The 136,543-nt window shown below is 49.0% G+C and overlaps 15 protein-coding genes, 1 non-coding gene and 1 pseudogene across 28 annotated transcripts in view; 12 read left to right on the forward strand and 5 right to left on the reverse strand.

Annotated features, from left to right (window-relative positions):
• The window catches only part of LOC120643171 (cationic peroxidase SPC4-like), a 1,427-nt gene extending 1,390 nt beyond the window's left edge, over positions 1-37 (reverse strand). The window contains exon 1 of the mRNA XM_039919687.1: positions 1-37. This exon is cut by the window's left edge and continues 288 nt beyond it. The gene's annotated coding sequence lies outside the window, so the exon portion shown is untranslated.
• Positions 38-3,034: 2,997 nt separating this feature from the next.
• Positions 3,035-4,426, reverse strand: LOC120640405 (PI-PLC X domain-containing protein At5g67130-like). The gene is made up of 2 exons (XM_039916233.1): positions 3,661-4,426; positions 3,035-3,537 (listed from the first exon to the last, which is right to left on the reverse strand). Exons 1-2 carry the CDS (start codon positions 4,424-4,426, stop codon positions 3,035-3,037), a joined length of 1,269 nt encoding a protein of 422 aa, XP_039772167.1.
• A 2,370-nt stretch (positions 4,427-6,796) lies between these two features.
• LOC120642199 (probable receptor-like protein kinase At1g49730) lies at positions 6,797-12,040 on the forward strand. Of its 3 annotated transcripts, none has more exons than XR_005662533.1 (10): positions 6,797-7,059; positions 7,483-8,034; positions 8,111-8,389; positions 8,758-9,019; positions 9,102-9,154; positions 9,244-9,311; positions 10,549-10,638; positions 10,724-10,808; positions 11,031-11,694; positions 11,799-12,040. XR_005662533.1 is itself a non-coding variant. In XM_039918644.1 (10 exons), exons 1-10 carry the CDS (start codon positions 6,945-6,947, stop codon positions 11,561-11,563), a joined length of 1,929 nt encoding a protein of 642 aa, XP_039774578.1. In that variant the 5' UTR covers positions 6,797-6,944; the 3' UTR covers positions 11,564-12,040. The 3 variants fall into 3 exon arrangements, 2 of the variants coding, with proteins under 2 accessions (XP_039774578.1, XP_039774577.1); XM_039918644.1 differs by having other exon boundaries at positions 7,483-7,620; positions 7,729-8,034; positions 11,031-12,040; XM_039918643.1 differs by having other exon boundaries at positions 11,031-12,040.
• Positions 12,041-12,867: 827 nt separating this feature from the next.
• Positions 12,868-14,638, forward strand: LOC120642200. The gene is made up of 2 exons (XM_039918645.1): positions 12,868-13,782; positions 13,869-14,638. Exons 1-2 carry the CDS (start codon positions 13,288-13,290, stop codon positions 14,367-14,369), a joined length of 996 nt encoding a protein of 331 aa, XP_039774579.1. The 5' UTR covers positions 12,868-13,287; the 3' UTR covers positions 14,370-14,638.
• Positions 14,639-14,934: 296 nt separating this feature from the next.
• LOC120642201 (pathogenesis-related thaumatin-like protein 3.5) lies at positions 14,935-17,195 on the forward strand. The gene is made up of 2 exons (XM_039918646.1): positions 14,935-15,633; positions 15,852-17,195. The coding sequence occupies exons 1-2, from the start codon at positions 15,564-15,566 to the stop codon at positions 16,637-16,639; spliced, it is 858 nt and encodes a 285-aa protein (XP_039774580.1). The 5' UTR covers positions 14,935-15,563; the 3' UTR covers positions 16,640-17,195.
• Positions 17,196-28,584: 11,389 nt separating this feature from the next.
• Positions 28,585-32,443, forward strand: LOC120642203. 3 transcript variants are annotated; one of them, XM_039918648.1, is made up of 3 exons: positions 28,585-29,429; positions 30,375-31,117; positions 32,268-32,443. In XM_039918648.1, exons 1-2 carry the CDS (start codon positions 28,898-28,900, stop codon positions 31,106-31,108), a joined length of 1,266 nt encoding a protein of 421 aa, XP_039774582.1. In that variant the 5' UTR covers positions 28,585-28,897; the 3' UTR covers positions 31,109-31,117; positions 32,268-32,443. The 3 variants fall into 3 exon arrangements, with proteins under 3 accessions (XP_039774582.1, XP_039774583.1, XP_039774581.1); XM_039918649.1 differs by having other exon boundaries at positions 30,375-30,907; positions 30,941-32,435; XM_039918647.1 differs by having other exon boundaries at positions 30,375-32,435.
• Positions 32,444-45,242: 12,799 nt separating this feature from the next.
• LOC120642204 (small glutamine-rich tetratricopeptide repeat-containing protein-like) lies at positions 45,243-53,206 on the forward strand. Of its 2 annotated transcripts, XM_039918652.1 has the most exons (12): positions 45,269-45,478; positions 45,823-46,070; positions 48,883-48,916; positions 49,078-49,214; positions 49,343-49,409; positions 49,601-49,700; positions 50,676-50,839; positions 51,426-51,472; positions 51,577-51,624; positions 51,818-52,121; positions 52,224-52,307; positions 52,748-53,206. In XM_039918652.1, the coding sequence occupies exons 1-12, from the start codon at positions 45,403-45,405 to the stop codon at positions 52,756-52,758; spliced, it is 1,320 nt and encodes a 439-aa protein (XP_039774586.1). In that variant the 5' UTR covers positions 45,269-45,402; the 3' UTR covers positions 52,759-53,206. The 2 variants fall into 2 exon arrangements, with proteins under 2 accessions (XP_039774585.1, XP_039774586.1); XM_039918651.1 differs by having other exon boundaries at positions 45,243-45,478; positions 51,818-52,307.
• A 669-nt stretch (positions 53,207-53,875) lies between these two features.
• Positions 53,876-57,858, forward strand: LOC120642205. 2 transcript variants are annotated; one of them, XM_039918654.1, is made up of 3 exons: positions 53,876-54,829; positions 54,929-56,253; positions 57,216-57,858. In XM_039918654.1, the coding sequence occupies exons 1-2, from the start codon at positions 54,089-54,091 to the stop codon at positions 56,246-56,248; spliced, it is 2,061 nt and encodes a 686-aa protein (XP_039774588.1). In that variant the 5' UTR covers positions 53,876-54,088; the 3' UTR covers positions 56,249-56,253; positions 57,216-57,858. The 2 variants fall into 2 exon arrangements, with proteins under 2 accessions (XP_039774588.1, XP_039774587.1); XM_039918653.1 differs by having other exon boundaries at positions 53,876-56,253.
• Positions 57,859-58,943: 1,085 nt separating this feature from the next.
• LOC120642206 lies at positions 58,944-60,514 on the forward strand. Its single transcript, XM_039918655.1, has 2 exons — positions 58,944-59,542; positions 59,673-60,514. The coding sequence occupies exons 1-2, from the start codon at positions 59,227-59,229 to the stop codon at positions 60,011-60,013; spliced, it is 657 nt and encodes a 218-aa protein (XP_039774589.1). The 5' UTR covers positions 58,944-59,226; the 3' UTR covers positions 60,014-60,514.
• Positions 60,515-61,096: 582 nt separating this feature from the next.
• Positions 61,097-64,117, reverse strand: LOC120642207 (auxin response factor 13-like). Its single transcript, XM_039918656.1, has 3 exons — positions 63,041-64,117; positions 61,754-62,344; positions 61,097-61,524 (listed from the first exon to the last, which is right to left on the reverse strand). Exons 1-2 carry the CDS (start codon positions 63,989-63,991, stop codon positions 61,769-61,771), a joined length of 1,527 nt encoding a protein of 508 aa, XP_039774590.1. The 5' UTR covers positions 63,992-64,117; the 3' UTR covers positions 61,097-61,524; positions 61,754-61,768.
• Positions 64,118-65,604: 1,487 nt separating this feature from the next.
• TRNAQ-UUG lies at positions 65,605-65,676 on the reverse strand. The gene has a single exon. It is a non-coding gene; the product is annotated as a tRNA-Gln (tRNA).
• Positions 65,677-67,134: 1,458 nt separating this feature from the next.
• On the forward strand, positions 67,135-69,108 carry LOC120642209 (serine/threonine-protein kinase SAPK5-like). The gene is made up of 3 exons (XM_039918658.1): positions 67,135-67,533; positions 67,654-68,175; positions 68,302-69,108. Exons 1-3 carry the CDS (start codon positions 67,414-67,416, stop codon positions 68,788-68,790), a joined length of 1,131 nt encoding a protein of 376 aa, XP_039774592.1. The 5' UTR covers positions 67,135-67,413; the 3' UTR covers positions 68,791-69,108.
• Positions 69,109-69,226: 118 nt separating this feature from the next.
• On the reverse strand, positions 69,227-79,797 carry LOC120642208 (DDB1- and CUL4-associated factor homolog 1-like). The gene is made up of 14 exons (XM_039918657.1): positions 79,288-79,797; positions 79,074-79,164; positions 78,857-78,973; positions 78,562-78,737; positions 77,584-78,445; positions 75,085-75,182; positions 74,568-74,991; positions 73,876-74,475; positions 73,608-73,796; positions 72,970-73,497; positions 72,470-72,580; positions 72,235-72,353; positions 70,616-72,143; positions 69,227-70,181 (listed from the first exon to the last, which is right to left on the reverse strand). The coding sequence occupies exons 1-14, from the start codon at positions 79,500-79,502 to the stop codon at positions 69,498-69,500; spliced, it is 5,742 nt and encodes a 1,913-aa protein (XP_039774591.1). The 5' UTR covers positions 79,503-79,797; the 3' UTR covers positions 69,227-69,497.
• Positions 79,798-80,095: 298 nt separating this feature from the next.
• LOC120642211 lies at positions 80,096-85,080 on the forward strand (annotated as a pseudogene).
• Positions 85,081-85,865: 785 nt separating this feature from the next.
• Positions 85,866-90,768, forward strand: LOC120640407. Its single transcript, XM_039916234.1, has 6 exons — positions 85,866-86,267; positions 86,446-86,880; positions 87,513-87,596; positions 87,692-87,763; positions 90,044-90,158; positions 90,392-90,768. The coding sequence occupies exons 1-5, from the start codon at positions 85,866-85,868 to the stop codon at positions 90,110-90,112; spliced, it is 1,062 nt and encodes a 353-aa protein (XP_039772168.1). The 3' UTR covers positions 90,113-90,158; positions 90,392-90,768.
• A 1,933-nt stretch (positions 90,769-92,701) lies between these two features.
• LOC120642212 (receptor homology region, transmembrane domain- and RING domain-containing protein 1-like) lies at positions 92,702-97,889 on the forward strand. 7 transcript variants are annotated; one of them, XM_039918663.1, is made up of 6 exons: positions 92,723-92,859; positions 93,602-93,664; positions 93,735-93,877; positions 94,340-94,564; positions 94,921-95,325; positions 96,886-97,889. In XM_039918663.1, the coding sequence occupies exons 3-6, from the start codon at positions 93,754-93,756 to the stop codon at positions 97,653-97,655; spliced, it is 1,524 nt and encodes a 507-aa protein (XP_039774597.1). In that variant the 5' UTR covers positions 92,723-92,859; positions 93,602-93,664; positions 93,735-93,753; the 3' UTR covers positions 97,656-97,889. The 7 variants fall into 7 exon arrangements, with proteins under 7 accessions (XP_039774600.1, XP_039774599.1, XP_039774593.1 ...); XM_039918659.1 differs by lacking the exon at positions 93,602-93,664 and having other exon boundaries at positions 92,713-92,859; XM_039918661.1 differs by having other exon boundaries at positions 93,602-93,877.
• A 4,123-nt stretch (positions 97,890-102,012) lies between these two features.
• LOC120642213 (transportin-1) lies at positions 102,013-112,824 on the forward strand. Its single transcript, XM_039918667.1, has 29 exons — positions 102,013-102,399; positions 103,639-103,926; positions 104,037-104,126; positions 104,387-104,464; positions 104,542-104,622; positions 104,851-104,901; positions 105,014-105,099; positions 105,358-105,424; positions 105,511-105,567; positions 105,664-105,693; positions 106,280-106,339; positions 106,451-106,567; positions 106,858-106,971; positions 107,378-107,476; positions 107,673-107,798; positions 107,915-107,989; positions 108,099-108,170; positions 108,290-108,400; positions 108,726-108,809; positions 109,907-110,014; positions 110,714-110,815; positions 110,896-110,958; positions 111,027-111,101; positions 111,345-111,416; positions 111,503-111,627; positions 111,761-111,812; positions 111,898-111,966; positions 112,069-112,128; positions 112,225-112,824. Exons 1-29 carry the CDS (start codon positions 102,223-102,225, stop codon positions 112,306-112,308), a joined length of 2,673 nt encoding a protein of 890 aa, XP_039774601.1. The 5' UTR covers positions 102,013-102,222; the 3' UTR covers positions 112,309-112,824.
• The last annotated feature ends 23,719 nt before the right edge of the window (positions 112,825-136,543 follow it).

Genomic DNA, 136,543 nt, shown 5'->3' on the forward strand with positions numbered 1-136,543 from the left:
GCTTCCTCTCCTGTCTCCTCACCCCTCCTCGGTCTCCTTATATTAACAAGCACGCAGCAGGGCCACCAGTTGCATGCGCGTGCTGAATTATATTGGACCCCGCCGCATACAACAAAGAGTAGAGGCGTTGTAATGGTCAGCTATTTAGCTACTATATCTGATGTGACAATAGAAATATAGAAAAGAGAGAGTAATCATTAGCAATGAGGAAATAGCTTATCTATTTCACGTAGTCCAAAAACATGTGAGAGAAGCATGTGAGTCTAATAGTATAAAATAGTCTTTTTTATCTCTCACCTCTACATCAGCAGACTACGTAACTAATACCAACTATTACCATTGCGGGCTCTAAGTAGTTATGCATGCGCCGCTCCTTGTTATTTGCACTAGGCGGAACAATGGAGTACTACTCATTAGAAAAAAAAAGTTATCGCTCCATTCTAACGTGCTTATAGCTACTCCCGCATGTGTATCTAATAATGATGTAGGGTGTATTTGATATAATGTAAAATATGGTATCTAATAATGATGTAGGGTGTATTTGATATAACGTAAAATATGTACGTGTATGTCAGGTTTCAAGTGGGGTAGGCCCTGTTTGATTCCGCTTTTCTGATAAGTAAGATTCTGAGATGATCTAGCTGTCTGGAGAATCACCTATCTGGATAAGTTGGGTGTTTGGCAATCCTGATTATTTTCAGTCGATTCTCTGAGTTGAATGGTAAAATGTCTAAAATACTCCTGAAGCTGATGATATCTTATTTTTTAGTGCATATGAGCAGAATTCAATAATTCTTATATTTTTTAAGTATCTTGACAACATAATTATATTACAATTAAATCAGATATAAGTTAATGTCAAAAAATTATCAAAAGATAGACCAGCACTAATTTCTAAATTTCAAGTACATTATTCCGGATACAATAATATCAAATATATATTAATGTCATGAATATTAATGACATGTCACAAACGTTAATAACGGCAGCACAAGAACTTGAGGAAAAAAGATAGAAAAAACAATGTCATCCGGTGGCATCAGAGGGTAGGGGTGTCGGCGGCGGCGGCGGGTTGAGATGTGGCAGGGGCGTCGGCGTCGGCGGCAAGAAGGGGCAGGGGCAGCGTCTGTAGCGGGTCTGGATAGGGGCGGCGGGAAAGGGTAGGGGCGAGCACGGTGCGGGGGAGCTCGCGGCGCCTGCAGAGCTCCGGCGGCTCGGGTCCATGCGCGGGAGAGGCAGCGTCTCCCCGAGGGCGACGCAGGAGGGGCGGCGGCGAGATCTCGGGGGAGGAGGGGGTCGGGGGACTCGGGGACGAGAGGGGGGTATCGAGGGCAGGGGGAGGAAAATCCTCTCGCTTCTGCCATGCACGAGTCTTGGGTCGTGGTGGGGAGAATCGTCTTTTATGTTGTTTCTGTGATTCGTAGGGAAGCGGCGGCCCAGACAATCGGCTTATAATCGAGGCGTTTGGGTGGGATTTGCTTGCTGATGCGGGTTCATGCAAGAGCCCACAGGAGCTCGCATGCATGCCCGTGAATACGATCAAGTCTGCTAAACTTCTACGTGATTTTCCTCAGCTTGCTGATACAGGTTTAGGATTCCCTATGGCGGCGGCGCTGCGGAGCGACAGCGACGACCACTGCGGGGAGGTGGGAGTGCGATGTGGGCTGCACCCTGCACGGGTTACCGGAGTGTAGTCCAAGTCGGCGGACTTACTGAGCATGCAGGAATAGTGCAAAGTGTACAATGCATGCCCACAATCACAGCAGGATTACAATCGATCCCAATCACCTCCAAGAGACGCAATGGGAAGCTGTCTGCTATGCTAGCCACACTAGCTCAGGTTCTAGCAACGATGGCAAACTTGCACACACATGTGCTGCCCCGTTACCTTCCCTTGTTGAAGCAAGTTGGGCACATACTACGACTGAAAAGGAGACAGCCTGACTCACAAATTATATCCTATTATATTCAGCAGCGTAATAATGCCACGTGTGTGTACCCATGCCATGTATGCATTTGAACTGACTGACTGACTGACCGAGTCGATGCATTTTTTATTTTGAATATTACTATATTTTCCATGTTTTTTCTCTAGTTGTGGCGGCGCAGACCATTGCGCATTCATATACTAAGTGTTACTAAGGCCTTATTTAGATGCAAAATAATTCCAAATTTCAAAACTAGCACATGCATAGAGCACTAGATCTAGACGAAATAAAAAATTAATTGCATAGTTTGTTTGTAAATTACGAGATAAATATAATGAGCCTAATTAGGCCATGATTAGCTACTAAATTGCAACAGTAAATATATGCTAATGACAGATTAATTAGTTTTAATAAATTCGTCTTGTAGTTTACAGATGAGTTCTATAATTAGTCTTGTGATTAATTTATGTTTAATACTTCAAATGTGAAAAAAATTCCTTTCAAAAACTTTATGGCCTGCATCTAAACAAGGCCTAAGTTAGAGGGATATACTACTACTACTACAAGATAACATATTGATGATTACTGTTTTCCACTTTCAGTGCATATATGAAATGAAGTACTTAATAATATTTAGCAAAACTAAAGTTGGTGATGAAGAACGAAGCTTGTGGTCAGAGGAACCTCTGGGTTTCATTGATTTGGATTTGCGTGGTGCAAGCGAATACATGTGTGTGATTGTTGATTAATTATTGGTACTTATATTTTCGCTGTGCAATATAATCCTGACTACTGTGTTCAATAGGAAGCAGTGGTATGCATGCATGCATGCGAGTGAATAATTTTTGCTTTTGGCAGATTATTCATTTTGGATCACGCGATTTCAACCGGTCCGTCATTGGTCCGTCTCGGCTAATGCCTGTCATGCGGGGACGATGAGAGAGGTACTGTTATATTAATCTTTGGTAAAAAAAAGTGTTTCAAGATCTATATAGTATAGATAGTAAAAGAAACAAACGGATATAAGAGTAGATGCTATCAACTAGTAGCTTACAAATTATCAGTTGTGTGTGTGTGTGTGGGGGGGGGGGGGGGGGGGGGGCTAATTATTTGGCGGACGATGCAACCGCAGCCCCAGGTGGAGACGATGATGAGGAGATGGTGGTTCTTGTTGAAGTTGGAGCTGCTGCAGGGCCAGGGCCAGGACCTGGAGACGGTGCCGGTGCCGGTGCCGCTGCCCAATAAGCAGAAGGAGCAGTAGCAGAAGATGATGATGATGGCATAGCGCAGGTCCCTGACTTGCAGTACGCTATGGTGTCGCAGCCACACTGGAGGCGGCCGTTGGCGACGTCGGTGGCCAGGGGAGCTCCGCCGCCGGTGCTCCTCATGTAGAAGTCGACGGCGATGAAGTTGGGCCAGCGGTTGCCGGCGGCGTGGTAGCAGGTGCTGAGCCTGCTGAGCAGCGGCGCCGAGTTGTTGGCGCAGGCCCAGCTCTGGCTGGGGTTGGTGGTGAAGAAGTTCATCAGCACCAGCGACTGGGCCGTCGAGTCCATGGGCTTCGACTCGGCCCGGCTGGGGCACCTGCCATCAACCAGGCCCTGGCTGCCGTCTGCAGCCAAGTCCATTATTAATTAGTAATTCGAAACAAAACAAAATTAAACAAATTTTGATCGATGTTTGAATGAAGTGAAGGAAACAAAACAAGCAAGAAGAAGATAATGAAGACGATGACATTGGTTCTCGACGACGTAGTCCCACAGGTACGCCAGCCCTTCGGTCCCTTGCTTTCCTTGCCTGGACGTGAAGACGACCAGGCGGTGGTTGTCGGCGATCATGTCCTTGAGCAGCGGCCACTCGGCTCCCGGCTTGCTGGGCATCTTCTCCACCGGGAACCAGTACTTGGCGAGCCCGGCGGCGTTGAAGACGTTGCTGAGGGACCCCGGCGCCGTGTAGTCCTCGAGGAAGATGGTGACCACCTCCGAGGGGTTGGTCGCCAGGAACGCCTCCACCTCCCTCAGCAAACCCAGGGCGGGCGCGTAGGCGGTGAAGGCGAAGCACCTGCCGCCGAAGGAGTGGCAGAGCCAGACGGCGTTGTTGAAGTCGTAGGCGTCGAGCATGAGTCCCCGCACGCCGTTGCGGAGCTGGCTGGGGACCGAGTCCTCCTGGTTGGGCGGCGAGATGATGGCGGACCCCAGCGGCGACCTGGTGCCCACCATGGCGAACGAGTTGTGGGTCGTCAGCCACGAGTAGCGGTTGAAGGGCAGCGCGCCGCCGTGCGCGGCCTTGGGGTCCATGGGCGTCGTCCGGGCGCAGGCGGCGGGGCCCGTCCCCGGCGGAGCCACGCAGCTGGTGCAGCGCAGGCCAGCGCCGCACCCGCCCGCCGGCGCCGAGCACGAGCCGCCCACCAGCGCCGCACCGGAAGCCAGCCTCATCATGGCGGCCATGGTCGTAATGATGATGCCCGCCGCGGCCGCGCCCAGCAGGTGCTGCCGGGTCATCGTCGATGACCGCCCCGGTTGATCGATCCGACGACGACCAAAGCAACCATGCAAGCAGCAGGGGCCTGCCTGCCTGGTGGGCGTACGTTGTGCCTAGAGCTTCAGCTTCTCCGGCGGGACGGGACGGGGAGAATTGAATAATTGAAGGCCACGCGCCAACCACGCGCGGCGCCGAGAATAGATAGCTAGCGCATGCAAGTGCAGATGCCTTCCATGGTTTTGATGTGAGGCCAGGAAGTTTCATGCACATAGTGACACATCAGCATATACGGTGACATGGCAAGGAATTGAAGAAGAAAAAGAAAGTTCTCGTTTCATCCCGACGAAACGAGTCGGGCACCGTTACCTAGTCCTAAGAAACCGCACTGGGGATGGGGATCCTTTGTTTCTTCCTCTCCCTCGCTCGCGCGTCCTTCTCCCTCACGCGTTTTTCCCCGGACGCACGCTTCTACCTCCTGCGGCTTCTCCCACGTACGCAGCCTCCCCTCCCGCAGCTTCTCCTCTGCGTGCCTCCTTTTTCCTCGCGCGCGTCGGAGCTCGCGGCGTTCCTGTTTCTTTCACCTTCGTTTCTTTTCTGCTGCCGTCGCTGGTTGCTGACGGAGCAGCAAAGATGCCCCAGCCTTGAGAAGAAAGGAGGTGCGACCAAGAGTTGGGAGTATTATTCTAGTGCTTGAGCTATAAATTAGTATGTGTGGCTACACAATTACATGGAGCACTAGATTACAACATCATATTAGCGGTCAATGTTATGGATGGTCTAAGAAACTGTGCATTGTAGTCCCAATTTTATTCGCCAGTTTCATTCTTCTGAGATGACGTGGCACTCTTGGAAACCGCAATACGAGACTCTGCACTAGGATTAGCATGAGGAGGACACCCCACATAAACCAACCCAAAGAAGAGAGCAGGGAAGCTTCTATTCATTTGATCACTACAAATTTCCTTTTCGGGGGCTGCAATTTGGGAACCGCTAGCAGCATGTTCTTGAAAAGAAAAAAACCCAACTTACCGTTAGCATCCTTTGGGCCGGGCGGACCTGCTGGCTGCCGCTATAGATATCGATCCGAGCGGCCCGGCCCAAGCCCGGGCCCGTTCACCTCCGGGCCGTGCCTGGCCCGACACTATTCTTCAGCGGGCCGTGCCGGGTCAGCCCACGGGCTCCGCTGACAGCCCAGGCACGGGCCTGTTTCGTGCCGGGCCAGCCCGCGGAGCCCGGCCTGCTTGTCGGGCTCGAGCCACCCGCGGCTCACGAAGGGGGAACCGGCGACGGCGAGGCGCGGCCGCGCGGGTCCCGGCCTCGAGGGAGGAGGCGCGGCGGAGTGCGACGGCGGCGGGGAGGCGAGAGGAGAGGAAGTGCGGCGCTCGACGGAGTTGCTTGTCGGCCGCGGGAGGAGGCTCGGCGCTCGGCGGAGGGGTGGCGGAGAGGCGAGAGGAGATCTAGGGGGTTGTGGGAGGAGGCTCGGGGGCGGCGTCGAGGAGGCGGCGACTGGCGAGGCGGAGACGAGGAGGCGGTTGCCGACGCCGTGGAGCCGAGGAGGCAGCGGCCGGCGAGGCGGAGACGAGGAGGTGGCGGGGGCGCGGTGCGCCGACGAGGATGTGACGGGGAGGGCGCGGTCTCGCGGAGACGAGGAGTTAGGGTGGGGGTCGGGGCCTCGGGGGAGGGAGGAGGGCGCTGCGCGAGGGGGGTGGGCGGCGGGGCGCTGGGCCGTGCTGTGATGTGGGCTGGTCGGCTGGGCTATGCTTTTGGAGTCAGCGGGCCGCTACTGGGCCGACCTGCTAACTCCGTGCGGGGCCGTGCCAGCCCACGGGCTGGGGTGACGGCCCAAGCCCGGGCACGGGGAGCGGGCCGGGCCGTGCTTGGGCCGGGCCAAATTGGCCGTGCTTCGAGCAGGCTAACTGACTGTGGGTTACGTGGACATCTATAGCTGCCGCTGCGTCTAAACTCTAAAGTTGTGGGACCCCACAACAAATTGATTTTCCTTCCCCACTTGTTCCTGTTTCTACCTACGCTCCTCATAGTGAGGGGCAGCTGCCCCCGCCCCCACCACCACGCACCAGACACACACAAATTTTCTCTTAGCAATCGCCAAATCACCCTAGAGAGAGCGCTTGTTTGCAAATGTTTGTTTGGAATTTGGTGTCAGACATTCTTTCCAAAGAAGAAAACAGACAAACAGGAATACAGGATAAAGTCACCATTATATCAAGCACCTACCACGAACCTGTGCAGGGGCATACATGTGATTCCTGCACTTTGTTCGGAGCAGTGAGCAAGAAGCGCACTCCCTTGTGGCCTCGGGCAGGGGAGCAGCAGAGCAGCCTGCTTTCCTAGGGTGCTGGTGCTGGAGAGAGGCCCAAGCTGCAGCCAGAAACCCAGGGCTTTTGTCTTTGTCACGGGGGAAACCACGCGAAAAACAAATCATTGTCGCTCGCGACCAGCCGCCCCCAGCGGCGGCGGTGATCCAAAACCCCCTCTTCTTCCCCCTTCCTCCACACTCCACTCCATCGCCGCCTCCAAATGCCGGCGCCGCCTCTCCGCCGCTCCTCCCCCATTCCCCTGCTGCTGCTTCTATTGCTGTTCGTCTCATCTCCTCTCTTCTTCTCCCCAAACCCCGCAGCAACCGCCGTCGGAGGTCAGTCCCTTCTCTCCCCCTTGTGTATAAACACGCTATCCGCGATTCTCCCGTGATGTCCTGGTTTCTTTATGTTTCGGCATCCAAAGGCAATGATTACTGCAGGTAGTATGACCTAGAAACCGATCCCTACCTGCTCTGGGAGTTCCATTCCAGTGAAGTGATGTAGTCTCTCCGATTTCTTCTCTAGGATACCCTTCAATATGACCTTCTATGCACGATGACCGCATAAAAATAGTATCTTTGTACGAAATACCACACATTTTCATTTTTATCCCCCCTATAAAGTAAGTGAGCTGCTAGCTGATTCAGTGAGATTGCCCTACGGAGCAATAAACATCCATTTTACCCAATCTGTGCATGCCCTGTAGCTTGCAGATTATTAAGATTTTACTAAAAGTAGCTTTTTCCCCCTCTCTACAGATTGCCCTTTGGATTTTAGTTGGGCAAACTTCACATTAGCCTCGGCTGCCTGCTCTGATCCAGCCCAGCGGCCAGCCTGCTGCCGCTACATCAATGCTTTCGTCGCCATTTCCATTGCTCGTTATGCCAATGCCACCGGTAGGCTGGGCGTCCCTCCTGCTTTTGCAGAGATCTGTCTCAGCTCAGTGTCCGAAACATTCAAGCTGCGGGGAATCCCCACTGACGCTGATGTCTTTTGCGGGTTAGGCCCAAAAATAAGGGTTTCGTATCAGTGCGCTGGACGGGATACCGTGCTGGAAATGATGCAATCCCCGAATTTCAATGATGTTATCGGAAGCTGCAGGGGGCCTCTATCACTGGATATCACATGCAAGACTTGCTTGAATTATGGCATTGTGTACCTTCATCGCCTCATCGGTTCAGATGATAATGTTGGCCTGAGTGTGTGCCGCAATGCAATTTTTGTAACGCTTGCGACTCAAGAGGGTATTCTTTCATATGACGACATTGTCACATGCTTCTTTGGTGTCCAAGGAATCACCACTTTTCCAGGTATAAGTATTAGTGCATTTTTATGTTTGATAGATGATCAGCCATTTATTTGTTTCTGACTCTGGGAGCACACCAGGACCATCCTCTGTCACATCTACTCCAGCATCCTCTCCAAATGTCACTGTTGATTCTCCAGCTCCAAAGATCAAGAGTCTTCCACAGAAACATCAGCAGCATTATCGGATTACAGCTATTCCAGGGATAGGGATAGGGGTTATATTGCTTGCCGTGCTGCTGCAGATCATATTAGTGGTACTGATTCGCAGAAAGAGCAAGGAGCTGAAGAATGCTGAATTCCCTGCTCAGAATCAAGAGAACACATTTCACCACAATCAATTCTGGAGATACCCTGAAGGTTTGTGCACATGCTTCTATTCTACATAAGCTATAAGCCTATAACCAAAACATTTGGCTTTGTGTTCATGATCTCACCAATCATGTATATTGTACACAGCTAAGCTTATTGTTTCCGGTTATTGTATTAATGTTGCCATGTGCGTCAGAAACTTGCATAGTGCCAACTGATTATGCTTTTCTGCATCAAACTTGTTGCAGGAAGCACAAAGAAATCGCAGAAAAGCTGTCTGTTATGTGTAATGTTGAGCATTGACGATCTAGTTTTGCTGAAGCTTTGTTATGATAGGGAGTAAAAAAAAAAACTAACCAGGTCATCTTATGTTACCTTTGTCTAAAAATCCAAACCTCTCTGTTTACCTTGTTCAGGCCAATCACCAATGTTCCAAAGGTATAGCTACAAAGAAACAACGAAAGCAACAGACAATTTCAGCACAGTTATTGGAAAGGGTGGTTTCGGAACTGTCTTCAAAGCTCAATTTAGTGATGGCTCTGTCGCCGCAGTGAAAAGGATGGACAAGGTTTCAAGACAAGCCGAAGAAGAGTTCTGTCGGGAAATGGAACTCTTGGCTAGGTTGCATCATCGTCATCTCGTGACCCTCAAGGGCTTCTGTATTGAAAAGAAAGAAAGGTAATGCTGTTTCCTTTGCATCAGTGTGAGTACTGCATGTCATATGTAGTGATAGCGGTCATCTTACATTTGAACTTTTCAGGTTTCTTGTGTATGAATACATGGTGAACGGAAGCCTAAAAGATCACCTGCACTGTACGATTTCATTTATTTCAGATGTTGTCTATGTACAAAGCATATTGAATTGCTCTTATCTATTCTGAACTTCTGATTTGAATTTGTAGCATCTGGAAGGAAGCCATTAAGCTGGCAGACTAGGCTACAGATTGCAATGGATGTGGCCAATGCTCTTGTAAGTTTGCTGCTGCAAACTGAACTGCTCTATTTGCCTTGTCTTTCATTCGGGCTTTATCAAACACCGGAAAGTACCCATCAGTAATGAAGTAATCATACAGTTTTAGTGACTACAGTATTTGACTTAGTTGATCTTTAGCTCAAACATTTTTCTTTAGTTTGCTCAGCCTAGGGCAGCATTGTTGCTTGCTTGATGTTTACTGTACCCATTAAAATGGCTACAGCGTCTGGAATACAACCATTGAGCTGGGAGATTAGACTACAGTTCACAGTGGAATTTCTGTGAATAACAATATAACTAATTATGGAAGTAGCTCCAACTGTAGCTGGACATCTCTTGTCCCTCCCTTCCTCCCACTTTCATCCATAGCAACCACCCTTAGGCAAGAAATGCCATTAAGCTGCTGAAATGTGTTATCATCGTATCAAATTCGTGAGGGTAGTTTGAGATATTTCTGGGAGATGGCCCCATCTCTGAAAGTCCTATTAGAAAATCAATAATAGAACTCATCCATTGGTGTGTGTACACTGCACTATATGAAGCATTTGTACACCTTTTGGAAGAGATGGTCCCTATCTGGAAGTCCTGTTTCAAAATTGGTTCAACAATTATCACATGCAGCGCGATAGTGTCTTGCCCCACTTGGTTTGTTCTAGCTGTGATACTTCAGTAACACTCAAGTTATTGTGCTTTCCTTGAGGTCCTGAAGAAGAATAAGAGTAATAGTTTTGTGGTGTTGAAGGAGGAAAATATATTGACTAGTGATACATGAACAACTCTCAGCCTGTTCGGCTGGTGGGAAAATCAGCCGGCTGGGCAGCTGGGCTGGTTCTGGCCCAGTCCAGCCGAACGGCGGGTGCATCAGCCGCTGCTTCGGCCTCCTTTCGTCCCCCCTACGGCCCTACCGCGGCAAACCATGCGTGCACGGCTGGGCACTCACCTGGCTGGCTGGAGCTGGTTGGCTGGCTGCTCCAGCCCAGCCACTTATTCCCAGCCGGTTCGGCTGTCTATTTGTGTTTGCTGAGACTTCTGTGGGCCATAGTTCATGCTTGCCAGTTGGCACTGCTATCTCCTATTGTCTCTCCTGCACTGCACATGTATACTATCCTGAGGTTCTATAAGCTGCCTTTCATCAGTTTTTTTTAAAAAAAATTCTTGATTATATGTGAACAGCTTCTTTTGATATGAATATTACTTCTTGACAGTGGATTTTCATGTCGTCTTCTTTTTTCAGGAGTATCTCCATTTCTTTTGTAACCCTCCACTCTGCCATAGAGACATCAAATCGAGCAACATTCTTTTAGATGAGCATTTTGTTGCCAAGGTATGGTCTTTTGGTGCCCTGATGTAACCGTTATAAGCCATGGTTATGCTTATGCTTGCTGAATGTTTCCTCATCTTATACTTAGGTTGCTGATTTTGGCCTTGCGCATGCATCAAGAACTGGGGCCATCAGCTTCGAAGCTGTGAACACAGATATACGAGGAACCCCAGGTGAGATTTTAGCAATTGAGTTAGCTAACACAACTATAGAGCGGAACAGTTTATATCCATGTTCAGTTTCAGTTAGTTGCCTGCAGAAAATACATAGGAAATGAGAATGGGTTTGGTAGGTGATGCTAGAATAGATTGCAGCTTAGGAACACATCCAAGAAAGGTTGAAGGCAAGCTAATGATAAGCCTGCCCATCTATCTCTTATAATGAATCAACTGCAGGGTACATGGATCCTGAATATGTGGTGACTCAGGAGTTGACAGAGAAGAGTGATATATACAGCTATGGTGTGCTTCTTCTGGAGCTTGTGACCGGACGGAGAGCAATCCAAGACAACAAGAACTTAGTTGAGTGGGCTCAGATGCACCTGTCCTCTGGAGTCATCTCTCCTGATATGGTAGACCCGAGGATCAGGTCCGATATTGACATGGACCAGCTGCATCTGGTGATCGGCATTGTCCAGTGGTGCACCCAGAGAGAAGGGCGGCAGAGGCCATCCATCAGGCAGGTGCTGAGGATGCTCTCAGAGAGGCTGGATCCCGGCAATGGCAGCTTTGGTGAGGGAATGGAAGACGCGGAGGGGGGCTTTTATCCTCGAAGCAGCAGAAGTGGCGCCCAACACCGGAACGACCTGATCCCCCACAGCGGTGACATGAGGTCCCTGCATTCCTCATCGAGCACAACGAGATCCTACTGCAGCCGTAGCATGCTACTTGAAAGTGGACAGGCTCAATCGCCCCCAGAAACTCTATGACGAGGTCTGCTTTCTGCTTTGACACAGGTGCAAAATTTTTGCCTGCTCATGATAATGTCAGGGATTCTATCAGGTTGAGTACATGCTGACGCTGAAGCGGCTCATGGTGTTGTGCAAGTTATATTACCAAGGTAGAGGCAGCTGTTGATGGGAATTTCAGTTTTGTGAGTCAGCTATATTTGTCCCTTTATAGAAGTAGTTGCTGTTGTAATATAGAACTTGTTGTGCGTAGCAGAAAAAGAAAAGGATACTGTAATTTGCGTGCTAGTTGAGGCGAAGCCAAGACAGAAGGTGGGAGGAGGAGCAAGCTGTTGTTTGATCCTGCTGGAAGCAAAGAATGCAAGTCTGGTTTTGCAGAGTGTTTGAGAAGAGGCAGCAGGGTTTAGCATTTTTAATTTATAGAACATGGTGTTGCTGGTATCAGGATGTCGGTGTGGATCTTTTTTATAAAACTGTTTGCCGATGGATCTCGTCTGAGTGGTGTGCTTGGTGTCGGTGAATGTGTTTGGCCACGTGGGGACAGTCCCTCCCATGCATCGTAGTAGCTGGTTGCTGTTTTTTTATGTATTTATTTGTTATGGTTTTTGTGGGTGTGGGTAGCGGTAGGTGCAGTATTTTTTGTTTGTTTAGTTTTGCAAGAGAAGGGATTGTGGAGTGCTGAATGTGAAGAGCACATGTTCCATGTGGTTGTTGGTAGGGCATGCATGCCTTGGGTTTTGACCAGGACCCAATTGCAGCTGCAGCTGCAGCAGCGCAAATTCCTGTGGATTTTGTGCCCAATGTTCACTTGGCTGGTCTCGCCGACGGAAAATCATAAGTTGAGTGTAATTGTTTTTTTTAAAGAAAGACTGTAATTGTAGGATGCAGCATTTACAAAATCTGAGTGAACTTGTTTAGATTCTACTACAGAGTAAAACGAGTTTGAAATTTTATGAAGGGTAACATGATTCCTTCATGAGGTGAAAAAAAGGGGGAAAGGGTAACGCGCAGCGCAGGAAGGAAAGATGAAGGATCCAAATCGAAGCGGAATGGATGGTGGTGGCAGCAGGGGCGGATACAGGAGGGGGATTAGGGGGGCTCAAGCTCTTCTAATTACATGTAAAACACTGTATCAAGACTTCCAAATCACTATTAAATTTTCACACAAATCAACATCTCTATTGCTTCAGCCCCTTGCCTCCAATCCTGCATCCGCGGTGGCAGGGCAGGTAGGTTGGTGGTGGCATGAGCAGATGATGAGCTGGATGGAGGCAGCCAGCCGCACATGAACTGGCGAGACTGTCTCGCAACCGACGAATCGCCACACATGGCTGGATGGATGGCTGGCTGTGAATGAAAGCAAAAGGAAAGGGGATGCTCCGTCCGATCCATCACTCACTCCAGTACCAGCACAAGCAGCAGCACCAGCACTGTCCTGTCCACCGACGCTCTCAACCAACACTCGCTACTCTTGTTTAATTATCGTTATTGGCCGCTGCCTCTGCGGCTCTGCTTTCCCCCCTCTCTCTTCCTCTTCTTTTTTTTTGATGGCATCTTCCTCTTCTTCTTCCTCCCCCGCTTAGGAGTTTGGAGGAGTTAGGAGCTGGAGTACTAGTAGTTATAGTTAGTTAACGCTGCCTGCCTGCCTGTTTGCTCTGCACAAAGTTGAGCGGCCATTGCTGGAGTGGAGTAGAGCTAGGCTAGCTGCACTGCAGCCGCCGCTGCAAATCAAGATCAAGATCAAGATGCCGCACGCCAAGACGGACTCGGAGGTGACCAGCCTGGCGCCCTCCTCGCCGCCGCGCTCCCCGCCGCGCACGCGCCCCGTCTACTACGTCCAGAGCCCCTCCCGGGACTCCCACGACGGCGACAAGACGGCCACCTCCGTCCACTCCACGCCCGCGCTCAGCCCCATGGCCTCGCCGCGCCACTCCCACTCCTCCGTCGGGAGGGACTCCTCCTCCAGCCGCTTCTCCGGCCACCCCAAGCGATCCGGCTCCAAGGCGGGGGACAAGGCGGCGGGCCGCAAGGGCGCGCCGCAGGGCAAGGGGTGGCAGGAGATCGGGGTCATCCAGGAGGAGGGGCTCCTGCTGGACGACGACGAAGAGCACACCAGGATCGTGCCCAAAAAGTGCTACTACTTCCTCGTCTTCGTGCTCGGCTTCGTCGCGCTCTTCTCCTTCTTCGCGCTCGTGCTATGGGGGGCCAGCAGATCGCAGAAGCCGCAGATCGTGATGAAGGTGGATCTATCTGGATTTCAATTTTGTTCATATAAATCAAATGAAACCCATGCAAATTAAAGACTGAATTTTATTTTAATTTGCAGAGCATCAAGTTCGACAACTTCATCATCCAGGCCGGCACCGACGCGTCTCAAGTGCCCACCGACATGGCCACCACCAACGCCACCGTCAAGTTCACCTACCGCAACAAGGGCACCTTCTTCGGCATCCACGTCACGGCCGACCCCTTCCAGCTCTCCTACACCCAGCTCACGCTAGCAAACGGAGACCTCCACAACTTCTACCAGCCGCGCAGCAGCCGCCGGACCGTCAGCGTCGCCGTGCTGGGCGACAAGGTGCCGCTCTACGGCGGCGGCCCGACGCTGACGGCGGCGCCGCCCGCCGGCGGCAAGAAGGCGGCCACCGCCACCAGCGTGCCGCCGGTGCCCATGGTGCTTCGGACGACGCTGCACTCGCGGGCCTACGTGCTGGGCGCGCTGGTGAAGCCCAAGTTCACCCTGGCCGTCGAGTGCAGGGTGCTGATGAACCCCACCAAGCTCAACAAGCCAATCTCGCTGGACAAGGCCTGCCACTACTCCTCCTAATAAACTACTCTTCTTTTTTCCCCTTCTTCTATCTGAATGTATACATACAGTATTTATTAATTATCTTCATTCTTCGTCGTCCTCGAATCGATCATCATCAGCTGAAAAACAGAAAACCACCATCGTATATCTGATCTTCTCCATCTGCTAAATGTAATAATATTGTTCTTTTCTCTCCTCCATCTGTGTACTATATATTGTCCTTTTTGCCCATCATATCATATATGGTTGCTGTAACTGTAAGAGTAGTAATTAAGACAGACAGATCATAAGATGGTCGTTCCTTGTAGCTAGCTGAGTACACCGACGGATCATGATCATGCATTCCGGCCGGTGTCAAACAACATCAAGAGGAGCAATTACGTACATTGCAAGAGAAAATTAATGATCCATCGCTCCTTGCAGGTACATACAGACAGCTTGTTAGCTACGTATTACAGTAAAGGGAGATCGATAGATGAAGCTTGCAGTGCAGATGGATCAGTTTGGCTGCTACCAATGCGCCAGGGATGAATGGATGGCCAGCCTGAGTGGAGTAGTATGCATGTGCGCAGTCACGATCCCAATCAACCATGCCAGCCTAGCTAGCAGACCGAAATGGAATGCATTGCATGCTCAACAATAGATAGATTTGCTTCCTTGAGAATCCAAGTTCCACTCTGTTTTAATTTGCACACAACCTGCAGCGTTTTGCTTGCATTCCCAGTTTTTTGAAACTAACTGCTCCTGCTCTGGGGCTCTGGGCTGGAGGAGATTGCAGCTTGGGGCACAGGTGGCCAAATTGGGCCGGGTCACGACATGTGCTGGTACATGGGCCTATAAGACACATTCGAATTGGACCAGGCAGGTGTCACATTAACACCATGTTACATACATGTTACTCTCTACCCCTCAAAAAAAAATGTTACATACATGTTACTCCCTATATAGAATAGAATAGCATGATAAGAATCGGTATGCAAGAGACGGGGGGAAAAGGAAGGAAGGATTGACAGGAATGGAATGGAATCTGGACAGGGAAAGGAAGGGACAACTCCCTAGCTGCAAGTCTGCATTGCAACGCAAGCAAGGTGGTTTACCTTACCTAGCTTGTTGCTCGGGACCTCTCGTATTCTTTGGTTTCGATCTCTCCACCCCCACGCTAAACAAGCTAGCTATTAAATCGGCTCTGCTGTGCCGCCCTGTGGTGCATGCATGTATCATCAACAGCTCAACATGGAGAAGCTGAAATTGCTGCCTCTCCTCTGCTTCTTGCTCTTGTCGGGTACTGCTAGCTGCATGCTTGCTTCTAAACATGCATTAATTAGTTTCCTTGATTCATTCTTTCTGTAAAAAAAAACAGATTAAATTGCATCATTATATTGATGAGCACCGCAGCAGCAGCAGCAGCATTGTAATCCTGATGATTGATATATAGCATGCATCATGCATATAATAATATAATACAAGCAAGCTAAGCATATGCATATGCATGCGTTGCAGGTGCCGCGGATTCTGCCCGCGTCTTCACCATCATCAACCAGTGCAAGACGGTGATCTGGCCGGCGGTGACCCCCGGCGAGAGCTTCGGCGGCGGCGGGTTCGCGCTCCGGCCCGGGCAGTCGATGGTGTTCACGGCGCCCGTGGGGTGGTCGGGCCGCATCTGGGGCCGCACCGACTGCAGCTTCGACGCGTCCGGCAACGGCTCCTGCGCCACGGGCTCCTGCGGCTCCTCGCTCCGCTGCGGCGCCTCGGGGGCGCCTCCGGCCAGCCTCGCCGAGTTCACGCTCGCCGCCGTCGACTACTACGACGTGAGCCTGGTGGACGGCTTCAACCTGCCCATGGTGATCAAGCCGGTGGGCGGGCAGGGTGGCAACTGCAGCGCGGCGGGGTGCGACGGCGACCTGCGGCAGACGTGCCCGCCGGAGCTGGCGGTCAAGGTCGGCGGGCGCACGGTGGCGTGCCGGAGCGCCTGCGACGTGTTCGACACGGACCAGTACTGCTGCCGGGGCCAGTTCGGGAACCCGGGGACGTGCCAGCCCACCTTCTACTCGAAGAAGTTCAAGGCGGCGTGCCCCACCGCCTACAGCTACGCCTACGACGACCCCAGCAGCATCTTCACCTGCTCCAACGCCGACTACATCATCACCTTCTGCTCCAACACCAAGCAGTCGGCCTGCTCCTACCACAACAACCGCCTGGTGTGCTCATCATCATCCAGACGGAGCGGCGGCGGCTCAACCCTCATCATGCTGCTCTTCACTAGTGTTTTCGCACTACTACTGCACTAGCAGTTTAATTATCGGAGCCTAATTGACGATACCACAGGATTAATTGTTCCCTGCTTTAATTCATTGTTTGTCCTTTATTTCTACTACTAGCTAGTCATGCATGCATGGTTGATCAGTGCTAGCAGTCGACAAATCACATGATTACACTAGTGCATGTAGTAGGCAAACAAAATCCCCAAATTACTAGCGCGAGCAGTAGTGCCGCGCGGGGAGCAGCGCGGCCAGCTAGCAGCGCTTGTCCGAGGACAAGGGGGCTACGGCGGCAGGCGCACAGCCAGCAACTACAGTATCCCAGTGCAGGGAGGAGCGTGTGGCGCATGCCACCGTTTCTGGAGGCTGGCGGCATGTTAGATGTACCGAGCCAAGCATCTGGGGGTGGAAATTACTGAAAAGGCTTTCACCTGGGCTATGCATAGGCATTACTGCATCACAAACATTCTATGAATTTGCTCGGTAAATTTGTAAAAGAATTACTGGGCTTTAATGTATGGAATAACTGGATCCATATATTACCAAATCTACACATGCATAGGCATGTCTGGGTGTATATAAAAAATACCGAGGATCACTAAATACTGGATCCGCATGAGAAAAATACTGAATATCCGGAAGATAGAACATTGTTGATTGCAAAAAATGATTTACGAAAATAAAGTATTGGTAAATATGGAAAAAAAATTAATGGATGTATTTAATACTGAATTACTGAATACAAACATCTGCTGAATATTTATTATACAGTCTCTCGGTTGTTGAATCCAAACACATGCACTATTTGCAACAATTACTTGTCTGCATGGAATCCTAGATCCATCCAATTTATAAAAAAGTTCTGAATAACTGGATCTACGAATTACTGAACCCATCCAATGGAAACTCAAAGTCACCAAAAATATGACGAAATAACTACTGAATGTACATAAAAGAAAATACTGAATAATTGGATCTGATGGGTAGTCTGAGTTGTGGCCGCGACAGGAGCAGAGGCCATAGCAGGGCAACGACGCAGCGCAACACGGATGTAGCGAAAATGGCCTCTCATGCCATATTTCAATATAATGTTTTGGTGATTGATATAGACAACACAACACTTTGACTAATATGATTGTTAAGATGACCATTCTCAGGCTTTTAGGTACCAGTTTAATGCACTTTGTTGTGGGGATTCTAGGGGTACCCACGGCCGGGTGGCGGAACGCACCCGCCTATTCCCAGTGAGGGAGTACTCGGGGAAGTACTAGGCAATGGGGCTAGATCTACGCTGAGAAAGGGGACTCAAGAACACACGATTTAGAGTGGTTCGGGCCGCCGGAGCGTAATACCCTACGTCCACTGTGAGATGTATTGTTCTTGGTTGTGTATGAACCTATCCTCTGCTGGCCTTGGCTCTTGCTCAGCCTGAGGTTTTCTAGCGGCCCACCCCCCTTTTATAGATCAAGGGGGAGCGGATACATAGGGCGTTGATGCCCCGACAGGTGGGCCCAACGTGACTGTGGCTACAGCGGTAGCGAATCTTTACTGATGCTCTCCTGACTCAGGGGGGTCTTTTCTTGTCCCGTCAGCTAGGCGCTCGTTGGAGTAGCATAGCTTGCGGCGTGGCCTGCTGAGGCTATTATGTAGCGTCATAATGGGCGAAGCCGAGCCGTCGTATCCATCTGTCACGGTAGGCTGGCAGATGCGGTATGGGCGGCGCCAGCGGCTTTACTGCCTTGGTAATACGCGATCAACAGTGTCCCCTGGTCAATGAATGCAATGGTGGGTGAACGTTAGTAAGGAAACCCAAACGGCCATATCTTGCAGACACGTGGCGGCCCCGGACCACCCCGACGCGGGGCGTCGATCTCTTCCCTTAGCGAGGGGTCCGGTTATTATACAGGGGGTCCGGGACCCCATGTGGGGTCCGGGACCCTGCAGGGGTCCGGTCTCCTCGGGGAGGTCCGGAGTCCCGACTGCTTGCGCACGAGTTCCTGCCTTTTCCGGGACACGTGGTGTCTCCGGACCTTTCCCAACTGAGGAACGGCCCAGGCCGCTGCTGGGAGAACAGGATTCCGGACCGCAGGGGTCCGGTTGTTTGGATGTAGTTAAGGATAACTATAAAATCCTTGCCTAGACACAGCAAGAGGGGGTACCCCAGTCCTGGGGTACCGACAGTGGCCCCCGGGCCCACCTCGGGTGAGGTACGAACCCGCAGGTGGGGCCACCATCGTGATGAGTTCCTACGCAAGTTGATTGCGTTGGTGTGCCCACGGAGAGAGCGTGCATCCCGGACCCCTGAGGCCGGTATGCCTGTTGCTAGGTTTAGGTACTAGAGTGCTCTCCATGGGGCGACGAAGGTGTAGGCTTAGGGTACGGAACTAAGCTAAGCGGCTACACAGACTTCGGATCGCCCAGGGAGCAAGCACCTCTTCCCGGACCTGGCTTTTGTCGACCGTGGCGAGCGGTCTCCGCCGGAGCGGGCCACCGGAGTGGACTTGGAGCGACCGTGGCGAGCGGTCTCCGCCGGAGCGGGCCACCGGAGTGGACTTGGAGCGACCGTGGCGAGCGGTCTCCGCCGGAGCGGGCCACCGGAGTGGACTTGGAGCGACCGTGGCGAGCGGTCTCCGCCGGAGCGGGCCACCGGAGTGGACTTGGAGCGACCGTGGCGAGCGGTCTCCGCCGGAGCGGGCCACCGGAGTGGACTTGGAGCGACCGTGGCGAGCGGTCTCCGCCGGAGCGGGCCACCGGAGTGGACTTGGAGCGACCGTTGCTGACAATCCGATGAAGCTTGTTACCGGACCTTATAGTAAGGTGCAAAGAAACCAAGCCTTATACTAGAAGAGAGCCCGGGACCTCTAAAGACAGCAGTCTTGGGTACTAGAGTACTTGTAACAGGGTAGTGAAGTACGTAACTTTAGGGTACATTACCAGGCTAAGCCACGCGGAGCTTCTCTACCCCAGGATACAAATACCACTTCCCCAGAGCAGGTCCCTAGGGGTCCGGACCGCCTTCCAGCTAGAAGGGGTGTCTTCACCTGACCACAAGCCAGCAACTTAACTTGGATTGTTAGCAATAAGGGAAACTCCGGTCAAGAGAAAGGAATAGTTAAACCAAGGCGGATAGATGTAATCAGGGTGGAGCCTAGGTAAAACTGAAAAAGAAAGTCTCCTTTATTATTGTGGTTGTCACGGTATACATCGGAGGTCGGGATTACGAGGTCGGACCTCCACCGCTCCGGACCGCTTTTGCCTGTTTGTGTGATAGGGCCAGAGGTCGGGTTTACAAGGTCGGACCTTGACCGCTCTGGACACACACGTAGACGCCACGCTATTACAAAGGAGGAATTCTCTTAGTTTTTTCTTAGGAGTAACCTACGGCTGCATGCTATACAGCGTGTGAAGGCGCCCTGGACGTGCCTGAACTGCATCATCCAGCATCACTTCGGGAGCTCGGGGGACCCCTTCTTGCCTAAGAGCTGTCACATGCTTACATGGCATGAGACAAATTCTTTGGCTTTGAATGGAAGAGGCCCCCTTCCCCTGCCGTCGCCGTTGCCGATGGAAACCAGAGCGCTTGCGTAGCAGATGGACCGGTGCGACGCGTGGAGAAGTGCGGTCGTTCGCCGGCTTGTCCTTGGTGCTAGCGCCAGGGGCCCCCGCACGAGGAGGCGGGGTCCTGTCTGCAGCAGCGCCGAGCAACGCTGAGGTGGATCTCCGGCGCTGGAGACGGCAGGACGACACTGTCAACTTCCTCCGGGATGGCCGTCGGCTCCAGGCTTCATGTTGAGAGAAAGCCTTGAGCCGACGCCATGCCACCGCAGAGGAGGCGTGGCCGTTGCTTGAGAGAAAACCTTGAGTCGACGTAGGGGCGGCAGCGCGCAGCGGCGCCTCCGCTGTGCGCTGCCACGCCGGCTCTGAGGTGTCGCGGTGGCGACGCACAGCAGGCGTCGCTGCCGTGCGCCGCCGCACCGAGGGCACTGGAGCGCAGGTGCCATGGCATGTGAAGTGAGTGTGGCGCTGCCTTCCTTCATCTTCTCGCTCGTCGTTGCAGAGGATGAACACGGCCCAGAAGTCCGAAAATCCAGCCAACACCTGTCCTCCCCACGGACGGCGCCAAAATGTTGTGGGGATTCTAGGGGTACCCACGGCCGGGTGGCGGAACGCACCCGCCTATTCCCAGTGAGGGAGTACTCGGGGAAGTACTAGGCAATGGGGCTAGATCTACGCTGAGAAAGGGGACTCAAGAACACACGATTTAGAGTGGTTCGGGCCGCCGGAGCGTAATACCCTACGTCCACTGTGAGATGTATTGTTCTTGGTTGTGTATGAACCTATCCTCTGCTGGCCTTGGCTCTTGCTCAGCCTGAGGTTTTCTAGCGCCCCCCCCTTTTATAGATCAAGGGGGAGCGGATACATAGGGCGTTGATGCCCCGACAGGTGGGCCCAACATGACTGTGGCTACAGCGGTAGCGAATCTTTACTGATGCTCTCCTGACTCAGGGGGGTCTTTTCTTGTCCCGTCAGCTAGGCGCTCGTTGGAGTAGCATAGCTTGCGGCGTGGCCTGCTGAGGCTATTATGTAGCGTCATAATGGGCGAAGCCGAGCCGTCGTATCCATCTGTCACGGTAGGCTGGCAGATGCGGTATGGGCGGCGCCAGCGGCTTTACTGCCTTGGTAATACGCGATCAACAGTGTCCCCTGGTCAATGAATGCAATGGTGGGTGAACGTTAGTAAGGAAACCCAAACGGCCATATCTTGCAGACACGTGGCGGCCCCGGACCACCCCGACGCGGGGCGTCGATCTCTTCCCTTAGCGAGGGGTCCGGTTATTATACAGGGGGTCCGGGACCCCATGTGGGGTCCGGGACCCTGCAGGGGTCCGGTCTCCTCGGGGAGGTCCGGAGTCCCGACTGCTTGCGCACGAGTTCCTGCCTTTTCCGGGACACGTGGTGTCTCCGGACCTTTCCCAACTGAGGAACAGCCCAGGCCGCTGCTGGGAGAACAGGATTCCGGACCGCAGGGGTCCGGTTGTTTGGATGTAGTTAAGGATAACTATAAAATCCTTGCCTAGACACAGCAAGAGGGGGTACCCCAGTCCTGGGGTACCGACACACTTTTATTTAAATCTCAAGATCCATCCTTTGGATGCATGTCATCTTTGGCCAGAGTGTTGCATATGATGAGCATAGGCTTTAAATGGGTTTTTAAATTAGATCTTGCAATATGTCTAGTTTAAATGGGTTATTTATCCATGCTGCTATACTGAGTATTAGAAGCCATAACTTTTACATTACCATTATTTTATTTCATAAGAGCTATAAAAAAATTTTGGTAAATTTTAAATAAGCACAACTAGATCAAATGAATTATTTTAGATTTTTCTAGGTATAAGAACTATTTTTCTTGATTTAGATACATTGATCAAATGAAAAACTTTATGTAACAAAAGTTGTAGATCTTATTTCATATAATCCAGAATAGTTGAGTTTGTATTTTTCCTATTTTTCTACGATTTTATATCAATTTTACAAGTTCACTGTTTAATACACCCTAGGCGCCAGGACCTAAATATAATTTTTTTTTTACATTTAGGTCCTGTCGCCAACTGGATGGGCGACAGGCACCCATTTTTGAAAATTTCCTTATTCGACATATATTTTTGAAATTTTGTTTTTTTAATATAAAAATGAAAAAAAGGCGCTTGCGCAGCCGTGCATCGAGGATCCTCGGGGGCTGGGTTGGGCTGGCGGGGTACGTGGGGGTTACTGGGTTTGGGCTGTGCGCGTGCGGTTGGGAGGCCTTTCGGGTCGGGCGCGTGAGCTGGGTTGGGTGGCTGGGTGTGGGTGTAGAATAATAGATAAGCACATAGGTGTGTGCGTGTGTGTGTATATATATATACATATAATTGCTAACTATTATTATTTTCTAAATAAATTAAAGTAGTTGATGCATGAGATTATATACGTCAGTCAGATTCAGATATATAGGAGAGTCGATCGATCTACATATCGATCGCATAAGTTGTTGATCCGAGAGCTGGATAATTAATCAGCCAAAGACTAATAATTTGATGATGACCTCGATCGATCACTCGATCTGCTGCAAGTGAGCCAATGAAGCCATGCATAGAGGGAGTCAGTTTGTCAGCGTGCATGTCCACCGTACCATATATATGATAGCAAGAGGGAGTGAGCCTGGCATGGCCACCATGTCCGGAACATCTCCGGAACGCGCCGGCCGGCCGCCGACGCCACAGGTACGTGCCACTTCACCACCACTTGGATTGCTAGCTAGCTGCTGATGGGTTCTTCCCTTGCATGCATTAATTCTCATATGTTGGTGTTTGTGTTTGGTGTTATGGTGTGCTAGTGCTAGCTGCAAGTGTACATGTATGTTTCATCTTAATCCTAGGGCGCAGGCACCATGCATCTGTGGCAGCGCGCGTCTCGACTGGAGGAAGCTTAAGCTATACTATTTATATATACTAGTAGTCTATCAACCGGCCAATCCGTACATGCTAATCTCTATCTCTATTTCTACTATTACTAAAACAAATAATAATGTCTTGATCCGTCAGTCTGAGTCCTAATCAGAATCCGAATGACCTAATGTTGAGTTTTGAGTTAAGGGTCCACAAACATTTAGTAGATTTAGCTTGGCAAGTAAAATAGATCAGTGGGACAAGATAAGGCAACGTGGGCACAATTGTCATTTCCTGTTTAGTTCGATTACAATATCGCTAGTGGTGTCTTTCAGTGAATGGACCCGATTTAGCATACATGCAAATTTTTAGTGGCCTCTGGCAAACTCCACCTTTTGATGGTGTCCCGGGGCAAATTTTGCCTATAATTTAGGTTAAGGGATCACTTTAACTTTTAATAATAATAATATAATTGGATAATTTATATGCAAACTAGGGGTTATATTTGCATTCTTTTTTACAATAGCATAGGTGGATAATTTACGAGAAAATTAGGGCTACTTTAGATTTTTTTTTGTAATGGCATAGGTGGGTAATTTATTAGATTCTCTTTAACATTACACAGTACAACGCAGATACTCATAACGCATGCACGCTTGCCCCTATGAACACTATAGGTGGCCAACTGGGCTGAGCCCGTTGGGCCGGCACGGGCACGGCCCGAGAAAGCACGGCCCAAACACGGCCCGGCCTCGCTTGCCTCTATGAACACACGTACCCAAACTCTACTTTATAAGCATCTTTAAAGACTAAGCCGGCAAATTCTCGAGATTAACAAAGTCACTACATGCACCTCATTGTCGACGGAAATGTTGCTAACCATTGAAAGCATAATGACATTAAATCTAAGAATATTCGCTCCCACAGGGAGTCGAACCTAGGACCTGAGGTGCTATTGAAGCTCCTATAACCACTAAGCTACATGTCCTTTCGTAATTTATTAGAAAAGATAACACTAACATATCTACTTTTGTAATTTTTTAGAAAAGATAACACTAACATATCTGCTCCCTCCGTCCTAAAGCGTTCTGAAGTTTTTAGGACATATTATGGCTGTGTAGAAAAGACTCTCCTACCCTAAATAATAACCATTGAAATATACTAATTAAACTAGCATGCTCTTTCCTATGCACCTCTCACACATGCACCTCCCTTTACATAGTTGCATGCACATCTTTTTATAGGAAAAAATCCAAAAACGATGCAAAATTAAGATAGTTGGGTCCTCAACCCAGGATGCCCTGTTTGGTTAGTATTAGCACACCTAGTGCTACAAGGGAATCTTGAATACATGGAGTACTAAACGAAATTTATTTGCAAAACCTTTTCACAGATGAGTGCAACTTTGCGCGATGAATCTAATGAGCCTAATTAATCCATGATTGACTACAGTAATGCTATAATAATCATCCACTAATCATACTGTTAAAGGTCTCATTAGATTCGTCTCGCGAAGTAGCGAGGGTCGTGGAGTTAGTTTTGTAAATTGTCTTTATTTAATATCCCTAATTATGGTCAAATTTGGCTGCAGTACCCGTGCTACAAAACCAAATATGCCCCTAGAACATCTTATATTTGAGGACGGAAGGAGTAGTGACTATTTTAATTAGATTAGAGTTGTTGGATTGATGTTCAGATGTATATAATTCTTGTAGGAATTTTTTTATTTCTTTAAATATCCATCTACTATCCTAGGCGGCTTCAAGCCCGGAGATTTGAAAGGAGATTTCCCCCAAAGTAAGATTCATTCTCGGAATTGGCATTGTCTCTCGATTAGCAAATCATGCATAGTACTGTTGGCGACATGACAATTATGCACGCACGCATGATTTGAGCATTAGTAGTATCTTATCAACAAATTAAAGTGCTGATCGATGGATCAAATAAACAGTAGTATAATGTCTGCCCTCGCTTGCGTAATCGAGTTATGCGTTGTTTCTTTTGAGAACCTCGTGTTTCCTGCAGATGCCATTCGCAGCTTGCCACACTGAAACTCACAACAAACGGCATCACTTTCATTGTTCTGAAAATTTTTAACTCTGCAGTACCAGCAGTAGTGCAGTACAGCCGTGGTGGTTATTTCCTTAATTGTTAACAATGCAACTGAAGATAGATAGAAGAATCCTATGGCTGATTGATCGGTGGATCGAGGTAATAAAGCAGAAAGATGGGTTATTTCAAGCAGGGCAAGCAGCTTTTGCAGGAAACTTGCCGGGACCAAAAAGAAGCATAGAGCCCATGCCCACACGAACAACTATTTCGGGATTCCGCACCACACCTTTGCATCCTGTTGCTACTACTCCTTTGCATCCTGCTGGCTAGGGACACATGCATATCTGAATTCTGATCTTAGACATACGGAGTAGTAGCAATTGGCAACAGGCGGCTAGCTAGCTGTGAAAACAGGGCGCAACTTCTTCAAAAAAACAGGGCGCATGGCATGGGGGCTTTGGACTGCACAAGGAAAGAGTGATAGACAAGTGCAAAAGCTCGGGCACCGACCTCCTCCTCGATCAGCAGTCAGCTCCACTGCACTTTATTCCGTTGGTTGCTGATCGATGCCTTTGATCGATATACGAATATGCATGCAGCTGCTGCAGCCATGACTTGAGTGGGCAGGGCAGGTCAGCAAGTGCAACTGAAACTGATGCAGGCAGGCAGGCATGAGCATGCTGGCCTTTTGCAGAGCGGCCCAGTCTTGAGGACCAGCCGAGCTATGGGCGGCTATGGGCATGGGTGTGGTGTGGGATCCATGCATCATCCATACCTCAGCTCGCTGCTTGCATTGAATTGTCCTTATTACTACTCCTTGGAAAATGGGAAAAATGGAAATCGATCACCAAGCTCCAAGGAGGAGGATGCAGACTGCCCCTGCCCATAGCCCCATACCTCCTGCTCCTGCATTATTCGACCTCAGCTCGTTGATGCTCTGCTGATGGCCACTACCTCAGTGGCGGTGGCGCAGTGCAGAATCATCAGGTGGGGTAGTGCGCATCATAGCCAGCAGCGGAAAGGTCTCGATCAGCCGTCCTTTGCTGCATTGCATTTGCATTTGCATTTCTGATGACTACTACTACTACTCTTCTGGCCGTCAGGTAGCTTATTAGGTTGTTTAACAGCTTAACCGCTTTGTGCAGCTGAGACTAGTAGTTTATTATTATTAGATGCAGTAGTAATTAAGGAACCCATGCGTCACTAGTAATTTGTGAGACTGACTCCAACAGCGGAGGTGCATTTTGGAGGGGAAAACTCGATTTGCCTCTCATAAACAGTAGATGCATTCCACGGCAAAAATCGTCGTCTCCAACAACACAGAGGCAAAAGCAACTGACGGCCGTTCCTCTCGCGTGCGGCCGAGACGAGGACGAGGCGAGGACGAGACGAGGCGAGCGGCGGCGGCTCCCTCCTCCCTCGCCACGCCGGCCGAGCGGTGGCGGCTCCCTCCTCCCTCCTCCGCCCCACCTCCATCGTCGGCCCTCCGCCAGGGCCCGGAGCGGCGTCCTCCGCCGCCTCCTCCTCTGGTCCGGGGCGTCCTCCGCCGCCCGGACACACCGGCCGGCCGTGCCCCGCGCCGGCCTCGCCCGTGGCGGCTGTAGGGGAGGGCGAGGAGCGAGAGCGCGAGGAGGACGAGGACGGGGGAGGTGGCCTGCCGGCTCTCCATGCGCGGGCGGCCGGCCGTGCCTCGCGCCCGCCGCTCGCCGGAGCAGGTGAAGCGGGGTGGTGACGCGGCGGAGGCGGTGGCGGGGCGGATCCCTTCTCCCTCGAGCGCGCCGGCCCCCTCCATCCCCGGATCCGTGCCGCCTCTGCTTCCTCAGTCTCCCTCCCTCCCTCGCTCGCCGCGCCGGCCCTGCCTCCCTCCCGGATCCGCGCCGGCCCTGCCTCCCTCCCTCCTTCCCTCGCTCGCCGCGCCGGCCGTCCGCAACCTCGATCCGGCGGCACGGAGGCGGAGCGATGGCCTCCAGTGGGGCGGGAGCGGTTGGCGGCGGCCTCCTCGGAGAAGGCGGAACCGGGCCACCGCGAACGAGGGCCGACCTCGCGTGCGCGGCTGCGGCGGAGGGGGGTAGGAGGGGGTTGCGCGCGACCGCTCGAGCTCGACGCCATGGCCCCGCCCGACCCCGCGTCCTCGACGGCCCCGCGCGGGGCGCCGCCGCCATCGCCGGCCTCTGCTCCCCATCCCTCCTCGCGGCGGCCGGCGGGACCTTCTCGCTGCCGGCCTCGTCTCCCCTCCTTGCGCCCGGCCTCCCTGGCCCCTCCCCTGCGGATGCTTTTGAGGAGAGAGACGATGCAATTTTGCTTCGTCTCTCTCCTCGAAGGCAATATGCCTTGCCCGATTGCGTCGTCTGTTGGAGGACGTCTCTTGCGTGCACAGTACGCTGAGACGAGGCAAAAATGCTTTTGCGATAGCTGTTGAAGTCAGTCTGAAGAGAAGAGAAGACAAAGATATCTATAAATTTCATTCGTCCTTGCTCCGCTCAACGGCGCATCTGCAGCTACTCTTTGTTTGTTTCATTCCCTCTACTGCCACGATTATATTCAGGCGTATATATGTATCTGTCTCAACTTGTTGCTTGGACACTAGTCTCCTCGATCTGCTGCTTCATTCGGATCTTGCATGCTACTGCCACTAGCTAGCTCGAATCCAAGACCAAGAAATGCCATGCTACATGTGTCTGTCGGCTTGCATGGACCATCGCTCACAACTGGTACTCTCAATGCAAGCAAGTACTCCACCATTATATTGGCCATTATTAGCAAGAACTCAAGGTTTAATTTATTTGGATCATCCATCCGTTCAGGCCGCCAACATTTGCAGCTTTTAATTTACGTGTAATCGCGTAGCAGCTGCCTGTTGATCAAATAGATACAGGCCAAAAAGAAAAGGAAACAGGGGGGGGGGGGGGGGGAGAGGAATCGATCAGTCAGCTGCTGACTATCAGCTAGTTCAATGCAGACGTAGTACTCAGTAAGAGTGGAGTTTTGAATTTCAATTCATTCGTTCCGAATAACCCAACCCAGCTCAACCTTGTGCCTTGCGCATCGAGCCGAGCTAGTTAATTTCATGTATACTGTTTATTTGAATGTAGCTAGCTAGAGTAGTGAGTACGTAGTCAGTTACTTGTGAGATACGGCGAACCTAGGTAGAGATGAGTAAACAAACCAGGTACTTGCATTGTGAGATAAGCCTACATGCAGTACCTAGCTAGCCATCTTAAGGTAAAGCGAGCAAGGCGTGGCATATTTAGAAGAGTCATCATAATCATGCCAGCCATGTCGGATATATAATTAAGCTAGCCCCGCCATTTAATTTGTTAGCTGCTGTTGACATACAATTAATCCGCTGGGACTAGATATGAATACAGTATTTGATTATTAACTGGTGGAGTTAGCCAGCAGCACAAGCTTGCTAGCTCACCCAGCAGGCTGCAGGCTGCAGGCCAGGCCCCTCCCCTCCCCAAAAGCATAAATAAAGCTGCAGCAGCAAGCAGCGCAGGCCTCTTTAGATAGAAGACATGCATAGACTAGCAGAGAGAAGCATCATATCATATCATTTATTCAACACACACACACACCCCTAATAAGGAGTATTGTGGTTGTGTGTACTCCTACATCCTCATTTCATCACACCCAGCCCCGAGCCTCCTCCTTCTCTCTAGTACTAGTACATACAAGTTGCTAGCTAAAGCAAGGAAAATTATATATATTAATTCCAAGAAATCAAGCCTCGATCGATCTAGAGCCTAGAGGAGGTAGGGAAGCAGCAGCTAGCTTGGCAAATTGAAGAAAGAATATATTATATATAATGGTGGAATTAGCAGCAGGCAGATCGGCAGCCGCAGCAAGGGAGGCCATGGCCATGAAGAAGAAACTTGTGATGAGCAGGAGCAGCAACAAGAAGCCGGAGAAAGATGGCAGGGCGACGAAAAAGCAGAGCAGGGAGGCGGAGAGCCCTTCCTACAGGTTAGCGCTCAAGAGCATCTTCTCCTGCAGAAACAGCGGGCAGCAGCAGCACCGCGCGCCCCTGGAGACGGCCGGCAAGCGGCGGCCGTCGGTGAGCGGCAGCAGCTGCGAGCGGAAGCCGCCGCAGAGCGAGGAGCTGCCCCTGGAGAGCTCGAAGCAGCTGCAGCTGCAGCGGGGTGGGTCGTCGTCGTCTTCTTCGGGCGGGTCGTTCAGGCTGAGGCGGCTGTCGGGGTGCTACGAGTGCCACATGGTGGTGGATCCCGTGAGCGGCGGCGGCAGCTCGTCGTCCATGAGGGCCACCACCTGCCCCGACTGCGGCCAGATCTTCGTCAGGCAGGAGACCCTGCAGCTCCACCAGTCCATCACCCACGCAGGTACAGTCCGCCATTATCCGATTCCGATCCAAGTAAATACTACCCTACCACCACCCATATGAACATATTAGGCAACTCTATTAGGCCTAATTAAACCATCATTAGTACATATTTAATTACTGTAGCACAATATGAACAAGTCATAAACTAATTGTTTTTTTGTGTTCTTACCTCTATTTTGAAGTGCAATTGTGGTTATCATCGTTTTTTTTACTTTGTGATTTTGTCCTTTATTTTTCACAAGTTGTTATAATTTTTCCCTTAGTCTTTGCATATTTGCCTCTATTTTGATTGTTGACTAGGGGCAAAATCACACTAAATTGTGAATAGTAAAGGTCGAAATCAGAAAGTAAAAAAAATGAGAGCAAAATTATAATTATACTTCAAAGTAGGGATAAGAACGCAAATACCCCAAACTAATTAGGTTTAATCATGAACTAATTAAGTTTAATGAATTGATCCCCTAAATTAGCATCTATATAAAATTAGTTTTATAACTAGTCTATATTTAGTACTTCTAATTAGTATCCAAATATACTATATCTGCGCGTCGTACGCTAAAATAAATTTTAGACCCCTCATCATCTATCTACTGTTGCGTGAAAGTGAGAGTTGCGTCGCTTTATTCCTGCTGCTTTTGATGGCTTTGGTTGGTCCCACGACTGCCTATAACATCGAGTATGGTAGTAGTACAACTGTGGAAAGAAAGCAAAGCATGCAGGCATCAAAGAGTCTGGCTGACTGCAACAGTAGCTAGCTGATTTTTGAGAAGATTTTGCATTGTATTGTAGTATCATCAAGGAATAAATGAATAATTAAGTGCCTGAGTAGTGCAAATTAAATATATTTTTTTGAAAGGAAGCAAATTAAAGATGGATGTGCTGAATTAACGTACGTAAGTACGTATGCTGAATCTGAATGCAAGTGTAATTAATAATAACACAGTTTGTGAGCTTGGCGCGGATGACACGAGCCGGAACATCATCGAGATCATCTTCCAGTCGAGCTGGGTGAAGAAGCAGAGGTGCAAGGTGGAGCGCATCCTCAAGGTGCGCAACACGCCCCGCACGCTGGCCGCCTTCGAGGAGTACCGCGACGCCGTCAAGGCCAAGGCGGCCAGGCAGATCACCAAGCACCCGGCGGCGCGCTGCTCCGCCGATGGCAACGAGCTGCTCCGCTTCCACTGCGCCTCCCTGGCCTGCGCGCTGGGCCTCAACGGCGCCACGCACCTGTGCGATGGCGATGGCGGCGGCTGCGGCGCCTGCGCCATCATCCGCGACGGCTTCGTCATCAGGAACAGGAACGCCGCCGGCGTGTGGACGATGGCGACCAGCGGCCGCGCGCACGACGACGCGGTGGAGTACCTGGAGGAGGAGGAGGAGGAGCGGAGCAGGGCGATGCTGGTGTGCCGGGTCATCGCGGGGCGGGTGAAGCGGCGGCGGCGGCAGCCAAGAATAATAAACGAGGAGGAGGAGGGTTCGTCGGCGGCGGCGGCGGAGGAGGGTTCGTCGTCGGCGGCGGCGCAGCACGAGCAGCACGATGGCGTTGATGATGATGATTTGCAGGAGTTCGAGTCGGTGGCGGGGTCGGCGCCTGGGGTGTACTCCAACCTGGAGGAGCTGATGGTGTTCAACCCCAGGGCCATCCTCCCATGCTTTGTTGTCGTCTACAAGGCTTAAGCTTAATTTATTTATTTATTTATTTAGAGTTAAATACACCGGCGGCCCTCAAATTTGTCTGCAGGTGCCACTTAGGTCCACGAACTCGCAAAATCGAAATCTGTCACCCTGAACTTGTTAAGTTGTGCCACTTAGATCCATAACTCCTAACATGGCGCCACGTGACATAAATATATGCAAAAAAGCCCTCCAAATTTGTCCACGCCATCCCCAACCGCCGCCGCCGCCGGAGAGAGCCGCCGCCGCTTCGCCCCGTCGGCCCGCGCGTGCTTCCGCGAGGAGGCGGGGGATGCCCAGATCCGCTCGAGCTCCGGCAAGGAGTAGGAGGGAGGAGGGAGGAGGGAGGGAGGGGTGCCGGCGAGGGAGTGGGCTTGGGTCCCGCCGCCGCTCGTCGTCGCTACTCGGAGGAAGCCGCGCCGGAGGAGGGAGGAGCTCGCGCCGGCCCTGCTCGCTGCCCCCGCCGCCCGGATCTGCTTGGAGCCGCGCCGCGGGCGCCGCGAATGGGAGCGAGGCCGAGGCGGGCCCACGCCCCCGCGGGGCTCGCGGCCGCGGCCGCGTGCAGGGTGTGGAGTAGCGCGCGCGAGGAGGGAGGAAGGAGGAGGCGGCACGCCGCCGCCACGAGCTCTGCCATAGCCGCGCACGAGCTCCGCCATGCCCGCCGCTATGCCATGGCCTCCACCGCGAGGAGGGGTGCGCTGGCACGGAGGAGGGAGGTGGGATGAGCTCGGTGCGGCGGAGGGAGGAGGTGGATGGTGGAAGGAGGGGGCGGCGCGGCATGGCATGGAGGCGGTGGGGAGGAGGTGGAAGTGCCTAGATCTGCCCGAGCTCAGCGCGGCGGAGCTCGAGGCGCCGGCGAGGGAGGGAGGGAGGAGCACCGGCGGGGAGAGCAGGGGCCTCCCGCGACGGCGCTCCTGGCGGCCTCCGGCGGCAGCGGCGGCGCTTGTGGGGGAGGAGAGAGAGGTGAAAGAGGCGAGGAGAATGTAGATATAGAAGATGATAAAACTCAAGGGCTTTTTTGCATATATTCATGCCTCTTGAAGGGTTATGGATCTAAGTGGCACAACTTAACAAGTTCAGGATGTTAGATTTCGATTTTGCGAGTTCGTAGACCTAAGTGGCATCTGGGGACAAATTCGAAGGCCGCTGGTGTATTTAACTCATTTATTTATTAACGTGCTCGGCTCGCTCTTAATTAGTACTGCTACCACTACTACCCTACTAGTATGTAGTAGTTAATTACTAGTATATTGTCTTCCTCCATGCAATGTACAATGCGCGTACTAATTAATATGTTGTTAGCTACTGTACTTAATCATCATCATCATCACTGAGTCACACAGCAGGCACGTACTAGCTAGGCATGCTGGATGATAATATGCATGCATGATACTTGTATATATGCAAACCAATTTCTTGATGCAAACTTGAATATGGCCCGTCACCTTGCTGGCCGACTGCAACCGCATGCAGCAGCAGCATCAGGGTTCACCATTTCGTTTTTCGGTAGAATCCCGGTGATCGGCGGAAACGGAATTCTGTTCCGGAATTTCGGTGAATTTCGGCGAATTTCGGTGGATTTTGGACGAAATTTGTTGAATTTTGAATTTTGAAACGAAATATATCGAAAAATACCGAAATTTCGGATCCCGGTAACTAGCGGAAACAGAAAAAAAACCGAAATTTCGGCGAAATTTCGCCGAAAAGTTAAACCCTGAGCAGCATCTTCCGCCTCTGGCCATTCCATCTCGATCCTCGGTCCGTGGCCACCAGGTAGGATCTCCATCACATCACCTGCAGCCCTGGTGGCGGTGACCAGCAGTTGACCCATCCTGTGTTGTTGTCTGACAGAGACTCAGAGGGGGACGGCGCCGCGTTCAACCGGTAGCGGCAGCGCGCTTCTTGGTGCTTCACCGGCAGCGGCTTTGGAGAAATCCTGCGAATCTTGTTGCGCTAGCGGTTACTTTGCTGCTAGCTTATAGCACCTTTGCCGGAGCAATTAGAGAGCGTGTTTGGCGGGTATATAGACTAAAATTAATTAATTGTGACTCTTAAACAGAAATAAAATCATTATGAGTTCCAACTCAAAAGTCTTTTTTTTTACGTTTTAATATAGTATTTTCCTGTAAGCTAGTGCGGCCTTAATAATGGGATAAATTAAAGAAAAAATGTATATACTCTGTGTACATGCCCAGTTATGTGTTGCTTCAATAATCTACATCCTTGTAGGAATCATTGGCTGAAGAATTATGAATATAAAATTACAAAAGAAAACTTGATTAATAAAGGAAGCAATACAAAATTAATAAAAGATCCTATTCCACCACCTTCCCCTTTGAATTGAAATAACAGATACTAATCAGCCTAGCCCAATAGAAATCAGCCTATCGGGCCACCCCTCCAGACTAACCCTAAACCCTAACGCCCGCCGGTTCAGGCTGCTGGCCTGCTCCCCCCGACGACGGGGGCCCTTCAGCCTATGGCTGGGCAGAAAACCCGATACCCGATACCCGAACCCGAAAAACCCGAACCCGAACCCGAAAAGTCCGAACCCGAAAAACCCGAACCCTAATTCGGGTTCCAACCCACGGTACCCGAAATTAATACGGGTAGTTCGGGTATCGGGCCACGGTACCCGAAATACCCGAACAACCCGAAATGATTTGTTTTTTCATCTATGATTTGATTTGTGTGCTTCAAAACTATGTTTATTAATTGTGATATGTGAAGTGTGAACTGTCACGGTTTGGACGTGTGAAGTGTTAGTTAATTTCGTTTGAACTGTCAGTTTGGACATGTGAACTGGATGTATGGTTGGGTGTATTTGATTTGATTTTATACTGCATATGTGGAGTTCCAGAATTTCGGGTAATTCGGGTAAAACCCGAACCCGAACCCGAATTTTCGGGTACCCGAATTTTCGGGTTCTTCTTTTTCCCAACTGATTTCGGGTATCATTTTTGGAAACCCGAAATTCCTAAAACCCGAACTACCCGACCCGAAAATTTCGGGTAACCCGAATGCCCAGCCCTACTTCAGCCCACACCTCCCGCCCTTGCCGGAGCCCCATCGTCGGCCACACGCACACAACGCACCCTGTACCGGCAGTGCCAGGGTACAACCGCCGTTGACTCCAGCAGCTCTGGCTTCTGAAATCGGCAAGGCGAGGCTTCCTCTGCTCCGTCCTTTTTTGACTGCCTGTGCATCGATTGGATCGAGCTGTTGGTAGTTTATGTAACACCTGCCTCGCGGACGGTCCGCTCGGGGTCGGCGGACGATCCGCCAAGGCAACGCCCATATATATATCTGGATGGATGTGGGACCCGCCTGTCATTCCTCCTCTTCCTCCTCACTTCGACCAGAGCCGAGCGGAGCTCGTGCGCTCGCCCCGTCGGCGCCCCCTTCCGTCGATCTCCCTCCTCCGGCCACCATACTTCGATTCCTCGCGCAAGTACCTTCCCCGGCACCTCCTCCACCTTTCCCCAACCCCCAGACCGGCTTCTTACGGCCGGAATCACCCCCGCCACCGCCGGTCACCATTGGAGGCGCTTGAAGCCTTGCTCCACCATCGATCCGCTTCTTTGGTCATCCTCCGCCCGAACCGACCGCGAGAATGGATTCGTGGTGAGTTTCTTGTGCTCCCCGGTCTTTTCCCCCCTTCTGCGGTGCTTCGCCGGCGCCGGTGAACGGCCGCCGCTGTCGCCGCCGCACTTGCTGCCGCCTGTGGTGCGGTGTCAAAAGTTATGTATCGCGGACGGTCCGCCTAGGAGGTCCGGACAGTCCGCCGGTCAGATTAGATTTCGTCCAGAGACGATGTTGTCTCTGGTGGGTTAGCAGAACTGAACTGCGGACGGTCCGCTGTCGGAGAGCGGACAGTCCGCCGTTGATACTTGAAATTGTCCAGAGACGATGTTGCCTCTGGTGGGGTTCACAGGATTGAACTGCGGACGGTCCGCTATTGGAGAGTGGACAGTCCGCCGTAGAGTTTAGGCTTTTGTCCAGAGACGTTGCTATCTCTGGTGGATTGGATAAATGAACTGCGGACGGTCCACCAAGGGGGGCGACAGTCCACCGGTAGGATTAGAAATTGGTCCAGAGACATTGTTGTCTCTGGTGGGTTGGCGTAGGTGTATTGCGGACAGTCCACTAAGGGTGAGCGGACAGTCCACCGTATAGATTGAAGTTTGTCTAGAGAGATAATTGGTTCTGGTGGGTCGGTAGAATGGTACGGCGGACGGTCCGCCACTTGGGCGCGGACAGTTCGCAGGGCGTTCCAGTTGAAGTAAAATAGTTACATCATTGAGCTGCACTCATCTATTTCATATGCATACGTGTAGCATCTGCAGTTGAGGGCGCCGTATTTGAAGTGATTGCGGCACCGCAGGAGCAGCCGGCGCAAGCCCAGGAGGAGAGGTGTGAGAACCCGGCCCAAGGCCCGTCTGACCCCAGCCTTGAGCAGCAGCCCGAAGGCAAGCCCCGGTACACATCTTATTAATTTAAATTATGACACATATATATGTATTTATTACTTATGCATTACGTTTAGGAGTTGTTTGAAACCCTAGTTGCATGAACCCTAGGTGTCCTTGAGTTGTACTAGTATGTATAGGACGATAGAAATGCTATGCTAGATAAGGTTCGGTAGAAGTTGAGTAATTCTTGGTTACTCACGAGATTTAGGATAGTTTTATGTTTTTAGATATGAGTTACTAATTTATGGATGAAAGTCTGGGAATGAAAGAAAGAGTAGAATCTGAGACCGGGCGGGAGAAGTGTAGTTCCGCCTGTGTCGGTTAAGGACCGAGCCGTTGTTGGCCCTGCTGATCATGTTTGAACTGTACTAACCGCATGCCGGGAGTAGGAGGTAGTCAAAACCGGTAAGCCTAGTACTACCTCGCTTCGAAAGTACAGAATTTCATCACCACCCCTTAGGGCGAGTCGAGTAGTCGCGGAGAAACGGGATGCATATGTTTACTTTTGGTGGTCTCTCATTGAGCTCGGCTGACTATATGAAGGTGGGGCGGTTCTGTAGTTCGAGACGGGGAGGGGAAGGGTTGGTGTGTGTGGTCCGACGGGGCTAATGTGTGCCGTGTTGGTTAGGTCCACCTTGCAAGGTTAAATCGAATCAATTCGCCGTCAGTCGCTCTCGGATATGAGCACCTTGGTCACTGCGTCGCAGCGTAGTGTTGTGATGGAATAATGGTTGTACTTATGTTGATAAACGTATGATTTATTATTTATTGCTCCACTATGTTTGCTCTAGATTTGGTTATGCAAACATTAGACTATGTTAATTTATATAGAACTTGGGCTAAAATAAGGAAAGTGAGGAATTACCTTAGTCACTGTTTTCTGCAAGATAACCATCAGCCAAAAGCCTTGCATGCCTAGATATGTGGGCTAAGTTATACCCACTGGTCGGGTAAGCCTTGCTGAGCATTAGTATACTCAGGGTTTGTTGCCACAATTATTTCAGGACATGCAGACGTACACTTCTGTTCCTGCTGCGTCAAGTTCATCCGTCGGGACGCAGAGGGATGAGAGGTTGCGGAGCCAAATGTTTAGTTAGGGACCTTCCGTGGTTACACTTTTGGTAGTTGTTAGCCCTTTCCTCTATTGAACTCTAATTTCGGTATTGTAAAGTTTATAAACTATGGATGTATTCAAACGGGGTTTGTAAAACTTAAGGTGGAAATCGTATGTATATTTGTTGTATTTCCAAATATGTGTCGTGCTTGTACCATCTACGCACACCTTCGCGTGGGACTATCGGTGATGTTTCGATCGGGACGTGGGTTGAGAAAGGATCGCCAAATTAAGCTGTTAAGCTAATGAACCCGATGTGTTCAAATGACGACCATTACGCTTAGTTAAAGTTTTAATTTGGCGATTCCGTCATAGCTGGTATCAGAGCCGAAACGCACCGAGGGTGGTACGGGCATGACTAGTTTCAAAAGTTTTTCAAAAGTATTAAAATTTTTATCAGAAAGAACGTAGGGCGAGCATGCATCTCATTTTATAGTGATTTTGAGATTTTTCCATAAAAGTTGATGGGGGTGAGTTTAAGGTCTTAAGGACCTTTGTGGGTGACATTCGGGTCGTAAGATTTCATAGGATTGCCGTGAAGTGTTACGGTACTGTCGCCGGCCGGACTGGAGACACTGTCTGGTAGCTCAAAACGTGTTCAGCGGACGGTCCGGTAGTGACACACGGACGGTCCGGTAGTGACACACGGACGGTCCGCCGGCCACTAAGGAAAAATACACAGAACCCTCTGAAACCGAGTTGGGTTGACATTTGTAAAGCGGACAGTCCGCAGAAGCTCAGCGGACGGTCCGGTTATCTAGATTTTTTGTAAAGCGGATGGTCCGCCCTTGTACTGCGGACTGTCCGCCATACGTTTTTCGGCTGGACCAGGGCAGACCGGTCAGACCGACTGGTTGAGCCGATCGAACCGCCTGGCCCCGCCTGCAAGCATTACACTGAATTGTTTTTAAAGCTCTATTTCTTTTTGTTTTCATTGTGCCATGAATCGGAAGATTGGTTACTATCGAGATTGTCTTAATTAATCTAGATGATGGAACTAATCTTGTCGTGGTTAACTGCAGAATGGCAGCACCCCCGAATCCTCCGGATTTGGCCCAGGCCATTGCGGCCATGCTTACTGGGCGTGATGAGCAGACAGCGCTCCTCCATCAACTTGTGGAGCAAGGGGCAGCACCACGGCCAGGACACCACCCTCCACCTGTTCCTGGGTCCCAGGAGTTCCTGGGGACCCAGCCGCCGCTGTTTCACAAGGCCGACGAGCTGTTGGAGGCCGACAGCTGGCTTAAGACCATAGAGTCCAAGTTCACGCTGTACCCCTATGATGACAACGATAAGGCGTCATTTGCGGCACAGCAGCTCAGGGATCCCGCACGTACGTGGTGGGACAACCATGTGGCTATGTTTCCTGCTGGCACTCGGTTTTCATGGAATGAGTTCAAGGAAGCTTTTAGAGCACACCATATTCCTGCAGGGGTAATTCGCAGGAAGCTCACCGTGTTCCTGGCCCTAAAGCAGGGTAACAACAATGTGATGCAATATGCCCAGAATTTCAACATGCTCTCACAGTACGCCGGTTATCACATGGATACTGATGAAAAGAAGCAGGCGTGTTTCAGGCAGGGGCTTAGCAGCAAGCTCCAGGATCGCCTGGCGATGTTCAAGTTCAACACTTTTAGTGAGCTAGTCAATGGGGCTATCGTTCAGGAGGATGCCCATCTAGCTTATAAAGTAGAAAAGAAGTGAAAGTCACCGGCTGTGGGGTCTTCTAGCAGTGCTCCTCAGAGGTTCCGCCTGGTGCAGTCGGGCCCACAGCGTGCCCCCTTTCAGCACCAGCCACCACAGCAATGGGGATACAGGCCCCCTCAGTACACTCAGCCACATGGGACAGTTAGGCCTCCTGCCCCTCAGCAGAATGAGCAGAAGGTCTGGGTGCAGCAGCCGGGGGTGCGCCCCAATTTGTTCCCTTGTTACAACTGTGGGCAATCGGGACACTTCGCCCGTAACTGCCCAATGCCACCAAAGCAAGGCCAGCAGTCGAGCTAGCAGAACCAGAAGCAGCAAGTGGCTCACTTTAAGCCGGGGCAGGTGCACTACACCACCCTTGAGGGTATTCCTGAGGGAGCTCCAGTGATGACGGGTATGTTCTCCATAAATGATCAACCCGTTACTATGTTGTTTGACTAGGGTGCATCTCACACCTTTATTAGTAAAGAGTGTGCTACTAGACTTGGGCTGGGTATAGAAACCATGTCGAAGACATATTATATTCATTCACCCGGGGGTCAATTGATAACCAATCAGACTACCAAGCAAGTGCCTCTACGGCTTTAGGGGAAAATTTTTACGACCCACTTGATCATGTTGCCAACCCAGAAAGTGGATATCATCCTCGGTATGAATTGGATGAAATTTCATGGGATTATTCTCGACATCTCATCACGTGTGGTGCATGTAAATTCTCCTATTCATGATCCTATGACCCTGTGTCTTATGAGTCCCGCGCCGTTGACTCATATGGTGAATCAGGTTGAGGACAAGAAGGTAGAGGATATACCAGTGGTATGTGAATACCCGGATGTTTTTCCGGCTGATTTGCCGGGCATTCCACCTGACCGTGCTGTGGAGTTTGCTATTGAACTGCAACCGGGCATGGCGCCAATCTCCAGGAGGCCATAACGGATGCCACCTAATGAATTAGCAGAGTTAAAGAAACAATTACAAGAACTGCTTGATAAAGGTTATATCCGTCCTAGCACGTCACCTTGGGGCTATCCTGCACTCTTTGTGAAAAAGAAAGACGAAAGACTCAGGTTGTGTGTGGATTATAAACTTTTGAATGCTGTCACGATCAAGAATAAGTATCCACTTCCCCGGATTGATATCCTGTTTGATCAGCTATTCGGGGCCCGGGTATTTTCAAAAATTGATCTCCGCTTGGGTTATTATCAGATAAAGATTAGAGCTGAAGATATTCCCAAGACGGCCTTCTCCACCAGATACGGGCTTTATGAATATCTGGTCATATATCTTTCGGGCTAACCAATGCCCCTGCTCATTTCATGTATCTCATGAACTCGGTGTTCATGCCTGAGCTAGATAAATTCGTTGTGATTTTCATTGACGACATTCTGATATTTTCCAAGAATGAAGAAGAGCATGTAGAACATCTCCGCATTGTGCTTCAGCGCCTGCGGGAACACAAACTGTATGCCAAATTCAGTAAATGTGATTTCTAGCTCAAGGAAGTCCAGTTCTTAGGCCACATCATCTCAGACAAGGGGATTTCTGTCAATCCTAGAAAGATTCAGGATGTCCTAAATTGGAAGACTCCATAGTCTATTTCAGAGATCCATGCTATTATCGCCGGTTTGTACCGGAGTTCTCTAAAATTGCTAGGCCCATGACTGAGTTACTCAAGGAAGGGGTGAGATTTAGTTGGGACGACAAATGTGAGCAGGCCTTTTCAGACCTTGAGAAGGCTTCTGACGTCTACCCCTGTCCTCGCTCAGCCAGATATCACCCGGCATTTTGATGTGTATTGTGATGCATCAGGTACGGGTCTCGACTGCGTTCTCATCCCTGTTTGTCATCGCCGGATATTATTCGGCCATTAATACTTGTTGTGATGCATCAGGTACGGGCCTAGGCTGCGTCCTTATGCAGGATCAGCGAGTGATTGCCTATGCCTCCAGAGTCCTCAGACGGCATGAAGAGAATTATGCTACTCATGATCTGGAATTAGCAGCAGTGGTGCATGCATTAAAGATCTAGTGCCATTACCTTCTGGGCAATCCAGTGCACATATACTCAGACCACAAGAGTCTCAAGTATATTTTTACCTATAGTGAGCTCAATTTGCACCAGAGGCGGTGGTTAGAGTTGATTAAAGATTATGATTTGGAGATTCATTATCACCCAGGCAAGGCTAACGTTGTAGCCGATGCCTTAAGTCGCAAGGCAAGTTGTAGCTATGTGTCCGCTACAGTTCTGCATGAAACATTGTGCCAAGAGATGGAGAAGATGAACTTGACTATTGTGTCTGAGGGCACACTTGCTAATATTACCCTCACACCTACACTTCGAGATCAGATTATTGCTGCTCAGAAGAATGATGTGGCATGGATAAGATCAGGCAACGGCTCAGTGAGGATGATCCTCAGGTGCAATGCTTCCATCGAGATAGTGATGGGGTTCTTTTGTTTAAGGATCGGTTTGTAGTGCCTAATAACTTTGAGCTCCGGAAACAAATTCTTGATGAGGCCCACCTTTCTAGGTATTCCATTCACCCGGGCAGTAACAAAATGTATCAAGATCTCAGGCAGCGGTTCTGGTGGACCGGGATGAAACGTGAGGTCGCCAAATATGTGTCCGAGTGCGATATCTGTCGAAGAGTCAAAGCAAGTCATCTCAAACCTGCTGGTACGCTACAGCCTTTGGATATTCCTTCGTGGAAGTGGGAGGATATTAGTATGGACTTTATTGTTGGTTTGCCTCCCACGTCAAAGGGATATGATTCTATTTGGGTTATCGTTGACCGCCTCACTAAGTCCGCTCATTTTCTTCCAGTCAAGACACATTATTCATCTCATCAATATGCTGAGATATATATGGCTCGGATTGTGAGTCTTCATGGTGTATCCAAGACAATTATTTCCGACAGATGCTCACAGTTTGTTGCCTGTTTCTAGGAACAGTTGTATGCATCTCTGGGTACTCAGCTTATTCGCAGCTCAGCCTATCATCCTCAGACCGATGGTCAAACTGAGCGAATCAATCAAATTCTAGAGGATATGCTTAGAGCCTGTGTGCTCTCTTATAGAAAGAAATGGGATGAATGCCTACCTCTAGCGGAATTCTCTTATAACAACAGTTATCAGGAAAGCATCAAAATAGCTCCTTTTGAGGCGTTGTATGGGCGGAGATGTAGAACTCCAGTGAATTGGTCAGAAGACGGAGAAAGGAGTGTGTTCGGCCTTGAGATGGTCAGTGAGGCAGAAGAACAAGTCCGATTCGTACAGGAGAATTTGAAAATAGCTCAGTCTCGACAGAAAAGTTATGCGGACAAGGAACGTCAATCCGTCACATTCCAAGTGGGAGACCATGTCTATTTGCGGGTATCTCCAATAAAAAGAGTCCAGCGATTCGGAGTGAAGGGAAAGCTCGCCCCTCGCTGTGTTGGGTCTTTTCCTATCATTGAGCGGTGTGGGCCGGTAGCATATCGCCTGGAACTTCCTACCCAAATATCCGCGGTTCATAATATTTTCCATGTCTATCAGCTCCGGAAATGCCTCCGTGTTCTAGAAAAGGTGATTGATGTAGAAAAATTGCAACTGGAGCCCGATCTTATCTATCCGGAGTACCCAATCATAATTGTTAATCACAAGACCAGGGTCACTCGGAATCAAACCAGTGACTTCTATAAGGTGCAATGGAGTAATCACTCCGAGCGGGAAGCTATTTGGGAGACGGAGGAATTTGTTAGGGCTAAATGTCCGGAATTGCTACAAGCCTATCGAGGTACACACCAATTTCTAACTCTCCCTTTAGCCATTCATTAAATCTCGGGGCGAGATTTCTTTTAGGGGGTAGGATTGTAACACCTGCCTCACGGACGGTCGGCTCAGGGTCGGCGGACGGTCCGCCAAGGCAACGCCCAGATATTTATCTAGATGGATGTGGGACCCGCCTGTCATTCCTCCTCTTCCTCCTCACTTCGACCAGAGCCGAGCGGAGCTCGTGCGCTCGCCCCGTCGGCGCCCCCTTCTGTCGATCTCCCTCCTCCGGCCACCATACTTCAATTCCTCGCGCAAGAACCTTCCCCGGCACCTCCTCCATCTTCCCCAACCCCCAGACCGGCTTCTTATGGCCGGAATCACCCCCGCCACTACCGGTCACCATTGGAGGTGCCTGAAGCCATGCTCCACCGTCGATCCGCTTCTTCGGTCATCCTCCGCCCAAACCGACCGCGGGAATGTATTCATGGTGAGTTCCTTGTGCTCCCCGGTCTTTTTCCCCTTCCGCGGTGCGTCGCCGGTGCCGGTGAACGGTCGCCGCCGTCACCACCGCACTTGCTGCCGCCTGTGGTGCGGTGTCAAAAGTTATGTATCACGGACGGTTCGCCTAGTAGGTCTGGACAGTCCGCCGGTCAGATTAGATTTCGTCCAGAGACGATGTTGTCTCTGGTGGGTTAGCAGAACTGAACTGCGGACTGTCCGCTATCGGAGAGCGGACTGTCCGCCGTAGAGTTTAGGCTTTTTTCCAGAGACGTTGCCGTCTCTGGTGGATTGGATAAATGAACTGCGGACGGTCCGCCAAGGGGGGCCGGACAGTCCGCCGGTAGGATTTGAAATTGGTCTAGAGACGTTGTTGTCTCTTTTGGGTTGGCGTAGGTGTATTGCGGACAGTCCGCTAAGGGTGAGCGGATGGTCCGCCGTATAGATTGAAGTTTGTCCAGAGAGATAATTGGTTCTGGTGTGTCGGTAGAATGGTACGGCGGACGGTCCGCCACTTGGGCGCGGACAGTCCGCATGGCGTTCCAGTTGAAGTAAAATAGTTACATCATTGAGCTGCACTCATTTATTTCATATGCATACGTGTAGCATCCGCAGCTGAGGGCGCCGTATTTGCAGTGATTGCGGCACCGCAGGAGCAGCCGGCGCAAGCCCAGGAGGAGAGGTGTGAGAACCCAGCCCAAGGCCCGTCTGACCCCAGCCTTGAGCAGCAGCCCGAAGGCAAGCCCCGGTGCACATTCTATTAATTTAAATTATGACACCTATATATATATTTATTACTTATGCATTAAGTTTAGGAGTTGTTTGAAACCCTAGTTGCATGAACCCTAGGTGTCCTTGAGTTGTACTAGTATGTATAGGACGATAGAAATGCTATGCTAGATAGGGTTCGGTAGAAGTCGAGTAATTCTTGGTTACTCGCGAGATTTAGGATAGTTTTATGTTTCTAGATATGAGTTACTAATTTATGGATGAAAGTATGGGAATGAAAGAAAGAGTAGAATCTGAGACCGGGCGGGAGAAGTGTAGTTCCGCCTGTGTCGGTTAAGGACCGAGCCGTTGTTGGCCCTGCTGATCATGCTTGAACTGTACTAACCGCATGCCGGGAGTAGGAGGTAGTCGAAACTGGTAAGCCTATTACTGCCTCGCTTTGAAAGTACAGAACTTCATCACCACCCCTTAGGGCGAGTCGAGTAGTCGCGGAGAAACGGGATGCATATGTTTACTTTTGGTGGTCTCTCGTTGAGCTCGGCTAACTATATGAAGGTGGGGCAGCTCTGTAGTTCGAGGCGGGGAGGGGAAGGGTTGGTGCGTATGGTCCGACGGGGCTAATGCGTGCTGTGTTGGTTAGGTCCACCTTGCAAGGTTAAATCGAATCAATTCGCCGTCAGTCGCTCTCGGATATGAGCACCTTGGTCACTGCGTCGCAGCGTAGTGTTGTGATGGAATAATGGTTGTACTTATGTTGATGAACATATGATTTATTATTTATTGCTCCACTATGTTTGCTCTAGATTTGGTTATGCAAACATTAGACTATGTTAATTTATATAGAACTTGGGCTAAAATAAGGAAAGTGAAGAATTACCTTAGTCGCTGTTTTCTGCAAGATAACCATCAGCCAAAAGTCTTGCATGTCTAGATATGTGGGCTAAGTTATAGCCACTAGTCGGGTAAGCCTTGCTGAGTATTAGTATACCCAGGGTTTGTTGCCACAATTATTTCAGGACACGCAGACGTAGACTTCTGTCCCTACTGCGTCAAGTTCATCCGTCGGGACGCAGAGGGATGAGAGTTTGCGGAGCCAGATGTTTAGTTAGGGACCTTCCGAGGTTACACTTTTGGTAGTTGTTTGCCCTTTCCTCTATTGAACTCTAATTTCGGTATTGTAAAGTTTATAAACTATGGATGTATTCAAATGGGGCTTGTACCATCTGCGTCCACCTTCGCGTGGGACTATCGGTGATGTTTCGATCGGGACGTGGGTTGAGAAAGGATCGCCAAATTAAGCCGTTAAACTAATGAGCCCGATGTGTTCAAATGACGGCCATTATATTTAATTAAAGTTTTAATTTGGCGGTTCCGTCACAGCTTATCCATTTTCTTGTTGTATTGTACATCGAGCCTGATTCGGTTTGGATCGATTGCATCGTTAGTGAATGTTTTGATTGTATATATTGACCTCTGGTGCTTGTTTTCTCTTTCCTTTTGATGGAAAGTGATTACATCAGTAGAAGAGTATTTTCGGATTCTCGATTCGTGCTTCCTTCCTCTGTGTCGATTTTGATTTTTGATGTGTTAACTGGTAACTCGATCAATTCTGCCATGACCGAGACGATTACGATAGTCGTTGTTTGATTTGACTATTCGGGAAAAGGGAAAAAAAGAAAAAATCACCTCAAATTTCTTTTCGACAAGTCAAATAATTTTAAATTTGATCAAATTTAATTATTATTTAACTTGTTTTCATTTAAGGACGGAGGTGGGTACGGAGGGGAGTACTGGAAGGAAATCTGAAGCCTGATGCAATGCAGCCATAACAACGGATGTGCTCTTTTTGCACAAAGAACCCTTGCACTTGGCGTATTTCACTTTCGAATCATAGTGCTGCTGGGCTGGGCCAAGTGGAGTCAACCGTCAAAGTGTGTGTCTCCTCGTCTACCGCCGGCCGCATCCTCCTCACCTGACCTCAACCCCCACCACCCACCGTTCGCCGCCGGCGGGCCAAGGAAGGAGCTCATGGGGAACATGACTCGCTCGGACTCGCCCGTCTCCCGCCGCATCGTCCTCTCCTTCCTCGACTTCCTCAACTCCGGTCTGTACTCCGTCTCGCCCTCTGCTCGCCACCACCCATTATTCCCTTCTCCTCTCTTATTCTAATCCGATTCCGCACCCGCCTCTCATCGTTAGTCGGTTGGACCATCCAATCCAATCGACACAGCTTCTCGCGTCGCTGTGGGGGTGTAGCTTGGGAGGGGATCCACTCCTCCGCTGCTCCTGCGTGCTACCAAACTCAATCAAAATTTTAGGTTGGATCTCCATGTGGGCTCCATTTTCGGATATTTGATCCAAACCCTTACTCTCCGGCGATACACATGGTTGCTTTTGGGTTTCGCTCATTTCAGTTTCTCTGACAATTAAACCATGTTTGCAATGCAGTTAAATTAGCTCCTGGGGCTGATCCCGAAGCTCTCCAAGTTGCTAGGGATTGCCTGGAATCCATTTTTAGTGTCGACTCATCAGCTGCTGGCGAGGGGATACAGCCAGGACTGTTACTTGAACTGTTTACTTCCCTTGAAGCTGATGGAAGAGATAAGCCAAGACCTGGATTGGTACCACAATCAGTATCAAACAAGCCGAGTACATCTAATATTGAGGAAGACTCTAATAACTGTACAACATCAAATGTATGCCCTCCTCTCTCTCTATCTGTATATAACACCACATTTGTCACATGAATACTGTTTCTATTTAACAACCATCCTTTCCACAATGTCCAAATTGGAAACACATGCTTATTCATACTTTCCATTTGTTGACAATATTGTTGCACATTGAATTGAATTTGATGTGCATGTTAGTCGCAACTCCCCATATATATATATATATATATATATATATATATATATATATATATATATATATATATATATATATATATATATATCATATGCTAATAGTATTAGAGTATATTTGGTAGTTGTAGATATATGTATCGTAGACTGCCATATGTATCCCGGGGAGCCTTGCTCCCCAAGTCATGTACTCTTATATATACTGGCCGAGGCCTCAATGCAATACATCAATCCATTATACACCAATCCTATTCTCCTACATGGTATCACGAGTTTGGGTTCTAACCCTAGGCCTCAAACCCTAGTTTTCCGCTGCTTGCGCCGCCGGCGCCCCTCCTTTTCCCGCCGCCGGCGCTCCTGACCATCACGACGCGCATCCAGCGCGCCCCCGCGACGATCTGCTAGCGTTCCCCCCGGGGAAATGTCGATCTCCGCCTGGGGGCGCGCCCTCCTCTTCTTCACGGCAGATCCCTCGATCTGCCGTTGTTCTAGGTGTCGCGGCAGATCGATCTGATCCGCCGCCGCCGTCAAGCAGCAACAAATCATGAGGAACTCACCGGGTGCTGCCGTCCCTCCTCCGACCACCATCGCCGGGCCGTGGCGGTGGCCTTCCCCAGGCAGGATCCGCCGGCGGCTACCCCGGATCCCCTCTGGCGAGATCCGCCACCAGTAGGCCGGCTCCGCCGCTCCTGCCTCCTCCGGCGGGATCCACCCCGACGGATCTGGATCCGCGCCGAGGTCCTCCACCACCAGCGCACCCGCTCCGCGTCGAACATCTACCTCGCCGCCCCTGCTTCATCCTCATCTCCAGGTCTTTACCCGCCGGCGGTTGGGGCGTCGACCGGCCGCGCTGACCCTCCCTCCGCGCGTCTCCTCCCTGGAGGGGATCTGCCACCAGCAGACCAGCTCCTTCCCAGGCGGGATTCGCTGCCGACGGACCAGCTCCGCCGCTCGGGAACTCGACGGGTCCCCTTCTTTCGCGAGCTTCATCGCCACCCCTCCGCCTCCCACACCAGACTGCCCCCCTGCTTTTTCTCCCCCTCTGTCTCGCTTCCTCTGTCTCTGCGGCTGTTGACCGTGGTGAGCAGAGAAGGAAGAGACAAGAGGGTGAGCCCTGCTACGTGCACCCAAGGATTTCCCCGTGAGATGCTGCTGTTGTATCTATTTTTTTAGTTTTCTCCCGATTCGCCTATCGGGTTTGAGTCGCCCACCGCCTGTCGACCTCGCGCCTCTACTTCGACATTGGCGTCGACTTCACCGGCTTCTTCCTCGTCTACGACAGTGTGGCATGACAAGATGAACGGCGCCCTAGGGGACGCCCGTCTGCACCGCCCACCTCGCCGCTTCTTCTGCACGTCGACCCTCGCCGGCTCATCTTCGTCTTCACCGATTGGGACGCCTTCACCGACTTCATCCACCGTCGTCTCGCCTCGTGCATACTCGGCCTGATCAACCGACGTGCGTGATCCACTTCGCTCCCGTGACGTTTGTCCTCGTATTGCGCGCCTCTTCCCCGAGTATGGAGGGCTGCCACTGCTTCGCCTCTTCGGGCAGCTGCGGCGCCACCTGTGGTCTCCTTCGCCGTTGCATCCCCACTGCCGCCGACTACGTCAACGACCTCATCGTCGACTTGTCGCTGCGCGTCCCGCGCATGGTCTTCGTCAAGTAGTACAAGTTCGCCATCTCCTTCGAGCACCGCCGCCGCGCAATCCGGATCATTTGGCCTTGTGCTAGAAAATCTGGATTCCCCTCATCGCTTCGTCTAGCACAACCATGTCACTAGCGTCGCCATCTCGTCCCCGACTACTTCGTCTACTCCAGCAACAGCAGGCGTTGACATCTTCTACCTCGCCTTCATCTGCGCCTGCGACCACCTTGGAGGCCTTCTCTGCTGGTCCCCCCGGTGACGGCGTCTGGTTGTGCATCCTCCCTTGCACGTCCGGTATTGGCAACACCGGTGCGTGCCCATCGTCCCCGGCGCATTCCCGAGCCTGGCAAACCTGGGCATGTGTCGGCGTCGCTCCCTCTACGACTGCCTCGACGCATCACCATCTTCGTCTCCGGTGTCTTCTTCATTACACCACCACCATGGCGCCTCCTCGTGCGCCCGCGGCTTCATGTGCGGCTGCCTCGTCTTCGGCTACCTTGACAGCTCTACGTCGACCATGGCTATCCTATGCACGACATCTTCGACCATGGCTCCTCGCCCTCCAGCTCGGCTACCTCGACATTGGCACAAAGGGCTACCATCTGCATGAGTTACTCGCCGGTTTTCTCTCCAGCCGCAGCATCCGCACCACACCAGCGTTATGATTGCGGGGGGATGTCAGTTCGTTGGCTCCTGCTTTCGGCTTCTTCTCCAGTCTCACCGTCTGCGGTGCTCCCGCTGTGACTGCGGGGGAGTATTAGAGTATATTTGGTAGTTGTAGATATACGTATCGTTGACTGCCATATGTATCCCGGGGAGCCTTGCTCCCCAAGTCATGTACTCTTATATATACTGGCCGAGGCCTCAATGCAATACATCAATCCATTATACACCAATCCTATTCTCCTACAGATAGATACAATTTCATTACACTTCCCTGATACCATTACCTGGTTATATTATTGTCTCATATGGTCTTTCGCTTATCCTTATCAGAGTGACATCCAGGTGGAGGATACCTTTGACCTAGGTATGACTATAACATAAACTATATTAAGATAAAGTTGCAAATACCATGGTTATCTTTTTATTTGTAAAATACTCCTTTGATTTCATTTTCAAGGACATTGTGTTATCACCAGAAGATCTCCCATTAAAGTTAACTCTTTTCTCGTGTTGAGTTTTGGTCAGATCATTCAGGAGATGAACTATTTGCAAAAGTTTATGCTGCACTTGATGAAATCAATTTCTTTAAAACATCTCCTGCTGGAGCTGAAGATCCTGGCCAACTTTCAAAAGCAACGCAATACTTCAATGAAGCAGTACTAGTAAGATGAGCTATCTTTTTGCTTGGATAACCTTTACTTGGACTGTACCTGTTTCTCCTTTTCTAGTCTTTGTTGTTCTTGACATATTTTTATGACTACCTACGGACCTATGGCTTGTTTCTATTTAGTCGATGCAAAAGTCAGGGAGGAAAAAAGCAAGCTTAGTTGACCTTGCAGAGTCCTTTAAATCAAGAGGTATGTGGCCGTTAGTTTGTACATAAATGTGCAACTTCCAACTTGGCAATCTTCATTATATATTAATATGCAAATGTCAAAAGTCCATGACATTACAGTTCCGACCTTCTGTACGCATCAGGAAATCAATGTAGCTGTGCTGGGTTTCATTAACTGACTGCTTACTATTTATTCATTCATTCATTTATCAGGTAATGAATTCATGAGATCAAACCAACACCTTAAAGCAGTAGAACTGTACACCTGTGCCATTGCATTGAGCAGGAAAAATGCTATTTACTACTGTAACAGGTACGGAACCTTCTGATGGCTGTGAACATGCGGGGTGCAAGTTGGTATGGTAGTTCTTTTTGTCTTTCATGATGACGTGTTGAAGTGATAGAACAGAAAAAAGCTGAGATTGGAATTTTTCTCCAGTTTCATGTGCTATAGTGTAATATAGGATGTGATCTTGAGATGTCTCAACTCCACAGCGATTAATGTCAGTTTAATACTTAACTGCCTTAACTAGTATAGATGAATATTTCTTGTTGCTTCAAAATTCTTGCATTCCACTTCCTAAATCATACTTTATGGTGTTGTAATGTAGGGAGTCTCAGTCCCTTGTATCTATTCTTAGTTTACTTTGGAAACTCAATATTCGATGTGATAGAATGCCTAGGAAAAAAAACAAAATCTACCAACCTAGGATGATTTAGGGGGCTACTGTAAATGAGAAGATATAGACAACCTAATTCGAGCTGGAGAGGACTCAAACCTGGGTAGAGGCGTGGAGGTGTACACTTTCTAAGCTAGGCTCGGTTCCTAAATAGAAGGCTTAGGAAAGACATACTCCCTCCGTCTCAAGATATAAGGCGCACACGTAATTCAAGATTCAAACTTGAAAAACTTTGGCCTATGATTAATCTTGTATAATAAAAACTTTATCCTATAACAATCGTATCATTGTATTCATACATAAAAGTAGTTTCATATAACTATAATTTTGTTGCTACAAATGTTATATTATAGGAGATATTAAGAGTCAAATATTATTATTGAAGACCATGACAAGTTTGACCACGCCTTATATCCTGGGACGGAGGGAGTATTTGAGAGAGAATGAGTTGGCCAGAAGCCCTTTGGGAACTTGTCAACTGAAGGGATCTTCAACTTTTTTTGTCTTCATGCAGCTATTTTAGTAACCTTGATAACTAATTCATATTTCATAATGTCAATTTTTTGCTTCTGCTTTTATCTAACATGAAAAGGCACATGAAATTCCAGGGCTGCTGCCTATACCCTTCTTAATATGAACAATGAAGCTATTGTGGATTGCCTAAAGTCGATTGAAATCAACCCCAACTACAGCAAAGCATATAGCCGACTTGGATCTGCTTATTTTGCTCTAGGGAATTATCAAGATGCCTTATACAAGGGATACTTGAAAGGTAACTACTGTCGTGGTGTGCTTGTTAACCTTTTCCGCAGCTACGAGGTGTGGTTTACATGCACGGACAAGTTTTTCTGACAGGGCCCTTTTATTTGAACTGTGGACCTAGAAGTTAAGACTTTTTTTTCTTCACATTCAGCTTTATAGTGACATACAACCTAAAAAAGCAACTTTCTTCCTTTCTCTGTTTGTATTCCTTAACATTTGGACATCTGTACTTTTAAGAAATCCAATGAAACAAACATTAACTCAGGGCCTCTTGAGTCCTTGCCAAATTCTACAACCAAATCCATACCATGCTTTCTTAGGGTGGCATGCAGTGGCTGTTTAAACTACCAAAGTCCGATGCATCAAATTTATTCCCACGATTCCTATACTCAGTCATATAATCAAAATTTTCCATTTGTAAGCCCCGCATGTTTCTTCAGTGCGCTATAGAATTATGGTACCCAATAATATGGGAGTTTATGCTTCAGCCTTGTATAATTTATTTCGTCTGCTTTAATGAAATAACACTGCTCTTCTTTAAATTTGAGGGAAAAAAAGTATGAGCTTATAGTTTATCTATTTTGCTCTTCTTGCAGCCGCCGAGCTTGATCCTAGTAATGAAAATGTCCGGCAGAATATTGAGGTAATGATTTTATGTTCTTAATTTATTTTCATCTGGAAGATGTGTATGCAAGCTAATGAGTGTTTTTTTTGTTCTTCACTTTGCTCTCTGGCCCCCAAACTTAGGTTACCAAAAAGAAATTGGATGAACGACAAGTCCCACCAGAAGAGCAGGTACTGTCACTATAAACTTCCTATGCCATTCAAATGGAGTCTGAGATGTGTTGTATGAATAAACACTATTGTTTTCTAAAAGCCAAAATATTATGCTTGTTAAAGGTTCCTAGTTGAGATGTCTACTGAAGATTCTGTTTTTTTATTAAGTGGTGCATTTTTACAAATTGACAATTAGTCATCTTGTTTATAGAATACGCACACACGTCAAGCTCAAGGATCACACCCAATGTTTACAAATAATGGTATTCCTTTTAATCTGTTTCCACCGGGTAGTTCTGCAAGTCCTGAATTCTTTGCCAACTTCATCAATCGTGGATCTGATCTTGGTCAACCACCATCTGGACAATCGATGAGTATAAATCTGAATGACATTTTTTGTCAAGCAAATGTCAATGCTAGCAGGCAAGGATCGAGTCAAACAGGGAATTCAAATACTCCACCCGCTTCTTTCCCAACCGGTGCTGCAGTTCCTCCTTTTGCCTTCTCAGGATCAGGTAATGAAGGAAATCGTGCACACCAAGCTTCTAGTGGACATGAAAGGGAACATGGTGAACCAGGCATACATAGGGATGATGGCATCCATATAAACTTGACAGGACCCGAGCAGGCTGCAGAGGCTTTGAGAACTGTGATGCAGATGTTTGGGCCACAAATGGGTCCACACGAAGGCACACCTAGAGGTTCGTTAATAATCCACTTCATTTTTATTAGTTGTTTTTTCAAGGTCTTCAAGCACATGCATTGAACAGAACAGGGCGTATTTTTTCAAGTTGTGTTTGAATGATACTCATAAATAACTGCAATGCATGACTGTCTTCTTTCTACTGATCAAACAATCATCTCGATGCGTTGAATAAAACAGCATAGATAGTAGGTCTGATCCAAATGAAAGGAAGGAATATATTGCTTGTATTACCAAAAAATGATTGATATACTGCTTTAGGTTTACCTTTTGTATTTTTAGCTCATTGTCCAGTCAGGGAAAGACTAGCAGCTGCGTGGGCAATTAACAAAGTGAAGCTGTTTTTACCATTATGTAGAGTGCCATCTTAGATCAGTTTTGAACAATTGAAACAGTTAAATATACCAATTATTTTACTGAGGCATGCTTATTGTACAGGACCAGGTTAAGGTGTGGGAAGCAGGAAATGTGTAAATGTGGCTTACTGTATACAGAAGTCTTAAAGATGGCATGTTATTTTGTCCTTCCACCCTGAGAAGCGAGCATGGAAATTCTTGGGCGCCTTTTCACCGAACATAGTATTTTCCTGGCCATCCCAATGTTGATGAATCATTAGCTATGCTGAGTCTTGTTTGTTGAAATTCTCTGGTGATTCCATTTTTACCATTTTACTTGCCGATCTATGTGTAATCTGAAAGTCCCCCTCCCCCCACGGGACTTTTCTGTTTGACTTGTTGGTTGGCAGTTGTTACTTTATAAAACATTTGTAAGTTTATTATGTAGGTTGGCAGTGAAAAACTTGTGGGCGGGATGAAGTCTATAACCATAGTCATTTTATGAAGATGATGGCATTGGCAAATGCTTCTGAGGTTGGTGATGGCCTCTGTTCCATTACTAGTGAATCTTTGCTTGGCTGTGGCTTTTATGAATACTGATTTGGTACCAGAAAGGAGAGGAGTAAAAGACTAAAAAGCTGTGGCTGCTGGGAGTTTCCAATCTTTTCTTTGAAAAGAAGGGAGTCTCCAATCTGAGCTAATGCCATCTTTGGTTCCCTTTTGAGGTTGCGATTTTATGCTTCCGTTTGGTCCACTGTCTGCACTGCACATCATCATGGATCAAAAAGAGTAGTCATCCCTCATGGTGGGGCTGGTAGATTTTGGTGTGTATTTGGGCCGTGTAAGAGCAGAGAAGAGCCCAGAAAACAATCATCTGACTGTAAGACGAATGAATGGCTACAGCAGTTCCACTCGAATTACATTACATTTATAGCATTGAAACAGCTGCAATGCTCCTTACTCAAAGTTTATTTATAGCAATCGATGAAATCCAAACATACCGAATTACAAACTGAGCTCAAAATTCCAGTAAATTACAATTCCGCCAAATTTACCAAGTGAGCAGCAGCAGCGCATCGGCAGTAAAAATAAAAAATGAAATGAAATAGCTACTACTCTACTCCTCTGATCCTCTCCTCTCTTCTCTTCTCTTCTCTTATCGGTGTGGCTGCCTGCCTTGCCTGCCCTGTCGGCCCCTCCCTCCCTCCACCCCCCCCCCCCCCCCCCTCCCACAGCAACAGCAAACCCTCGTCGCTTCCATCCCGCATCTCGCCGCCGGCTGGCACCTCGAACGAACGCGCTCACCTCCCTCGGATCTGCGCCTCGCCGTACTCCCAACGAACGTCACTGAACGGACGGACGGACGCCGGATTCGCCTGCTCGATCACGGCGCCACCACCGCCGGATTTGACAAGGCCACACACACGACCCTAGAGCCCCTTCCATGCAGTCGAGGTCGCGCATTCGTGGCCGCGACCCACCCTCAGCCTCAGGGGGAGGAGGAGCAGGAGCACGAGGAGGTGGAGGACGCTACCGCCGCCGCTCGCCGCCGCCGCCCTCACCGCGCCGCCCTCCACAGCCGCAGAGGCGCAGCCCCGAGCGGCCCCCACCGCCGCGCTACGACGACAACATCGACCGGCGTTCGCGCGCCGACATCCTGCTCGAGGCCGGCCGCCTCGCCGCGCACTACTTGGTCCAACAAGGCGTCCTCCCCGTGCACGTCCTCCGGGCCAGGGAAGACCCCCCAAATCACAAACGCCACGACCCACCCGCCACCGCCACCGCCACCGCCACCGCCAGCTACGGGAGGAAGCTAGACGACGACCCGAGATCGCGGCGGAACGCTGGGGACTGGGGCCGCCGCGCAAGGGAGGAGGATCGCGACAGGCAACCCCGGAGCTCCAACTGGGACAGGAGGACCCAAAGCTTTGACGGCAGGCGTAAGTACAACGACGCCGGCGATGCCGACCGGGGTGGCCGCCGGACGCGCGAGTACCAGGAGCCCAAGAGACCCCCAATGTCGAGGTCCTATTCACATAACGATCGCCGCCCTTCCGCTGATAGCAGAGTGGATCCAAGGAGAAGGAGCAGGAGCAGGAGCAGGAGCAGGACCAGGAGCTACCACGCTGGAAGCAGGAGAGATTCTGACTGCCGACCAGGCGGTCGTGATCTCAATCGCACCAAGGTGCCGCCAGACACTGGCACTATTCCTCCTCCTCCTCCTCCTCCTCCTGCTGCTGCTGCTGCTGCTGCTGATGGTGATGTTGATGTCATGACAAGGCAGCAGAGGGTACCTAGTTCAGTGGTGGTTGCAGAAGCGGATGGCAGAGCCAGTATAGCAATGGTGGCTATGGAAGGCGGGGTGATGGAGTCGGAGACCATCCCACTAGACATTTCTGAAGACGAGGAAGGTGAGTTTGCTCAAGGCATTTCTCAAGACGAGGATGGTGAGTTTGCAGCTACTCCCTTGAATGATGAATGTGGTGATGGAATGGATGTCATCACCCAGCCTCAACTGTCTGATGCTCATGTTCATCTTCATCCATCGGAATCTGTTGAACAACTGGTGTGTAGCCACTCCCAGCTCAGCAATGTTGCAGTGGAAATGGAAGCTGCCAGTGCACCCATGGATGCATCTTTCATAGAACCCCTGGGTGAGGACAATGGCTGCTCTCAAGTAAGGGACGAAATGGAGGCTCCACCTCCACAGAGTGAAGTTGAGACTATTGTTGGCGATCTTAACAGGGATGAACAAGAGCTGCCAGCTTGGTACAGAATTTTTGACCTCAGCACTGTAGAAGCTCCAGATGGCTGTGAAATTACTGAGATTCCTGGTGATCCTCCCGCAGATCATGTTTCTGAACCTGCACCTTATCTAGCTGGTCAGATACACCAGCAACCTAACAATGATGCTTCAGAAGATGAGCATGCAGGGGATAATCGCGTATTGGGCGATCGGCATGGTTTGAACAAGTATGATCTGAACAATGGGGCTGATGAACACGCACAGGATGATACTTCAGATATTCAAGGTCAGGATGAGCATGCGGGGGATAATCACCCCTTCAAGGATGGACATGATTTGAATAGATATGATCTGAACAATGAGGTTGTTGAAGATGCACAGGATAATTACATGTTGGACAATGAGAAATTACTCCTAAATCATGGCATGGGTGCACACGACACGGTTAGATTCCACCTGAGCAATGGGCAATTGCTTCTGAATCAAAACGAGGATGAACAGGAATGTGACGACCACTGGATGGAGAACCACCCCGTGAGTGGTGAGCCGCTCCTGCTAAGTCATGGTGCAGACAGACATAATGTCAATAATCACCAAATAGAATCAAAGGTCATGCTTTTACCTACAGGTATGCGTGATTTGCATGGCTATGATCTGAATAGTGAGCAAATGCTTCTACATGATGGTGTAGAGAAACATGCACTTGATAGTTGCCATTTGACGGGTGGGCAAATGCTTTTCGATCAATCAGCAGATGGACAGGCTAGAGAACACAACATGGGTAATGGCCGAACAATTCCTGTAATTAATCTGGAAGATGACTATGAAGACCAGTCTGATACTAGGGGGTTTCTCTAATCCAAGTAAGGCCTTTTTAGATCTTTATTTCTATCGTAGCCTGTTGGGTGGGGGGAGAGTAAAATAAATCCTTCATGTTTGAACATTTAACTGTACAGAATTGACTACCTTACATAGACACATCAACAGCAAAGTTTCCTGACAATCCTTGGACTTTGTTGGACTGAGCAGCAACCTTTATGGTCCTTAAGGGATGCCTTTAAGTTGCTACATATGTATTTTGTGGTATGCCGACATTAATTTGTTTGGCACTCGTAGTAGCAGAAGCAGAAGGTTGAGATGTTTTGTTCTTTGCAAGTTTTAGTAGAATTTTCATGCCTTTCAATTACAATTCATGGGCTTATGCTGTTCACACATGATGCATGGCATGTTTCAGTGAACCCTGGCTGGGACACTTTAACGATGAAAAGTGTCAGTTATTATGTCTTGAAACTGGTTTCTTTCCATTACTGGCCTTCCATTGTTACTGATAAACATGTTTGCTTTGTGCTATGGAGACAGCATACTATATTATTCTATATTAATCATCATGCCCTGAATTAACACACAAAATTGAATGCTTTTCACGTGTTCAGCTGCCTTTTTTGCTCATGCTGTAGCCATTTCAATATATTTGCATGAATGGAAAACCATAGTAGTTATGACCACTAAAACCACAGTGGTGGGTTTCTTCTAGTTATTGATCCATGTGCTGTCCATACGCAGATAAGGCAGGCTGTGTTCTTGTGTTTTTCTGCTGTCGCGTGACTGTTGCAAATAATAATATGTCGCTCATTTTCGTCACTCTCTGATTTATGTTGCGAACCTAGTATTTTTTTCGTGAGTCTGAACTTGACAACTTTACTTTGCGCTGACTGCTATGGGGGGGTAGCTAGAAGTGCATTCGTTTCTTGTGTGACTACCAGTACTGTCAGGGTATCAGCACTTAACTTTACCTTTTGTTTGTTATGTGTTTTTTTTTTGCCAGATTGCAGGTATGAATGCCTGGAACCTGCCACCCTCGGAGGTCGTGGATCCCATGTTTGTGCAGTGGGACCCCTAGATTCTGAACCAGCTCGACGGTATCCTGGACGATGGGCAAGCGGATTTGGTGAAGCTGGTTGGGTCGGTCATAGTTGTGTAAGCTGTGAGGCGGTAGTCCTTCCTTTTAGATTCTTCTTACAACCAACTAGAGGTACTCTTATTAGTTTGTATGCTGTGATTTTCTTTGCCGGTATTAGTGTAGATGATGAGGCCTGGCCGGCATAGCCAGTAGGCGTAGCTGATCGAATACTAGCTAGCTAGGTGACATGGCACATAATTTTGACTAGCATGCGTGCTGTATGCGAGGCATGGCCAAGCATAGGCAAGGCTCGTTTATTTAGCTTATGGCTTGACATTTGCAATGTTGAGAGATGCATGCATGGGATGGGATTCTTGACAAGCACAGCACCACCGCCGACCGACCGCCTTGCCGACGATGTGTTTGGAGGTTTGGTGGTGTTGCTGAGCAGTGAGCAGTGAACATGCATGCGCTGCTGAGGTGATTGATGGTCATCCATATGGCTGCATTCCAGTGTATGTATAGATTATCTGTAGCGTAAGGAGAGCAAGTGGAAGCAGTTATTTTATCTGCAGTTGTTTCGTGCAACGCAGGGCAGTCTGTGGCAGCAGGGCGCGGCCACAACCACCCTGTTCTGCTGGCAACCATACGTCGTGTTTTTCTTTTATACTAAATCAACACCGATCACTAGCCAGCCAATAATATTTTTATCTCGCAGTAAATCAACACCAACCACTGGAACGAACGTACATGGCGGACCATCGGTTGGCTGGCCCAACATCATGCGTGTGGCCTGCCGATGGGGTAGGGCAAATGCTTGGACAGCCCATGTGGATGCATGTTCACCTTCAAGGCCGGACATGATATGATGTCCACCCTACGATCCAACCCAAATTAATTAGCTAGGTTGCCATGCTGATTCGTTTTCCTTTCCTTTTTCAGCTCGCTAAATCAATATGCATTGCATTGTTGTCGACATGCCATGCATGCTGCAATCCGTCCATCAATTAACACAATCTCGATGCTTCATTACGGACATACCATTCTCTCTCTCTCTCTCTCTCTCTCTCTCTCTATATATATATATATCTATATATATATATATATATATATGTATATATATATATATATATATGTATATATATATATATATATGGGGTTCTTTCTTTTCTTAAAAAAAAACTAGTCCATTGACGAGTAGTCAGTCCATCCATCGATCAATCAATCAATTGGTGTGATCGAGATGCAATGAAATGTTGGTAGCTGCTAGCTAGCTGGTCCTTTTCTCCATCAAATTTGGACCATCCATCCTCCAGTGCATGAGATCGACCCACCGCTAGCTTTGCTTCCATCTCGCTCCACTATTCAATTATTATCATCATCATGAATTCTCCTCTCTTCATTTTATTAATTACACGATATATATAAATGAAAGGAATTGCTTGCCCATACAAGATTAATTGTTAAACATTATTGCATTTCTTATCATACATTTCTCTAAATATAATAAACAGGTCATCGTCTGAAGAAAAGAATTGTAAAAAATTTCAAGCCTGGCGGTTAGAATTGGGAACGAAATTGGCAGCCGGATCGGATCGCCTGCTGCGTGCTGCCAATCTCCCTTTTCCCCTTTTAAGTTTTGAGAGACTGACGAGTGACGACACCATTACGGGTACAGCTGCGAGCTGCGAGCTGCGAGCTGAGCAGTGCAGTGACCAGGCAGGCAGGCAGGCAGCCGACCCTATTCATCCCCCGCTCTCTCTCTCTCTCTCTCTTCTCTGATTGAAAAGTGAGCGAGTGAAGTGAAGAAGTTTCCTTTCTTCCCCGGTAGCTCTCTCTTGATCTGATCCCTCCTCCTTCCTCTCCAATTCTCCGATCCACTCCATAGTCCAGCGTCAGAAATTAAGGAAGATAAATTAAGCAGCGCGCAGCAAGCATGAACAAGCCGCCGGCGTACGGCCATGGCCAGAGCGACAGCCCCTACTGCTGCTTCCACCCGAGGGAGCTCGTCGTCGGCGTCTGCGCCCACTGCCTCAAGGACCGCCTCCTCCTCCTCCTCGCCACCACCACCAACAACGCCGCCGCCGACGGCACCCTCCGCCGCCGCAGGACTAGCATCAGCACCAGCAGCAACAGCATCTCCCTCCCCAAGGTCTTGTCCTTCCTCCAGCGCCTCGACTCCCGGCACCACCGCCGCCCCGACGCTGCAGCCGACGACTCCGACGGCACCACCTCCGCCGCAAGCCCCGATGGTATGTTTATCCCAAGTACTACTAGTACACATATTACTAGTATTAATTAGGGAATGCCACCGCCAACATATATATAATGTCGTGCATGCACGGGGGCTAAACAAAACGAAAAAAAATACTGGACTACTAGATTCTTTCATCTCCATCAAGTTCGAGGACAGCGGCAAGGCGACGTGGGACAGCCACAAGCAGGCCGGCAATCCCCCGGCGCCGGTGAGGTCGTCGTCGTCGACCGCGGTGGTGGTGGAGCACGTCGTCGTCAATAACAAGCGGGGCGGCGTCACCATGACCAGGTGGCGCAAGCAGGTGGTGGGGCGGTTGCTGCAGCTGGCGCGCTGGAAGAGGTCGGCGGTAGGGCTGGACGGCAAGAAGCAGGCGGCGGGGGAGCGGTCGTCCAAGGTCAGGGGCGGCAGAAGCTGGATCCGGAGCCTCACGCGGAGGCCACCCGCCGGCGACAGGGCGCGGTCATGATCGCTCATCGCTAGGTCTGACCGACGAGCTAGATGTCTTCTCATCTGCAAGCAAGCGCGCGGCTTTACAAGTGACTGCTTAATTTGCCTGTTACGTATACAAGCGAGTGTAGAAAAGATTTTTCCTCTATATACCAGAGAGAGAAAGAGGGGTGACGACGACACATGTGGATGTGGAGCAGATATAATCATACACTGCATGCATGCATGCATGCATGCATGTTTATACGTGGAGTAGTAAACAATGCAAGGAAATTAAAAAGAAGAACTACTTAGCTCTCGAGGATCCGAATTCGCTACTAGCAGTAGCAGCTTGTTGTTCATGAGATCTTGTCTGCTCTAGGCTGTGTTTAGTTTGCGAAAAAGTTTGGGTTTTAAAAAGATTCATCTCGTGCTAATCAGGTAGACTGTGTAATTAGTTATTTTTTCAATTGTATTTAATGTTCCATGTATATCTCCAAAAATTCGATGTGACGGGCATTGTAGGAAATTTTTTGGGAACTAAACAGGGCTCTCTGAATCTCCTGTAAAAGTAGGGTGCTCGTCGTACTGAAGCTGTTGTTTGCCACAGACACATACTGACTGCTCTGCTCCACCCCAATCCATCCATGCATGTGACAGTTGGGATCGACAAGCAATCATCTTTGGACAATTCAACAATGATGGATCGGATGGGCAGGGCAGACAGGCAGTCCAAGATGTTATGGATGCTGGATAGTACGTTGACCTATCCATTTTGCAAGCTCTAGTTCTGGACAAGTCTGCTTTCACTCTCGTTTCTCTCCGGCTATGTCGCTACCTTTTCTTCCAATCAATGAATAATGGATAATGAAGAAAGAAAAAGAGGAATAGAATTTGTTAAAGCAAGTCATAAAAAAAAGAGTAGTACTATATATGATCTCTCCTTTCAGGCAAAAAGGAAAGCTAGAAAAAAAGACCACAGGCTTGCATTTTTGACTGCCTTTTTCCCGTGAAAAGGTACGGCGCCACCATGCAATTAGCATTAAAAAAATGCGCGTCACTCCCTTCACAGGAGCCGAGACAGCTCGCACGCCAGAGATACAACTCCACAAGTACACTTGAATTCACAGACCAGACAAACAACGTCATATTTTACCAAGGTAAGGACGACCAATGATCCATACCGAAAAACCATACTACATTAGTTCCACAAGCGATCCATTACACCACAGAAGAGCAGAGCAGAGCAGACCAGTATCTCCCAGAATCAACCGGCATTAGTCACGCCCACACAGAAAAAAAAAACCCTCGAAATAGAACAGAGAATGCAATCCACGAACCACACGTACTCTGCAACAAGCAAGGGTGTTCAACTAAAGCCGCTCAAGCTTCTCTCTTCTCTAGTAATAAAGCTGGGTTGAATGACCCAGCTTACTAATAAAGCTACTCAATGATAAACTGCAGCATGCACCACAAAGCAGACACTCGGTTGGATCCTCCGGTACAAATGCAGATGCAGAGGTAGTCAGTCTCATCCAACCATCTTCTGATCTGCAAACAAAAGAATCGCAACCAACAAATCAGTGACAACGACCCCATCATGCTGTCATTGATCCATCAAAGTACATACATATATAGTTTCACTATATAATGGTAGAATCAGAGTGACAAGCCGATAACTAAGGCAACATGTAAGTAGGAGATCCATGAGGTTGAATCTGAAACTCTTTCAGCATTTCTTATTGCACTACTACAACCAGTGGTGTTGAGAAGATGGTACCTTCAAGCATATGGTTTAGAAGTCTTTTCCATCATTTTCATCAACCACACCATTAATAGATCCATTCACTTCTTCGGAAGCACCATTGGTAGCAATTTGTGCAGAATGCGGTGTGATTGTGGCGCCAAACAGTTGTATGCTCTTTGCTTCGACAGGAAGCTCAGGTGGAGGCGTCTTTACTGAGTTGTTGGGGGGAGAACCAACTTCAGGATCAAAAATATCAGAAGAGCCACCGCTGATTACACTGGGTGGCATCTGAAGAAGGTCCCTGCTGGTCAGGGGGAAGAATTGCTGAGTTGTGAGCATTCCCATGGTGGATGAAAAGTGTGGTGGTACATCAATAGGGCCGCTATGCCTGGCTCCCTGCATGCCAGCAGGAATTGGTGGCCCCAACAGCATAGCCATCGCATTGCTTTCCGGACCGATCAGTGGGGCGCCCAAGGAGGAGCCATCTCCAGAACACAGAGGTGGAATTGTGTCTGAAATCTTCAGTCTCTTGAGAAGAGGAGGGAATGAAACAAACTGGACTTGCCAAGTATTTACATACTTGTTCCTTGTCTTTGAGAAGGGCGAGGAGTCATCCCAGTCAATCTGCAGATGCGTTAAGTAGAATTTGCATCAAGTCAGGTGCAGCAATGGGAAACAAAAACTTTGCTTCGCGGCAGCGGATTGGAGAAGCAAATAATTTTACTCTACAGAAGATGATATCTACGCACTTCTGAGAAAAACGTATGTAGTTTATATTTTTTTTTCATTGCCAACCTAGGATCAAGCTAAAGCTAATTAACTGACTCTCATGCCTAACTACAAGAATGAAAAGTTTTCGGTGGCTTCACTACTGAGAGGTATATACAGAGTAGATTAGTACATTGTTACAGGACTAGAGAAACATGACAGAAAACAAAAGGGAATGGCATGGTAGGTACCAAAGCAAAATAGAAAAGGGAGGATGCATCATTGAGAGATGAGAACTACTGTATCGAGTAAGATACGAACAGGTGCCTATATATAGGCGGCTACTGTATGTAACTGGGGAGTGGAAACAGACATGTGCTAGTCGAAGGTAAGGTATGCGAGAGAACAAAATGAAGACATGTACAAAAGAAAGAAACAAAGAAAGAATAATATGATACGAGGAGTGACTTGTGCTAATAAGCTAATTAAATACTAACAGCTAGCAAGGCGAATGAACTGAAGGCATGCAACATTCATATGATATTCAGCATGGCATGGTGATGGACAAACCGAATAGTATATGCAATGAGTTGAACAGAGACAGACAATGACCTCGAGCGCTCTCCAGATGTTGGGGTGCAGCGCCTTGACGGTGCCGTTTGCCCACTCTGTGCGGCGCGCGTCCTCGGCCTCCATGACCTGCATGCGCACCTGCGTCCCTGGGTCCCAGCGGCTTGCGAGCGCGTCCTCCACCTCCTTGCGCGGCACGACGAACTCGGCTGCCCCCTGGCGCGGGAAGTAGGTGACGGTGAAGGGGCTTCCCTCGGCGGCGAGGCGCGCGGCGTCCATGACGTCCCCTGGCGGCACCCGGGCGCGCGCGTTGCGCGGCGGGTCCCTGGAGCTGGAGCTGGAGACGGCGACGGGGTACCTGGGGGCGCGGCGCAGGCCGACGAGGAGCTCGCCGTCTGGGCGGCGCATGAAGACGGCAGTGTCCCCCGCGACGAGCAGCTTGGCGTTGACGAACTTGCTCCAGCCGGTGGTGAGCAGGTGGCGGCGCGGCGTGCCGCGGTAGATGTGGCGGAACTGCCAGGGGTTGCCCTGGGGGTCCCGCATGAGGAGGTTCTGGACGGGCGGGTCGTCGTCCAAGTCGAGCATGGGGAAGATGTGGTCGGCGCAGTAGCGCGGGACGGAGAAGCCGCCGCCGTTGTTGGCGTCGCTCTGCGTGAGCTGCTTGGCGAAGTGGGTGATGTTGTTGATGATGAGATGCTGCTGCTGCTGCTGCGGGGGATGGGGCCCTGGCTGCAGGGAGATTTGGGCGAACACCTCGTTGGTCCTGTCGTCTGCGCCGAGGGTGACGGCGGTGACGACGCAGGGGAAGAGGTGCGGCGTGGGGAGCGGCGCCGGGAGGTGGTCCGGGCACTGCTCGGCGTGGCCGTGGGGGAAGTAGTAGACCTGGGCGCCGACGACGGGGAGGCGGGAGAGCGGGACGGCACAGGCGAGCCAGACGTCGGGGTCGACGATGGGGTGGGGGGCGGCCGCGGCGGGGGGAGGCGGCGCCGCCATTGCCTGGAACTGCAGCAGCAAGATCAGGATCCACTCCTTAATTAATTGGCCTGGGGGAGAGGTTGCCGCCGCCGGTTGGATTGAAGTAGTAGGATCAGGATGGGAAGCGGCGGCCGGATTTTCTTTTTCTTCTTCTTCTTTTCTTCTTTGTAGTAAGTTGTAAGTATCTCAGAAAACAGAAACAGATGGTTTCCGCCCATTTTACATCCATCATCATCATCAACAAAACAAACACAAAGAAAGAATGCCAAACAAGATCTATCCTCCTGCCTTTTCTTTTCCTCATCATCAAAAAAAATCATCAATCAAGTCAAAAATAAAAATAATAAATTTTCCGCAATTTTGTTTGTTGTTACGTACTAACTGGAAATTAAAAATGTTGCCCTGCCAGTTGGCTACTCCTACTAGACATCCCTTCTTAGAACAAATTTAATATTTTAAAATAGATATGCTTAAAATTTTATGCTAATCTTTTTTATATTACCAAGCATATTATTACACATAAGAATAAAATTTTGTATAGATTTTTTTATGTATTATTTGCTCCCTACAATTAAAAAGGTGAAAAAAGATTCGAATCCATATCCGATCTGTATTCAAATTTTTATATCTATTATTTGAGAATATATATGATAAATTTGAGGTTTAGTTTTTATGAATCCTTACAAGATCAATGTTAAATACAAGGCTATGAATTTACATAGTAAATTCTATATCTTATTTGTCCATAATCGAAAAAAAATGACCAAAAATCTGACATTCGAATAAACACCTTTGCACCACGACACGACACCACACGGTGGATGCACCCGCAACAAACAGACATGCAAATTTAAGCAGATGCACGTGTACCCATCATCTTCCATTTTGCCCACCAACAAACAACACGTGCATGTTTTCCGCATTCGCTTTCTATGTCACTCTAGGATCAAATCAAATCAATCTACATGATTGATTTCCACAAAAGCAGGAACAACTAACGCCGCCTATATCTCTCAAAACAATCGACCTAGAATTATATTAGTATTTTTCAAGTCTGGATTATATATATTGCCTACCTTATACACAGCAGTCAACAACAGGTACCATGTCCTTCTTGTCCTTGTCGCACAGCATGCCTAACGGTTGGATTTTGAATTCACATGTAAATCGACCTGAATTTTTAGAATGCTCATAAAATTTTTAGAACCTGGATTGTTGCAGTGCCTTATATAAAATAGGTGTCATCCTCATTGCATAGCGGTTGTCACACGACATGCCTGATTGTGAATCTCCTTATCACGATGGCTACCTGTATCTTTGTAAGCCGGGTATTACGATTGCTACCTACCATTTTTGTATTCTGGAATACAAAAATTTATACTAAGGAAAATTGAAGCTAGTAGTAGTAGTAGTAGTATTACTATGAGTCATTGTGCCATGGCATCCATATGCGAAAAGGACTTGAAGAGGAGACGCGGAAGACGAAGCGAGCGAGGGACGGCAGCTGGTCATCCGGCCTGAATTGAATGGGAACCAAACCAAGGGGATCTGATCTGAAACTCACTCTGTTCGGCAGTCCCAAGGAGTTGCAGTTCCAGATGCCGATGGACGTGGTGCAAAAATGAAAACAAAGGTCCCACCGGGATTCGAACCCAGGTCACCAGATTCAAAGTCTGGAGTGCTAACCACTACACCATGGAACCGGGTTGTGTATTTCGGCGAGAGGTAATGTATATGAACTATATTTACTGGAAGTATGAATGTATGCAATGCTGTGATAAACAAGGGGAGTACAACCGCCATTTCATAAGGAGTAAACTGCCTCTGCGTCGTCATCTTAATCAATACTACTATATATAGTTGTTGGATTATTTCTATGATGACTATGGCTGCTGCTTTATTTACACGGGCGGTGCATTTATATTTCTTTGGTCGATCGCGTCATCAGCTGGCTTGCTTTCAGTGATTTTTCCTTTCGGGGGAAAGAGAATGAAGAAGCAAAGGGGCGAGCGGATGGCCTAACTTATTGATCCCCAACCCAAGGAATCGATTAGCAGTAGGCAGAGAGACTGACAGTGAGTAGTGGGTCGGAAACCCATCATCCCTCTCTTTCTCATCCCATCTCATCTCATCTCATCTCATCTCATCAGGGCAGTAAAGCACTAAAGAAAGAAAGAAAGAAAGAAAGAAAGAAAGAAAGAAAGAAAGATAGATAGATAGATAGATAGGCTGCTGCGGGCAGCTCGATCGTTAGATGCGATGAAATCAATCCAAAAGCTTTGTTTGGGCTGGTCGTCTGCTAGCTGCTGTATGCCTATCTGCCTGTGGCTATGGCTATGCATGCTGATCGATGAGGTAAAAAAAAAACTGATCATCTTTTCAAAAAAAAAAGCTGATCTAGGTGACTAGTACCACTAGTGCATTGCAAGGATTAGCCAGTTGAGAGCGACAGAGCCCAATCTTCGATCAATCAGAGTCAGCTGTTGAGTTTAGGTATTGGCCGATGTTGGAGTAAGGAAGAAAAGGAATTGCAGCAGCGCGGTGTGTTGTGGGTCTGGATCAGACAAAAATTCAGAGCCCACCAGGCTAGGCTTGTGTGTGTCCCTGTCGGAATCCTGGTTCGTGCGCGCATGTGGTAGCTGCCGCCGCCGCCTCTGGACTCTGGAGTCTGGACTGGATCCATGGGTGGTGGATGCAGTGTGCAGGTAGCAGCAGCACATGAGGGCTTGAGGATCGAGTTGTATTGCTCTGTCGGCTTGCTGATGCCTGCTGTTGCTTTGCGCGAGTGGGGGTGACATGGAATGACCTGTAATGTAAGCATCAAATAAAAGCAAAACAACCAAGGTGCTAGCCGACGCTGCAAAAGCCAATGCCGTCCGCGTCAGCACCATGCCTACTGCCTTTGCCATTTGCTCGCATTGCATTGCAAATGTTAATTTCGAAATTTCCCTTGTTGCGCTGCATGGACCAGTCACTGATGATGCTGAGGAAAACCATGGCTGACTTGTTCTGATACATTTTTAGCCACATGGATGAGCTGGGAGCAGAGCAGGTAAGCAGTCTGTGTAAGGGAAAGCGACGTCACCGCTGATGCAGGGCAAGGGGCAGGGCTGCCATCATGTCATAACCATTCTCCTACTGATCGATCAGTCTCTTAATAATCTCATATCTATCTGTAGATGTATGTAATTGGAAGAAAGAGAAGAGGAAGAGTGCCTGGGCCTGCTGCTGCGTTACAAGCCAAGCCACCTGCTCCGAGTCGGCTCCCCACCCCACATCCCACATCCCGGCTTCCCCTGTCGTCGTCTCTCCTCTGTTTATCTATCTCCGCCCTCCTCCTCCTCGTCTTCTTGCTAGCCGCTGTTCTAGATTGTTGGGCAGATTGAGGAGGAGCAAGCAGAATTGTTGGGCAGATTGAGGAGCAGGCGAGAAAGGAAGAGATGGACAAGTACGAGCCGGTTCGGGAGATCGGGGCTGGCAACTTCGGTGTGGCGAAGCTGATGCGGAACAAGGAGACGCGGGAGCTGGTGGCCATGAAGTTCATGGAGCGAGGGAACAGGGTATGTGCCTCCCTCTTAGTAATTGCTTGCTTGCTGATGAAAATGAAATGAAATCAAATTCCCCACCATTCAATTCATTGAATATTAATTCATATATCAATCATAATATCATCCGGGTAGATCGACGAGAATGTTTTCCGCGAGATCGTCAACCACCGTTCCCTTCGCCACCCCAACATCATCCGCTTCAAGGAGGTTGTGCTGACGCCGACCCACCTGGCGATCGTCATGGAGTACGCGGCCGGCGGCGAGCTGTTCGAGCGCATCTGCGAGGCCGGGCGCTTCCACGAGGACGAGGCCCGCTACTTCTTCCAGCAGCTGGTGTGCGGGGTGAGCTACTGCCACGCCATGCAGATCTGCCACCGCGACCTCAAGCTGGAGAACACGCTGCTGGACGGCAGCCCGGCGCCGCGCCTCAAGATCTGCGACTTCGGCTACTCCAAGTCGTCGGTGCTGCACTCGCGCCCCAAGTCAACGGTCGGCACGCCGGCCTACATCGCGCCGGAGGTGCTGTCCCGCCGCGAGTACGACGGCAAGCACGCCGACGTCTGGTCCTGCGGCGTCACGCTCTACGTCATGCTCGTCGGAGCCTACCCGTTCGAGGATCCAAAGGACCCAAAGAACTTCAGGAAGACCATCTCGGTTGGTCTGCTTTGCTTAATTGCCTGCTTTGATTTGCTTAATTGACTATTATTACTGGATGCATCCATCAGCAATTACTGACTAATCTGCCTGCTGCTGCTGCCTGCTGCCTGCTGCCTGCTGCAGAGGATCATGTCGGTGCAGTACAAGATCCCAGAGTACGTGCACGTCTCCCAGAACTGCCGACACCTGCTCTCCCGCATCTTCGTCGCAAACCCCTACAAGAGGATCACCATGAGCGAGATCAAGAGCCACCCCTGGTTCCTCAAGAACCTGCCGCGGGAGCTCAAGGAGGAAGCGCAGGCCGCCTACTACACCCGCCGGGGAGGAGACGCCGGCGCCGGCGCCGCCACCGCAAGTGGCAGCAGCAACAATGCCAATGGCGGCAACGCCGCCACCTACTCGGCGCAGAGCGTGGAGGAGATCATGAGGATCGTGCAGGAGGCGCAGACGCTGCCCAGGGGGGTCAGGCCCGGCTCCGGCTACGGCTGGGGCGCCTCGGACGACGACGACGAGGCAGCCGAGCAAGACGAGGAGGAAGAAGACGACTACGACAGGACGGTGAGGCAGGTGCACGCCAGCGGGGACTTGGACATGAGCAAGCTTCACATCTGAATCTCATCTCATGATTACCGTGCGTTCCTTCTACAAATCTATCTGATGAGCAGCGTGGATTCCTTCTACAAATCTGATGATTAGCATGCATTCTGCGTTAGTACTACTACATCCTACGGGCGAACGCGCCATTAATTTTTGTTAGCACTCTCTCCCTTCTCACTTTTCAGCCATCCATCCATCTACTGTAGTAGTATCTACTTCCGTTGTCCAAGAAAAATCTATTGTATCCTCCGCTTCAACCTCGACTCACCACTTGACATGCATGTATGATTTTCATCCATACCATCAATGTCACTAACACAAAATGGTATGTCATCCAACGTCCAAAACCAAGGGACTGCACTTTGAATCTCCAGAAAACATGTACCAACAGTTAGATTCGACCGTCCGGCGAACAAATTGAAGTCCTTCCATAATCGGAATGGCCTGCAACTTCATCAGTGACCACTTGCGGAAACTTGCACCAAAAAATAAATTATAATCCGATGGTGTCGTCTTAAACAAAAAGCAAAACTCACCCAGCTTACTTACACCATCTAACGCCTCAGAAGTCATGTTCAGCACTCCCTAACAACTGAGAAGAACAAGGAAATAATTACATTAACAATGTGAGCGAGCATAAACATGACCGGCCCAAAAATAACATGTAAACCACAGTCCATGCTCTTGCAAGCAGCGGCCCTCCCACCCGCAACGCAGAAAACCTACAATATCCAACCATCCTCATCACCACTGCTGAAGGACCCCATCACATCACTATCATCGTCCTCCCCTTCAGCATCACCCATTACATCCAACAAGCCCCCTCCCCCATCAAGCTCACTATCATCAATGAAATCTTCAATGTCATCCGAACTGGCGATATCATCATCGCCACCATCATCGCTGCTGTTACTTACATCCTCAGAATCCGATTCCCCTTCCAGCACAGGAGCAAGCGGAACACCATCATCAGAGTTGTCGTCATCATCATCATCTTCATCATCGGTGTCACCTGCATCCTCCGGATCTGAGTCATCATCAGTTATTCGCTTCCTGCCAACTTCGAACAAGCGAGCAGAAGAGAAGAGCTCCTGGTGATCATCCATAGCAACCACTCCGATAAGAGAATCATTGGGCTCAGTGGCAAGATCAAGGACACAGCGATCAATTTGAACAGTTGCAATATCCGAGTAAGTGACGGCATCAATCGTGCGGAATGCAGGGAAAAGAGGATGTCTGACCCTACGAGCATTGATGGATGATGTTACGTCGTCAAGATTACGCCTCAGGATGGCATAGATAACATCGCCAGTGCCATTAAATTTTATTACTGTCTGGTCTAGGGAAGGGACACTCCTCAAAAGCTTAAACTTCCTCAGATCCCACACCTCTGAGTTTAAGATCACCTGTAAAATATACGTGATGGAGATGATAAGGCAAACAAACAAATTCCTCTTAAAATATTGGCATCTATAACAAATAATTTTGGAAGCAAAGCCACAGTGGATATATTATCGCTTCACGCCAAAATCCAACATAATACCATGCACTCAATATTCATATTCACAAGATTTAAGACATGAAACAAGAATTGCTAGCTGCCTAAATGCTTCAAAGAAAAGAGGGGAGGGCTGTGGTTTAATGTGGAAAAAAATAGGGTCAACAAAGGAAGGAAAATATCCCTGCCTAAGGACAAGCTTGAAAATATCATATGCATTATCTTTCGCATTGGAGGAATCAAGCCTCATGCCCATGCGGTCAAATGGATAGAAAGAAACAACAGTTCGAAACATTCGAGAAAACAAAATTAATTAGTATGGTTCAAGAAAAAAAAACATACCTCGTTTCCTGCTGGATGGAAGCCACCGCCACAATAATCTGTGAACTGGTCAAACTGATGAACAGGATTTGCTTCTCGTGTATCCCACAGGACTCCATTCCAAAGCAACATTGTGTCTGAAGGACTAAAATGTATAATAGGTTGGACGTAACCGCGGCCTGAAATTGAATTATTAGTGCTATCCGGAAGGCGTTGAGTAAGAGTATATGTCTGTACATCGTACAGCTGAATCTCCCGTTGAGCTGTATCAGTAGAAAGGGCAGCAAATAATGTTCCTGAGTGGCTAAACCTAGCAGCTTTGCAATCCTCAAATGTGTGCAAAGGCCCCCCAGATACCGAGAAGGCATCCCAGATCTTAACCTCATTTAGGCTGGATGTGAGAATCAGCTCATTTCCACCAGAATACGTGGACTCCATCATTGTAACCAGATGTTGGTGGCATGTTTGGGTCTCTAAGAGATTTGCCGTGTTGCAGTCAAATATTCTTAATTCACCCGTGTGGTTACCAGCCGCAACTCGAGATGCATCTCCAAGAAATGTCATGCAAGTCAACAGTGATGCCTCGTCACGGCAAACACGACATTGCTTGAACCGACTGTATATAAAATGACGATCCCTACGAGGTATCTGGATCCCACTAAATTGCCTACTTATCTCACGGCTTCCCATACGAGCAGATATGTTTGCTGGTGCACTAAGGCTGCGACTAGGCTCGGGGCAAACATGTGGGTGCACTAGAGAAAGTGGTGGCAAAGTTGTAACTGGAGCAGGACACTGGCGATGTTGATGTTTCAAGTATTGTACCACCAGTGAATCGAGTGTCATACGCTCTAAATTTCCAGACTGTTGATCATTCACACCAGGATGTGCTGTAGTTGTCACAGTTCCCGGCGTTCCTTGAGAATTGTCCAAGTTGTCAGTAGAAATGTTGTTGAAGTTTGTCCGACCACAATTAAATGATGTAGGAGAATCTACTGCTACCGACAGACCTTTGCGAGGAGCAGGAGTTTGGAACGCAGAAAGTTGGTATATTTGATCAGCTGTTGCAGGGCGTTTCACTGATGATGCAGAACTTTGATCCTTCACATCCACAAACTTCCTCTTAAGTGGCAGTGACAGAGGTGTTTTATGCAATGTTTCTGCATCTCCAGTATCAGCCCCAATAGGCACCGGACTTTTAAGGGTGTTGCCTGCTCTAATACCAGAAATGGGATGTGGAGATATAGTTCTTTGTGAGAAACTGGATGAGAAGGTTAGTGCCTTTTTCTTAGATGAAGGCAGGACAGAATCAGATCTCAGGTCAGACTGATCTGTGGATATATTTGTTTTATCTGAGAGAAATCCCTGAACACGCCCAGAGGGCCACTGTTGCTGAACAGATGATGCTTCTAGGGCAGAAACTTGGTGGACAGGAAGCACCGCTGCTGTCAATGGCAAAGGTGCAAGACCAGCCTCTTTCTGCAGCATGGCGGCAGTGGCAGTGAAACCAGACCCAAGGAGATGTTCATGTATTAGCTGCATCAGTTCCCTACACACACAAAAAAAGAAAAGAATAGGTGAAGTAACAATACCAACAGCTGGCAAGGTAACAAAATAAAGCAACCATACAGAAATCAAACCTCGAGTGGTAGGAGATAGGAGTAGCAGCAGCTATCCCAGCTCGCTCAATGCGCCTCAGTGCTGGAGCAGCGGCATCAGTTGCTGCTAATGTTGTTTCTTTTCCAGAATTTGTCAGGACCTGCCAAAGAAACGTGTGATCACATGACTCATTTAAACCATATTGCTTGTTTAGCTGTGCAGAGGTTCAAATCTGCAAAGTTGTAATCTACGATCACACAAGGCATAAGCTCTTACCCCAATTAATTCAATTGCCACTTGGGTCAGCTCAGCTTGCCATCTTCCACTGTCACCCCCCAATGACTGGGCACTGGTATCACGGATCAGTTCTGATAATTTCTTGCCCACCTGAAACAATGAGTGCATAAATATCCACAAGGTACACATTCGAGATTTATTTGAGTTAACAAATCATCTTGAGCTTTATGTAAAGGGTCCAAGGACATTAGATAGAAGTACCATGCCTGGGTTGCTTAATACTCCATTTCTTTTTATAGGGCACATTAGGATTTTAAATTTTTAATGTCTTCAAAAGCATCCTTTGACATTAATTAAGTCATATTGTATTGTCGATTGATACAAAAATCAATACCGTAAAACCTAAGATCTGTGCAATACGATCTATTGATGCAGCTTTTGTACACCAAACATGTATAATTTAACTAATTGATGGTAAGTTTGACTTATTGAATCTTTGGAACAGCTAAACATAAGTATTGTTCTGTAGTACTCAATACCTGGAGCTTTGTCAGTATATGTGCAATTGCATCGTCTCTGGCCAGACCCAGCAGGACACGGCAGGCAAGGGCTCTAATAGAATCTATAGCCACAGGATGTGTAACCATCCGAGAACTGAGAAGCTGTAAAAGAATTTTTATGCCATTGTTTGCTCTTACAACTTCTCGAGCTTGACGATATCCTTGTTCCAATTGAGCAGCAAGACCAGGACCTCCAACTCCAACTCCTAACGTTATTCTTCGATCTCCGACTACTCCAGACGGCACAACGGGTGTGCAAGGAGTTCCCTGATGTAAGGCATTATTCCTTTCAGAAGGGTTGCCATCAGCAGATCGTTCACGAGATTCACCCTGATTTGCTAGAAGATTCCTATCTGAAATATTTTTTTCAAAGATCCTGTCTCTGCTTTCTGAAACAAGTGCTTGCGCAGCTGCAGGTTGCTGATTGGCCGTTGAGGATGGCTTGTTACTGATGGATGGAGGTGGGCATACAAGATTGACGAGAACATTCAATGCTGGACAGATCACCTGATTCACAAAAACAGTAAAAATATGAGTTTCAATTTGCAATGAACTTAGGAAACCATCATGGAATTGTAAAGGTTATCTGATTGATATTTTCCGAAGTGAAATCGCACCTCATGATCAATATAGTCGAAACTTTTCACCGCATCTAATAAAACAGCCATACCAACACGATTGTTGCTTAATGTTGCATGCACTATTGGCTTGCGGACGTTTGGGTGTGGCATAAGTGTTATAATGTGAAGAACTCCAATTGCATATTGAGTTAGGTCACGCAAATATCGATCACCATGTGCCTGAAACTGTATGTGAAATCAGGTTAGTAACCAACCTTGCATAACACAAAAGTGCATGTTTGTGCACATATAAGTGTCTTTTTACCTTGCACAACTCTAGCATAGTCATGTGACCATTTGAGGCCACAAATTTGTCCAGCACAGGCCAACGAGCTCTCACAAGAGCAGGGCCTAACTTTCTATCCCGCTGGATCTGACGAAAGACAGCATCCATGGCCTCATTGCTAATGTCAAAAGGTTTGTAACCAGCTCTTGCACTAGAAGTGTTCCGAGCAATACTACGGATGCTTTTGCTTGGCCGAATAGAATCAACAAGCTGAAGGAGATGAGCTCTAAAGTATTGCCGCAGTGCAACACATGAATGATATGCAACTTGCTTCTCTGATGCAGTCAAAGCTTCAGCAGGCGACTGATCATTTCCTTGATTTATATGGGAGGATCCTAGTCCACCGGAATTACCACCAGATCTTCCAGATGCACATCCATATAGGATATCAAGAAGCTTTTGCATCCCATCTCGTGCATCAAACAGATCCAGAACAGCTTTGAACACAAAAGCAGCAGCGAAAAAAATGGCTGCACTTTTTCTTGCTAAATCTTGTGCGCACTCGAGAAGTTGAAGTGCTAGTTCAACAACACTGTCAAGTGTGTCAGATGAGAGTGCACAAACACATTCCATGGTAGACTGCAAGAGCCAGAAGGTTAATATGGTAGGAAAAAAGAAACATCAGATCAGCATTAAGATTGCATCAACACAGTTTATGGTTTTGCGCCTACCTGAAGAGACCCAAAAGTAAATAAGCAGGCAGAAAGACCCATATATGTCTGATTAATCCTAGGAACAGAGAGGATCTTCTGAATACCACCACGATCAACAAAGAGAGCAGCAAATTTTCGGTGGGCAGCCAGTGCACAAATTAATTTAAGGACATCAGGGAGTAGAGCAAAGAGGTGGTGTCCCTCACGCTCTTTCATGCTCCTTTGCAATAATGTGAGGCACACATCAACACCTTTTTCATGGAGAACAGGACCCAAAGCTTCAACATACTCTCCCAAAATCTGGAGACACTGGATACTATATTTTTCTCTAAGTTGCAAGAGCTGCCCTTGGTCACTGATAACAAAATTTTCCAAATCCTGGTCTTTGCTGGTTTGCATAGCTTCTTCCACCACGCACTGTTCACCGACTTGGTTGGAGCTTCTGTAACACCAAAGTGAACGCTCAGGTTGTGACAGAAAAAAAAACAAATGACAAACAAAATGTTCATGTGCGTTAAGTATTTATCCCCATTACCGTGAGACACTTGTTGACACGGCAGCCTCTACTACAGCAGATGCAGCTTTCTCTGCAGCTAATACAACCGCGTCACCATTACTTTCACTTTTCCAAACCTGCATAAGTGTATCACATCAATGTTATGGTAGATCTAGGGATAGCACGAAGAACCTATTCGTCGCCCACCCTTGGAGGCTCTGACTACTTTTAGGGTTCTTCTTGCTTGACTCTAATTGATACATGATAGTCTCTTTTATAGAGACGACTGACTTGACCCCTAAGCAATATCCTAACCGAATCAATCTAACTTATCTCTTTCCTAACAAACGCATCTAATCCTTATTCCCGGCACTGTTCACGCGGTACAGTACCACGTGGGCCCTGGACCGGCTCCACTTGCCATAACACTACTCCACCCTTCCAAGACAGCTCGTCCTCGAGCTGTGGTGGGTGGTGGTAGCTGCAGCAGAGAAGCAGAGGGGATGCCACGGCGAAGATGATGTCGAGGTTGCTGTTCAGACCACTTGTGGCCCATGTTCTCCTTCGGAACGTTCACCAGCATGTGCTCGAGCGCTTCATCAGCGCTAGACATCACCAAGGTGTCCAGGAAGCAGAGGACGCCTTCGCGAATGCTGATGGCAAAGTCGTCATCGGCCTTGCCGTAGATGCGGTAGGAGGTCGCCGTAGATGCTGATGCGGGCGACGAAGGGAGCAAGTGAGGCGGCACAGCCAACAACGAGGAGGCGCGCCCGCCGAAGCTGAAGACAGGGCCGCGCTTGCTGCAGTGGGCACGGCCGTAGGCGCTGGCGCGGACTAGGTCGCCGGGGCCACGGCAGGCGATAAAGACGCCAAAGCCGAGGCCGCTCGTGGCGCTGGAGAACCTTCGATGGGCGGTAGCAGGTGGATGAACAGCCGCGGACGGGTGCAGGCGCGCACGGACGCGCGGGCGGCTGCAGACGGGCGGAGGTGCGCGCGGACGGCGTGCTAGCGGCCGCGGACGGAGGTGCGCGAACGACGCGCGGGCGGCCACGGATGGAGGTGCGCGGACGGGCACCGCGCGACGAGCGCGTACAGCCGCGGACGGGGGCGCGACGGGCGGGGACGGATCCACCGTGATGGGGGATGGACGCCGCTGCAGACGGGGCAGCCATATCCGCGACGGGCGGATACCCTGCTGATGAGGATGCACGCCGATGAGGGAGGTTTCGCCAGGCGAAGATGGACTGGCGGCGACGGATCCATGATGGGTAGGGGCTGCTGTTCCCCGAGCGGATCGACGACGCCGGCCGACGCAGCTGGTGTCGCCGGTGGCAGCGGCGTCAGAGATGGCGGCGGAGCTCCTGGCGCCACCGGTGGAGCAGCGGGGGATGGCGGTAACGGCGTCCGTGGTGCAGGGGGCGACGAAGACGAACCCGTGCGTGGCGCGGCGTAACCCGGAGGCGAGGCCGCGCGTGGCGCAGGCGTGGGCGCCATGACCCGTGGGGCACGGCGTGCAGCGTGGATGGTGTAGGCACCGGCGGCTGCGGCGGAGGGGAAGGCGCCGGCGGAGTCGCTGGCGTCGCCTGCGGCAGAGTAGATGGCGCCGGTGGGTCCACAGGCGGTACTGGTGTGGGAGGCGCCGGCATGGGAAGCGTCGATGTCGGGGGTGATGCAGGGGTAGGCACCCTTGTCGTTGTGGCCGCAGTGGGTGCCGGTGAGGATGCGCACATGGAGTCGATCTTGGCGACGATGGAAGATGCAGTCGCAGGCCGCGCTGATGGCGGCAACAAATCCTGCCCACGAAGGAACGCCAATGTTCCTCTCCACCCAGCAGTACCACTGATATGAGCTGCCCTTCAATTTGAAAGAAGCAATCCATACCTTCTCATCTTCTACTGTCTCCCATGCGTCGAAGCACAGGTTGCAACGGTGCAACCACTGCAAGGGATCAGAACTCCCATCAAAGGCAGGGATGCGGAGTTTGTGGGCGATCGTGGGGGCTGCCATGGACGAACTGCTGTAGATGCAATCTGGACGTGGTGCTGGATTGGGTTTAGGGGTGGGAGTTGGGTGGGATTTATGGTGGTGGTGGCTGAAATGGATGGTGTCGCAAGATCGAAGGCTCTGAATACCAAATGATATGATAGATCTAGGGATAGCACGAAGAACCTATTCGTCGCCCTCCCTTGGAGGCTCTGACTACTTTTAGGGTTCTTCTTGCTTGCCTCTAATTGATACATGATAGTCTCTTTTATAGAGACGACTGACTTGACCCCTAAGCAATATCCTAACCGAATCAATCTAACTTATCTCTTTCCTAACAAACGCATCTAATCCTTATTCCCGGCACTGTTCACGCGGTACAGTACCGCGTGGGCCCTGGACCGGGTCCACTTGCCATAACACAGTACCGCGTGGGCCCTGGACCGGCTCCACTTGCCATAACAATCAATAACAAGACCTAATCTATATACAGTATGAAACAGATGCTGAGAAGCTATTTCTGTTATGCACTCCAAAGATGTCCTTTTGCCATACCTCCAAAGCAGCAGATTTCACAAGCTCAGCAGCAGCATCACCTGCTGCTTTTACAGCTTCATCAGGTGTATTTGCAGATCTGGCCTCAGACTCAGCGGCTCTCACTGCCTTCAAAACAAGGTCAGAGATATCCTTCAAGCCAATAATGCAATCCCTGAACCGGTCTTCGTACTCTTCCCTGGAAATAGCGTTAAATGACTCAAGACCTGCAGATCTATCATTCACATCTGTTGCCTTTTTTGGGTCATCAACCCCCACCGCATTCCTGTCTCTGATAGCCCGACCTCCTATTCTCAATCCAGAGGTTGGCGATAAAGGCATTATTTCTGATTCAGGCAAGCTTTCACCAGCTTTGCCCTTCACTCGAAGACGAGAAGTGGCTCGATTCAGCTTTCTCTTCAACAGTTCACCATTTTCGCTGATATCTTCATCTTTAGCAAGCCTGATCACAGAATGCCTTTCCCCGAATTTTGACTTTACGTCACAAGTACTTGTGCCATAAGATCGATCATTGACCCTATCAGCCTCGGGGGCGTCAGAATTATCCGATGATGCGACAGTGTCATCCATCAACCTTTCTCCATGTACTTGCCTCATTCCAAAACCAGGTTCGTTGTACTTCTCTGCAGTTAGGTCGGTTAATATTCCACACCCAACCCTTGTTCCGTCCAGTCGAGAAACATCTTGAGCCAGACGTGATTTGCCCCTGCTATCATCTCTGCCCCGAGGATGCTTGGTGTCTTGTGGATGGTTAGAATCTTTCTGAGAAGATGAGGCATCCCCAAGGACTCTTACACGCAAAAAGCGCATGAGCTTCGCTGATACCCCCATATTCAAGACATCCTCCACCAATTGCCCACCACTGAAGTGAAAAACAGGAATGCAAGAATTGGATAAATATCAAAGGTAGCAAAAGGACAACATTCAAATAAATGAGACACTTTTCAAGAAGAATAATCAATGAGATGCTAATAGTACCTGCACAACGCCATAGCGAGCAACCCAATGGCATATGTTCTCAACATCTCAGCGTCTGTGGGTTTATTTCTTCCTAGATACTGCCATTCACATTCGCTAGACGCTTCGGAATCGTCCGTTACCCATTTTTTAACATTGTCTATGATAGAGTCTTCAAAAGCATGAGGATACTGAGGCTGAGGGAAGGAAGCCAAATGAAAAAGTTAGTATGGTCCGAAAGAGGAAAATAGACCGAGCACACAGACAGACAAGAGAAAATAGTGGGCACAAGAGAAATGCATAGAGAGAAGCTAACCGTCCAGGTAGAATGACAGCTCAGGAGCAGCCTAGCAGCGGCAGCACGTATGGCAACAGAGTAGGATGTATTCGATAAGAACTTACAAAACACCAACTCATAAAAATCGTCGTTATCCTGTCGACATGTTTGAAGTGACAATGCTTAATTATTTAGGAAGAAAATGGGGGCAACGAAACTTGATGCATAAAGAAGTGGGAAGTAGTAGGCTACGAACCCGGAACAGATTTGCTAGCTTGCCAATTGTATAGGTGCTCCTTGTGTTTGTGCTGTTAGGCGTAGGGTTAGATGCAGATAGGTGAAGATATCTGCAGAGGAAAAGAAAAGAAATGGTGCCCTATATCAAAGATATGCAAGTAGCTTACAAAATTTCAAATGGGGAGTTGTTGTTGTTGTTGTTACAGTAAGTTGAGAGCATATGCGATTGGTACCTGGCTTCGTGGTGCTCACACATGGTGGCGAGGGTGCGGAGGAGGCGGGGGTTGGGGTCGTGCTCGCGCTCGAGGATCCTGGAGATGACGTTCTGGGCGCGGGCGAGCAGCGCCTCCTCGTCCTCTTGCGGCGGGGCGGAGGAAGGTTCGTCGCGGGCGGGGGCGGGGGCGGGGGCCGGTGCCGGTGCCAGTTCGTTGGGGTCCATCTCCGGCATTGGAACCGGGCCGGGCGTGGCGGCGGATAGATTAGGGTTAGGGTTTGGCGGTTAGGGTAGGAAGCGGCGGTGGCGAATCGGATTGATGAGGGTTGAGAGAGATGTGGGGGTGTTAATCGACGCGCGCCGCCAAGGCCAAACTCGTTTTGTTTCTGCCACTCCGATCAATGGAACTGGAGTGGAGCCAGGGGGTTCCGTTCGAGGAGGGCAAGGCGTTGGCGGCGCGGGGCAGACCAAGGAGGAGGAACGCCGAACGCGAACCTTGTCAGGCTTTCTTTCTCTTCTTCCTTTCCATGTAGATGTAGGAGTCGGAGGCTAACTTACTTGGGCCTTGTTTGGAAGCAAGCTCGTTTCGTGGAACTTGGGCCCCCACCCTCCTGATCCAGGGTGTTTCTGGACCCAAAAAACAATTATTTTATTTCATTTCATTTCATTTGAAAAGCCAAGCAAGCAAAAAAAATAGTCTTCCATCCGATCCAACCCAATCCCCCCCCCCCCGACCTGGACTAGGCAGGCCCCCGGCCGGCCGGGAGAGACCGGAGGGCCCCGTCTCCCTCGCCGTCCGCCATGGCCCTGGACCACGCCCACCGCCCCCGACCTGGACTTGTGACTAGGCAGGCGCCCGGCGGGCGGGGAGAGACGGGAGGTCTCCGTCTCCGTCGCCGTCGGCCATGGCCATGGACCACGCCGACTGCATCCTGGCTGATCCCCTCCTCCCCCTCCCCATCTCAACGGCGGCGGCCAAGCAGCAGGCTCTCACCGGCGTCACCGACTACCGCGGCCGCCCCGTCACCCGCGGGACCTCGGGGGGATGGCGATCCGCGCTCTTCGTACTGGGTATGTTGCTTCTCTTCTCTTCATCCATCGCATCCCCTATTCCCCTCCCAGCAGGCAGTAGCAATCGAATAATCCTAGCAGCCGTGGAGATCGCCGGCAGCTTCGCCTACTTCGGCATCTCCGCCAACCTCATCACCTACCTGACGGGGCCCCTGGGCCAGTCCAACGCCTCCGCCGTCAACGCCTGGTCGGGGACGGCAAGCCTCATGCCCCTGCTCGGCGCATTCCTCGCAGACGCGTACCTGGGCCGGTACAGATAAATCATCCTCGCATGCTCACTCTACGTCCTGGTAGGCTGGTACTGAAATTGCAATGCAATGCTATCATCATATCATATCATATCATATCCTCAGTTGCTTAAAACTGCAATTGCAATGCTAATATGCTACTAGCATCATATCATCAGTTGCTTGCTTCTGATTTTTTTTAAATTAGTAATTGATGATGAGTACTCCAACTCCAATTGAATGGGCAATTGACTCAACTCAACTGCCAGGGGTTTGGCATGCTGACTCTGTCGTCCACGGTGCCTGCGCTGCCCCCCCCCCCCCCCCCCCCCCCCCGCACTTGCTGCCCAGCAGCAGCAGCACCCTGCAGGTGCAGGCCTTCTTCTACGTCTCCCTCTACCTCATCGCCCTCGCCCAGGGCGCCGACAAGCCCTGCGGCCTCGCCTTCGCCGCCGAACAGTTCGACGCCAACCACCTCGCCGAGCGCGCCTCCCGGGCCTCCCTCTTCAACTGGTGGTTCTTCTGCATGGCCATCAGCATCTCCGTCGCCGTCGCCGTCGTCGGGTACATCCAGGACAACGTCGGCTGGGGCGTTGGCTTCGGAGTCCCCTGCGCCATCGTGCTCGCCGCATTCGCCGTCTTCCTCATGGGCACCCCCACCTACCGCCTGTACCACCACCAGCAGCAGCAGCAGCGACGACACAAGAAGGCCATAGCAGCGGCGGCGGCAGCCAACTGCAGGCGCCTTCTCCCCATCTGGGCCACCAGCCTCGTCTACGGTGTCGTGTACGCGCAGATCATGACCCTCTTCAACAAGCAGGGCCGCACCCTGGACCGCCGCCTCGTCAGAGCCATCCAGCTCCCGCCCGCCGCGCTGCAGACGCTCGGCCCGCCAGCATCCTGATCTTCGTCCCCGTCTACGACCGCGCCGTCGTGCCAGCGCTCCGCTGGGCCACCGGCAACCGGAGCTAGAAATGAATCGAAGGGGCGGCTATTTTTCCCTGACTACGAACAAGGAGGAAGAAGTATGTTACTAGGAGGTGGCGCTAGGGATTGGATCAACCACAAACTGATTGAGATTGATGGGTTGCGGCAGTCAGAGTCCGATTCATCTCCCAACCGACTACAGACGCCAGCGACCGGCAGACGATGGAGACCGTACACCAGGGGGCGGGGGATGACGAGGCGACAAGGCATGAGCGGCGATGCGCCAGTCACCTCGGCGCTGCGTGCCGTCTGCAATTTCTAGCATGGCTGCCAGTCTGGGTGATTGGGTGTACACAAGATGGGCCTTAAAAACTTCAATTTTGCATATATCTATGTATATACCTATGTGATTTTATTTTGATCTAGGGGGGCAATGGCCCTCTTTTGCCGACATGCAGCTCCGCCACTGCCGGCAACCCCTCCGGGCTCTTGCCCGGATATGCGGATATGGATACCGGTACGCGATACGGGGCCATTTTTTCAAAAGCAAGGATACGGGGATACGCCGATATATATATATAATAAAAATAAATAAAAGTTTCAGGAACTAGAATGTGAGAAAATAGAAGTTCCAGGGACTATAATGCGTCATAAACTCATATATTCATATGTTCTATAATTACTAGATAGGTTGGCGCGCTATGCGCGCCTGTAGCAAAAGGTTTGATCTAAAATTATAATAAAAATATATTATTATGTGCTATAGTTTATGCAATATCGTGTTGATGTATTTTAACAATATGTTGATGTATTGAATGAAGTCTGAAAGTTAAAGTACATATGTATAGTAGTTTAAAGTCTGAGAGCACGCTAAATGTATAGATATATATATTTTTAGGTTTTTTTTTGTTTTATGTTAGTAGGTACGTTAGGTGAATTGATTTATATTTATTATTGATTTTGGTAGGGTAAAAGAAAAATTTAGTAATTTGTAGTAGGTATAGTTCATGAATTGTCATACAATTATATTTTGCGAATTAAAATCCATTAAGTAGTAGGGGCTAGCACATGTAGATGTAATTGATGTTTATTATGTTCGTGTAAATAAATAATTAAATATATTTTATGAATGAATTCCAATTAAATATTATGTGGGTACCACCTGAATACCACACAGGACCCACGTTGGTTCTGTATAAATAGTACATGTAGGAATGATTTATATTTATTATTGATTTTGGTAGGGTAAAAGAAAAATTTAGTAATTTGTAGTAGGTATAGTTGATGAATTGTCATACAATTATATTTTGCGAATTAAAATCCATTAAGTAGTAGGGGCTAGCACATGTAGATGTAATCGATGTTTATTATGTTCGTGTAAATAAATAATTAAATATATTTTATGAATGAATTCTAATTGAATATTATGTGGGTACCACCTGAATATCACACAGGACCCACGTTGGTTCTGTATAAATAGTACATGTAGGAATTCTTTTTTTTGTATGTTAACAGATATAGTTGATGGATTAGCTTGCACTAATTATTAATTTTGGTAGAAAAAATCATAAGATTAGGAATGAATGGATGATTCAATTATATTTTGTGAGTTCACAAAGTTTAAACAAAATCCAATAAGTAATAGATGTGAATGTTTTGGTAGAAAAAATCATAAGATTAGAAATGAATGAATGATTCAATTATACTTTGGGAGTTCACAAAGTGAAAACAAAATCCAATAAGTAATAGAGGTGAATGTAGTATACAATTTTTTTTTATTTTTGTGTATAAAGAATAACTAAACATTTAAACACGTGGGGCCCACATGTTTTTATTTTTTTACAATTTTATTATTTTTAATTATGAATCATTTTTTATTATTTTTTATTATGAACAGTGCCCGGGCCCACATGAACAGTACTTCAACATTATTATTTAGCATGAACAGTGCCCCCGGGGCCCACATGAACAGTACCCCCGGCCCGCATGAACAGTGCCGCCGGGCCCACGTGGGGCCGCGACTCACGGCAGCGCTCCAAATCTTGGAGCTCTGTTCCACGAATGGATATCGGTCGTCTTCTTCCCCAACCTCCGGCACTCTCTCTCTCTTTCTCTGTGTAGCGGCCAACTCCGGCGGCCGCGGCTCCTCCTCTCCCTCTCCGGAGGCCGCGGCTCATCCTCTCCCTCTCTAGCAGCCGCGCAGGCCGTCCAGAGGCGCGCTCCGGCGGCCGTGGCGGCCCGCCAGCGGCGAGCTCCAGCAGCGCAGCACCACTCTAAAATAGTGCTTTAACAGATGTGCGGGCCTCTGTTTGGACAGGCCACGCAGTCGCTGGAGCAGTAGGAAGCACGGACGGGTGGGCGGGCGGAGGTGACGGCAAGGGAGCGACGAGCGATGGTGAAGGAGCAGGAGGAGGCACGGGCGAGTGGCCGGGCGGCGGTGACAGCAAGGGAGCCGTGCGAGGCTGTTGCGGGCCTGCGGCTGCGCGAGTGGGGATGAGAGGGTGGCACAGCTGAACAGAGGACCTTTATATGAAGCGATTGAGTGGTGAATGTGGTGTTGTTAGAGTTTGAAGGTATCGGACAGGTATCCACAAGTATCCCACGAATATCCAATTTATTTTTATTATTTGAAAATATCTAAATAGTCCGATACTTACGAGATACGTATCCGTAGAGTACGAGTATCTGATACGATATCCGATACCGGTATGTGAGTTTTGTGAAGTATCCGCGTATTATAGCCTGCAGCTCGTCGGCACCGGCATGGCCACGTCCCTGGCCACCGTGTCCGTGGCCGCGCTCGTGGAGGCGCGCCGCCTCGCCACGGCGCGGGAGCACGGCCTGGTGGACCAGCCGGGGGCCACCGTGCCCATGTCCTGGGCATGGCTGGTGCCGCAGTACGCCATGATGGGGGTGGCCGACGTGCTCGCCGTCGTCGGCCTGCAGGAGCTCTTCTACGACCAGATGCCCGGCGGCCTCCGCAGCCTGGGGCTGGCGCTCTACCTCAGCGTCATCACATCGGGGAATTCATCAGCAGCCTGCTCATCACCATCGACGGCATCACATCCAGGGCGCGGCGGGGACAGCTGGTTCACCGACAACCTCAACCGCGCGCACCTCGACTACCGCCGTGTTGCAAAAAATTTAGGGTGCAAACACTGTAGTACTTTTGTTTGTATTTTGTAATTATTGTCCTGTCATAGATTAATTAGGCTCATTAGATTCGTCTCGTGATTTACAAGCAAATTATGCAATTAGTTTTTTATTTCGTGTAGATTTAATACCTCATGCATGCATTGAAAAATTCGATGTGACGGGAAATCTTGTAAAGTTTTGGAATTTTTGATGCAACTAAACAGGGTCTACATCTACTGGCTGCTCGCGGGGATCAGCGCCCTGTAGCTCCTGCTCTACCTAGGCTTCGCGAGATCCTACGTCTACAACCACCAACACCGTGCTACGACTCCTATTATTAGCTGCTAGTTTAGTGTAGTGTCGTGTATAACGAACGAACGAACGGTGCTTGCGTGTAAATAATCTATACTATAAAAGATGGAAAAATTAAGGCCATTTCTCACCTATATTAATTCACCATCTCTCTCACAAAACACCTCTTTAAGACCCACATGGAAGAGCCGAGTGCTTGATAGGATTTGGTGGAACGCAAAAACAGCATGAGAGAAAATAATTCCGCCCAAAACGTAATTTTTTTGTCACCGCATCAATTCTATACCCGCCCGCATACCCACGTCACTAATTTTATTAAACGCACAGCAAATCAGGTGGCAGGGTTAATGTTCTTTCCATAATCAGGGCCCTGTTTAGTTCCCTTCAAAATTCCAAAACTTTACAAGATTTCCCATCACATCGAATGTTTCAACGCATGCATGAAGTATTAAATGTAGCTAAATAAAATAACTAATTACACAGTTAGATTGTAATTTGCGAGACGAATCTTTTGAGCCTAGTTAACCCATGACGGGATAATAATTATCAAATACAAATGAAGGTGCTACAGTGTTTTGCACCTAAATCTTTACGCAACTAAACAAGGCCCAGATTGGGTGAAGCAGCAAATCAGGTCCGCCGCCGGCTCCCTCGCGACCGAGCACATTAGGCTTCTCCAATTTACCATGGCAAACAATCGATTCGCAAATTTACCACACCAAACGTCGTCGCTTTGCCTATCTAGCCACTGTGACCAGCTTACCCCTGGCCCCACCCGTCATATCCTTCTTCCCCATCTCGTCCCCCTCTGCTCCGTGACAGAATGAATGGGCCAGGAACTCCGTCGCCGACGCGAACCGCGGCAGCCTCCTGCACTTCCTGGGGCTAATCCTTCTACTCTGACCTGGCTCGTTTCCGCTCATACATGGCTGCTTTCGACTACTTCCTGTACGAGACGGGTGGCGCCGCCCGGCCGCCGTCGCTGCTCCTGGGCTTCTACGACTCCACCAGGCAGTCCGAGCGCGACAGGGACGCCGGCGATGTTCCTACCCCCAACCCCAACGGCGTGCTGCGCCACGGCGAGGGCGAGGTCCTAGTGGCCCAGCTCGACGTCGCGCACGACACGGCGGAGCTGTGCGTGCTCAGCTCCGCCGCCGGCGAGTGGGTCCTCAGGCAGGTGCCCGTCGTAGACCATGAGGGAGGCGGCCGCCTGCACCTGTGGCCCAAGATCGCCGCCGCCGTGCCCGTCGGCAGCCGGTTCATGTGCATCGGCAGCCCGTCGGAGGCAGCTGGGCAACGGCGGGCTCGCTTGTACGGCGGGCTTGAGGCAGAACGCACGGCATGATATGAGGAAGAAGAAGGATATGACGGGTGGGGCCAGGGGTAAGGTGGTCACAGTGGCTCTCTAAGCAAAGAGACGATGTTTGGAGTGGTAAATTGGCGAATGATTGTTTGCGGTGGTAAATTGGAGAAGCCTAATATTTGAAGTCTAAATCGGCAAAAAGCTCCGAGCGACCTGCCTCCCCAACGACGCCGCCGACTCCCCCTCGCGGCACCGCAACCCCGTCGTGGCACCTCCCTCCCCAACGACGCCGCCTCTCCCGTCTTTTTCAAGGCTCGCCAATCAGCACGGTCCTCGCCGCCCTCCACACCCGGCATTGCCAATCCGTGCCGTCAGTGCTGCCGCTCCGTCCCCGGCGCTGCTCCGGCCCCAGCCGTTGTTCGCCTCGCCGCCACTCCGTCCCCACCGCCACCGCGTCGCCCCAGGCAGAGGCAGGTGCCGGCGTCGCGAATCCACGCCGTCCACGCCGCCACTCCGCCCCCGGCCATCATTGGCGTCGCTATCCGTGCCGCCGCTCCGCCCCCAGCCGTCGGCGGCGTCGCCATGGCGCCGCTTCTACCCGGCCTACGTTGTGCAGCCCGCCAACAAAGCATCACAAGTGAGTTCTTCATCATCTACTCTTCTCCGTTGTGCCTATTGGTGTTCTAAATAACTATAGTTAAGCTTGGGTGTCAATTTGTTTCTGTAATTTAGGATGTTTGGTCTTAGCTGAAAATCAAATTTGAGGGGGGTGTGTGTGTGCGCGCCCTGTACTTCAAGGCATTATGATCAAATAATGGGAAGTCAATGCTGAAGGTTGATTTTCAGTGAAATGGTCTATTGCTTAATTACTCACCTATTCAGATTTGCCATGGTGATTATTAGATTTCACAACTTTGAAAAATTTGCTTTGGTGTTGCTTTGTGCACTGGTCAAAGAGCTATTTACTGATTAATTTGAGGTTACCATGGTACTATACGCTATGGTAATGTAAGTGACTGACCTTAAGAATATTTATCTACCTATGCATGGGCAATTAGCCTCATATTCTTGTTTCTGACATAGATATCTGAATATGTAGAAAGCATATATAATTAGACACTATTCCATGCCAGCTTGTATGATGCATGGCATCGATTGATCTCTGAGGTGTCAAACATTGACAGCTTGTAGACGTTATGTGTTGTATCATGTGTAGCAAATTGTTGATTATCACCATCACCATGTTTTTTTCTCTTATAAAAAAAATAGGACCAGGAGGCAAGGGCTGTTCTGCTCACACTCCATAGCCGAGGAGGCAAGGGCGAGAAGGCAGTGTTCAAATTGGTGGATCTGGTAATTTTTCAAAATCTATATGTGTATACATATGTGTTCTATCCTAGCTTGTCCCTTAGTGCTGGGTGCTTGAGAGATTTGTGGGTCACGTGCAGGATGACTATGCTCAGGAGGACAGAGTACAAGAAGCTGAAGAAGGAAACCGTAGTGCTCTTCTTCTTAGCAACGTGAGTTCTCATCTGTGTACTGATTTTTCAAATCTCAAATGGCGCCTTGTGGGGATCGATGAGAATTGAGAAGTGTGGAAGGATGTTGCCATGATCACCATGCAAGTATATGAAAAAATACTAGACTGTGCAATAGAGAAGCCTGCACTGTAATAAGTTCATTTTCTAGAGTACGGATTATGAGGCCTTAGAATGGTGTGCATTGCTAGAATTTTCATCTAAACTTATCATTGAACTATTGTTTTAACTGTACAATGATAGGATTCATGAACTAGCAGAGTTACTCATTAACTAAAGGACCCAATAGTCGTGGTTACCAGTTTGTAAATATTTACCGGAATGCAGGAACTCATAAAATCTGTGTGTTTATTATAAAGCTCCTCCAGACATGCCTTATTATGCATAATGTTCAAGTGGCCTGACCTAAAGGTTAAATCATGGCCTATTGGTGTAGAGTTTTCACTGATGATTGGATAAGACTCTGAGTTGCAGAAAATTATTATGTTGTGATGAATGTACCATGAGGGTCATTTAGCAAGTCTGCTGATAAACTTGGGGCTGACTGGTAGACATGTGATCTTGGTGACAAATGAATTCATCTTAATGAGTTGGTTATCATTCTTGATAGATTTTGGTACCATCTTCAGTTCCTTCTGTGGGACCGAAGCCGGCGACCAGAGGGGGGGTGAATGGGAGCCGATCAAAATTTCTTCCGAAATTCAAACCGTCGGCCTATATCCCAAAATCGTCCAATCCCTCAAGCGTTCTGACCAAAGTTTGGAGTAGCTATTGAAGAGCTAAACCAACACAAAAGGCCTCGAACCAGCGAACGAAAACACGAAGCGAATCGGAAGCAAAGTGGGAAAACTTCAGGACTGATCTGCCAGGACCGGTCTGACCGGTCGTGTCTGTTCAAAAAGAGCAGACCGGTCTGACCGGTCTGTCCTACCGGTCTGACCGGTAGCACCCAGAAAACCCCCGAGAAAATGGATTCAAACGGTGAATCTTGAGCAAACGACCACGAAAATCGATGAAACTTGGGGGATTGCTTCGGCCCCTACCCCGTGAACATATCCCCAAAAGATCTCGGCCTAAAGATCAACGAATCTAGAGAATTATGGGGGAGATCAAAAGGGATTGGGGTTTTCTCAACTACTCGAAAACTTCAAATCTGAAGAGCTCATGATTCCAGAGGGATTGACACGAAGCTAGAAGCACAGGAATCACTCCAAAGAGCCCTACGAACCGTCGCAATCAAGTGCATCAAAACCAAAACGAAAATCCATCACAAAAAGCACAAGAGGGACGGGATTGGATTGATTCAAAAGCCCAGAGGGCACAAGGAGGATGGGGCCTCCTTTCCCAATCAAATCCAATACAAACTTTCACAAATCCATGGACAAATCTACTCTAAAGAGAGAAACAGGGGGAGGAGAACACAGGGGCGGCGGCCTGGAGAAACAGAGAGTCCACGAACAGATTACAAAAGCCGCAATTAACCTAACACAAGTGAAGGGGTATTTATACCCGCGGGACCGGTCAGACCGGTACGCTGGACCGGTCAGACCGGTTGGTTAGACCGGTCAGACCGGTGCCAGGGACCGGTCAGACCGGTTGGCCTGCAGCACCCCCTGTACAACGATTTCATCCGACGGCCGATGTTCTTTCTTCGAAACGAAGTCTTCTCCGCGATGCCGCCGTCTTGATGAAGATCCAGTCCGCGGTTTTGGAGGGTCCGCGAAACCCGGGTAGGTGGCCGGTTTTGAGAAAACCGCCAAAACCTCACGCACGGGAAGATCCCCGCCTCCGCGCCGTGGCCCTAGACGCCGTTCCCGCCTCGGCCTTCTGACGGCCCTAGACGCCGCCCGACGCCCGTCACCTCCTCGCCCGCAGTGAGGCCCTAGACGCCGTTGACGCCCGTCGCCTCCGTCAGTCCCGAGACCGACGCCCGTGCCTCCACGACTTGGCGTCTTCAACCGCCGTCCGCCTCCTTAGTTTTGTGGCGCAAACCAAGAAACCCGCCTTCAGTCGCCGCTTGCGCCCTCGATCCAGGAGTGGACGCCACAGCTGCCGCCCGGTCCGAGCTCCGGTCCCGGCTACCCTTCACCGCCGTCCACCGCACGGTCCATCGGCCACAGCACCTCCACGGCAGCTCCCCGTCGACACTCGACGCCCGTGTACCTGCAATCCAAAGACCAAGCGCACGATCACACCGCACGGTTGACAATTCACTCATCACAAGCAGAATAGAGTACTCTCGTTCCTCACCTTCTTCTTCAGTTAGCCCTTCGATCAGGTTGTTGCCCAGCGGCACTGTATCAAGCTGGAGATGACTGCCAGAAGAACTAATGTTGTACAAATTTGATCCAGTTATTCATGAAGGCAGAAGTGACAGGTACTCTAATGTCTACTCTTATTCAATTATAGTAATGGTTCAGTTTCATACTTACGAGGGTATTGTTAAGCTAATACACAACAGATAAACAGACATCATGGACTAAGAACCATTCTAAGTTATTCTACTCTATTTAATTTTTTATTGCCAAAAAATTAAGTGATTTAGAACTTATGGTTGCAGCTTAACATTTATATCCTTGAACTCTGAGTATAAATATGATGTGGTTGCAGGACGCAGCACGTGCTCTTGGCTGCTGCTCTACCATTCATCCCTGTTATGGATAAATTATTACTTTATCCAATAAGTGAGCAAGGTTGCAGGGAATAGCTTTTCTACCTATGTACTGTGGTCTGTGGTCTTTTCCTAGCCGAGATGCATATTGCTTTTGCAATTGGAATTGGTATATTTAGAGAAGTTACCTGACATTACCTCTTCTACTGTGTCATACTCAAGAAAAAAGGTGCAAATGCATCAAGGTTCATATTACATAAAGTAGCTGCCTCCAAATTTTTGGGGCCAATTAAATGTCAAAGTTGACCCAAATGGTTGCAAAATCATGCCTGAAAATGATACGGAGTGATGTTATCTGAACTTGGTTGAACTCTTACACCATGACTCAAAGAAACTATGCATTGGATCCTTAGTTTCTATAGATAGTGTCTTGCTGACATGACAGTATACATTATGTTATTGTAGAGTCGATATAGAAATTATTTTCAAACACGTGCTCAAAGGAATAAGTCCATTTTAACCCCCCCCCCCAACACTTGTCAAGGAATCTGGATTACCCCTTTCAACTACAAAACCAGACATCTAGCCTCCCTCAACTTCTAAAACCGGGCAAATCACCTCCTAACTGGTTTTCACGGTGGTTTTGCTGACGTGGTGGTGGGCCCCAGATGTCGGTCCTCTCTCTCTCCTCTCTCCTCCTCTGTTTAGCCGCCCCGAGCACCCCGCCCGCTGCACCGCGCCCCCGCGCCGCGGGCCTCCACCGCCGGCCGGCAGCCGCGTCGACCGCCGTCGCTGCGGATCTTGGTGCTCGTCGCGGGGCCGCCCTTGCCCAGCCGCCCCACGCCCGCAGCGGGAGAGGGAGGGGCGCGGGAGAGGGAGGCTTCACCGCCGCCTCCACGAGCCAACCCGCCTGCCAGCCCGCTCCTCCGCCGGCCGGCGGGATCCGGCCGCCGCGAGCACGGGATGGGGCGGAGAGAGCAGGGGAGTCGGCGGAGGAGGAACGAGAGGGAGGGAGGGAGGGAGGGGCGGAGGGCCGCGAGCAGGGGAGGGGGAACAGCGGAGTGAGGCGCGGCAGAGCGGAACGGCTCAACGGCGCGCTCGGGCAGTAGCGGCGTGGCGGAGCGGCTCAGCGGAGCGCGGCGGTGTGGAGTAGAGCAGGGCGTGGCGCGTCGGTCGGCGCATCGCCAGGTAGCAGCGGAGCGCGGCGCGGCGGAGCAAAGCTGCTCAACGGCGTGCGTGGGCAGCGGCGATGTGGCGAGGCGAAAGGAGGGAGGGAGGCGTGGGCGAGCAGCGGCGGCATGCCATGGCGAAGGGAGGGAGGTGCGGCGGTGGAGGAGAGGCAGCAACGGAGAGGTCCGGCGGCTAAACAGAGGAGGAGAGAGGGAGGACTGATATATGGCGCCCACCGTCACGTCAGCGAAACGACCGTGAAAACCAGTCAAGGGGGTGATTTGCCCGGTTTTAGAAGTTGAGGGGGGCTAGATGTCAGATTTTGTAATTGAGGGGGTAATCCGGATTTCTTGGCAAGTTCAGGATAAAATGGACTTATTCCTTCATCAAATACATACACTGACTGTCTCTGTGTATTGTATTACTGCTACTGCTGCTGCTATTCGATCGATGGTTCCACACAATGCAAGCAGCAGAAAAAAAAAACATGCAAGCACGGCTGCAGTGACAGCTAGCTCTGCGCACACAGCTAGACTAGAGCTAATGACGTGTGAATAATATCATCTAGTTGGTGCGTGCCTTGGATCGAATTATTCCATCTGCAGGGTCAGATCCGCAGGTACGGTGGCATCATCCAGATTGCTCGCTGGCTCGCTCCACCAGGAACACAACACGTATATAGTGGGTACTAACAATACTTAAAAGCCTACGTAGATGGTTAGAGAGAGAGAGGACATTCAAAGACATCTTTAATTTGCTGAGACACACACAATAGAAATAGTAACCTCTCCTCAGGAATTTTGTGCATATTTGCTCCTAGATAATGATGAGCTTTGCCTACATTAGGGATGTTAAAAGGCTCTAGATTTTGGTCTAGAAAATTTAAAAGCCAGGCTCTAAAAGGACGTGGTTCTAATTCTATTTAATTTTAAACTAAAAATTTTAAGAATCACATTGGACCGTGAAGATATCACTGGGACTATAACCCATTATCACTCCTAGGTACATATTTCACGATCTTTTTCCTAATAACATTTTGGCGGCTACCTGGGGTTGGGTTTGGCCAAAGACGGCCGGATAGCCATCCTCTGCCCGCCCCCAGACCCCAGTCCAGGTCGAGCGTCGACAGCCGACAACTCCCTTCCCTTCCCTTTCCCCTCTCCCCGGTCTGCGTTGCTCCCTCGGTCCCTCCTCCCGCCCGCCCGCCCGCCCCCGCCTCTGCTCCGCCCATCCACCGCACCTAGGCAGCCCCTCGTCACATGGAAGCCGATGTCCCCATTGCCACGGCTACCCCCAGGTTCGCATCACGCACCAATTCCACTTCTTCCCCCCTCCCCAACGTCAGCTGTCTGGTCAATTTCAGTCAAAGATTCGGGCTTTCCTCGTCAATTTCGTGCTCCAAGACTTAAAAGCTAGCTTCCGTAATGTCTGTCGTGGGTCATGACACTGCTTCCTAGTTGCCGGTGCTCGGTGCTTGTCGAGATTAGATGCGCTGCGCATCTGGAGCCTCGGATTCGAGATGCCTCCGCTAGCTTTTAAGTCGTGGCCGTATTTTGTTTAGCTCAATCTCGCTCCCTATGTCAGCGTGACACTCCTTTAGTATAGTACCCAATCGAAACCATCCAGGGCCAGCTTCATCTTCCGGAGTCGATTTCTGGGCTTCATGGCGTACCAGGTCCTCCCATACCACTTACCTCTTTCGTAAAAAGTTCAACTTCCCAGGGATGGCCATCTACTGGATTTGTTCTTGTCTTGTTTCATAACCATAGGCTGGGGATGGGGAAGCTTCTCTCGTGGACCATGCTTTTTCCAAGATTTTCTATTGCATTGCCCATTGTGGAAAGTGAAATGTATAGAATTAGGATAATTCCTTTTTTTTCTTGTTTGTTCCAGTATATTGGAAACATTGAATCTTTCCAGCTTCTGTGCAGAATTCCTTGTTTTGGTGTAATGTTAGGAATAAAGCTCCAAAAGAATCCCAATAATGTTAGTTTCCGTTGCCTTCAACGTTTGCTGTGGTTGTTGCTTTGTGACTGCAGGTACCGAGCGGGCATTAGCCGTTAGCTAGCTGCACCCGGAGACACTGATTTGGAGCTCTCCAAGTATTGAGCTACCTCTCTGTTTTATCGCCTTGTGCTTGTAATTCATAAGAAGAGCTGTCTTTTCCCCTAGGGCTTTGGAGATTGCCAAGATGAGGAGTAGATTTATCATTCTTTGTGTGATGGCCTGTCTAATGGCTCAGCTAGGAGCTGCCAATGTCGTGCTAATGGGAAATAATCTGACCTTGTCGTTTGATGACATCGAGGCAAGCTTTGGTAAGTCCTGCGCGCCTTAAAATCATTTAGAGGGTGTTTGCCAGGACTCCTCCTGAGGGGCTCCTCTATTTTTCACTAAAAATGGCTCCTCATACAAAACATTTGGTAGGGCTCCTCCAGATGAGCCGCAGCTAGAGCCGGGTAGAAGCCCTACCAAACAGGGCCTTAACTTCGCCAGATTACCAACTGCTAGCGTTGGATGCCACATTTCTTTTCATGACTTGCCTCTAGGCTCAATTTAGGTGTTATTTTTGGCCTTCTTTGTTATTCCTGCTGATTTATTATTGTGGCTGTTTTATACCAGTTCTCTCTCTGAGTAATATGACGCGTCGGTTTCATTCTTGCCATTGTGTGTGCATTTCTTTTTTCTCGTAGTCTTTTTCATTGCTTTTCACCTTGATTAAGTCTATTGTATCGTATTTTCCTGAAGGATTTAAAAATGCCATTTCAATTGGCTTGCAGCTCCAGGGGTGAAAGCATCAGGAGTTAATGGCATAGTTTATACTGCTGAACCTTTAAATGCCTGCAGCCCATTGACAATCAAAGCAGTTGAGGGACCCCCATCTCCCTTCGCCTTGATTATAAGAGGTGGATGCACATTTGATGAGAAAGTAAAAAATGCACAGGATGCTGGATTCAAAGCTGCAATCGTATATGACAATGAAAATAGTGGGGTTCTGGTTTCAAGTAATTTACCTTCTCACTCATACTTGCTCCTTCTCCATTTTCTTAATGCCATTTGTGTAGCTGCATAATGCTCTTTATTTATAGCCTTGCAAACACGAGTAGGTGTCTTTGTTAGCACCTCTCCATGTTTACCTGCAGATAGATATGCACTAAGCAAGTAGAGAGCAAGACTTATGCACAAGCAAATTCTCTCTGCTCTGCTCTGTAAAAATGAGTTGGACAATGATGTTTATGCTGATCATTCTCAAACAAATACAACAAAAATTAGCTGCATGACTGGATGCAATTTCATTCCACTAATTTATATTGGCAATTGATCGTATATTACCTTCTCTATCTAACTAGAAATGTTACAGTGGCTGGAAGCTCAAGTGGTATTCATATATATGCTGTATTCATATCGAAGGCCTCTGGAGAGGTGTTGAAGAAGTTTTCAGGCCATGCTGATGTAGAAGTGTGGATACTACCTACATTCGAGAACTCAGCCTGGTCGATCATGGCAATCTCATTCATATCGCTACTTGCCATGTCTGCCGTATTGGCTACATGTTTCTTTGTGAGAAGGCATCGAATAAGGAGGGAACACCCTAGAAATCCGGAAGCTCGAGAATTCCATGGAATGAGCAGTCAGTTAGTTAAGGCAATGCCAAGTCTTATTTTCACAAAAGTGCAAGAAGATAACTGCACATCATCAATGTGTGCCATTTGCTTGGAAGACTACAATGTTGGAGAGAAGCTTAGAGTACTGCCTTGCCGTCACAGTATGTTTGCCTGACCTTTTAACATGTGCTTTTTTGTTTATTATGCTACCATAATAACCTGACTGCTTGAGACTGCCACATCCAATAGATCTGGTATACTATACTTTTCAGTCTTCGGATTTGGGACCAAAAGAATACCCCCAAAAAAAAAAACTTGTGCACAAGATTTGTATGAGACCCAGCAAGAACCAGACAACCAAAGCGGAAAATACAAATATAATAAAAATAGGAGCAAAAAACATGCCTTGTACTAACCATCCCTTCAGTCTAAAAAATAACCATCCCTGTAATCTGTATTGCCTAAATCATTGAAACACGGTACTTTTTTTTATTGATTTTACCATCTATTGGTAAATGTCAGGCACATCTTGGCCAAAAAAATATTCAAATATAATAGCCAGTTAGCCACTACCTCTTAATACTGAGTGAATTCCCTCAATGCCACTAAAATTTCTAGGTATTCCCTCAATGCCATCAAAATTTTCATCTTCCCTTCAAATCACTATATACAATTTTCCTTCCCGTGATTGTCATCCCCGTTAAAATCTGTAAGTTAGGCCGGCTGACAGCTTGGGCCTTCGAGAGCCCCTTCTGATATCCTTTCACAGCCATGACTAGGTGACCGGCATTGGACCTCTCCACAGTGCTGTTCCTCCGCAACAACTCTGACTCGCAAGAGCCATTCTCCCTCACGTCCTCGCATTAGCTTCATCCGCTCTTGCTCGTGCTGGCCACAACCCCACCTGCAGCTGACGCATTCCTGCTGTCCTGCTCACACCAACTACAACACCGCCCGCCAGCACCCTTCCCCTGTTAGCAGCTCCAGCTGTGGCACCAAGACGAGTGCGCGTGGAGGACGCAAGGGAGCCTCTGCTTTGCTCCACCACACCAGCATCCGCTTCTCCCTAACCCTGCCATTGCGGCTTAGGGCGCGGTGCAACCTACCACACAGCTGCTGTATGATGGCGAGAAGCAGAAGCATGATGCTATGCAGCGCGAGAGTGAGTAGCAACTGGGGTGTGCGGCCGTGCGCCAAGGGCCTGGCCGTAGATGGCTTCCATGCTGAGCGCCAGCCCCCCGAGGCCCGGAGCACAGAAGAGCATGGGCACTTGCATTTAAGGGCTAGCACACGTAGACCTAAAGCCATGATGATTGAGCTGCCATTTTTAAACAACAGCTCAAGCTTTCCTTTTTTTCCGTTAGTATTGGATGGAAAATCAAACCAGGGAAGGAAAATTACAAATAGTGTGGCTGTGAAGGGAAGAGATGAATTTCGATGGCATTGAGAGGATCCTTAGAAATTCTAATGGGATTGTGGAATTCTCTGTACTTAGGCACACAGAATTACCAGTTTTATTGACAGAGAATACCACAAATCCAGTGTTACTGATAGATTGTGTGTAGTATGTGGGGGTGGTTGTGTGTGTGTGTGTGGGGGGGGGGGGGGGGGCGGGTTCCACTGCCGGACGGTGTGAAGCATACCTTTCTATAAAATCAGCTTTTGCAAAGAATGGAATGTCTAAAGTGGGGATAATGATAATTTTGTGTATTGCCTTGCAGAGTTCCATGCATCTTGTGTGGACTTGTGGTTGACTTCGTGGAGAACATTCTGTCCTGTATGCAAGCGAGATGCAAGTAGTGGAGTATCAGAACTTCCTGCCACAGAGGCTACCCCATTACTTTCTTCTGCTGTTCGGTTACCTTCCCAGCCATCTTCATCCTGGTTGAGTGTGGCAGCATCCCCTCCGAGACCAATAAGCCGGCGTCCTTCGTCTCATTCGGTTTCTCGTGCTTACTCTGTTTCTTGTACCCCCCAGTCTCCCAACCCCTTTAGATCTTACACACACTCTCCTGGTATTAGTACAAGCAGAAGCAACGCAGACCTTGCGAATATGTCATCTCCCCACCCTCGAATCTCACATTTATCGTCGACACACTCCCTTGTTGGCAGCCACTTGTCTCCACCAATCAGTATAAGGTATTCATCACCCCATGTATCCCTGTTTGGCCACGGATCACCCAGCGTACATTTTGGTTCATCTTATATGTCCAATTCTGGATATGGATCTTCGAGCTACTACTATCTTGGAGCCTCCAGCCAGCATGGATCATACCTAAGACGATGCGGAGAATCAGGGCCAAGCCTGTCTACTATGGTTCCTCAATCACCACAGCAGTCCCAGTTGGGGCATTGTGAGTCCTCGGAGGCAAATGTGGTGACAGGCGCATTGTCAGCTCAGTCTTTGCGGCAATCCTACCTGAGAAACTGTGGTGATTCAGATGCCAGTTTGTCTGACATGACGTCAGCTCAGTCGTTGCCGGGATGCTAAGGGACCCAGATGTGTACAAAATTATGGCGCTATTTGTGCCATTGAGGCATGTAAGTAACATAGGTGAGAGAAACATGCATAGAATATTTGTTGTTGTTGTTTGTTTTGGAGTAGCCAGTTTTCTTGTGCTTGTGTGCATATTACAGGTGACAGGAAGAATATTTATTTGTATGTAACCTGGTAGGGCGAAACAATTTGTTTGTTTGAATGTGTATGTCACTTGTATTGACTGGAGGCTTTGGCGGGCTGGCACGTTTTTTTTATATATATATAAGGACAGGCGTGCAGTTGATGACCACTTGCCATTTGCCAATGCATGAAAAAAGAAGGCTGGGTGATCGATGATCATGTCATTGAGCACGCCTGTTTTGGGCTTTTGGCAAAAGGGAGCCTGCTTTAGCTACTCAAACCTGTCGATACTCTACACTTTTGGTTTTTGGAAAAAAAAAGTGACGAGTAGTAGGATAGATCGGCTATGGGCCAAAGAAAGGCTCCCTATGTGGTGTGCAAGCATGCAGCCATGCTCGTTGTTCCTCCGTTGCATTGCAGGTTGCAGGAGAGGAAAAGGCGAAAAGCTGATGAAGCAAGGCTCTCATCCTTCGTCCATCGTCCTCTTGCTGCTTTTTCCAACCTTTCCCAGCGCGCCGACCACCAAACAAGGCCTCGATTCACTTCAAGTTCAAACACTGTGCATGTTTTCTCTGCTGTCAGCATGAAACGAACGAACTTGATCATCAGATTATTGTTGTTATCAGTAAGTTAGAAAGGATTTTTTTTATTAAAAAAAAGTGCCGCAGAAGATCAGCTACCTACCTTATCAGACTGTTGTAGTGTTTGGTGCATCATGGCATATCAATGTTTCAGATCCTGGGCTGTGTTTAGTTCCAAAATTTCTCAATTCAAACTTTACTATTCATCTATCACATTAAATTTTTTACCTCATGCATGGAGCATTAAATATAAATAAATAAAAAAACTAATTGCATAGTTTTGATGTACACGACAAGACGAATCTTTTGAGCCTAGTTAGATCATAGTATGACAATAATTACCACAAACAAACGAAAATACTATAGTGTGCCACAATATCCGATGTGACTTTTTTTACCACCATTTTACGGATCTAAACACAGTCCTGATAAGAGAGCCTGTGTGGTATATTTCCATTTCCCTCTGAGATAGAGCAGAGACAAGATCTTTTCAGACTTGCATTCAGGGGCCTGGCCGACCGCGTGGCCTGACGGATGGATCTCGTGCCACGTGCTTCCGGCTACTGCACCCTGCATCACCAAGTGGCTACTGGCTAGGCTAGTCCTCGCAAAAAAAAAAAAAAAGGTGGCTAGGCTAGTGATGGTGTTCATTGTCCTGTACATACTCACTCACTGACTGACTCTGAATGGCTGCCGTACTCGCAAGATTGATGGGAATCGAGCGTAGTAAATGAATGAATTCGCACCTACCAATTAGAATCATATTTGGATCCATGGACAAAACTTACTTTAGTCCTAAAATTTAATTCATTAGGTGATCCGAACAGGTGGATTATAATGTGAAGTAAAGTTTAGTCCATCGATAAAAGTGGCATTTATATATTTCTATGAATATCCCATCTAAAGTTTAGTTCATGAATTTAAACAGTCATGGAGTAAACTTTGCTTACTAAAGTTTAATCCGGACTAAAATTTTTGTCCTAGGTGATCCAAACAGGGCCTAAGTATACTTCACCTCAAAAAAATACAAGTAGAATTACTTGTATGATTATGGTGATGTATGGAGATCAGATCATATAATATACCGTACAATTTGCTGAGAGTTGTAGCATGCATGCGATGCGTCTTCTAATTATATCGTGGAGCAAATTTTTTCAAGAGAGAGAGAGAGAAACAAAAGAAGAATTGTTGGTCCCCTGAGCTGGCAATGATCTGGTTACACACATCAATCATAAGCCTTAAACTACTATAGACACTCGCTCATAATCGCACTTGTTTTCTTTTTCTGAAGAAAACAAAGTCAGATGCCACCATTTGTTTAAAAGAAACTGGGTAGCTAGATTGCTCATACGCCATGGGAGAACTAAGAGCATATCCAAGAGTCCCTATTATTTTCTCTCTACAAGTTGTTATTTGCCAACTCTCCAAATAGGTATGGAAAGACAAAAAAGAGTCCATCTCTAATAGTTCTCTATTTTTCTCCCAAAAATAAGAAGTTGTGGCCCCACAAAAAAATTTCACCAGAAACTTTCATGGCTGACGGACACGGCTGGCAAACAGAAGCTTCTTGCAAGTCAAATTGCCGGTGATTTAGGGCACGAGAGGGCTTGAAATTTGGGAGAAAAGAAAGAGAACGATAAGAGGATTCCGTTTTACCTTTTACTTGTCCCGGTGACGCACCGTGGCGGCTGGAATCGGTGCGGGAAGAGGCAGCGACGGACGCAGTCCATGGCGGGTTGGCCAACGGCGGCGGCGGCTATAGAAACTAAACCCTAAATTCTAGAATGTGAAAAAAAAAACAAAAGAATAGACTGGATCCATGGCGCGAAGGAAGGATGGAACGAGGAAAAAGAAGGCGGCACAAGAAAAAAAAAGTCACGAGGGAGGGGCGATGGGGAGCACGGAGGCGTGCGTATTTTTACGCACAAGAGAACCCAATTTGCTAATTGTTAGAAGATAGGGAATTATGATGGAGAACTATTGAAGAATGTTTTTTTTTGTCTTTTTCTAAAAAAAAGTAAAGATGGGAAGAGAAATAGAGTATTTTTAAAGATGCTCTAAAGATCCCTTCTATCTTCTTCGTGCTATCTCTGCTTTTGTTTGAAGGAATTGTTTGAGGGAGGGAAACTATCTTTCTCATTATGTAGTCTAGCGTTAAAATTTTTTTTGACTGACCTAACTTGTAGTACAAGTTGTAGCATCTGAACTTACACATAAAACTCCACACACACCACACACTACTTATGCACAAGCTAGCTTATAGCTAGAACTCCACACTCACATACACCACACACACTACCTATGCGTAAGCTAAGGCCACTGGGGAGTAAGTACCCCACGGTGAGAAACGCAGGAATCGAACCCCGCCGGCCGCCCGCACACCCGCGGTGCTGACCACCCGTCACCCGAGCAACGCTCGGTTCTCAGTCTAGCGTTAAAAATTGATGCTGCTTCTTTGGTCCAATAACGGCATATCCCTACCCGCCTTGAGGAGCATGATATATATACTTTGTGCTGTATCAATCTTTTTTGCTGATTTTAGAGTCTACCAACTTGGCCATATATCTGTGTTAAGGGTAAGCAACATTCAGCTGCAGAGCAATGATGAGCAAGAGGTAGAGGATACGGATAGTTAGGAATGTTTCTATTTTTTCCTCCAAAAACGTGATAAAAAAGGGAAAAGTGTATTTTTAATCCCTTAAGTATTGCAAAAGTGTGACATTCGTCTCTTATATTTCATTTGGTGAAAATCAACCCCTTAACTTACTAAAATGCTGCATTTATCTTCCCCGACCTTAATTTAACAATGGTTTAATGCCATATCGCTATAATAATTTGACGGTTAAGTTAATTCTTCGGATATATTTTTCTATAGGGTACCAAATTTAAAGGATCTACTGATTTTTTAGACTTTATATCTTCAACTCACCACCATATTACATTGCTAAGTGGAGATTATTCAAATGATTGCGTGGCAAAACCGCCATTAGATTGCACTATTTGGGATGATAAAAAAAACTCGACCAGGGAGAGAGACGTCCCCCTGATTTTCATGTTAAAAAGCTTGTGCCGTGACTCAAACCCGGGCTGACTCAGCAAACCGCTTCTTTGACGTGTTCGGCTGACCAGTTGCACCGTGAGAGTGTTGGCCACTATTTGGGATGATAAATGCACTAGTTTAGTTAGTTAAGGGGTTGATTTGCATTAAATGAAACATGAGGGGTGAATGCAAAACTTTTGTAATACTTTAGGGATGAAAAATACACTTTCCCTAAAAAAAACAACTAGAACTAATGACATGATCGTGGAACAATACCTATTTTCTGATATTGAAAGGATTACTACGATAAAAATAGGCTAAAAGGTCGTAAAGGTGAATCGTGATAATTTTTTATAGCACACATGAGATTAGTTTTTACTTACTTTTCATTTATTTCGAAAAGTATAAAGTGCTCGCTTACCATCAAAACATTTTATTTGTAGCTGGACTCAATTAATTACTGAACAAATATTCAGTAATAATCATTTTTTGCAAAAAGGGTTGCGTTACATGAAAATGGCTGTTATCTCATTTTTTTTGCATAAACTACTACGGCCTTGTTTGAAGAACTGAAGCAAGGATAGGTTTGCAAAAAAAAAAAGTTACGAAAGAATGAATATATAGCCATAATAATAATAATAATAACAACAACAATAATAATAAAACCCTCTGCTTTTCATTTCACTAGTACTCCTAGTTTTTCCGCCGATTCCTTCTTCCGCCTCCTCCCCCCTCCCCCTCCCCCTCCGTCTCCTCCCCCGCCGCCGCCGCCTCCTCATCGCTCACCCCGACTCCGCCCCTCTCCCGGTGATCTTCGATGGCGGCGCCGGCGCTATGGCAGCCGCAGGAGCAAGGGCTCCGCGAGATCTGCACCCTCCTCGAGGCGCATATCTCCCCCAACTCCGACCAAGCCCGCATCTGGCAGCAGCTCCAGCACTACAGCCAGTTCCCCGACTTCAACAACTATCTCGTCTTCCTCCTCGCCCGCGGAGAGGTGCGCCCTTCCTCCCCCCCGTCCCCTGTCACCTTCTCCCCAGTCGCTCACTAGCTTCTTCTGATCGCTGTGCTGTAAGCAAAGCCTATGTTTTCCTCCGATGCTACTGAGAGTTCGAGCTTGTTGCTTGACTCGGTCGCGACTGGAGTTTAGCGCTTGGATCGCATGTGCCTAGTTCTAATCCAGAATTGATATTGATATCCCGATGTTTCAGTACCGGATGTTAGGTCGCTATTTGTGCACGCACAAGGGTGGGGAAAAGAGAGGGCAATTTGAGCTGTCGTGTAGTGCTGTCAGAGAATCAAGTAGGGCTTAAACGATGCAAGTATGCCCTGATACTTGCCTGGGAGGTAATAAAAAGTAGAACTGAGAGCTTGTTTCCACGTCAATCTGGTAACTAACAAGCCCAATATGCCTTTTATCTTTTATATCTATACTGCTTGCTAGGATAACAACTTCTCAAATTCACACACACACACACACAAAAAAAATGGTGTGAATAGTGTAGTAGAATAAAGGCGTCATGAGTGCACATAAAAAACTTGCTGAGATGGCTATTTATTCTGAATTTCTGATGTTTTTTTTAGTTTCGAGCGGTTCTTGGGTTCTACTGTTTGTTAGTTTTGACTGGTGATGCTCCCATTACGTTTGATATAACTGCATAGAGGTGGGTGACAGCTTGCTCCCTCTATCTAAAACATTTTCCTTGGCACTCTGGTTAGGGATAAGATCATAGGATAGGAATATAGTTTTATGTCTTGAGGGGTTGGACGAAGTGGACATGTTATGCAATTGGCCACAATAGAAACCATATTGTAGTGGCGATATGATCTAGCTCTGAAACAGTGATGGAAAAACACATCCAAGGTGATCGCTACTTACTTTCCTTTTCTGCCTACGATTTGTGTTTTGCAATTGCTGAATCTAATTTAATGTTTGATGGCAAATATAAGAAATAGTGATAAACATCGAATTGTGTCACTGGATCATGGTGTCCATTTGATCATGGATTCAATGTGGGAGGAATGTTGTGTGCTTCCCTTGTGTTTTCCCCCCTGCTTATTCGTCTTCAGAAACCTTATTTTTTGTGTTGGAACATGTAGACATAGCCATGCAAGTAGTTCATAAATTGTCAAACTTAGTTATGGAGTAAAAATTTCTCATGATATGACTATGATGGTAGGTCAAGCTTGTGTTTTCTTTGGCATAGTTGACATCTGGTTAAACTGTTTGTACCAGGGGAAATCCATTGAAGTTAGACAGGCTGCTGGCCTTCTACTGAAAAATAATCTGCGAGCGACTTTCAGTTCCATGCCAGTTCCATCCCAGCAGTATATTAAATCTGAGTTGTTACCATGTATCGGGGCAACCAATAGGGCAATTAGATCCACAGTTGGAACAGTGATCAGTGTACTTTTCCAAATTGTTCGAGTTGCTGGGTGGATTGAGTTATTTCAGGCCCTGCACAAGTGTTTGGACAGTAACGACTTGGATCATATGGAAGGTGCTATGGATGCTATATACAAGGTAATTTGCACTCCTGTCATACTAGAGGTTCGATGCAGTAAAGAAGCATGATGTAGTGGGTCTTACAGTTTGTATGCTACTATGCTCAGAATCTTGCTTTCTGATGACAGATATGTGAGGATGTACCTGAGGAGCTTGACATTGATGTTGCTGGTTTGCCTGAACGACCGATCAATGTATTCATGCCAAGGATACTGCAGGTCAATACCCAACATCCAGAAATAACCAATTACTTACACAATTTTTCACTTCTGCTCTGTAAATCTCTTTGTACACCAGTTGCCAGTGATTCAGCTAAGCATGCATCTGGGGACTGTGGTGGCTTACAAATGCTTGAACAGTCTGGTTTAAAATGTTTATGTGATCTGGGGACTGTGGTGGCTTACAAATGCTTGAACAGTCTGGTTTAAAATGTTTATGTGGCTTCATGCTGACACATACAGTTTGTTTGTTTTTTCAGTTTTTTCAATCACCACATGCAAGTCTTAGAAAACTAGCATTGGGCTGCATCAACCAGTACATTGTGGTGATGCCATCGGTATGTGTCCTGCCCCATCTTTAGCTTATCTTTCTCAATTCTCTTGACTGATTGTTTGGAACTTTGGATTCACACAGGCACTCTACATGTCCATGGATCAGTATCTTCAGGGATTATTCAACCTTGCAAAGGACCCTTCAGCAGATGTCCGGAAACTGGTATTCACCGCAGACAATTACTTACAATTATGCCAGCTTACTTGTAAGAGAATTGCACATTATGGCGCGCTACTTGTTTGCTAGAGAGTTAGATTGAAATGCATACAAAATGTTATTATTGCATAATTGAAGTAGGATTTTTTTTAGGCTCTTAGCTGATTTGTCCACAAGATTCATGATTGTCCAGTTGCACATCTGATCATGAACCCTCCCTGTTTCTTTTGGTAGGTTTGTTCCGCCTGGGTTCAGCTCATTGAAGTGCGGCCATCAATTCTGGAGGTACATTAAGTCTGCTGCCTATTAGATTTGTTTCCTTCTTTCACCTAATAAATATTAGCCCATGAAGTGTTATACTGAATGTGAGTATGTGATATTGGATATGAAACTGCAGCCACATCTAAAAAATGTTACCGAATTGATCCTACAAGCCAATAAAGATTCAGATGATGAGGTTGCTCTGGAGGCTTGTGAATTCTGGTACGTTTTTTGTAACTGAGTATACTTATGGCTGCAAAAAGAATGCACCTAGGATTCAGCATTGACTATCTGAATCTGAGTTGTAGTAATGTGATGGTCTTTCTAACTCTTGAATTTCACTAATTTTTCTGCTCATTTTATTAGTGACATGTTCAAATTCAAAACTAAGTCTGAGTAACTAATTTTATGGTTAAGAATTAGAAGCCTTTTGATATCTCCTAAACTATCTACTAATGTTCTAACTGTTAAACCTTTCAGGTCTGCATACTGTGATGTTAGCATGCCTCCAGAAGGTTTACGGGAATTCTTGCCACGATTAATCCCGGTATATGTCTTTCTCATAGTTCAGATTAGTGCAGCTGTACCTTGGAGCTGGATACAATTTCTTACACTTCACATGTTTTCCCCTAGACATTGTTGTCGAACATGGTTTATGCTGATGACGATGAGTCACTTGCTGATGCTGAGGTGTGGTAATTTTTTATCATCTTTCATGTTAGATCAGAGTGGGTCATCAGTGACAATTGCTTATTCTGATAAATACCATATATATTTCCTTTTCAGGAAGACGAATCCTTTCCGGACAGGGACCAGGTTGGTTATGGTCTTTTTGAGCAATTTTTCGTAGCTGATAATGGCCTAAACCTACTGCCTGCATTTGAATGTGCTTGCTTTCCCTTTGAGGTGGCCTCCTCGAGGAATGCCTCCTCGAGGGATTCCTAGTTTTTTAAAGACAAGGTAGAAGCCGAAGGGATATGGATGGCTCCATTTGTGGCCATTCATCATAGTGGTTAGACCTGTTCCAATTCGAGCTTTAGGCTTTAGCTCATTTCACAAGTGGCAACAAGATCTATTTTTTTGGGTGGGAGGTGGAGTGGTGCATTGGCAATGCACTGACCATTCTCCTGCATTTTACCTAATAGGAAAGCTCAATCTTGCAGTCGGGTACTGCTGAGTTTCAGTAGCTGCAAAGTTCTTCATCCTGCATATAGCATACTGAGGATTTTTCAGTAGTTGGAAAATTTTGGAAGTCAATTATCTATAGCATTATAAAGAATAATGGTAGCCTCTTGTAATATGCCAGTGCTGCAAATGTGGTTGACTTAGTTGAGCCTTTAATCTTTTGACGTTTATGTGCTTTAATTTCTTGCTGTAATGAGATGTAGACAATGTGTAACAGGATTTGAAGCCCCGCTTCCATGCCTCTCGATTGCATGGATCTGAAACTGGAGAAGATGATGTGAGTTTAGAATTTTCTCTCTTGTTAAGCCATTTGATTTTGATGGCTATTGCCATCCTTGGCCACCTCATTGATTTAAATTTTGAAAAAAAATACTGGTGATTTGAACAGGATGATGATGATGCTGTAAATGTCTGGAACTTAAGGAAGTGTAGTGCTGCTGGATTGGATGTCCTGTCTAACGTGTTTGGCGACAACATCCTTCCAACTTTAATGCCTTTGATTGAGGTAACTCGGACTCCATGTAGTTTGGTAATGGTGATTTTGTTAAAACAACTACTGAAATGGCCTGAACACCTTTTGCATGACTTGTGGAAAAGCATGGGGTTTATGATTTCATTTTTAACCCTACTGTTCAGACTTTGTCTTTACTTGAATAGCAATGTGAAAGTCCTCCATAGTCACTGAAAATTTAGTTAACTAGCATGACAGGAAAGCCCCAAAAGCCACTCCTGAAAGTTGTCTGCTGCTAAAAATAAATTAGTGACTAAATGCACACCAATTTTTGTAATTTGCAGCAAAATTTAGCTCGAACAGATGATGATTCTTGGAAAGAAAGAGAAACCGCTGTTTTATCTCTTGGTGCTATAGCAGAAGGATGCATTGCTGGTTTATATCCCCACCTTCCTCAGGTAATTTAATAAGTAGTAATGGATAATTGTGGCTATGTTCATATGTGCTGCAAGATTATTAGCCAAATCCTTCTTTTCTTTTATGGTACAAAACAAATGAGTAAATATATCATTGTGGTAGCTAACTGTATGTTAAATCCTCTTTTATAATTATGCCATTTCTTATATTTTGTTTCATAAGGCTGTTATATAGATTAAATGCTTGAATATGCTATGAGCCCTTGAAAACATAGCTGTAGAATTGCTACTATATGTGGCAATTTTAAAATTCTTGCAGGAGCATGTTATTGTTGCAATCTTAGTGTCCACAGGATAAATCTGAACTCAAAATATACATTAGTATATTTGTGTGTCTCGCTTGCTATATATGTTGTACATTGTATAAGATGTCCTGATTGAAATGCAGATTGTTGCCTTCCTCATACCACTTCTTGACGACAAATTTCCTCTTATACGGAGTATTACATGTTGGACTCTCTCTCGGTACAGCAAATTCATTGTTCAGGTAACAGGGCACTATCCTCCCTGATGTTATTCTTATTCCTGCCATCCTAGGGTTTCACTAGAAGCTCATTCTGTTCAAATCATGTTTTAGGAATGTGGAGTTGGCTTTTATGCATCATCTTTCAGAAATGGTCATTTTTGCATTTTAATTTATGCACTTTTGGTTTTTTTTTGAACTGCTCTTTTCTCCGATGCAGAGCCTTGATCATCCAAATGGACGCGAACAATTCGATAAGATTCTCATGGGATTGCTCAGAAGGATATTGGATACTAACAAAAGAGTCCAAGAGGCTGCTTGTTCAGCATTTGCAACTCTTGAAGAGGTTATTTGCATATATTAGAATGCTTTTCTATTTTCAGGAAGTTGCATAAAAATAATGTTGTGCTTGCAAGTAACATTGCCGCACCTCATGTGTACATATTGGTTTTCTGTTTTCAGGAAGCTGCAGAAGAATTAGTGCCACACTTGGAAGTGATTTTGCAGCACCTCATGTGTGCCTATGGAAAATACCAGGTTATTCAAAATTTAAATAATCTTATTTTGTGAATGCACTGGATGTTCAATCACTGCTATGTCAGCTCTCATATTCTCATTTCTAGCTTTATGTGTTGCTTCTGAGCAGAAACGAAATCTCCGGATACTCTATGATGCTCTTGGTACTCTTGCTGATGCAGTTGGTGCAGAACTAAATCAGGTATTCTTCTCTGGTTTCTTATATCATCAAGAATTAATTCAGTTCTTTCACACTTCTTGCCGCAGTGTTCCCTTGTAGGTTCCTTGTGAAGATACTAATTCTTCTAAGATGCTATGCAGGCGAAATATCTAGATATATTTATGCCGCCTTTAATCACGAAGTGGCAGCAACTCCAAAATTCTGACAAAGATCTATTTCCTCTCCTTGAATGCTTTACATCTATTGCACAGGTGCTGTTATTTTAATCTGTGCAAATCATCTATGTAATGGTGTTATAATTTTCTTTCTGACTATCTTGGTTATAAATTTAGCACTGTAAACAAATCATCCTGATGAAAATTCGATAGTCTTTCTAGCGTTCTTGAAGATTTAATTCGAATGTAACAATTGGGAATAGGAGTTGCTTTTAGTTGCTTATCTTGGTGCCAAACTAGAAGAATGTGAATAATTAGAGCAACTACCTGCTGCCTGCAGTGTTGAATTTTTTTTCCTGAGCTGTTCCTAAGATGCTCATATACAACATTGAGACTTCAGTCCTATATTAAATCTTTTCAGGCATTAGGACCAGGGTTTGCTCAGTTTGCAGAACCAGTGTTTCAAAGGTGCATCAATCTTATCCAATCCCAACAGTTGGCAAAGGTCTGTCCAATCTTTTCTTCTGGGAGATCCTATTTAACATATTTGAGTCATGCTCTGTGATTTGTTCATCTGAACCCAAGTGTTCAACTTTGTGGAGTTCATTGTCCCATTTATTTGTTTGTTGCAAGACCAGACAATGATGTTTTCTTGTTCCTTTTTATTGGAGAGAATAATTTCTGTATTCCTCCAACCCTAGAAGGGTGGGTATATATAATACCTACACATGGGCCTCTAGATGAGCCTCTATACACATGGGCTCAATATACACCAACACCCCCCCGCAGTCTGAACTACCGGCGCAGCGGTGCTCAAGACTGGACAACAAGAAAGCTAACCCCCCCCCCCCCCCGCAGTCTGAACAACCGACGCAGCGGTGTTCAAGACTGGACAAAATGAGAGTACAATGAGAGCACAAAAAGGAGAGAATAATTTCTGTATTCCTCCAACCCTAGAAGGGTGGGTATATATAATACCTACACATGGGCCTCTAGATGGGCCTCTATACACATGGGCTCAATATACACCAACACTTTTCATTGCAACCATAGTTTTACTATACAACCACACTCATCAAAATATCAAATGATCTACTTGCTGTGAATATCAAATTTCTATGTAAACCAAACCAGGGTTGTGGTCGGCCCAGATTTTAGTGCGGACCTATAAGGTTGAGGCCTGGGTTTGGGGGTTCTCCCGGCTAGTATGGCCGGTGTCTAAGTGTCTTCTCTGCCTATAGATATCTGTGGGGCGGTCTTTCCCCCACTGACCGATTTTTTTATATCATGTTAAAGAAATTATCTAATCATCCAAGACTGTGTTCTACCTGTTTCACAGTATTGTGAAACCGAGTATAATGTTTCATGGTTTGTGGAAGGAATTAGATGCTCACTTAGTAGTTACATGTTCTATATACTGTTTTGATATATTTTGGTAACTCATAAGCACAGAAATTGTTTTCCCCATTGTAATGTGCTGTCTGAGTACCCTGGATCTACGTCACCTGAAAGGAAAATCAATATGATAAGCTACAAGATCTGATTACATATATGATCTGATCAAAATTTCTGTTTCTTTTTGGATCTTCTTTCTATGTGCAGATTGATCCTACGGCAGCTGGCTCGTTGTATGATAGAGAATTCATTGTCTGCTCATTGGACCTACTGTCAGGACTCGCAGAAGGTCTTGGTGCTGGTATTGAAAGTCTCGTAAGTTCTTCTTTTCAGATATGATCTCTTGTTTTCTTCCAACTACATTCTAGACGCATACACACCACTTTCATGGCCACATGCTTGCGTTCTAGCACACGGCTATACTATATTAGAGGCCTAGCCATGGGATGGCCACATGTGCATGTGCTATTCTGGTGAGCTCTTAAACCTAAGTGGCCTGGATTCTAAAAAACTGAGTTTACACTCATTTCTCTCAATGGGAGGAAGAAGGTCAGCACTGAAGCTCGCTAGGGCCAGCATATTGTCCGCACACAGTACTGCTCAGGTGCATAGTGCCGCATGTTCCTGCTGACACCTGGCCCGGGGTGGCTATGTTACATTAGAGATTAGATCAGTTTCGATTGAGTTGTTTTCTATTTTCTTAATTTAAGAGATAAATTTCTTAAAGGTTAAGGCACCCCGTCTATGTAAGGATGGGCCATGGGCTTGTATGTGCTCTCATTAAGCGAGAATGGATCAAAGTTTCTAGAATGTCCTTGGCCTTGTGGTGCAGTGCACTGGCACGGTCATGCTACTTGGATCGTGGACAGATAAAATGTGTCAATGGCACTTATCACAATTTTGAAGGATAATTGTTCTGATTATTGCTTGTCCTCCATGTGCTGACTAGATACTTAAAAGTTTGTACAAAATCAGCAGCAGTTTGATATATTTGTGATCTTTATTTTGTTGTAGGTTGCACAGAGCAATTTGAGAGATCTACTTTTGCAATGCTGCATGGATGAGGCAGCAGATGTTCGACAAAGTGCTCTTGCCCTCCTTGGAGATCTTTCTAGGGTTGACTGCAATTCACCATAGCTCACATATCGAGATAATTTTTCACCTTATTAAATATTAAACCCTCTTTGTTGTACTAGGTTTGCCCAATACATTTGCATCCACGCCTTCAAGAATTCCTTACTGTTGCAGCAAAGCAACTGGTAAGCATATCCTGCTGTCTATCTGTTGTTATCATTATCTTGATGCCTCACACACAATGATGCTGCAGAGCCCTCAATCCGTGAAGGATGCTGTATCAGTCGCTAACAATGCTTGCTGGGCTATTGGAGAATTAGCAATCAAGGTTTGTGCATACTTGTATACCTTTTTGCTTAACCCAGCTGCACCAAATTCTTTTTCAAAACACAGAATACCTTCTTTTTTTTTACCGCTGCTAAGTTCAAACCGTTTGGCATGAGTTTCCTCTTGGTACATGTCACTTATAAGTTGTTGTGCACTGGCCCACCACAGAGGTCATCTCCTTGTATGCTCATTTCATTGATATTTGTGAAATTTCGTACACATGTGACGGATTTTTTGTTTACAGATTGGCAAAGAAATCGAACCTGTGGTGATCAATGTTGTTTCTTGCTTGGTTCCCATTCTAAAGTCCCCAGAGGTAAATGAATTTTAAGGCCCCTTATGTCATATTTTCGTGTTAGATTTCAGCTAAATGGCTATATTTTCCCACCTTCACATTGACAGGGTTTGAACAAGTCACTTATTGAAAATAGTGCCATCACTCTTGGGAGGCTTAGCTGGGTCTGCCCAGACATCATGGCCCCTCATATGGACCATTTCATGCAAGCGTGGTGCAGTGCCTTGTGCATGTAAGTACTAGGTTTTCTGGAGTTTCTATAGTACAACCAAAGAGACAAGAAGGAAGGATTCGGTGATGTGGTTTTCAAGTGTATGCTTTTTGCTGCATGATGTATGAAACTTGTTTCTTTTGGTCTAATCCAGGATCAGAGATGATTTTGAGAAAGAGGACGCGTTTCATGGCCTGTGTGCAATGGTACATCCGCCCCTCCTGATTAATGTTGCATTCTTCCTATCTGCGTGATTTTCTTCTGAAATACTCTTTGGGTTTTCCATGCCAGGTGGCAGCAAACCCTTCAGGAGCTGTGGGTTCACTAGCTTACATCTGCCAGGCCTGTGCAAGTTGGACTGTGAGTTGAGATTCTTGATTCTTGTTAGATCCTGTTTTTTTTTTTTTTTTTTGACCTATAGCCCTGTCAGATTCAACGTGGGCTAATTTGATGTGTGTGCAGGAGATCAAAAGTGAAGGTCTTCACAGTGAGGTGTGTCAGATTATGAATGGCTACAAGCAGGTAAAGCTGGCCTCTTTGCCGTCCTCCGCAGTCGCACGACGCACGTATGCGACGCTGAGATAAATAAACTGACGGTGGGAATTGGTTTTGGTGTAGTTGCTTGGGAACAGTGGGTGGGAGCAGTGCATGGCCACCCTTGAACCAGCAGTTGTGCAGAGATTAGCTCGGTACGGAGTATAAGCGATGGCGAGAATTGAGGTCTTGTGATTTATTTACCGCATCCCAGCATTATTGTGGAGACAGAGGAGCAGGAAGAGCCATGAAGCTGGATTGGGCAAGCCTGTCTGTCTGGGGTCATCGAGTGTGAGTGTGAATGCATTCTACATGTATTAGCTTCTTGTGCGCAGTTGGCTGGTTGGCTGGTTGGGGACTCCCATTGTAGACTGATTATTACTCCACTAGTTGGTGCGGGTGCACAGCACAGCATTACCACAGAGGAGCGAACGAGATGGACAGAAATAGTAGTGGTAAAAGAATATTTACCTACCACGACAGGATGCTGAGATTTGTATTGTTTGGTTGGTCGAGTCAGTGGACTTGGTTTTGTTTTGTCATTCCACTGGCAAAAGCGTGTAATTGTCTTCCTTTTTGGTCGGTGTAAGATTGTGCTTTTGGTCTTGTTGACAGGAAGGATTGTATAATCCATTCATTTGCCTCATAATAAATGATTCATCAGGTCTCTTTCTCTCCTGCAAATGTTTATAATTCTTTTTTACCATGATACGCTGGCCTTATTTTCGTATCATCATGAAGTGAGCTCCTAGGGCCTAGGGGAGAAAGCATGCGACCGAGAGAAGAGGGGAGAGTGCGAGGGGTTGCTAAGGAGTCAAATCGTGCTAAGAAAACATGCATTATGTTAGCATGTACTTTCTCTGTTTGAAATTATATTAGTGGTTTCTAAATTGTGTTAGTGGTTTGTTTTGACTTTTTAAGAGTATATTTACCATATATTTAGATATATGTTATGGTTTTCATATATTAGACAGTTGAAACAACTCATAATTTGAAACATGAGGGAGTTGCATTGCAGATATGATACTAATTATTACCCTTCTGTTTCTAATTATATGTTTTTTGTTTTGTATATATAATTATAATTATGAATATAGACATCATATATCTATGTATTGTAAAAATTATATACTCCATCTATTCTAAATTATAAGTCATTTTGACAAATCTAGGTACATAGATTTTACCATGCATCTAGATATATACATTTGTGTCTAGATACATAATAAAATCTATATATCTAGATTTCTGAAATGATCTATAATTTAAAACTCGTTTTGGCAAATCTAGAGACATAGATTTTGCCATACATCTAGATATACATTTGTGTCAAGATGCATAATAAAATCTATATATTTAGATTTGCCAAAATGATCTATAATTTAAAAGGATGAAGTATTTAGAAAATTCAAAATTATCTGGTCCGTAGGGAGGATATTGTAGGGAAATGGGCACCTAAAAACAAAATTTTCTACCCATACTCAGGAACTACTGCTGTTATAGATCACAGGATTATCACTAGACGCGCGGGTGCGGAACTTCTGTAGCGCGTCGGTGTAGTGCAGATGGAAGCCGACAGTGCAGTTGCGAGAATCTCCTCACGTGCGGCTCGTCCTGTGCAGCAGATGCGGCACCTCCAAGGTATCCACACGTACGGGAAGAAGCGTCGCGCTCCGGACTGCTAGATCTGTGAGAGCGACCTAGGACTTCGGCGCGCAGTAGGGGCGGCAAGCAAGAGGGGGCGGCGACCAAGAAGAGGGGCTAGGGTTAGACCCCTTGGGCGCCCCTCTTGCTTTTATAGCCCTTGGGGGCGCTCCCTAGGTGGACTCTCCTTGGGCTCCACCTTAGGCGCCCCTTTTTGGCCTAACGAGGCCCATTAGTGCACCAAAGCCCAGTCTAACTTGGATCTCATGCTTATCAGGCTTCTTTCCCTTAAGTGTGTGACTTTATGGGCTCACATGCGAATAGACATGGTCCGAGTACTCTTCCACGGCCCAATAGTAGACAACGGCCTCTAGCAAGACATGTCAACTCCTAAACGCACGCAAAGATCATATCAGACGAGCCGTCACAATGTCATATACATGTTGTTCCTTTTGCCTCACGATATTTGGTCTTGCTCTAAGCTGACTTCTCTTTCTCGATGCCGTGATTCAGATCCTTAGTTAACTCTTAACCTTCACATGGCCACGCACTTTTTGATTTGAATCACTCGAGGGGCCCAGAGATATCTCTCTCAGGTAGAGAGGGGCAAATCCCATCTCGACTGTCCATGTCTCACAACATGCTTCTTGGCAAACCCGAAAACCACATGTATAACTACCCAGTAACGGAGTAGCGTTTGATGGCTCCTAAGTAAGTCAATTCACATCGTGAGTACATGCGACAATCTCAGGTCTAAGGACACAACGTATATATTGTATAATGAGAAATCACCATCTCTTGTGTTGGGTCAGTTCAGACTCATGTCCTACATGAGTTCACACTATTAGTTTGACATCTCCATGTCCATGACCTGTGAAACATAGTCATCAACTAATACATGTGCTAGTCTAATATTCATGTGTGTTCATGCATGAACTCTGACTAGGAATATCTTTAGAATATCCATACAAGTAAAGAGTTTCACAAATAATTTACATAATCGTTAATCAATACAAGTTGCCTTTCATGAATAGGTTTCAGACTTATGCTTCATCAAGTAGACATATCCATATCTACTCAAGTCATCAGTGAAAGTTATGAAGTATTGGAATCCACCTCTAGCAGTCGAGATCATTGGTCCACACACATCAGTATGTATGAGTTCCAGTATGTCCGATGCTCTCTCTGGAAAACCTGTGAATGACGTCTTGGTCATCTTGCCTAGCAAACAAGCTTCGCATGTCTCGTATGACTCAAAATCAAACGAAGTTAGAAGTCCATCCAGATGGAGCTTCTTCATGCGTTTCTCACTTATATGACCGAGACGACAATGCCACATGTAGGTAGGATTCAAATCAGCAAGTCGAGACCTTTTAGCATTAATATTACAGACAGGTGAATCATCAAGATTTAAAACAAATAGCCCATTCACAATGGACGCAAAAGGCACAAACATATTATTCTTATAGATAGCACAACCATTGTTTTCACTCGCAAAAGCATATCCTTCCTTCATCAAACATGAAGGAGACAGAATGTTTTGACTCAAACTTGGAACAAAATAACAATTACTAAGCTTCAAGACAAATCCTGACGGTAGGTGAAATTGCATCGTCTCGACGGCCACAGCAGCAACTCTTGCATTATTGCCGACGCGGAAGTCAACTTCTTCTCTTCCAACGCTTCTACTCTTTGTTAGTCATTGCATCAAATTGCATATGTGAGCAACCGATCCGGTATCAAATATCCAAGAATTAACATAAGAATCAACGAGAAATATTTATGTAATATGAATAACAAATGTACCTGAGGTGGAAGAATGATTCTTCAACGAGGCGAGGTACAGCTTGCAATTCCTCTTTCAGTGTCCCTTCTCGTGACAATGAAAGCACTCATTTTCTGCAGTTGGTCCAGATTTAACCTTGGGTGCAGGGCTTGGCTTAGGGTTCGCAACCTTAGTCTTGCCCTTCTTCTTCCAAGAAGAACCTTTCTTCTTGAAAGCAGGCTTGTTCTGGACAGCCATCACATGGCCGCTGCTTGTGCTCTTCTTGATATCACTCTCTGCTGTCTTGAGCATGCCACACAGTTTAGCCCGGCCCTTTTCAGCCCCATGCATATGGTAGTTCGAGATGAAATTCCCATAGCTTGGTGGTAAAGAGGCGAGAATGAAATCAGTGGCCAACTCTTGGCCAAGTGGGAAGCCCAGCTTCTCCAACCTCTGTGTCTAACCAACCATCTTGATTACATGCGGACCCACTGCAGCGCCTTCTGCCAGCTTGCTCTCGACAAAGGCATTGGACACATTGAACCTTTCAGTCCTGGCTAGAGTTTGAAACATGTCCTGAAGCACCACGATCATATTGTGTGCCTCATGGTTTGTCTCGAACTGCATCTATATGTCAGGTTCCATGCAAGCGAGCATAAAGCAGCTTACTTTCAGATTGTTGTCACAAGCTTTTCTGTAAGCAGTCTTTTCCTTGGCAGGTGCATCATCAGTAGGCTCTTCTGGTAAAGGGGTATCCAGAACATCTTCCTTTTTCTCTGCCCTGAGAACAATTCTCAGGTTGCGGATCCAATCCGCATAGTTAGTCCCATTCAGTTTGTCCTTCTCAAGGACCGAACGCAATGAAAAGAATTGGGTGTTGTTGCGGACCATGATCTACAACAAAATAATAATGCAAAATACTAAAACAAACGTATTCATGATGGAGTAAACAATATTAAGCAATTAACAGAATTTACTCCCACTAAAATCAATATCCCTCTATTAATTTTTAGTGATTCAAGACCCACAACTATCAAGTCGACTAGTGAGATTTAGCATCACCGCTAGAAGACTAAATAGATCGGTAAGTAACTCTTTGTTAATCATATCACATATGATTCTTGTTGTTGGGTGACATCTCTATGTCTCGGCTCCCAATCTTTATACCCCAAGATCCTTAACCGTTAAGATAACCTTATCAAGATAACCAACCTTTATGCATGTAAATATCCGATACAAACATGTCTAGCCAAGGAAAATTGGTGGCGCCCTAATTTCATAGACCCACCACCAATCGTACATGACATGGGACAGTGCAAAGTTTAGTTGGCAGGACATGATAACTTAAAATTTGTGAGGTGTTGACGCTCCTTAGCGCCCCAATTTATGTACCGCAAGCGCACGGATTATGGTAGCTTTTCCCTTAGAGTACTCCCTCAAGGTTTATCAATCCGTGGATCGACAAAGAACTAACTAAGGTTTTCCATCTAATCTAACGGATCTATCCTAACATGAAGCATGACATATAGAGTAAACCTTTAATAGATATGAGTATTGTGTAAAGGTTGATCTCATCCATGAACATAGGCGTAACCATAGCAAAACCAAAGACATGACTAGGCCTATCGTCATCTAGTTGTAGTTCAAGCTATCAAGCAAATAAACCATGCATCCTTAAATCAAAACCTCCAATCCAACCCCTCGGGAACCCCTCTACTCAGGTCATGCCCTGTCACGACGCTCCCTTTGGACAAAAGCACCCGAAGCACGCTAGACGTGTCGAACCCCCTTGGGTAGATCCGGTATGAACTCCTAGCCACCATAGCTACAAGAACACCCCATGCAATCTATCTCGAGAATAGATCTAGGAATAAGCGCACCCAAGGCAAGAACAAAATAAAAAAGGAGAGACATGATCGCTAATAGATTCGGAAGACATGATTATCATTACTCACATCAAATATAACGGTAAGAATTAAGAACTAAAAACTGCATTACACAATGTAAACCATATGAATTACATCATAATACAACGTTAATGAAACACACATCAGACATGCAGTGGCATGGCAGAACCCGTTGCAACTACGGTAAACAGATTCTGAACTAAGCTAACATGTCTTAGGTAATTTAAAAAAACACAACAAACACAACGATGCAGCATGTCACTAGCACTAGGTAGTCCTAATAGCCGTACCCCCACATAGTAAACTGCGTTGAGCCTTCTCCGCAGTATCCACCCATTGCAGGTGGTGCAGGCGGTGGTGCCGGAGGGGCAGAGCCCTTCTTCTTGTGACAAGGGCAGTTGCAGTAAGGAACAGTGCATGGTTCTCCGGACGCCAACGGTCGAGAAGTGCCGCGAGGAGGGACATGTCGAACTGAAACCGTGGAGCCCTGTCCCTAGGTCGACGTGCAGGGTCGGCCATATCTCCCTCCACAAGTCGCGTAATCAGGAGAAGACCTGAAGCGCGTAGCCTGCATCGCGAAAATGAAACATCAAGTTAGAACAAACGGTTACCGAAACAATTAAAATATGTGACAAATGTAACACGTACCTAGGAACCCAGCGACGGTGTATCGGCATCGTCGACATGGGCACACGAGCCCGAAACATCCCTAAGCTTATGCCACTGACCGCAGACATATACGACCGGTGGCGCTTGTCGTCGAGAGTATCGAGCAACTCAGGGGTGGCTCCTTCCTCGTGCGCCATACCTGTATAATAGGATTTATTAGAAAAAATTTCAGAACATAAATAACAATATTAAGCATAATAACATTAAGTAATACAACAAATACTTAATAAAATACTAAATAAAGCGTAACGTAATAAACTAATAAATGATGCACAACAAATTACATATCATATAACTTCAATTTCCAATTACAGAAACAAAGTTGAACATATCAATTTTTTTGTGATCGAGCTAAACTCTGACAAATCTACCCCTTCAGGACCATATCTAACTTCTACTGACCCATAGAACACTTGAAAATACAAATCATCTGACATGCCTGCCAATATTTACGATAATAATTACACGTCCTTAGAATTTAATCAACGCTAATAAATATTTCTGCTATTTTTACATCTATCTTAATTACTTCTCTACAATTTCTATTACTGACATATATTCGTAGGTTTTCTATGTAATATAATATCAATTAATAATATTTTTATGAGACTAATATGTCTGTTGGAACTCATTAATATTTATATATGAAATTATATTCGTATGTAAACTAATATTTTCAATTTCATGTTCTATGATTTTATATTAAAAACAATTATATGTAAATCACTAATATTTATTAAAACTATTTCTACACCTTAAACTATATCTAAATCACTAATATTTCTAATAATAATCTACCAATTATTATTAATAAAACTAAATTTTAAAATATACCTGACACGAGTAGGCGCGCGACCCAAGGTGGCGAGCGCGCGGCCGGGAGAGCGCCGGCCGGCCAAACCCCGGCGCGCGGGGGCCGGGCGCAGGCCGCCGCGCTGCGGCCGGGGGGCTCCCCTCACCAGCCGCGACGCGGGCGGCGGAGTGGACGGGCGGCGGCGCTTGGCGGGCGGCGGCGCGGGAGAGCGAGCGGGCGGGCGGCGGCGCGGGGGAGCGAGCGGGTGGGCGGTGGCGCTTGAGGAGCCGGGCGGGGATTAAGTGGGGGGTCTTACCGCCGGTTGGTCCGGCGGTAGGTACTTACCGCCGGCTCATCTGGCGGTAAGCGCCAGCTACCGCCGTTTCAACTGGCGGTAGGTTCCCGGCCCACCAAGGCCCATTGGCCTGGCCTCCTACCGCCAGTTGAACCGGCGAAATGCTGTCAGGCGGTGGCCCAGAGCCCATACCGCCGGTTCATCCGGCGGTATCTCCTTACCGCCAAATGAACCGGCGGCAGGGTGACAATTTTGCAAAAAAAAATTGATATATATTTTTGATAAATCAAAAAAAATAAAAATAAAAAAATTCGGGCTTGTGGGACTACCCTAGCCCAACGGATTGGTAGTGGCCCGTGCTGCTTGCAACCTGAGCCAAAACAGCTAGCAATTCAGCATGGAGTGCATCCTGTAGGTGTGGGCAATTCCCGGCACCTGTCTTGATCACAACCAGCTTCATCTCTAATCAGAAATCCCCAACCACGTGTTGATGTTTCACTTCTATATGCCCCATCACAATTAATCTTCAAAACATCTTCCTCCGGCCTTTCCCACCATTTCCTGCCCCTTGGTTCTGTGTGCGCATGCACTTTGCCTATTGTCTGAAATTCGTTTGAGTTTTTTTTTCGAACAATGCAGGCCAACTGTAGGCTCCATCCTCCCTTCCCCCTCTCTTACTCGGTTTCTTTCTAACTATTTACAGTAGTAGTTCACAAATGCAATAGAGAGATACAAATGAGAGGTTAGAAATGAATTCCTTGTATTGATCTCAGGAGTCTGTACATATATATACATGGGGAAGGGGTGCCACAAAGGGACACCAACGAACAGACACCCGGTAGATGAGATCATATCAGCTTATTCTTAACACTCCCCCTTGATCGAATCCATCCTTAAGATCAAAATTCTTTCATAAATTCATCCAAAAACCCCATGGAAAAAATATTAGGAATATATATAAGGAGAAAAAATTCCTTCAAACCCAGTGAAAAAATAAGGAGAAAATGATATGACATATACTACCATTGTTCAAAACAAAATTCCTCAGAAATTTAGAGAGCAATGCACATCTTCAATATGTCTGTCGGTACCCTGTAGCAGGGATACCCACTCTTCCTGCAGCTAGGTAGGACCTGCGTAGTTATCCGTAACTGCACGGGAGGGACGGAGTAGCCAGGTCCCACAGGCCAGGCTTTTCCCTCACCAGGCCAATGGCCCCGGACCGTACCCCGCCTAAGGATGGGTCCGGTGACGCCACGTGACTCTAAGGAAGGGAAGCTCCGAGCTGACCGCCGAGGCCTCGGACCCCCAGAGGGGTCCGGGACCTCCTGCGCCCGTCCGGACTCCCCTCACCATGTAGGGGTCCGGAGCCGCCACGTGTCCCGGAGGCGCGGGATCGTGCGCGAGTCTTCCGCAGGAAGACTCGCCCACCCACCGCTTTTAATGCGATGGACAAGGCGTGCTCTGCCGCCGCGGTACACGAGGCAGCCTTTGTCAGGCCCCGCTGCGCGCCGCGTATTACCAAGGAGCACAGTGGAGCTGCCTGTGCCGCGCCCGCGCAGGGCCCGCCTGCAGCATTAAATGGATACGACAGCACGGCGCTTTTCCATCATGCCGCCTACGCCGCAAGCTACTCCGCCCGCTTAAGCAACGTGGCGGGCGATGCCTCTAGCTACGTCAGGCTCCGTCTCGACAAGACAGCACTAGGACATGATGGACGAAGGGCTCCGGGAGCAGGCGAGGGAATCCAAGAGAGATCTCCTTTGCCTGCGACGCCATAAAATATAAACAGTACGTTATGCTGCATCGTTGGACCCACCTGTCGGGGACCCAACGGCTGTGTATGCGCCCCCTTGAGATATAAAAGGGAGGCGCTCGCTGCGCACAGGACAATCCAGACAAACTCAAGCTCTTGCAACCTTCTCACTCTCGTGGGAAGGCAATACAACACACAGTGGACGTAGGGTATTACGCTCCGGCGGCCCGAACCACTCTAAATCCTGCTGTGTTCATCGTGTTCTTGAGTGAGATCAACCTAAGACCAGCTAACCCCCGAGTACACACCCTCAGGGCTAGGGCGGGTGCCATCCGCCACCCGGCTGTGGTTTGCAGCACCACGACATTTGGCGCGCCAGGTAGGGGCACTTTAGCTGGTCGCAGTTCATCTCTTCTTCGTCCCCATGGTTCGCGTGGACGACGTGGAGATGACGGAGGGTGTGGCATCCTCCACGCCACATGCCTCTCGTGTTCCTGCTCCAGGGGCAACTGTGCCTACGGAGCAGCCACCGTCGGCGGCAGCGCGCGCTGCTCGCCGGCAAGAGTCAGGGCGCCCATCAAGGGCCCCCTCACAAGCTGCGAGCGGCGGAGCGCTGGCAGCGGCTAGGGAGTTGCTTCACAACCCCCCGGCTGAGGCAGCCTCGCCAGACGCCCTGAAGCAGTGGCGGGACGACGTTGACCGTCTCCTCCACCTGGTTCAGGCCTCCCCCAGTTCTGCAAGGACTGGGCAACGACCTCCGCCCGGCAACGCGGTGGTACCTTACCACCAGCGTCAGGGCGGTGCGTCGGCGTCCGTGCGCTCCCCTACTGTGAGGGGTGCACGAACAGAAGACCTACGGGCGGAGCTCAACCGCCGGCGCACGGGTGAGGATGCCCGCGTCTCCATTGAGAGGGCGCGAGAGCGCCGTCTTAACATTGAGGGCCGTAACCTCAACGCCGACTTGGACGTAGTGGCACCCAAGCCCCCGGTGAACGCCCGGATACAGCCAGGCGCACCAGTTGCTGGGGTGGGCTGCGCTGCGCTGGCGGACCACCTCCGAGCAGTGGCATGGCCATCCAAGTTCCGCCCCCACCTGCCGGAAAAGTACGACGGTACCACTAACCCGTCGGAGTTCCTGCAGGTGTACGTTACTGCCATCACAGCGGCTGGTGGTAACGCAACCGTCATGGCAAGCTACTTTCATGTAGCCTTGTCTGGGCCAGCCCGGACCTGGCTCATGAACCTTACGCCTGGGACAATCCAGTCCTGGGAAGAGCTCTGTGCGAGGTTCACAGCGAACTTCGCCAGTGCGTACCAGCAGCATGGTGTGGAGGCACACCTCCACGCCGTGAGGCAAAAACCCGGAGAAACGCTCCGGGCCTTCATCTCGCGCTTCACCAAGGTACGGGGTACCATTCCTCGTATCTCAGATGCATCTATTATCACTGCTTTCCGCCAGGGGGTACGTGACGAGAAGATGCTCGAGAAGCTGGCGACGCACGAGGTGGAAAGCGTCACTACGCTTTTCTCCCTGGCAGACAAGTGTGCCAGGGCCGCTGAGGGTCGTGCATGGCACTCAGCCCCCCAAAGCGAAGACGCCAAGGCTGGCGGCTCCAGTGCTACCGCTCAGGGCGGTGGCAAGAAGAAGAAGAACAAGAACCGGAATCGCGGAGAGCTGCAATCTGGTGGACCAGTCGTTGCAGCGGCGGCACCAGCGGCGGCGCCGGCTGCGGCAGCAGCGGCTGGGGGCCAAAATGCACATGGCAAACGCCCTCGCCCGCAAGGTGGGAGCGGAGGTTCATGCCCAGTGCATCCCACCGCACGCCACAGCGCCGCTGACTGCCGCGAGATCCAGAAGCTCGCGAAGCGGGTCAGTGGGCGGTGGGAGCAGTCCTCCAAAGACGGCTCACCTCCTCCTCGCCAGCGGGCCGGCAAGGAGAAGGCCTCCGACAGCGGGGCCGCCGCCGGGGAGAAGGAGCTGGGGTACCAATCCCCCGCTCGAGAGCTGAAGGGCATCTACCACGGCGACGACTCCGATTCCGACAACGGCGACCGCCGCAAGAAGCTGTACGTAATGTACGGCGGAAGCTGGGAGCTTGTCTCCCGACGGGACGTGAAGACCCTTCGCCGGGAGGTCCTCTCGGTGAAGTTGGGGGTCCCGAAGGCGGCGCCGCACCAGAGGTGGATGAACACCACCATCTCTTTCGGGTCATCCGACTGCCCAGAGAATATGGCCGGAGCTGGTGTACTACCTCTAGTCACCGGCCCCGTCATATCCAACGTAAGGCTCTATCACGTGCTGATTGACGGTGGGGCATGCCTCAATGTCATCAGCTATGCAGCGTTCAAGCAGCTGCAGATCCCAGAGTCCAAGCTGACTCCCTCTCGCCCATTCTCTGGAGTGGGCCCACACCCGGTGTTCCCTCTGGGGAGCATCACATTGCCGGTCACGTTCGGGACCGAGGAGAACTTCCGCACAGAGAGCGTTCTGTTCGATGTGGCGGAAGTAAACCTCCCGTTCAACGCCATCATTGGCCGGCCGGCGCTCTACCGCTTCATGGCCATTGCTCATTATGGGTATTTGGTCTTGAAGATGCCTTCCCCTGCCGGAGTCCTCACCGTGCAGGGCAACCACACCGCTGCCGTCGCTGCAGTTGAGAGACTGCATGCTCTGGCGGCAGAGGCTGCACGTTCCGAGGAGGATCCGTCCACCTCGCAACCTAAGGCGCCTGCGAAGGTTCCCAAGGTCCAACCGTCCGATCCGGACCATGTTCCCGTGAAGACGGTGCAGATTGGAGCGGACTCCACCAGGACCACCCGCATCGCGGGGAACCTGGAGGAGAAATAGGAAGACGCGCTCATCGCTTTCCTCCGGGCAAATGTCGACGTGTTCGCCTGGGAACCGTCACAGATGCCCGGGATCCCCAGGGAAGTGATCGAGCACAATCTGAGGATCTACCCCGACGCCACGCCGGTGCGCCAGAAGCCTCGGAAGCAGTCCGTGGAGCGACAAAACTTCATCCGCGAAGAAGTCCGCAAGCTCCTACATGCCGGCTTCATCGAGGAGGTCGGCCACCCCGAGTGGTTGGCCAATCCGGTCGTCGTCCCAAAGGCCAACGGGAAGCTTCGGATGTGCATCGACTACACCAGCCTCAACAAGGCATGTCCTAGAGACCCCTACCCTCTTCCGCGTATCGATCAGATCGTGGACTCCACCTCCGGGTGTGACCTTTTGTCTTTCCTAGATGCATACTCTGGTTTCCACCAGATTCAAATGTCTAGAGAGGATAGGAAGCATACTGCCTTTGTAACAGTAGATGGGCTTTATTGCTACATTGTCATGCCGTATGGTCTAAGGAATGCCTTACCCACGTTTGTACGAGCCATGAACAAAACCTTCTGTAATCTAATTAGAGATGTTGTTGAGGTTTATGTCGATGACATTGTGGTCAAGACTAAGGTAGGGTCAACGCTAGTGGAGGACCTGTCCCTCGTCTTCGACCGGCTCCGCGCCACGCACACGAAGCTGAATCCCGAGAAGTGCATCTTCGGCGTCTCAGCAGGGAAGCTGCTGGGTTTCCTGGTCTCACATCGAGGCATCGAGGCAAACCCAGCCAAGATCAAGGCGATCGAAGCGATGAGGCCTCCTGGCCGCATCAAGGATGTCCAGAAGCTCACTGGATCTCTCGCAGCTCTTAGTCGCTTCATATCGAGGCTAGCTGAGAGGGCCCTCCCCTTCTTCAAACTATTGAGGAGGTCCGGTCCATTTTCTTGGACCGAAGAGGCTGAACAGGCCTTCCAGGAGTTGAAGCAGCACCTCACCTCGCTGCCAGTATTGGTGGCTCCAGAGCCCGGTGAGCCGTTGTTTCTGTATCTTGCTGCGTCTGCGGAGGCAGTCAGCATGGTGCTGGTCGCCGAAAGGACGGAGCAAGCTCGCCAGAGGGACACCAGGGTCTCCCCGGCCAAAGATGGTGAGCCGGACCCCGGACACGGGGGCCCGTCAGCCTCACCTCTGCCTGAAGCCCCGGACCCCGCACAAAGGGGTCCGGACGAGCCTTGTGCCAGTGGGAACCCAGAGTCACTGGGGGCCCAAGGATCTGATGTGGTGAATAAGGGCGACCCGGACCTGGTAACCAGGGTCCGGACCGTCCAAAAACTAGTTTACTACGTCAGTGAAGTCCTCCACGAGGCGAAGGCCAGGTATCTTGAGACGCATAAGATTATCTATGCGATACTTATTGCGTCCAGGAAACTGCGCCACTACTTTCAGGCACACCGAGTTGTCGTAGTGACCTCTTACCCGTTAAGAGCGATCCTGCACAACTCCAACGCCACAGGCAATATCGCCAAGTGGGCGGCAGAGCTGGCCGAGTTCCAACTGGAATTCCAGCCACGCCATGCAGTCAAGAGCCAGATCCTGGCTAATTTCATAGGAGAGTGGACTCCTTCCCCAAGTAATTCTGGGGGTCCGGTCGTCAACGCTGGACCCCCGGAGCCGGAAATCAGGGCACCAGTTTTTACCGAGCCCCACTGGACACTCTTCTTCGACGGGTCCGCCCGCGAAAAGTGGGCCGGAGCTGGTGTGGTCCTCATCGACCCAAACGGAGATCAGCTGAAGTACATGGTGCACCTTGAGTTCAAGGCCACCAACAACATGGCGGAGTACGAAGCTTTGATCTTTGGCCTGACACAAGCCCTCTCATTGGGGGTCCGGCAGCTCCTGGTGAAGGGGGACTCCCAGCATTATCAAGCAGGTCCGAGGGGATTGCAACTGCAACAATCCCCATCTCGCGGCATACCTCATACACGTGAGGAAGCTCGAGAAGGACTTCGACGCCTTGGAACTACAACATGTTCCCCGCGAGCACAACTCAGCAGCAGATGATCTCTCTGCGAGAGCATCTACCTGGGCACCCAGTGCCCGAGGGTGTCTTCGAAAGACGGCTGCTGAGACCTACCGCCCAGCCTGCCGACCTGGGTGAAGGGGATCAAGCTAGCACCTCAAAGCCAGCGGTCCCGGCAACACTCCTCCTGTGGTGCCCAACCTGGGCCGTGTGCCCTGTTGAGGATCCTGGTGACCTCGCAGGGCCACACCCACCTACTCAGGGAGCTCCCGATGCATGGATCTCCGAGATCCGGGACTACCTGAAGGATAACATCCTCCCTGATGACGATGTGTCCGCTGAGCGCATAGTCCGATTGGCTAAACGCTACGCGGTGGTACAAGGGGATCTCTACCGCCGTGGCGCCAACGGTGTCCTCATGCGGTGCATTTCCCAGGAAGAAGGCCGCGAGTTGCTCGCGGAGATCCATGGAGGTGAGTGCGGAAGTCATTCCTCCTCTCGCACGCTTGTTGGCAAGGCCTTTCGGCATGGTTTCTACTGGCCGACAGCACTCCAGGATGCGGCTGAGCTGGTGAGGTCCTGCAAAGCATGCCAATTCCATGCAAAGCAAATACACACCCCGGCTCAAGCTCTGCAGATGATTCCGCCCTCATGGCCATTCGCTGTGTGGGGTGTGGATATCCTGGGACCATTCCCCCGGGCTGTTGGCGGGTACGGTTCCTCTATGTCGCCATCGACAAGTTCACCAAGTGGCCGGAAGTTACTCCTGTGGTGAATATCACTAAGAAATCAGCAGTCGCATTCCTCAGGTCCATTGTGTGCAGATTTGGCGTCCCAAACCGCATTATCGCGGACAATGGGATCCAATTCAAAAGCAGGCTCTTCCAAGAGTACTGTGAGGACATTGGCATCCAGCTATGCTTCGCGTCCGTAGCACATCCTCGCAGCAATGGACAAGTTGAAAGAGCGAATGCAGAGATCCTCAGGGGACTCAAGACCCGCACCTACAACTGCTTGAAGAAGCATGGTGCCAAATGGGTTGACGAGCTTCCATGCGTGCTATGGGGCAACCGGACCACACCCAGCCGAGCCACCGGGGAGACTCCGTTCTTCCTGGTCTACGGGGCTGAAGCATGCCTTCCCCCAGAAATTCACCTGGGCTCACCACGAGTCCAGGCCTTTGACGAATCCATGCAGGAGCAGCTGCGGTGCGACGACGTGGACCTCGTTGACGAGCGAAGGTGGCGAGCAGCAATCCGAAACGCACGCTACAACCAGGCGCTCCGGCGCTATCATCAACGATTCATGCACAGCAGGGAGCTCCGGGCTGGCGACCTCGTCCTCAGACGGATCCTGAGCCGAGCAGGGCTCCACAAACTCTCCCCCAGCTGGGAGGGGCCCTTCACGGTTACAGAGGTATGCCGGCCCGGATGCGTTCGCCTCGCCACAGAAGATGGAGTGCCGCTGCCCAACCCATGGAATATAGAGCATCTGCGTAAGTTTTACACCTAGGCAGAGCAGGGAAATAAACCTTTCCTTTGTAATAAGATAGAGTTAGCGTGCGGCCCAGAGCGGTTGGGGGCCACCCTCGTAAACCCGACCTCTGGCATCCATCGCACCACCGGCTAACGCGCGGCTCAGAGCGGTAGAGGTCCGACCTCGTAAACCCGGCCTCTGGCATCCATCGCGCAAGCCATGTACATCAAGATTGCAAAGGAAAGATTTTCTTCTAGTTCTGTCTTTGTGTCAAAGTTAAATTACGCATTTCGATTCTCGGAGTTCTCACCTTTCTAACCCCCGCGGGAACCTCTACTCTTGTTGCTACAACTAAGATCTGCATTGAGCTGCTGGACTGCCGTACGGATCTGGACCCTCTTGCTGCTGGAGGGGGGTCCGGACCCCTAGGGACCTACTCTGGTGAGCGGGTACTTGTTTCCAGGGGTGGTCCGGAGCCTGTGTAGCCGCTTAGCTGGTTCCGTACCCAAAAGCCTACACACTCCACCACCCTGTAACGAGCGCTCTAGTACCTGGAGCCGGGTAATTGGGGGCCCGGACCTCATTCCAGCTCAAGAGTTGGCTTCCTAAGTCCAACACGACCTCACCCACTGCTGCGGAGGGTCTGGGATGCTGAAGCCAGGTCCGGAAGGACCGTGCTGTTTCCTGGAGTGGTCCAGAGCCCTGTGTAGTGCCTTAGCCTGGTTCCGTACCATAAGCCTACGCACTCCACCACTCTGAAGCAAGCACTGAACTACCTGGGCCTGTGCATCTAGAGCCCTGGACCTGGTACCAGCCTGGGATTGGTCAGGAATGAGCCCCGCGGGTCTGCTACTAAGCTATAACTTTGAAGTGGTACACAGGTTAGCGGTAGTCAGTCTCAAACCATTGAGCCTATCTGCCAGGGGGTCCGGGTATCCACTTCAAAGCTTTCATGCAGGATAAGAGCCAGTCTCGATGGTAGACAGACTCATAGCAGCTGAGTCTCTCTCCCAGGGGGCCCGGGGCATCCGCTTTGTCCCAGACATCATGGATGAATTCTGCATGTGTCAAATAGCTAAGATGCAGTATCGTTGCTACTATCTAAGCGAACTTGATTCTTCTATCTGTACTCCTGTATACTACACAGGGAACAAGGCGCTTGCTCGTCTTACAGGCTATGCAGCCCTATGCCAAGGAGGTCCGGAGTATCTTCTACGACTCAGTTGGCAGACAGGTCCAAGCAACTGAACCTATCTGCCAGGGGGCCAGGGCACCGGGGTGCTACCGGGGTGCTGCATACTGCAAATCAACAACTGACAAACAGCTAAGTTGAAGTTTCTTCTACTTCAAAAAATTTCAGCTAGTACAAAGTTTGTTACATAATGCAATAGGAAAAAGATACAATGCCCAGCTCAAGGGTCTGCAGGCTCTCGCTTGAAGTAGGAGGCGACGAAGTCAACGACCTCCTGCACGCTGTCCCGAGCGGCGGCCTCTGTCTCCGCTACAGGGCCATCGACCACGGGCGCCAACGAGATGGTCAGGTCGTGGCTCCGGAGGCAGGTCAGGATGTGCTCCGCCACCATCCGGATCAGATCACGGCCCTCGGTTTCGAGCTGTCCAGCAAGGACCGGCCCCAGGCGCTGGAGCCTATCCGAAGCAGAGCGCAGCACTGGGAGCGCGTCAGCTATCGAAGCTGGCGGCTCCGCCACCTGGATTGGGCTCATCCCAAATGGCACCAGTGCGAGGCTCGCTTCGGCCGCCCAGTCAGCGATCCGCTGGGCTCCTGCGCGCTGGTCCTCCTGGTGCTTCCGGACCGCCTCCCGGACCGCCTCTTGCACCCGGGTGTCCAGGTCCGCCTTCGCCACCTCCACCTCGCGGGACCTCTCCTCAAGCACGCGGGACCTCTCCTCGAGCTTGGCCTCCCTCTGCTCCGCCCACACCTTCAGCTTCTTGAGCGAGTCTCGCTGACGCCCAAGTTCCTTCTCTATGCCGATGGCATGAGCCTCCCGCTTGGCGAGGGACTTCCGGCCCTCCTCCAAATCCGCCTCGTCGGCAGTTAGCAGGCGGGCTCTCTCCTGCAGTTGTTCACGCCATCCCTGCAGAGTCGCAGAGAAGACGTCAAGCTCCTACCTCCAGACCTCGAGGTCCTCGCTGCGAGTCTCCAGCTCGGACTGTTGGGCTGCGAGGTGAGCCTCGAGGTCGGACCGCTGAGCAGCGAAGCCAACAACCTCCAGGGTGAAGTCCCGCTCCCGCTGCGTCAAGGATTTCTCTCGGTTTGACACCAGCGAACTCTCGGTCAAACACCTTCCTAAGGTTGGCTCGGTAGGCCTCTTGGTCCGCCTTGAGCTTTGACCGAGTTTCCGCGGCACGGGAGGCTTCCGCTTTCGTGTGCGCTTCCAGGCGGGTGTGCCAGTCGGAGAGGCGCTGACGCTCGCTCTCCAGAGCAGACCACTCCCGCCGGAAGGCCACCTCGGCGGAGGAGGTTGCCTCCTCGATCGACCGCCGAACTCGCAACAGCACCTGAGGAAGCGGAGTCGCATCCTCCTCCGGGAGTTGAAGCTGCAGGAGCTGCCTGCCAAAGACCACCTCCAACTCCTCCTCTGCAACAGGACCGGAGCTGGAGGTAGGGGCTTCCGCTGCGGCACTTAGCTCCGGCGCCCCCGCTGCCGCCGAGTCGGGCGCGGCCGAGCCCAGCTCCGGCACCCCCGCTGCCGCCGAGTTGGGCGCGGCCGAGCCCAGCTCCGGCGCCCCCGCTACCGCCGTGGCAGACGCGGCCGCGTCGGGTCCGGTTGCGGCCGCCTCGTCGGGTGCAGCTGTGCCTAGTACCGGCGCCCCCGCCACCGATCCGTCAGGTGCGGCTGCGCCCTGCACCAGCACCTCCACCACCGTGTCGGGTGTGGCTGCGCCCAGCACTAGCGCCTCCGCCGCTGCAGCGTCGGGGGCCGCGGCGCCCAGAGCCGGCATTTCAGCCGCCACGGCATCGGGTGCGACTGCACCCAGCACCGGCGTTTCCGCTGCCGTTGTGTCGGGTGCGGCTGCGTTAAGTATCGGCGCCTCCACCGTCGCCGCGTCGGGCGCGGCTGCACCCAGCGCCGCCGCCGCCGTGCTGAGCACTGCAGAGTCTAAAAATGACACGCCAGTCAGCATCACGTCGCGCACCACAGGGCTAGCACAGGTCGCCGTACCTGAGGGTCCTGCACTTGCTGTCGCCGTCGCTGTCGACGCCAAGGCCGCCGCCGCCTGGGCACCTGCCGATGTGCCAGCGATGGTAAAAGAACCACTGGGGCGAGGAGCCCTGGTAACCAGCAGAAAAGCCTTAAAAAAACAGAGCACAGGCGCAAGGGAAGAGAGCAGGATGACACTAACCCAGAAGTACCGGGTACCCAGCGTCCCCGGAGCCCGGGCCTCTTCTCTTGTGGTTGCTGCTGCTGCTGCTGCTGCCCTTGCAGCTGTGATGCAGGCGCAACCCGGGCTTGCTCCCGCTGCTGCTGTCCCTGTGGCTACGGCATGGGCGCAACCCGGGGTCGCACCTGTTGCTGCTATTGCTGCCCGCGTGCCTGCTGCTGCTGCTCTTGCTGCCGGCGGGAGGAATTCCTCGGCGGTGATGGTGGTGGTCCAGTCGCCCCAGAGGGCCCATGGGGGCCGGCAGCCCGGGAGCTACCCTGGCCTGCGCCCTCAGAAGACCTCTGGCGCTTCGCGGCGGGCTCCGAGACCAGGGTCTCGTCGCCCCGGAGTAGCCTGCGCCGGCCTGCGTCACCCGACGATGTACCGGAGCTGCCCTGTGCACGGCTGGAGCCGGCTGCGGCCGCGCTGCTAGCCGCGGCCTGCTTCCCCTTCGTGGTGGCGCCGGACCCCGCACCGCTCAGCGTAGCCTGATCCCCGGATGCGCCAGGGATCCGGAGCCCACGGTTCGCGTCGCCTCCGGTCTGGCGTGGGGCCAGTCCCCCGTCGTCCAGAGTCGGCAGGGTTGCCAGCACCGCCACCCTCGCGGGGTCCTCGCAGAGGGGGACTATGCTCTGCGGGAGGATCAGGTTCTCTGGGATGAAGGTGTCTCCCGTCACGTTCCGCACCAGGACCTCCAAGGCCTCCTGGGTCAGGTCGCTTCCCTCCCCGCAGTGGGTCCTGCTGCAATCGTTGAGGCCGGTGAAGCTCCACGCCGGTCGCGGCCGCTGCTTCAGGGGGGCGATCCGGCGCTTCACGAAGTCCCCGAGCACGTGCCACGAGGTGAGGCCACTCTCCGCCAGCGACCTGATCTTGTCCAGCACGGAGTCGAACTCCGGCTGCAGCGACGGCTTGGCCCTCCAGGATGCTTTGTCGGAGGCGGGCCCCTCGGTCGGCAGGGCAAGGCGCTCGTTGGCTTCGGTGGTGGCGATTACCCAATCCCTGCGCCACTCCTTCGACCTTCCACCAGCAAGACCGGGAATGTAAGGAGTCGGCAGGTCGCTCCTTATCTGGAAGTAGTATCCCCCTACTTCGTCCTTGCTCCTTCCGGACCTCACCAGAATGAAGAAGTAGCGGAAGAGGATGACGCAGGGGCGCACTCCCACGAACATCTCGCATAAGTGCACGAAGATGGACGCCAGAAGGAGGGAGTGGGGCGTCAGATGCTGAAGTTGGAGGCCGAAGTCTTCCAGCAGCAGTAGCAGGAATGAAGAAATCGGCAGTCCCATGCCGGCGGAGATGTGCGAGGTGAATAACACAAACTCCCCGGCGCGGAGGTTGCCAAGAGGAACCGAGCCTGCTCGAACCCCCCAGCCGGTCTCCTGTGCACTCCACCCGAGTAGGCGGCGCACTGTATTCAACTCTCCCTCGGTCTGGAAGCGGTGGGGATGAACAAGGGATGCCATTACTTAGTGAAGGTGAGAGGAAGCCGGCGCAGGGGAGCAGGGAGCAAGGGGCAAGGAAAGCTCGAAGGCAAAGGGGCGCAAGAGATGGAAGGAAGAAGGCGAAAGTGGGAAAGAAATCATGGAATGTGGCTCACCCCAATATAAAGCCTGACTCATCCGACGCGCCCCGGAATTGTCGCTGGAACCCAAGCGACGCCCGCACTTAGGGTTAACCGCCCGGTCCATGGCAAGGGGGGCCAGGCCCACCTGTCAGGGAGAGCGGGTAACCAACAAAGGTGTGAAAAGGCGGGATCCGAACCGTCGCCCGCTGCGCGTGAAGCAAGGCGGAAGCTGAGCTGACGTGCGCGTATTAATCGCAGGCGTGGCCGAGCTTTTCGGGAGCTGTGCCGGTGGTAAATGATCCGTTTACTCCGGCCGCAACAATGCCGAACGTCGCGCGCGTGACTAGGTGAACCACTGTTCGTGGGGCCCATAGTCAGGAAGCCGTTGCGATGTGATGAGGCAGCAACCAACCCGAGGGGTAGTCAAAACCGGTCAAGACCCCCACAGAAAGGAGCTTCAAGCTAAACAGAGCCAAATCGCAGAAGTGGCCCCACCTGTGGGTTCGTACCTCCCCCAAGGTGGGCCCGGGGGCCACTGTCGGTACCCTATAGCAGGGATACCCACTCTTCTTGCAGCTAGGTAGGACCTGCGTAGTTATCCGTAACTGCACGGGAGGGACGGAGTAGCCAGGTCCCACAGGCCAGGCTTTTCCCTCACCAGGCCAACGGCCCCGGACCGTACCCCGCCTAAGGATGGGTCCGGTGACGCCACGTGACTCTAAGGAAGGGAAGCTCCGAGCTGACCGCCGAGGCCTCGGACCCCCAGAGGGGTCCGGGACCTCCTGCGCCCGTCCGGACTCCCCTCACCATGTAGGGGTCCGGAGCCGCCACGTGTCCCGGAGGCGCGGGATCGTGCGCGAGTCTTCCGCAGGAAGACTCGCCCACCCACCGCTTTTAATGCAATGGACAAGGCGTGCTCTGCCGCCGCGGTACACGAGGCAGCCTTTGTCAGGCCCCGCTGCGCGCCGCGTATTACCAAGGAGCACAGTGGAGCCGCCTGTGCCGCGCCCGCGCAGGGCCCGCCTGCAGCATTAAATGGATACGACAGCACGACGCTTTTCCATCATGCCGCCTACGCCGCAAGCTACTCCGCCCGCTTAAGCAACGTGGCGGGCGATGCCTCTAGCTACGTCAGGCTCCGTCTCGACAAGACAGCACCAGGACATGATGGACGAAGGGCTCCAGGAGCAGGCGAGGGAATCCAAGAGAGATCTCCTTTGCCTGCGACGCCATAAAATATAAACAGTACGTTATGCTGCATCGTTGGACCCACCTGTCGGGGACCCAACGGCTGTGTACGCGCCCCCTTGAGATATAAAAGGGAGGCGCTCGCTGCGCACAGGACAATCCAGACAGACTCAAGCTCTTGCAACCTTCTCACTCTCGTGGGAAGGCAATACAACACACAGTGGACGTAGGGTATTACGCTCCGGCGGCCCGAACCACTCTAAATCCTGCTGTGTTCATCGTGTTCTTGAGTGAGATCGATCTAAGACCAGCTAACCCCCGAGTACACACCCTCAGGGCTAGGGCGGGTGCCATCCGCCACCCGGCTGTGGTTTGCAGCACCACGACAATGTCCTGCATATCTTCCTCCCAAAAACTCCCGTGGGGGAAAAATAGAAGATATGACATATATCCTTGTATTGATATTGCCTCGTTAAAAATGTTTCTATGAGAAACCCCAAAAGAAAAACTCATAAAAAGAAAAGGATGCAATATGATACTTAACAGGTTACAATCAAGAGGACACTCTCCCTGAACCTTGCAAATGTTAAAGTCCACACGTATCAATTCAACAAACACTTTCCAAGTGTGAAATATGGTAGTGACTTTATAATAAATTTGCGAAGTAATCACATATTTAATTTGCAAGGTTTTGTTCCTCAAATGTATCACAACATATGAGCATAAACCATTTTGTGAGTAATAGCACAATATTACACTTACATAACATGTTTGCATCCAAGCAATACAGGTAACCTTATTTCAATAAATAAGGTTAGTGATCATAATGACCACTTAATGAAATCAAACATAAATATGTTAGATTTCTGAATGATGTGAGAATAATCATTAGAGTCTATGCAACCTCTATGAGAATTCTACCACAAAGACATCAGTCAGTGATACGCATTAATGGGGATTAGTTGTGCAATATCTTCATATCCCTTTATGGTCCCTATTCAACTCATCCAATGATAAGTTGAGAGTCTTTCGTACACATAGATATCTACTGATATCTTCTAACTCCTGCCACAAAGGCCTTATCGGAGTAGCGCTATTTTGTGCTAACAAATATCTGCAAATGCAATATCAGGCCTGTTGCAACTTGCAAGATACATGAGCGCTTTGTTGGTACTAGGTTCAATCCAGGGTCAAAATAACAATCCATTTTTAGAGACTAAACGATCATAAGAGCTCATGGATATGCTCATCCAATATCCAAATCAGATATTGGTGTACTGATGTGTATGCTTAAGTTAACTTGGTTTTACCCAAATGTTCATCTCATAATCTGTCATGAGATGATTGCATAATTAACAATGTGATCAAAAAGACACAAAAATCCATTCATGATTTCAATACGACTACATTTATACAACCATCACTGTTGGAGTAAGCTTTCCGAGGAAAGAACTCACCCAATAAGTGTACCATAAACACTGACTACATCAAGTCATGCATTGACTTGAGTTGTACATGATGTATGTTGCGATTTTAATTCTTAACACGAAGTCCATTGACTTGTGTATCTAAATCCATCAAGTTTCAAAGATCCGCCATTCATCAAATGTAGGAACATAATTTTCACATACCAAGGTCTCTGCACGAAATCATATGCTACAAGCTCTTACTGTCTCACCATCATGCTTCTATCAAGAAAGCATTATGAGAGTAACATATTACTCCATCACCATTTAGCGAGAGCGATTCTCCTCAGTTGCCACCTTTCATTTGACCCAAAGTGAGCGCCACAATCGCTCTTGCCTAGGACTTTGGTCTGGATCCAGTAGGTACGGCAATCCAATATGGAGAAAATGTCGACATTGTAGACTTTATGCAATTGGTTCAACATAACCAATATTCCTTGTAAAAATATTAACCCTCGAACTTCATGACACTCTTACAAGGACAGAGTTAGGGCGTTCCAATGACCCAGCGCCTCAATATGTGTACACATATGCTGATCTTTTGAATGATACACATCCATAGGCTTTGGATAGTGAATATCCCATAAGGTGTCAATCAACTTGGTATTCATTAGCATTTACTCTTCATGGAAAAGCTTCCAACAAGCTATATTCCTTGTGACCATTCTTCTCCCCCTCTTATTGGGAGTTGAGTGGTTTTCAAATGGTACCTCCACTCTTTCTGGCACAATGGTAAACAGAAGACACCTTGAGTAAATGCATTCGGCAGAATATTTGCAAACATTGCAAATATATAAGATTCTGAACTAGTAGTTTAGATTCTTATTTTACATGGATAACACAAAGGAAGAATATCAAAATGTGACATTCACTCCTGATTCTTGACATTCTCTGTGTGGCATAAATCTTCACCTAATGCCTGGAATCCTCCTCATAGATGATCAGCATACGGGGGCATAAACAAAGTCCCCTTTGGATAATCGGAGGTATAAAATGAATGACGGATTCTTAAACCTCCAGAATTTCCTTGCCCATAGTTGTATGTTGTGGTGGTGATATCAATATGTCCAAGACATATCTAACATGCGAGTGGGAAATAGATTTCAAATATCTATGTATTTACTGCAAACGGAGGGAGCCGTATGATTGTAGTTTGATGAATTTAAAATGTATGTGGCGTGTACATCCACATTCCACCGACACATGTTGGCTTTTGCAATTCTATTTTGACCACATAAAATAGTTGCATTCTCTTGACCAGAGATTCAACTAAATCTTCATAAACCATCATGGATGTAAGGTACTTGAAAATATAGTTCCCAAAAGGACATACAATTCCATATGCATAGATGTGATCCCGTGTCCAGGATCAATTGCTCTAAATAAACAATTTGAGCAATGAGTTTGCCAAAAATTGTATCACGCCCTAAGTGACACAAACGGAACTATATTTTTTGAAGGAATAAATGGAACTATATTATGCATTAACACACTCTTTTAAATACCTAGTTGATCCACATGATGTTTAAATAGAGCCACATTTGCTCATATTCAAAATTTAAGGTAAGAGGCCCTTAAATTAATTCCCTTAGAGTGCCCATGATGCACATCAAATCCAATGATTTGGGGGAATTGATGATGTGACCAATAGA

Source organism: Panicum virgatum, chromosome 7K (genome assembly GCF_016808335.1).
Source record: "Panicum virgatum strain AP13 chromosome 7K, P.virgatum_v5, whole genome shotgun sequence".
Lineage (NCBI taxonomy): Eukaryota > Viridiplantae > Streptophyta > Magnoliopsida > Poales > Poaceae > Panicum > Panicum virgatum.

What these genes read in the sequence shown, in the direction of transcription:
- LOC120642205 (XM_039918653.1), top strand. Translation starts at nt 54,089, where the DNA reads ATGCAGTCGAGGTCGCGCATTCGTGGCCGCGACCCACCCTCAGCCTCA.
- LOC120642208 (XM_039918657.1), bottom strand. Translation starts at nt 79,502, where the DNA reads ATGCCGGAGATGGACCCCAACGAACTGGCACCGGCACCGGCCCCCGCC. An exon ending in TGTGAGCACCACGAAGCCAG is followed by an intron (nt 79,165 to 79,287) that starts GTACCAATCGCA and finishes TTTCCTCTGCAG; the next exon opens with ATATCTTCACCTATCTGCAT. An exon ending in TGGCAATTGAATTAATTGGG is followed by an intron (nt 72,354 to 72,469) that starts GTAAGAGCTTAT and finishes TTTCTTTGGCAG; the next exon opens with GTCCTGACAAATTCTGGAAA.
- LOC120642209 (XM_039918658.1), top strand. Translation starts at nt 67,414, where the DNA reads ATGGACAAGTACGAGCCGGTTCGGGAGATCGGGGCTGGCAACTTCGGT. An exon ending in TCATGGAGCGAGGGAACAGG is followed by an intron (nt 67,534 to 67,653) that starts GTATGTGCCTCC and finishes TCATCCGGGTAG; the next exon opens with ATCGACGAGAATGTTTTCCG. An exon ending in ACTTCAGGAAGACCATCTCG is followed by an intron (nt 68,176 to 68,301) that starts GTTGGTCTGCTT and finishes TGCCTGCTGCAG; the next exon opens with AGGATCATGTCGGTGCAGTA.
- LOC120642206 (XM_039918655.1), top strand. Translation starts at nt 59,227, where the DNA reads ATGAACAAGCCGCCGGCGTACGGCCATGGCCAGAGCGACAGCCCCTAC. An exon ending in CTCCGCCGCAAGCCCCGATG is followed by an intron (nt 59,543 to 59,672) that starts GTATGTTTATCC and finishes CTGGACTACTAG; the next exon opens with ATTCTTTCATCTCCATCAAG.
- LOC120642199 (XM_039918643.1), top strand. Translation starts at nt 6,945, where the DNA reads ATGCCGGCGCCGCCTCTCCGCCGCTCCTCCCCCATTCCCCTGCTGCTG. An exon ending in TGTATTGAAAAGAAAGAAAG is followed by an intron (nt 9,020 to 9,101) that starts GTAATGCTGTTT and finishes TGAACTTTTCAG; the next exon opens with GTTTCTTGTGTATGAATACA. An exon ending in TGGATGTGGCCAATGCTCTT is followed by an intron (nt 9,312 to 10,548) that starts GTAAGTTTGCTG and finishes TTCTTTTTTCAG; the next exon opens with GAGTATCTCCATTTCTTTTG.
- LOC120642204 (XM_039918651.1), top strand. Translation starts at nt 45,403, where the DNA reads ATGGGGAACATGACTCGCTCGGACTCGCCCGTCTCCCGCCGCATCGTC. An exon ending in CCTCGACTTCCTCAACTCCG is followed by an intron (nt 45,479 to 45,822) that starts GTCTGTACTCCG and finishes TTTGCAATGCAG; the next exon opens with TTAAATTAGCTCCTGGGGCT. An exon ending in ATACAAGGGATACTTGAAAG is followed by an intron (nt 50,840 to 51,425) that starts GTAACTACTGTC and finishes CTCTTCTTGCAG; the next exon opens with CCGCCGAGCTTGATCCTAGT.
- LOC120642213 (XM_039918667.1), top strand. Translation starts at nt 102,223, where the DNA reads ATGGCGGCGCCGGCGCTATGGCAGCCGCAGGAGCAAGGGCTCCGCGAG. An exon ending in CATTTGCAACTCTTGAAGAG is followed by an intron (nt 107,799 to 107,914) that starts GTTATTTGCATA and finishes TTCTGTTTTCAG; the next exon opens with GAAGCTGCAGAAGAATTAGT. An exon ending in CTGTTGCAGCAAAGCAACTG is followed by an intron (nt 110,959 to 111,026) that starts GTAAGCATATCC and finishes ATGATGCTGCAG; the next exon opens with AGCCCTCAATCCGTGAAGGA.
- LOC120642207 (XM_039918656.1), bottom strand. Translation starts at nt 63,991, where the DNA reads ATGGCGGCGCCGCCTCCCCCCGCCGCGGCCGCCCCCCACCCCATCGTC. An exon ending in ACATCTGGAGAGCGCTCGAG is followed by an intron (nt 62,345 to 63,040) that starts GTCATTGTCTGT and finishes ACGCATCTGCAG; the next exon opens with ATTGACTGGGATGACTCCTC.
- LOC120642212 (XM_039918659.1), top strand. Translation starts at nt 92,822, where the DNA reads ATGGAAGCCGATGTCCCCATTGCCACGGCTACCCCCAG. An exon ending in TGACATCGAGGCAAGCTTTG is followed by an intron (nt 93,878 to 94,339) that starts GTAAGTCCTGCG and finishes ATTGGCTTGCAG; the next exon opens with CTCCAGGGGTGAAAGCATCA. An exon ending in TAGTGGGGTTCTGGTTTCAA is followed by an intron (nt 94,565 to 94,920) that starts GTAATTTACCTT and finishes GAAATGTTACAG; the next exon opens with TGGCTGGAAGCTCAAGTGGT.
- LOC120642203 (XM_039918648.1), top strand. Translation starts at nt 28,898, where the DNA reads ATGGTGGAATTAGCAGCAGGCAGATCGGCAGCCGCAGCAAGGGAGGCC. An exon ending in CCAGTCCATCACCCACGCAG is followed by an intron (nt 29,430 to 30,374) that starts GTACAGTCCGCC and finishes ATAATAACACAG; the next exon opens with TTTGTGAGCTTGGCGCGGAT.
- LOC120640407 (XM_039916234.1), top strand. Translation starts at nt 85,866, where the DNA reads ATGGCTGCTTTCGACTACTTCCTGTACGAGACGGGTGGCGCCGCCCGG. An exon ending in GCTTGTACGGCGGGCTTGAG is followed by an intron (nt 86,268 to 86,445) that starts GCAGAACGCACG and finishes ATCGGCAAAAAG; the next exon opens with CTCCGAGCGACCTGCCTCCC. An exon ending in TGTTCAAATTGGTGGATCTG is followed by an intron (nt 87,597 to 87,691) that starts GTAATTTTTCAA and finishes GGTCACGTGCAG; the next exon opens with GATGACTATGCTCAGGAGGA.
- LOC120642201 (XM_039918646.1), top strand. Translation starts at nt 15,564, where the DNA reads ATGTATCATCAACAGCTCAACATGGAGAAGCTGAAATTGCTGCCTCTC. An exon ending in CTGCTTCTTGCTCTTGTCGG is followed by an intron (nt 15,634 to 15,851) that starts GTACTGCTAGCT and finishes CATGCGTTGCAG; the next exon opens with GTGCCGCGGATTCTGCCCGC.
- LOC120640405 (XM_039916233.1), bottom strand. Translation starts at nt 4,426, where the DNA reads ATGACCCGGCAGCACCTGCTGGGCGCGGCCGCGGCGGGCATCATCATT. An exon ending in CTACGTCGTCGAGAACCAAT is followed by an intron (nt 3,538 to 3,660) that starts GTCATCGTCTTC and finishes ACTTGGCTGCAG; the next exon opens with ACGGCAGCCAGGGCCTGGTT.
- LOC120642200 (XM_039918645.1), top strand. Translation starts at nt 13,288, where the DNA reads ATGCCGCACGCCAAGACGGACTCGGAGGTGACCAGCCTGGCGCCCTCC. An exon ending in AGCCGCAGATCGTGATGAAG is followed by an intron (nt 13,783 to 13,868) that starts GTGGATCTATCT and finishes TTTAATTTGCAG; the next exon opens with AGCATCAAGTTCGACAACTT.